This window comes from Hibiscus syriacus, unplaced genomic scaffold, assembly GCF_006381635.1.
Source record: "Hibiscus syriacus cultivar Baekdansim isolate YM2019G1 unplaced genomic scaffold, ASM638163v2 tig00001349_pilon, whole genome shotgun sequence".
Lineage (NCBI taxonomy): Eukaryota > Viridiplantae > Streptophyta > Magnoliopsida > Malvales > Malvaceae > Hibiscus > Hibiscus syriacus.
In genome coordinates, this window is record NW_024061867.1 from 342,102 (window position 1) to 475,530 (window position 133,429).

General features: G+C 35.6%; 9 protein-coding genes and 2 pseudogenes across 12 annotated transcripts in view; 8 read left to right on the forward strand and 3 right to left on the reverse strand.

The window, feature by feature from the left end:
• The window catches only part of LOC120125776 (1-aminocyclopropane-1-carboxylate synthase-like), a 2,218-nt gene extending 1,794 nt beyond the window's left edge, over nt 1-424 (forward strand). The window contains exon 4 of the mRNA XM_039144122.1: nt 1-424. This exon is cut by the window's left edge and continues 631 nt beyond it. Coding sequence (XP_039000053.1) covers nt 1-375 — 375 coding nt within the window. The 3' untranslated portion in view covers nt 376-424.
• Nucleotides 425-25,274: 24,850 nt separating this feature from the next.
• Nucleotides 25,275-42,709, forward strand: LOC120125811 (C-terminal binding protein AN-like). Its single transcript, XM_039144147.1, has 9 exons — nt 25,275-26,163; nt 26,900-27,120; nt 28,640-29,252; nt 29,891-30,059; nt 30,153-30,283; nt 40,577-41,374; nt 41,527-41,574; nt 42,040-42,153; nt 42,459-42,709. The coding sequence occupies exons 1-9, from the start codon at nt 25,495-25,497 to the stop codon at nt 42,531-42,533; spliced, it is 2,838 nt and encodes a 945-aa protein (XP_039000078.1). The 5' UTR covers nt 25,275-25,494; the 3' UTR covers nt 42,534-42,709.
• Nucleotides 36,021-49,357, reverse strand: LOC120125786. Of its 3 annotated transcripts, XM_039144135.1 has the most exons (11): nt 48,597-49,357; nt 48,397-48,495; nt 48,097-48,293; nt 47,661-47,854; nt 47,360-47,468; nt 46,928-47,232; nt 45,738-46,163; nt 45,408-45,489; nt 43,704-45,305; nt 43,241-43,363; nt 36,021-36,033 (listed from the first exon to the last, which is right to left on the reverse strand). In XM_039144135.1, exons 1-10 carry the CDS (start codon nt 48,662-48,664, stop codon nt 43,263-43,265), a joined length of 3,183 nt encoding a protein of 1,060 aa, XP_039000066.1. In that variant the 5' UTR covers nt 48,665-49,357; the 3' UTR covers nt 36,021-36,033; nt 43,241-43,262. The 3 variants fall into 3 exon arrangements, with proteins under 3 accessions (XP_039000066.1, XP_039000061.1, XP_039000073.1); XM_039144130.1 differs by lacking the exon at nt 36,021-36,033 and having other exon boundaries at nt 43,050-43,363; nt 48,597-49,356; XM_039144142.1 differs by lacking the exon at nt 36,021-36,033 and having other exon boundaries at nt 43,050-43,363; nt 45,738-46,073; nt 48,597-49,350.
• A 2,948-nt stretch (nt 49,358-52,305) lies between these two features.
• LOC120125365 (vinorine synthase-like) lies at nt 52,306-53,054 on the reverse strand. The gene is made up of 2 exons (XM_039143796.1): nt 52,656-53,054; nt 52,306-52,497 (listed from the first exon to the last, which is right to left on the reverse strand). Exons 1-2 carry the CDS (start codon nt 53,052-53,054, stop codon nt 52,306-52,308), a joined length of 591 nt encoding a protein of 196 aa, XP_038999727.1.
• A 27-nt stretch (nt 53,055-53,081) lies between these two features.
• Nucleotides 53,082-53,654, reverse strand: LOC120125376 (stemmadenine O-acetyltransferase-like). The gene has a single exon (XM_039143805.1). The coding sequence runs from the start codon at nt 53,652-53,654 to the stop codon at nt 53,082-53,084; it is 573 nt and encodes a 190-aa protein (XP_038999736.1).
• Nucleotides 53,655-54,750: 1,096 nt separating this feature from the next.
• Nucleotides 54,751-61,365, forward strand: LOC120125383 (annotated as a pseudogene).
• A 1,114-nt stretch (nt 61,366-62,479) lies between these two features.
• Nucleotides 62,480-64,479, forward strand: LOC120125826 (probable serine/threonine-protein kinase At1g01540). The gene is made up of 6 exons (XM_039144171.1): nt 62,480-63,234; nt 63,330-63,452; nt 63,530-63,700; nt 63,780-63,909; nt 63,993-64,202; nt 64,278-64,479. The coding sequence occupies exons 1-6, from the start codon at nt 62,594-62,596 to the stop codon at nt 64,431-64,433; spliced, it is 1,431 nt and encodes a 476-aa protein (XP_039000102.1). The 5' UTR covers nt 62,480-62,593; the 3' UTR covers nt 64,434-64,479.
• Nucleotides 64,480-68,934: 4,455 nt separating this feature from the next.
• Nucleotides 68,935-71,324, forward strand: LOC120125837 (protein BPS1, chloroplastic-like). Of its 2 annotated transcripts, none has more exons than XM_039144177.1 (2): nt 68,935-69,044; nt 70,033-71,324. In XM_039144177.1, the coding sequence occupies exon 2, from the start codon at nt 70,046-70,048 to the stop codon at nt 71,105-71,107; it is 1,062 nt and encodes a 353-aa protein (XP_039000108.1). In that variant the 5' UTR covers nt 68,935-69,044; nt 70,033-70,045; the 3' UTR covers nt 71,108-71,324. The 2 variants fall into 2 exon arrangements, with proteins under 2 accessions (XP_039000108.1, XP_039000112.1); XM_039144181.1 differs by lacking the exon at nt 68,935-69,044 and adding an exon at nt 69,237-69,367.
• Nucleotides 71,325-77,063: 5,739 nt separating this feature from the next.
• LOC120125819 lies at nt 77,064-79,797 on the forward strand. The gene is made up of 3 exons (XM_039144159.1): nt 77,064-77,945; nt 78,998-79,540; nt 79,627-79,797. Exons 1-3 carry the CDS (start codon nt 77,079-77,081, stop codon nt 79,756-79,758), a joined length of 1,542 nt encoding a protein of 513 aa, XP_039000090.1. The 5' UTR covers nt 77,064-77,078; the 3' UTR covers nt 79,759-79,797.
• Nucleotides 79,798-82,034: 2,237 nt separating this feature from the next.
• LOC120125393 lies at nt 82,035-108,240 on the forward strand (annotated as a pseudogene).
• A 1,822-nt stretch (nt 108,241-110,062) lies between these two features.
• Nucleotides 110,063-110,650, forward strand: LOC120125566 (E3 ubiquitin-protein ligase RHA1B-like). Its single transcript, XM_039143973.1, has one exon. It carries the CDS (start codon nt 110,137-110,139, stop codon nt 110,641-110,643), a length of 507 nt encoding a protein of 168 aa, XP_038999904.1. The 5' UTR covers nt 110,063-110,136; the 3' UTR covers nt 110,644-110,650.
• Nucleotides 110,651-133,429: the final 22,779 nt, after the last annotated feature.

The window sequence follows — 133,429 nt, forward strand, 5'->3', positions numbered from 1 at the left end:
ATGGACATGCGACCACTCCTCAAAGAACAAACCGTCAAAGCCGAAATAGAGCTATGGCGTGTGATAATCAACAAAGTGAAACTCAACGTCTCTCCGGGCTCGTCTTTCCAATGCTCGGAGCCTGGCTGGTTCCGCGTCTGCTTCGCGAACATGGACGACGAGACGGTCGAAGTAGCGCTCGAGAGAATCCGAGACTTTGTTCTTCAAGGAAAGGAAAAGAATCATGCATCAGAGAAATCCAAGCACTGGAAAAATCAGAACCTTCGCCTTAGTTTCTCTTCGTCTAGGTTATACGACGAGAGTCTCATGTCTCCGCACATGATGTCGCCTCATTCCCCGATTCCTCGGTCACCCCTCGTTCGAGCCAGAAATTAAAATAAACCCTAATAATTATAACGTATATGTAGGTTTGCATGCACGCCTAATAATGTTTTGCGAGTGATTATAATTAATTTTAGGAGATTAGTATGGCTCAGGTTGATTTAGTTAGTATATTTTAGTCCGACGCCACTAAATACTAATCTTTTATTTTCCTTCATTTTCCGATATTAAAAACCTATGCTGTTAAGGAATTGTTTTTGTGGGAGATGATCAGTGTGCACTGTAGTATTAGTAAATTTGTATGTTACGTTCTTACAATACTTGGAACCTTCCATTTGTACCCAAATGTTTGTTTGGTTATTTCAATCATAATGATAAATACGTGATCTGTTTTTCTAATTACTTGCATATATATATTTGTTCGTATTTGTAACGTGTAATATAATTATGTCCAATGTTATTACAGCACCTAGTACCTACCACTATCAAAAGGTCCTAAAATTAGGTCCAGGTGTTACATATATAGAGGGAGGTTCATCAGTTATTGGAGAAACACCTAATTCTTGTTCGCTAAACAAAATCTCAAATATAAAATTGGATAATACACGAAACTCAAATCTTTACAATTATATAAAAAAACGATCCACTAAGGAAGTTCTCCCATTGACAACTGTCACTTAATTTTTTTACGATTACAAGAATAATGGTCAATTTGAGTTAATACCTTAAAAAAAAACTTCAGCACCATGAGTGTGTGTATTTTTCTTAACAATACATTTCTTACACTAAATTTTATATATATATATATTCAATCTATCTTTTTAATAAAAAATCAAATATTCAATCTATCTTTTTACATATTTGAATATTGTATTTAGGGTTAGGGATTGATTCATGATGCATACAAATTATGAGTTAATACTCAGATTCTCTTTGATTTTATTTAAATATTTTAAATATGTAAATTTATTATTAAACTTTGAATTGTTCATAAGAATAAATATTTTAAATATCTATTTTATAAATTAAATTTTAAATAAATAAATAGACTTCAATTCAAAGACTCGAGGAGATCATCAATTATTTTACTAAATGATTCATTGTACCTTAATTTATCTCTCCTAATGAACGTACAACTTAATTCATGATACCATGTTAGAATTAAAGGCTAATCATATATGATAAGAGCTACATACAACATTTTAATTATGTTGAAAGTACAAACATATTCTATTTTAACTTACAAAATTTTAGTATGACAAAAAAAGTTTAAAATATAAGGATTTAAAAATTTTAAGGATCTCGATCTCCGTCATTCGTTTCTTTTTCGACCCATCACAGTACATGATATGAAGAGAATATTATTAATATAGTTTAGTAAAATAGATTTTAACTATTTCTTTATATACAAGAATTTGTTACCATCTGCCAAATCTTCATGAAACATAACAATTTCTTAAGTTAAATTAGAGTGATGGGTTTAAAATTGAAATAATTTGATGTTGTAGAGACGTAAAACTGAAGTAAATTTCTCCAAGGGGGGATACAACCAGCCCCCACCACCAACAGGATGTTTGTACCCTAAGCTGCATTTATTTGCATCTTCTTCTACCCGATCTCTTCAAGATATGACACCCAATGCTCTCTTTTTTGAAGGATAAATAGACAGAACTCACTAATCAGCTTTAAATGCTTTTATATTTGTATAAAGTTTGACTGTGTTTGCTCAATCCACCATTGGCTCTTGCGTAGGGTTTCTGTTCGCCGTCCAGCTACTGCTGTTGTCCTCGTGTATATGCACGAATCAAATATTATGTAGTGTTCAATTATTAAAATAAACACTTTTATTTTATTTTTATTATTTTGTTATTAAATTTTAAAAAGTGTTGTTTTGATCATTTAGGTCTATTTGTTTTTTATGATTGTTTTTTCAAGAAAATGTTTTTTTTTTTTTTCAATGTTTGACTGGCGGAAAACATATGATCATTTTCTTGGTTAACTGAATTTCGTTTGCATATTCTGAAAAATTACTTACGTTCTGATTTTTCGTAAGTCATTTTACGAATTTTACACTTCAAAACATAAACACTCAAAATATTATTATTTTATATATTTATTATTTTAGTATCATCTTAATAAAAATATTAATTATTAAATTATATTCATTGATAATTTTAATAATATAATATTATATTTTTATTGTTATAATTATATTATTTTTTGTATGATAAAGAGAAAAACACAATCTACACTTAGGCGACTGTATCAGCTACTTTCCTTTAGATAAGTTGCATCAATCTCAAGCGGCGGTTGTTGGAAATACCGAGACTCGAACCAGTGTTCCTTCGCCGTCTTCGCTAATCCATCAGCCACAGTGTTACAAATCCATGGGACCTGCTGAACTTTCACCTGTCAATCCTTCCTCAACATTTACAAAAATATGAGGTAAAAATGACGAGTCGCACTCCCACCCCTTCCTTCCCTCGCAGGTCAAGGCTTCCACTGCATCTACTATCTGACTCAATAACCACTGCTGGTATCTTCAGTTCCCAGGACAATTCGAGCCCCTCCAGTATGCTCCACAGCTCGGCATAAAAAACTGAGCAAATGCCGATTGCTTTAGAAAAACCTATCACCCATTTTTCGGCGTCACTGCGAATGACTCCCCCGCACGATGTCTATCCCGTGTCTAAATGCCTTACTCCATATGAATTTTGTTGAAAATTGGTGTAAATGCACCGAATTCCGCCGAAAGTTTCACCAATTTTTTTGTTGAAGAAAATGGCATGATTTTGTTGAAATTTGATAAGGAAAAATTATTAAATTTAGTCTTTGTACTTTAGGGTATTTATAAGATTAGTCCTTAAGCTTCAACTATAAATACCCTAACCCATTTAGTTTCAAAACCATCCCAAATCATTCTAGTTTTCTCCCAATACTAGAGAATTTAGAGAGTTTTCTTGAGAGTTGTTTTCTCATTTTTATCAAGAGAGAATTGTCATTGTTTCTCTTTGTTAGATCGAGAGAAGTTGTAATTCTTATTTTCTCTTACTGAAATTCTAATACCTTTGCCCGTGATTTTTTACCCTATATTATTTAGGGGTTTTCCACGTAAAATTTGTGTCTTCTTTATCTTCATCTTTATTTTCTCAAATTATTAGTTACGATTTTGCTCTATCCGATAGCCGTATTCCGAAACAATTGGTATCAAAAGCCAGATTAGAGTGTGTAATATCTGCTTATTGTCTTTGTGGTTGCCACCAAAAGGTGGATCCTCCAACATAAGAAAGTAAGAATTTATTACCCATTCTTTGAAGGTTCCAGAGAACTATTCACGATAGTGAAATAGTGGGAGCTATCCGTAATAGAAGCTATGTCAACTAAATTTGATATTGAAAAGTTCAATGAGAGAAATTTCTCATTGTGGAAATTGAAGATGAAGGTCATCCTGAAGAAAGACGGTTGTCAAGCAGTTATCAGTAAAAGGTCGATAGATTTACAGATGACAACAAATGGATCGAAATGGACATGAATGCTATGGCAAACTTTCATCTAGCATTAGCAGATGAAGTATTGTCAAGCATCGAGGAAAAGAAGACAACTAAGGAGATATGAGATCATCTCACCAAACTGTACGAGGCCACATCGTTGCACAATAAAAATTTCCTTAAGAGGAAATTGTACACTCTCCGGATGTCAGAATCTACTTCAGTGACGGAGTACTTAAACACACTGAACACTTTATTTTCTCAGCTTACATCCTTAAGATGTACAATAGGAGAACAATAACGTGTTGAACTTTTACTTCAAAGTCTACCTGATTCATATGATCAACTCATCATCAACTTGACAAACAGTAATGTCATCAGTCTAGTATTCGATGACGTTACAGCTATTGTTCTACAAGAAGAAAATCGACGCAAGAACAAGGAAGACAAACAAGTAAATCTGCAACAAGCAGAAACGTTAACAACGATGAGAGGGAGATCAATAGAACGTGGCCAAAGCAGCAGTCACAAACATGGTAGATCAAAGTCGAGAAGCAAGAACAATTTAAAGTGCTACAACTGTGGAAAGAAGGGTCACTTGAAGAAGGATTGTTAGAGTCTAGGTAAAAACTCCAATCCACAAGGCAATACCACAAACACTTCAGATGATGGAGATGCTCTATGTTGTGAAGCGTCAACGACCGTGGAACGTAGAAAGAGATTTGCAGATATATGACTCATTGATTCGGAAGCAACATATCACATGACCTCAAGAAGAGAATGGTTCCATCATTATGAACCTATCTCAGGAGGATCTGTGTATAGTTGCAATGATCATGCCTTAGAGATCTTTGGCGTGGGAACCATCAAATTGAAGATGTATGATGAAACAATTAAAATTGTTCGAGATGTGTGGCACATGAAAGGCCTGAAGAAAAATTTATTATCCTACGGATTGTTGGATAATAATGCAAGCAAGATTGAAACACATAAAGGAATCATGAAGGTGTTCCGTGGAGCGCTTGTGGTGATGAAAGGCGAAAAGATAGCAGCAAACTTGTACATGCTGAAGGGAGAGACTTTGCTAGAAATAGAAGTCTCTGTTGCCTCATGTAGTTCAGATTCTGCAATGTTATAACATCAAAAACTTGGACACATGTCAGAACAATGAATGAAAGTCCTTGTGGAGCAAAAGCAACTTCCAGGCTTAATAAAGGTATCACTTACTTTGTGTGAGCATTGCATAACAAGTAAGCATCACTGGTTGAAATTCAACACGTCAAATTCTAGAGGCAAATGTGTTCTAGAATTGGTTCATTCTGACATATGGCAAGCACCAGTTATATCCCTAGGTGGAGAAAAATATTTTGTCTCATTTATTGATGACTATTCTAGAATATGTTGGGTATACCCTATTAAGAAGAAGTCAGATGTATTTTCAACTTTCAAAAATTTCAAAGTGCAGGTGGAACTTGATTCTGAAAATAAGATCAAGTGTTTCAGAACAGATAATGGAGGAGAATACACAAGTGAAGAATTTGATGACTTTTGCAGGAAGAAAGGCATCAAAAGACAGTTCACAGAGGCGAACACTCCTCAACAAAATGAAGTGGTAAATTAACTGATTTTTTGGTGAATACCGCCTGTTATTTGGTGAATCGAGCTCCATCAACTACAATAGAGCTGAAGACACCAATGGAGATGTGGACTGATAAACCAAATGATTATTCAAACCTTCGTGTATTTGGAAGTATTGTGTACGTGATGTACAACTCCCAAAAAAATTCAAAGTTGGATCCAAAATCCAGGAAATGCAAATTCTTGGGGTATGTTGATGGAGTAAAGGGGTATCGCTTGTGGGATCCCACTGCCCGTAAAGTGATCATCAGCAGATATGTTATCTTTGTAGAAGATAAAGTACGAAGAAGAGAAGGCGATGATAGCACTGAAAAGTCAGAGACTACACAAATACATGTGGAAAAGGAGTTTGAACAAGGAGATTCTTCTAAAGCAGAACCATCACATGATGAACAAGAACCAGAGAGTTCTGAAGCTCCAACAACTCATCAATCAGAACGTGTGAGAAGACGTCCCAATTGGCACTCAGATTATGTTATAGAAGGAAATATTACATACTGCCTTTTAATAGAGGACGGTGAACCATCAACATTCCAGGAGACAATAAATAGATCAGATGCTTCACTATGGATGATGGCGATGCAAGAAGAAATCGAAACCCTTCATAAAAATAATACATGGGACCTTGTGTCACTACCACAAGAAAGGAAACCAATTGATAACAAATTAGTCTTCAAAATAAAGCGAAATGGTAACGATCAAGTAGAGAGGTATCGTGCAAGACTGGTGGTCAAAGGATATGCTCAAAAAGAAGGTATTGATTTCAATGAAATATTTTCTCCTACGGTTCGACTAATAACAGTTAGAGTAGTCTTGGCAATGTGTGCTACATTTAACTTACATCTAGAGCAGCTAGATGTTAATACAACTTTTCTTCATGGAAATCTTGAAGATGAGATTTACATTCTCCAGCCTGAAGGTTTTGAAGAAAAAGAAAAAAAAAGAACTTGGTTTGCAGGTTGAACAAATCTCTGTACAGTCTAAAGCAGGTGCCAAGATGTTAGTATAAGAGATTTGATTCCTTCATTATGTGCCTTGGATACAACAGACTTAATGTAGACCCTTGTGCTTATTTCAAGAGGTTTGGTGATAACGATTATGTTACATTACTGTTGTATGTTGATGACATGTTGGTTGCAAGACCCAACAATGATCATATTGAAGAATTAAAGACACAACTGGCTAGGGAATTTGAAATGAAGGACTTGGGATCAGTAAACAAGATTCTAAGGATGCAAATTCACCGAGACAGAAGTAATAGGAAGATTTGGCTTTCACAAAAGAATTACTTGAAGAAGATCTTGTCAATATTCAACATGCAAGATTGTAAGCCAATTTCTACCCTTTTTCCTATTAAATTCAAATTATCCTCCAGTATGAGTCCTAGCAGTGAAGAAGAAAGGATGGAGATGTCTCGAGTACCGTATGCATAGGCAATGGGAAGTTTAATGTTCGCTATGATACGCACAAGACCAAACATTGCATAAGCAGTGGGAGTGGTTAGTCGGTACATGGAGAATCCAGGCAAAAAGCATTGAAATACAGTAAAGAGGATCCTGAGATACATCAAAGGGACCTCAAATGTTGCATTATATTACAGAGGATCAAACTTACTTATCAATGGGTATGTTGATTTTGACTATGCAGGGGATTTGGATAAAATCAAATCTACAACAGGATATGTGCTCAAAGTTGCTGGTGGAACTGTAAGCTGGGTTTCAAAATTACAGTCAATTGTGGCTACATCCACAACAGAAGCAGAATATGTAGCAGCTACACAAGCCAGTAAAAAAACAATTTGGTTGAAAATGCTATTGGAGGAGCTTAGACACAATCAAGAGTATGTCTCTCTATTTTGTGACAGTCAAAGCGCCTTGCATCTAGCAAGGAATCCAACATTTCATTCAAGGACAAAGCACATACGAGTTCAGTACCATTTCATTCGTGAACAGGTGGAAAATGGACGATAGATATGCAGAAGATCCATACCAAAGACAACATAGCAGATTTCATGACGAATGCGATCAATGCTGATAAATTTACTTGGTGCTGATCCTCTTGTGGCCTGTTAAAGTCGTAAGCAACATGATGGTACAAGATAGAAAGAATGGTGTGAAGATATGATTGTTCCAATCAAATCTTCAAGTGAGATATTATTGAAAATTGGTGTAAATGCACCGAATTCCACCGAAAGTTGCACCTAATTTGTTGAAAAAATAGCATGATTTTGTTGAAATTTGGTAAGGGAAAATTACCAAATTTAGTCCTTATACTTTAGGGTACTTACAAGATTAATCCTTAAGCTTCAACTATAAATACCCTAACCCATTTAGCTTCAAAACCATCCCAAATCATTCTAGTTTTCTCCCAATACTAGAGAATTTAGAGAGTTTTCTTGAGAGTTGTTTTTTCCTTTTTATCAAGAGAGAATTGTCATTGTTTCTCCTTGGTAGATTGAGAGTTGTTTTCTCCTTGTTTCTCCTAATACTAGCCGATTCGGTTTAACAACGTTCTCCCATGCAACTCAAGCAACAAAATAATCCTTGAAACATGTCAAAGATTCAGAATAACCCCACAAATAGAGCAACTCGCATCCGAAATGAGATGCTGGCGGGCCCTCTCCTCGTTAGAAGTCATTCCTTACATATCAACTACAACATTGTTTTAACACGGGGTATTCCTTTGTACCTTGAAATATACACCCATACACCAATGTCCCGATCCACCTAGTTATCCACTCTCCTATTATACACACTTTTTTTCGTAAAACGACGGGTGCTATCCCACTTCCAACCTGGTTTTTCCTTTCTTGCAGTCGCAAACTGGGGAGGGATAGCCTTAATATAAGGATTAATAGCTGGGGGAAGTAACTCATAGATAGCTTTCCAATTCCATACTCCATTGGTTTCTACCATTTCAACAACTTTGCACCTACGAGGGCTTGTGTTATTGTTCAAAATTCATGCATCTTTCAATAAATCAAGCTCTCTCAGCCAATTATCATGCAGGAAATCCACTATTGCACCCTTATCGAGGCTCCACACTACCCCTTCAAGTGTCACCTCCCATACCATGTGGATGGCCTTCCACACTTTTGAGGACTCCGTCTTTACAATCGACATCGGGTCAACTTCATGCACTCTGTATTTTACGCGTAGAACTTGCACCCAGAAATGATCCCTCTCAGTAATTAGGCGGTACGCAAGTTTCGTTAACATTGCTTCGTTTTGATCTTTAAGTTTTCTCAAACCCAAGCCTTCCCGATTTGTATCGGTGCAAACGTCATCCCAACATACCAAATGCATGTTCTTCCTGTGATCAATATTACCCCAAATAAACCCCATTATCAGTTTCTCAATTTCACCACAAACCCCACTTGGAAGTGAACATGTCTGCATATTATACGACGAAATAACAAATAGAACCGATTTCGCGGTATCTTACTTTTTTGAATGATATGCAATACATGTACACCAAGATATTTTCCAAGATCATTCATAAGAGTATACTAGAAACCTCTACTTATATCAACATTGGCTCATCTCTAACATTGTTCGAAAAATAAATATTGGTCTTTGCAAAGCTTACCTTATGCCCAGATGCTCTGCAAAAATCTTGAAGAATGTCGCGGATCACCTCTAGTTGTTGCAAAGATTCCTAGGCAAAAAAATACTAGGTCATCCATAAAAAAACAAATGAGATAAATGAGATCCTCACCTGGAGAGATGTATTGGTTTCCACCATTTTTCATCGATGGCACCCTGAATAGCTTGTGCCAATCTCTCCATGCATATCACGAACAAATATGGTAACAAAGGATGACCCTACCTTATTCCACGAGATGGCTTAAAAGACTTTGTTGTCGAACCAATTTAGAGAATCTGTGTTGACACGGAGGATACAAAATTCATAATTAAGTATCGGAGATCATGTGGGCAATCAATATCAATTAATGTATCATCAATGAACAACCATTATATTCTGTCATATGTTTTCTCCAAATCTTTCTTGATCGTCATCCTCCCTTCTTCCCGTTCTTCCTCTTCATCTAATGAGAGACTTCCTACAAAATAACTATATTATCTGTGATATGTCGTCCTGGAAAAAAACTACTGTGTGTTTCTATCCCCATAATTCACCCAGTTACACCGAAACTCCTGTCTCCATATACTCTCCTCTTTTGCCAAGATAGTATTGAGTTCATTTTTAAGAGTGGCTTCAAGCTCGACTAGGAAAGAAGAGTCCTTATACTCTAAAGCCCTATCAATGCCACGTATGGGAGCAGCCCTGACGGGTTTGATAAAACTCAGATTTGTGATAGTATTGTTAAAAATAAAACTCGAGAAGCCCTGCCTTGGTTTGATATTAGAATTCGCACCACCCCGACGGTCGGTAGTAAACAATAATGCATTAAAATGACATAAACCACAATGCACTCCCGGATTTAACTCTTCTAGTTTATTCCAAAGATGGTTCTGAATAGCAACTTTGGGACTAGCATAAACCACAATCTTGAAAATGGCATTCGAAATTTCCTCAGAACTCACTTTGAGATGAACAAATTGGTTAGAAACCGTGAGTATATCTACATTAATGTGTTTTTCCCAGAAGATCCAAATTCCCCCATTGAAAACGCGGGCTTCAACTCTAAAGGAATTAGGAAACTCCAGTTGTTTGATAATATTATCCGCACGAACAACACTAACCCTCGTCTCCAGTAGCGCAATTAGACCAAGATTATGTTGACGAACAAAATTTCTCAAATGTCGATGGAATGAAGGGCTCACCGTTCCCTGACAATTCTAAAACATAAAACTAACCATATCAAATTATAGACAAAAGGGACCACACACCTATTGATTATTTCTCGAGCTAGGTGTTTCCGCTCCATTTACTTCCATATCATGAACCGACGATCCCACATCAGTGGTTACTCGATTCTACTCTAGTCCTCCATGAACACATTTGCTTCTCGCAACTACGTTTATTATATTTGATGCCGATTGTACCTAGTCAGATAGAGAGGCCTTTAACGACAGTTTGTACGTTGCTTGCTTTTTCACCTTATGACCCTTCAGTACATTTTCCTTATTTCCGCCACCAACCAACTTGCCTTCCACCTCCTCTTTTCTCCTAAGAAACTGACAAATTTCAGTCGAACTATCAAGAATCTTGAGCCCCATATGTTTCGAACTGGTCAACTTGGGAATGTGAGGTTTCACCACCACTTCTACTCATTCCTTAAATGGTTCCACTTGAATTCCTCTAGATGAGCACGCAGCTTCGCTTGTATTATTGACGATAAGTTGTAGTACCCGAGTTATCTCAGACAGATTATCCTTTGATGAAAGTACTCCACTCGCCTGCCCAAAACTAAATGTTTTAGGCGCCACCTTAGTATTCACAGTTGAAGATTCCACAAATGATTTCTTCCCATAGCCTACACTAGGCACATTCATGTCCGATTGAACATTTGGGTTGACATTCTCGCCATCCTCTACCAAGTTGATTTCCCTGAGCACCACAAATCTTGACTGGGAGATATCCTTTTTTGCACTACTGCCACTAGCTTCCCCTCCTCCTTCCTTTTCGTGGTCGCCGTTTACAACTTGCAGCAACCATCCAGGCTCCATATAGCCCATCCCTAGGGTCCCCAGTCCGTGTTACCTTCTGCACTCCTTCAGGTACCCTCGGTGGTTGGTCAGTTCCGCCCACTACTTTGTCATCACAATTCTCCTAAGAGTGCCCATAGACCCCGCATTTAAAGCAGATTTACTACAAACCTTCATATTCCAGTTTTTTTAATAAAACCATCGATACCCATGCATGGAAGGAGTGGCTTGTGAAGATCTACCACAACTACCAACCCAGAAAACCTCCACTGCCTCCGAAATTCGTATTAAAATCAATTTTAATGACTTTACCAATTTCAGCTGCTATCAATCGAAATAAGGATTTGGTGTAATAGTGGTATGGCAAACCTGGAATCCACATAATAGTTTGTGTTGGATGAGCAAACGAGGTATTAATATCCTGACTTCACGGTTGGACGGTAAGGTAGCTACCAAAGATCACACAAGGTCCTCCCGTAAGGACTTTCAGATAGTCACTTTCCAGTTCTAATTTAACGAGATAATACTCATTATCCAAGTCTATCATTTGAAATCTTTCTTGTAGCTGCCTTAGTGATTGGATTTGTTCCCCAATACTCGGTAACCTACAGACTTTCCCAACATCCGAATTATCACCGTTTGGCGCACATTGTAACCTATCTTCTCACAGACTCGATCAAAAATCCTAATCACTGGGTAAGCTCCACTGCGGTCAACCGAGATGTCCTTATCCTATAACAAGACGTCAGTCTCATCTAATAACGAAGTTCCTGTGCCCGGAACATTGCCATCTCCAACAACTGAGGTCGCATATGACTTAACTCCTAGCATTGGATCCCGTACTACACTTGCCTCAGGGGAAACAGATTCACCTATCGTTATATCGCTACCAATCTGTAGCCCTGGGGATACCGAAACCACCGCACCAGCTGACCCTTGGACCTCTTCCATGGGATCCGCCCTACACCCAGTCGGTTCAAAAACTGTAGTGGCCGCCTAAAGACGCAGCCGTTAACCTTCCTAATCAGAACACCCTCCAGCCAACCCCTTGTTGGTTGGGTCACCACTCTCGCTAATGCAAGCCCTACTCGGTACGCTATTACGATTCTCCAAAAAAAACCCGGAGCAAAATCCTAACAAATTGTTAATAAGGTTTTAACTCGATATATTATAATTATATTATTATAATATACAATATTATACTTTTATTTTAATAATATATAATAAATTAATAATAGAATTAATATTATTTATTAATTTCATAAAAATAATATTATTGAATCGTTGAATATTTAAAGTATACTCCTTAAAATATAATATAATATTTTAATATTATATTTTTAATAATTTAATAATATTATTATTTTAATAAGTAATTATTATATTAAATAATATATTATTATTTTAATAAATAATTAACATAATTTATAATAATTTTATTTTAATGAAATATAATAATCTTAATATTTTATTGATAAAATTGAATATATATTATTTTAATAATATTAACATAAATAATATTAAATAAATTATTATAATATTTTAAAAATAAATACTATTATTTTGTTAATAAATAATATTATTTATTGTATAAATGTATTTGATGTTTATAATAAATAATTTTTTAAAAATAATTATCAACCAGTAAAAAATAAATTATACAACATCATTCAAACACCATAAAATGATTTCCGAAAAATATTTTTCAGGAAATATAATTTGTTTTAAGGAATTCATTTTCTGAAATATATTTTCTGTGAAACAAACATACTCTTGGTTATTGATTTATAACATTTTATTTGGTGTGAAGCAAGGGCATAACCAGAAATTTGTCATAGCAGGGGCTAAAATATATTTTTATTTTTCATAAATATAATTTTTTAGTAGAGAGGGCATGATAATTTTTTCTTTATTTATTTTTTAAAATATATATTTTTTCTATTTTAACTAATAATTAAAAATATAATTGGTAGGGCCAAGGCTCTATGTTCCGCCCATGGTGTTAAGTTAAGGGTTGTTAGTTTGTTGATGTGGTATGATAGTAAAATAGATTATTTTTAATTTGATCCTTAACCTTTAGAATAAATGTCAATTTAACTCATAAACTTTAGATAAAATATTAATTTAACTTCTAAATTCAACCAAAGTCTCCTTGTTTGTCACCACTCACCACCATCATCGATCGTCTTTTGCCGCCATCATCAATGATCATTGGATTCCAAAATTTTTGGTCAATTCGTGTTTGACCTCTTACACATGAATATGATGTTCGTTTTATCAAAAAAATGCATCAAATTCCATAAATCTAACATATAACCATTTACTTTCTTTAAAATTAAATTATAACAATAAATATATGATTGATATTTTATTTAAGATAATTAAAAATATTTATATTTACTTTATTTCTTTTCTAAGCAATCACTAATATCTACATTTGATTATTAGATCTAATAAATACTTTATTGATATTTTATTTAGATAATTAAACATATTTATATTTACTTTATTTTTTTCTAATACAATCATTAATATCTACATTTGATTATAAGATCTTAAAGATAATAAAATATTTAGTTATGATCTCTATGTTTAGGATTCATAAACAAATCTTAAATTATTCACAAAAATATATGATTGTAAGTTCATGAACATATTCACTTTATATTTACAAAAATATTCGTTTAACATACCCGCAACATTAAAGAAACGAAGACGAATATATGATTTCAAATAAACACAAAAAGATTACAAATAAGAAACCAACGTTAATAGAATAATATGAGTTTCACAATTTATACATTACATAATGACAAATGCAGTAGGAGGTTGCGAGCCTAATTCTAGAATGTAATTATTGTTTGATGAAAACACTAAGCCATTTGATATTCATAAAGGGCAGGCCATCTCTTAATGATATACATAGCTTTCTGCATTTGATGATATTCAAATTCAAAATGTGGAATTTTTTTTCTTCTTATTTTGCTTGCGGTGGTCAAGATTATAGTTAGCAGCAGTACAGTAAAGGATAAGATCAAAGAACTGGTGGTACATGCAAAATATATAAAGTTTTAAAATTTTCATAAAGACGATCCTTTTGCAAGGTTCTCAACCCATAACCTATACATGATATCAGTTTGTTCCATGATGTTATAGCATCAGCTGGCATTGAATTGAGTCACGCCTTGACTTTGTCGCGAAGTGAATATGGGAATAATTTCAACTTCAAAGCTTCTTCGGGCACTCTTTTTTGTACAAATGAATTACACACTTCTATAAATGCTCGCAAGTGTGCTCTAAGGTCCTTAGTGTGCATCCCACTATATTGCCTCATTTATTACATCGTTTGAAACATCACTGGTTTCAATTCAAAGTTGGCGGCATGGATGGTTGGTCGAAAAATGTCAGGATTCAAATCATTTAATATGGCCAACATGCTCATGGATTGGCCTATTCCTGTCATCCATGTTGTGATAAGCTGGCAACATCGAAATATTTTACAAAGGTGGAACTATTCCAACATTAAGCAGTTGTTATTGTTGATCTCCTTCCATTGATTATTGCTTTGATTTATGCATCGAAAACAACATATTAAAATCTACCTATAAAATAAAAATAAAAAACTAAGTTAGTAAAAAGACAATTCTAAAAGTAATGGCACTAGTTGTAACACCCCCAACCCGTATCCGACCCGGATACGAGTCTGAGGTGTCACATTGACTTTTCAAACTTTAACTCTTAAAGAAAATCAAAAAAATTTTAAACTACCATTAAAATAAAAGTTGTTACTTTACATAAGTTGACCAAAACAATACAAAATCGATCAGAGCATTCGTAACTACCACATTTCTTACATGCCAACACACTATACACAACAAAATACATACTTTATCAGTTACTTTTGATATCATCTTCTAGTAGTGATGCTGTCATTGTCACTCTTATTTCTGCTCTTCTTGATTCTTGGTACCTACGTGTAAATCACTTACACGCTAAGTCACAGACTTAGTGAGGCATAAATTGAATACATAATAATAAAATTATGAACATGTACTACTATCAATTCATTATGACATTGAAATGCACATGTAGATATCACACTATGTCATATAGAAATAGGATATGCACGAATGAACATTTACGTTTATAAGAGTTTTTCATTCAATTTATCTTTGGATGCCCATGTACATTATTGAGAACAAAATGTACGTGAGTACACTGAGGTTGTGCACAATGCTGTCACCACAGCTCGAATAAAATCTCACTAGGGGCACTGAATATTTGTCCCGAAGGACCACTATGTCCCAAAGGACCACTGATAATCCCTCGACTCTTGGCTTGCCAATTATACCTACATCTCTCATATTAAATAACATGGGCTTAAATATAGATATATTTCACATTTTTATATCTCTTTTATCACTGTCTATGTAAACACATAAGTCACTTCATATGCACACATATGATCACTTCCATTATTTCACATACTTGTAATGATTCTCTTATAATGGCATGCATTCATATAATATCATATTAAAGCATGGATGAATTATGCATGAAATCACTATAACATTAATACATATATATGTATGTATGTGCATGAATATGAAATCATCAATTCAACTATAAGAGATAGACTCATCGCAAGTCTTATCTCGATACAATTCTATCTAGGATATACACTCACCTTAGCCTTGTTTGCTTTGACTTGATCCTAATTCTTTGATTGTTCCGGAATAGGATTACGTTCTTTGATTTTAGGCCTTCACGTACAAAGAAAAAGAGAGGAGAAGAGAACTATGGAAACCTTATTTTTGCTTCCTTCACTTCTACGTGTGGCTAATATATAACCCTTTTTCAATTTAATTATTTTACTATCAAAATGACTATTTTGTCCTTCTATTCCTCCTTCTTTGAAATTTGATCATACACAACATTTCTCATATAAGTTCTTATACTATTCAATTATTTTACTTTAGTCACCAAATTCTAAAATTTTACAATTTAATCACTAATCAGGTATTGAGGATGTTACAAATCTCCCTCTTAAGAAAATTCATCCCCGAATTTTCATTATGCAAAGAGATGGGGGTACTGATTCCTCATATCCTCTTCACGCTCCCATGTGGCTTCCTCTACTTTGTGATTCCTCCACAAGACTTTAACCAACGGAATAGTCTTGTTCCTCAGTTTCTTAACCTCATAAGCTAAAATTTGAACCGGTTCTTCCTCATAAGTCAAATCTGGCTGAACCTCAATCTCTTATGATGACACGATATAGGAGGGATCATATCGATACTTCCGAAGCATTGAAACATGAAAGACATTGTGATTCTTCTCCATTTCAGGTGGCAAAGCCAGTTGATATGCCACTGGTCCAACTCTCTTAACGATCTCATAAGGTCCGATGAATCTAGGACTAAGTTTTCCCTTACGTCCAAACCTCAAAACTTTTTTCCAATGAAATACCTTTAAAAACACTTTATCTCCAATTTGGAACTCAATTTCTTTTCTTTTTAGGTATGCATATGATTTATGTCTGTCTACTACAGCTTTGAGATTATTCTGGATCATGTGCATTTTCTCTTCCACTTCCTGAATCAATTCAGGACAAAAAACTTCTCGATCCTTAACCTCATACCAGTTCAAAGGTGTGCGACACTTCCTCCCATATAAAGCCTCATATGGAGCCATTTTAATACTTGACTGGTAACTGTTGTAGTACGAAAATTCAGCAAGTGACAAGTATTTTTCCTACAATCCCTTGAATTCAATAACATAAGCTCTCAACATATCCTCCAAGATTTGGATAGTTCGCTCGGATTGTCCATCGGTTTGAGGATGAAACGATGTACTGAAGTTCAACCAAGTTCCCAACGCTCTATGTAATGACTTCCAAAATCGCGAGGTGAATATAGGATCTCGATTCGAAACAATGGAAACATGTACACCATATAAATGTTAATCTCCCTAATATACAACTCGGTATACTTATCCATGGAAAAGTCAACTCGTACCGGAATAAAATGAGCTGATTTATTCAATCTGTCTACAATCACCCATATTGAATCTCTTTTATTCGGAGTCAAAGGCAATCCCGTTACAAAATTCATCGTTACATTCTCTCATTTTCACTGAGGAATAGACATTGGTTGCAACAATCCTAACGGAACCTGATGCTCAGTTTTGACTTGCTGACATGTCAAACACTTAGATACGAATTCTGTAATGTTTCTTTTCATTCTAGGCCACCAATATCGACTCTTGAGATCCATATACATTTTGTTTCCTCCAGGATGCATAGTCAATGGGCTACAGTGAGCTTCCGTTAACAAATCTTTCTTCAACTCACCATTATCCGGAATCACTAATCTCCCGTGATAATACAATATCAGACATGATCTCATAATCTTTTATCTCTTCGTTCTTTACTTGTTGCAACTTCTTCAAACACATTTCATATTTACTTTGTAATTCCTTAATTCGATCTAGCCATGATAGCTTAATAGTCAACTCCGTACATATCACATTGTCTCCACTTAATGATAGTCTGGCATTCATAGCTCGTAAGGCTGCAAACGTCTTTCAACTTAAGGCATCTGCTACCACATTTGCTTTCCCCTGATGAAAATCAATTACCACATCGTAATCCTTGAGAAATTACACCCATCTTGTCTTTCTTAAATTCAACTCCTTTTGAGTCATCAAGTACTTTAAACTCTTGTGATTAGTATACAAGTAGCAATGTTCACCATACAAGTAATGACGCCAAATCTTAAGAGCGAACACTACTGTAGCCATTTCCAGATCGTGTGTCGGATAATTCTTCTCATATGGTTTTAATTGCCTTGAAGCATATGGCACCACCTTGCCTTCTTGAATTAACACGCATCCCAAGCCATTATGGGATGCATCACTATACACTACGAAATTCTTGCCATACTCAGGTTGGACTAACACTGGAGCTTCTGTCAAAATCTTCTTTAACTTTTCAAAACTTTCCTGGCATTTCAGAGTCCAAGAAAATTTTACCTCTTTCCTCAATAACTTAGTTAGGGGTAATGCTATTATCGAAAACGTTTTTAACGAACCTTCGGTAATAACCAGCTAACCCCAGAAAACTCTAAACTTTTGACACAATTTTTGGAACTTCCCACTCTAAAATGGCTTTAATCTTTTGAGGATCCACTCGAATTCCTTCTGTAGAAATTACATGTTCAAGGAATGTCACCTCATCCAACCAGAATTCACATTTAGATAGTTTCACATAAAGCTTCTTTTCTCGCAAAATCTACAAAACCATCGTCAGGTGTGAACTATGTTCTTTTTTGGACTTCGAATACACTAGATTATTGTCAATGAACACCACTATGAATTGATCCAAATAGGGTTAAAATATTTTGTTCATGAGATCCATGAAAGCAGCCGATGCATTCGTAACTCCAAATGGCATTATGATAAACTCATAGTGAACATATCTTGTTCTGAATGCCATCTTTGGAATATCTTTATCTTGAATCTTCAATTAATGGTAACCAGAACGTAAATCAATCTTTGAGAACACTGAAGCTCCCTTTAACTGATCAAACAAATCATCAATTCGAGGGAAGGGATACTTTTTCTTGATGGTCATTTTATTGAGTTGTCTATAATCAATGCAAAGACGCATATATCCATCCTTCTTTTTTACGAACAAAACTAGAGCTCCCTATGGCGAGACACTCGTTCTTATAAATCCTTTATCCAAAAACTCATGTAACTGTATCTTTAACTTATGCAACTCTTTTAGAGTCATTTTGTATGGTGTCATTGCAATGGGCGCTGTTCTCGGCATTACCTCAATCTGAAATTCTACTTCTCTATCTGGAGGTAACCCTGGTAACTGTGTAGGAAATACATCGGGGAACTCTCTAACTATATGAATTTCCTTCTCTTTGGCTTTAACATCCAGCACATTAGCAATGAACCCCTGACATCCCTATAGTAGTAATTTCTTTGCCGACATCACTGTGATTATATTTGCCAATGGATTCCATCTTTCGCTAAATACCACAACTTCTACCCCTTTTGGACTTCTCAACGTTACTCTTTTCAGTCTACAATCGACATTAGCGTAATAACGATATAACCAATCCATTCCCAGCATTACTTCAAATTCGTCGAAGGATAATTCCATCAGAGTAGCAGGGAATTCAATTCCCTGAATCCGTATGGGACACCCTCAACACATCATATTAACCCGAGCACTGTGCCCTAACGAATTAGTCACTATCACCTCATTGCTAGTAGCTTCTAACTGAATATTCAATTCTCTCACTAACTTACTACAAATGTAAGAATAAATAGACATCGAATCAACTAGTACAAAAATATTCTTGTCATACAATTGGAAGATGCCTGTTATAATCTCCGGGTCATCTCGATCCTCGCTAGTCTTGAGATTATATACCTGAGCTATGGAGCGTATCTCTTGTGGAGCCGATGACTCTGACTAACTTCTTCCTCTACCTCTACCTCTTTCTCTCTAAGTAGCAGAAACAGACCTATCTGGCTGTGCAGATTCACCAGCTATCATAGGACAATCCTGAACAAAATGTCAATGTCCACACATTTAAAGCACACTCCAAAAATCATTCTACATATCCCGAGTGATTCCTTCCACAATGTGGGCATTGTTTGACTTGGCTCGGGTTAGCTCTCCCAACTCCAAACCTGCTGACTGAGTTTGTCGTCCCCTCATCAGATTTGATCCCTTCGCGAAGGATGCCACTGACTCTGATCTAGCTTGAGGTTGAGAACCAGCATCTTGGTCCATTTTCAATGGTGCAGAACTCGAGAACGCACCCGTTCTTTTCAATGTCTGAGCTCTTGAATCTCCAAATCTCTCATTCTAAGCCCTTTCTAGAGCTTTAGCATGGTTTACCACTTCTTGAAATGAAGATAAGTTCAGCACAATTAACATCTCTTTCAATCTTGGACGTAAACTTTCCACAAATCAATCACAAGCATCTTTCTCTATTGGGATGAGTTCGGCAGCAAAATGACTCAGCTTATTAAATTCACACTCCTATTCATACACTGTATGGTTCCCTTACTTCAAATTCATGAACTCTTGCTTCATATGTCGGATAAACTGATCTCCGATGTATTTATGCTTGAATTCTTCTAAAAACAATGACCAAGTTACTTGATCACCAGACATTCTCACTGTAACGTTGGTTCGCCAAATCCTTGCTTGCCCTCTAAGAAAGGAAAACACTCCATCGAGCTTCTCAGCATCGGAATAATGAAGTCCCTCCAGCATAATTTTCACATCATTAAGCCAAAGGTCCGCAGCAACATGATCTTCTTCGACTTCACCTCTAAACTCTAGAGTTTCTAAACCCTTCAACTCCTTTGCAATATTCATTCTTGGAGTTGAAGTAGCAAGAGGTTGGAACGCGCTAATACCGCGTCCAATGTTCTAAAGAACACATTTTGATCACTCACAGGCACTCAAGAGGGTGTCTGTTCTTCACTCTGCCTGGCTAGGGCAGGTGAATTACTGCTTTCAGTGGGCTTATCGTCTCCTTCTTCACTTCTAGAGCTATCATGTTCGGACATCTAATAAAATACAACCATATAGTTCTATTAGCAAAACAACATACTTACTATTTTATCTGATCAGAAGCTTTCACTATTTTGTTGGCATTTATACATTATAAGACTCTTTAGACTTCAGTTTATGCCGAGAATCGACTAAACCGTAGCTCTGATACCATTAAATATAACACCTCAACCCGTATCATAACCCAGATACGAGTCTGAAGTGTAACATTGACTTTTCAAACTTTAACTCTTAAAGAAAATCAAATAAATTTTAAACTTCCATTAAAATAAAAGTTGTTACTTTACATAAGTTGACCAAAACAATATAAAATCGATCAGAGCATTCGTAACTAACACATTTCTTACATGCCAACACACTATACACAAAAAAATGCATACTTTATCAGTTACTTCTGATATGATCTTCTAGTAGTGATGATGTCCTTGCCACTCTTATTTCTGCTCTTCTTGATTCTTGGTACCTACGTGTAAATCACTTACATGCTAAGTCACAGACTTAGTGAGGCATAAATTGAATACATAATAATAAAACTATGAATATGTACTACTATCAATTCATTATGACATTGAAATGCACATGTAGATATCACACTATGTCATATAGAAATAGGATATGCACGAATGATCATTTAAATTTATAAGAGATTTTCATTCAATTTATCTTTGGATGCCCATGTATATTATTGAGAACAGAATGTACGTGAGTACACTGAGGTTGTGCACAATATTGTCACCACAGCTCGAATAAAATTCCACTAGGGGCACTGAATATTTGTCCCGAATGACCACTATGTCCCGAAGGACCACTATGTCCCGAATGACCACTGATAATCCCTCGACTCTTGGCATGCCAATTATACCTACATCTCTCATATTAAATAACATGGGATTAACTATAGATACATTTCGCATTTTTATATCTCTTTTATCACTGTCCACGTAAACACATAAGTCACTTCATATGCACACATATGATCACTTCCATTATTTCACATACTTGTATTGATTCTCTTATAATGGCATTCATTCATATAATATCATATTAAAGCATAAATGAATTATGCATGAAATCACTATAACATTAATACATATATATGTATGCATGTGCATGAATATGAAATCATCAATTCAACTATAAGAGATAGACTCATCGCAAATCTTATCTCGATACAATTCTATCTAGGATATACACTCACCTTAGCCTTGTTTGCTTTGACTTGATCCTAATTCTTTGATTGTTCCGGAACAGGATTACATTCTTTGATTTTAGGCCTTCACGTACAAAGAAAAAAAGAGGAGTAGAGAACTCTGGAAACCTTATTTTTGCTTCATTCACTTCTACGTTTGGCTAATATATAACCCTTCTTCAATTTAATTATTTTATTATCAAAAAGACCATTTTGTCCTTCTATTCCTCATTCTTTGAAATTTGATCCTACATAACATTTCTCATATAAGCCCTTATACTATTCAATTATTTTACTTTAGTCACCAAATTATGAAATTTTACAATTTAATCAATAATCCGGTATTGAGGATGTTACACTAGTCCCCAGCAACGAAGCCAAAAACTTGATGCTTCAAATATTGTAATAGCAAAGTGCAAGCATACACTATTGTATCAAGTAATAAAAGTGGATACAAATTAATGCATCGAGTATTGTATCCACATAGGCTAGTATTACTCAAAGAATTGCTATAGCACTAAGTAAAATAACATAATTGTGTAAGTGATGTTTGGAACAAAGCAATAAAAATATAATAGCAAAAATAAATATACGAATAAAGATATGAAGGGATGAATGGATGAATGGAATCACAACAATGGAAATGAAAGTAATGGATTGGTTTAAGCTAAAGATTAGTTTAGTGAATATATTTTTTTTTAAATATTTATAGATATCTCTTCTCTCTTTTAATTTTTTATAATTTAAAGTATTTTTACTATATATTTTAATATTTATTTTAATTTATTAAAATTAGGATCAAATTGAAAACATTAAAATAAAGATATTTAAAGTATTTAAATATATAAATAACATGAAATATTTGTGTAATTATACCATCCAAGTAAATTTATAAAGTATAATTTAATAAAGTATTACTCAAATTTAAAACATTAAAATAAATATATTTAAAGTATTTAAATATATAAATAACATGGATTATTTGTAGGTAATTTTATTTAATTTATTTTATATTTGTAGGTAAATTTATTTTAATTTATTAAAATTAGGATTAAATTGAAAGAATATATAAATAACATAGACTATTTATGTAATTATACCATCCATATAAGTATCTAACGGCCCACGTATGATTTCTGTCACGCCTATTAACAGTTGTTAACGTCGAGGGACCAATTTGTAACAAACGACAATGTTAGTGAATGATTTGTGACTTTTGAAACATCAGTGGTGAAAACAAAAACTTACCTAAACATTTGTGATCATTTGAGTAGTTTACCCAACTTTGATGGAAAGATGGTTTAATACCTAATCATCAAGTCATTTGAAAGGGTAACGTACACCCATAGTTAGGCCTGTAAATGAACTGAACGTTCAGCGAACCGTTCGTGAACCGTGCGGCGGGAAGTTCGTTTATGTGCGTTTATTTATTAAATGAACAAACATGAACAAGATTTTGTGTTCGTTTAATTAAATGAACGAACATGAACATAGGTCTCGTTCGTTCATTTACGTTCGTGAACGTTCGGTTATGTTCGTACGGTTATGTTCGTTTATGTTCGTTCGGTTATGTTCGTTTATGTTCATTCATTTATGTTTAACCCAATCTTCTTAAATCAATTTTGGTGACCAATTTGTAAGTATCTTAAATATATTAATTAATCTGATATTCTGATGACTAACTCCATAATTAACCCAATTTTATTTGGAGATTAAATCCAATAATTTAACCTTGAGGCACCTCGCACCTATATTCATTTCCCCCTTTTTTCCCAAACCCTAGTGTTCACTGGAGAGTGGAGACGATCGTTGAAAACTTCAAAATAAGTTATATTATAGTGCAATCTGAAGTTTTACAGGTCTGTTTTCATCTCTTTCTCTGTTTTATTTGGCTTAATAGTTGATATGTAAAGTTATTGCGGGTATCTTCACATCTAAAACTCAAGAAAACATCATACTTCTTTCTAGAAATAGATGGGAAAATAAAGGTAACAATCGGAAGTATATGAGTATCAGTAAAGAGAAAAATATATAGAATTTGCCAGAAAACAAAACAAATGTTTCTATGCAAATTTTGAAAAAAAGTGTAATAGCGGAAGTAATGGGTTTTCCAGGAAGAACCCATTAATAAGTAGAAAATACATTTTGACAATGAACTTTTGTTTTCATAGTTCTTGTGTGACCTTTAGTTGTGGAATAGACTTTAGGTACGTTAAAATTTTGAATGGTAGTTTAGCAATAATATCAGTTACTATATATAGCATCGAAGGGATTTCAGATCTATGTTATTGCCTTGTAGTCCAATTTGTACCGTTCGAAATCTTCATGCAGTTAAATTTTCTACTCTGCCAACGGAAAAGACCATTATTAACAAACCTCACTAAAGTCTGATATTAATGTCACAAAATTTTTAGCCCGGCGAATTTATTAGAATAAAGTAGTGGAAAATGATTGTCCATATTTAACCATGGACCACTAAGATAAATGTTGTAGCGTTAAATTAAAGACGTGTGAATCATTTATTATCTTTAAAAGATCGATCGAAATATTTGATATCTTTAAACATTTCATCACTGCTAATCAGCTCTTATGCTATTTATCACTGTAGATTTGGTTGATTTGCATTGTGAACTATTTTTCATGAAAGAACAATGGAAGGTGGGGTATCCAACGTTTATGTTCGTGTTCATTTATATTCATGTTCGTTTATGTTCATGTTCGTTTATGTTCGTTTATTTATTAAATGAACGAACATGAACAAGTTATATTCTTTAATAAACGAACATGAACAAAAAAAAATTTGTTCGTTTATGTTCGTGTTCGTTTATGTTCGTTTATTTATTAAATGAACGAACATGAACATACCTCTGTTCGTGTGCGTTCGGTTCGTTTACCGGCCTACCCATAGTTCACTATATTGTTTTTCAGGCGACAACAAAGAAAAAATGAAAGGAGAAGGGAAATGAGAAACTATATGTGAGCGGAAAACGATGATAATAAAATATATAAAATAATATTAATTAATTAAAACTAATAAGAAATGCCATATAATCACGGAGTTGGGGAAAAAGGGTGGAGTGATAAAAAATTTGATGTATAAAGTTTAGTGTGTAAATTAAAAAATTTAGAAGTATAATAAATAAAATATGAGAGAGAGTAAAGTTGAGTGAATAATATTGTAATTTACCCTGTTTAAAATGATCTTTTATTAGATTGATAACTCCCGGAGTAATTTAGCCTTTAAGATAATATTTTACTAGATTCCAATTTTTTCACATGTCCCCGATGAGAAACATCTGAAACACACGTGTCTTCAACCTATTTTTCTCTACGTCTAAGCTTCCCGAAGGTAGAACCGCAGAGAGGCTCATCTCTTTGACTCGGTTCCTTCTTTTGCTCTCGGCCGTTGCCAGTTGCCAGTTGCCATTGCCAAATTATTAACTTCACATTCACAACAAATCCTCCAAATAAAATTAAAATAGAAAAAAAAATCCGTTTTCTTCTCTTCCCAAACCCTAAATTTACCCGACCGTATCTCGTTTCCTTTTCGTTTGTTTATTCATGGTTATCCCCAAATTTCCTCACTTTTGATATCCCCAATCATTTCCCACCCGCTTTCTCCTCTCTAAATTTTATGCCATGGATCATCAACAGCATGATCTTTCATCAATTCTAGCTCAGAAACCTTCGAATCCCTACGATCTCATAAATCGTTCCTCGGTATGGCTCGAAATCCGTCTCTTCTACGTTCGGATCGCGCCGTGTGTCATCGACAGCGTCCCCGACCACCTCACCCTCTTCCACCTCCGACGCGAGATCGGTGTCTCTCTCGAAATCAATGGCTCTCGTTTCCCAGCCTCTGATTCCGCCGTCCTTACCCTTCGTCGCGATCGTCTCAACCGGGAAGCGTCCGAGGTCACTTATTTGAGCACCGATAGCGTCCGCGTCACGGGAGGTTTCGAATTCGAGGCGTATGAGGATGAAAAGAAGGTGCTGTTGTGTGGATCGTTGGAAAGGATGGAAGGAGAGTGGAGCATGGACTGTTACCTGGCGGCAGTTGCTACGGAGCCTGGGAATTCGGCTTTTTTTCATCCCAAGATGGGTGTTTCGGCGCCGGGGATTGAAGTTTTTATCGCGGGCTGTTGTGCTGGTACGCCTGTGATATTGACCAAGAATATACTTGTGAGCCCTAAGAAGAAAGGCGTGCCCAGACTTAAATGGATGCTGGATGCAATTCCTGAGGACGAGGAGCTCGGGAAAAGGGATGATAAGGGTGGCAATGGGCTGATTAGACAGCGGAAATTGAAGGTAAATTATAATTGGTTATAATGTCAAAGTTTTAAAATTTGATTGCTACTCATAATGTAGATGTAGATTCAAGCGTGGTAGAAGAATATTGGCATTGCATGAGAAGTGTTGATTGTTTAAAAAAGGTTACTTCTGGTCTTAGCGTACAAAGATCATCTATTGATTATAATTCGATTCGTTGAAATGCCATGTTTGTGTTGCCCATATATGATGGAAAGACTATCTCCATAATATATGGTAGGCACCAGGTATATATGTATGCATATACTTGTAGGGGTGTAACTATGTTCTGCTTGTTTTCCGGTAAGGGGTTTCTGTTTTCTTTGTTGTTGTTATGATGACTGGATCCTTCATTTGCAACTCCATAATATTTTGGGTATTGTCAGCTGTTTTGAGTTCAAATTCTAGGGTGAAAATATGATCTTGTCGAGCTCTGCAGGAATAGTTTCTTCTGATTTCTGTACTTCCCCATCCAAATTTGTTTCCTGGACTCACTTTTAGGGTGAAAATATGAACTTATCAAGTTCTGATGGCATAAGAACAATTGTTACCTGTCATGACGACACAGCTCTGTAAATAACAATGGGAATAATGAAATGTGCTTGTTTAGTGTGTTCAAGAAAATTCGCATAAGCTTCTATTTTTTTCTTGCAAGTCAATTTGTTTATAATTGGATGTCTTGTTATTACTTTTTTTTATACTAAAAAGTAGAATAATCATTGTGGTCATGTTACAGGTTATAGATGCTGAAGTTGAAAACTATGATTCTGATGGGAAAATTGGGCATGGTTACTATGCTGAAGAAATGTATGCTGGTGAGGATGGCCAACTTTCATGGTTTAATGCTGGTGTTAGAGTTGGTGTTGGAATTGGCCTCGGAGTGTGCCTTGGGGTTGGAGTCGGAGTTGGACTGCTAATGCGATCATATCAAGTAACTACCCGGAATATCAGGAGGAGGTTTTTCTAAGTCGGAATATCAGGAAAAGGATATATTCCAGGATTTTGATAGCAGTCTGGAAGATATCAAGTTTGCAGGCCAGAAACTAAAGAAAAGCTTCACGGTGGCAACTAAAAATTTATAAATGTGAGGTTCTGATGGGTTCTGGTAAATTGGTGGAACTTATTTGCTTAGCTTGTTTCAGATATGAAATTGCTGGAGAATCTGCTAACAGCTATAGTATATATACCTAGACTATGGATTGTAAATGTATTGCTTTTTTAAGTATACCTTGAGCTTGCTGCTGTTTATGGACTTGTTCAGCAGTTGGTTTGGTGTGAGGCTTTCAATTATCGTCCGCGAAACACGTATCTAGGTTATCTATATCCTGCAGAAATTTTGATTTGGTGGGTGGCCTGTGGGAAGATCATTTGCTGCTTGTCATTGTAGGTAATATAAAAGGTCTATGTTTTGTATAAAACTTTCAGCAATTCTTGGATTAATTGTGTTAAATTGAATTGTATGGACTAAATTTCAAATTTGAACATAATATGAAGTATTTCCTTTTAGCTTTGACGTACAAATATAACTCTTGAACCATATAATTTTTCTTTGATACTTGAATAATACTTAGTCTTATTTTGTTAACTAGTTCACTTTTATAGTGTTAAATAATACGTGACACGTATCAAAACGTATCACCTTATATTTTCAGTCAATTAAAAAGTATTATGTGATGTTGATCAAAATATATTTCAAATAACAAAGATGACATTAGTTTTGATAATTATTTATTGGTGTTGCTGAAAAAACTATCGATATTGGTTGTTGTTGTTGTTGATAGATAGATGATCAATATCGATTGTGGTTGATCAAATTTAAATTTGAATATTGTTTAGATTCAAAGATTCAGAAACCCCAAGGAGAAATAAAGCAGAACCCAAGAATGATGACAGAAATCGGGGGGGTCCAAACATAATAATCCACCAAGGGACATGACTAAATGTAATGTCACAATTCATAGCCCAGCCCGTGTTGAATCTAGTCGAGTCGAGTTAAAGTCTTTTAAATTATTCGAATTGACGAATCTTGTTTTTATAATTTGGAGTTGTTTTAATTTTTTTTAATCGAGTCGAGTTTATAAAATTCGAGTAAGATTTTTAAGTTTTTGTTTAAATTTAATCATAAATATTTATAATATTATAATATTATTTTATTCTAATTTAAATAATTTTTATATATATCATATAGAGTTAAGGGACTAGACTAATTATTAAAAAAATTGAATTATTTAAATTATATTTTATAATTCAATTTGAATTTAAAATTTTTCAAATAGTCGAATTTATGAAATTATAATTTAAAAATAATTTAAAAACTCTTTCGAATCGAACCAATCGAGATTTTTTGAATTGAGGGAGTTTTGCTTACCCCTCCCTTCAACTATTTACAGGTAAAGTAAAAGTCATAATCATAATAAATGAAATGAAATTAAGAGACAGACAAGTCATACTCCCAAAATCCCCAAAATCACAATAGGATGGACATCACCTCCTCCGCTACGACGTCGTCCATGCTCAGATCCACTTCCGGAATGCGTCACCGGGGCAACCCCGCGCCTCTCCCTCTGGTCGTTTCCCTCAACTGCGTCGAAGATTGCGCCCTCGAACAAGAATCCTTAGCCGGCGTCGCTCTGGTCCACCACGTCCCTCTCAGCAGCTTAGGCGATGGCAAGATCGAGGCCGCCGCCGCCGTTCTCCTCCATTCCCTTTCCTACCTCCCTCGAGCTGTACAGCGTCGCCTCAGCCCTTACCAGCTCATCCTCTGCCTCGGCTCCTCTGACCGCGCCGTCGACTCCGCCTTAGCCGCTGATCTCGGGCTACGCCTCGTACATGTTGATGTCTCTCGAGCTGAGGAGATCGCGGACACTATCATGGCGCTGTTTCTGGGATTGCTCCGTCGCACGCACTTGCTCTCTCGCCACTCTCTCTCGGCTTCCGGTTGGCTTGGATCAGTTCAGCCGCTTTGTCGGGGAATGAGGAGGTGCCGAGGACTAGTGTTGGGAATTGTTGGTAGATCTGCTTCGGCCCGATCTCTGGCCTCCAGAATCTTAGCCTTCAAAATGAGTGTGCTTTATTATGATATTGTGGAGGTAAAACATAGTCTCATTTCCAGTATTTATGGTCCATTAGCTGAGTTTCGACTGCACTCTACCTCTTAGCTTTCTTTTATTCTGTTACATTGCTACTTAAAATTTACCTCTTTTTTCCTTCACCAATTTAAATTTAAATTAAACTTAGCATTTCAGTTCTTGATTGTTTATGAAATTTAGGAAGCACTAATAATAACTTACTCTCTTATCTACTTTGGGTTGAAACTTTGTGATAAGTGTTCCAGAATTTGTAATCGGAGTACATCTCAAAATGAACACTGTCGCAAATAGCTTAAGCAATTTTTTTATTGAACTATGAAAGAGTGAAGCAAAGTTTAGCGGCATTGCCAATTCCTATAGGCATTTTGAGCTGGATGTAAAGATCTTAAAGTTGCAGTCTCTTCTAACATGTTATTCTGTTGTATCTTATTAGGTAAACTGAAAGCAGGATCTATTGCTAACCGATCTTCAATAATGTTTTTAGTTGTATATATGCATGTCTTATGTTGTGTACGAGGTCTGTTAATTGAAAGGCACACCTTTTGGATTTTATTAGTTAGCAATTTATCTTTTGCTTGACATTCTGTTAGATTGATTTTCCATCTGAATAAAAGCTCCTCTAAATATTGTTTTCACAGGAGAATGGAAAAGTAAGTAGGCATTCTGTAACATTCCCACCAGCTGTCCGTAGAATGGATACACTTAATGATTTACTAGCTGCAAGTGACCTTATATCTCTGCATTGCGCTTTAACAAATGAAACCATTCAGATTATCAATGCCGAATGTTTGCAGCATATAAAACCTGGTACATTTGCTTTCATTTTTTGTTTTAAAAATTTATTATTGCTTCTCTTTTCTTTTGTTTGACTTCGTTTGTTTTTGGGATACTTGCCTTTAGGGGCTTTTCTTGTGAATACTGGTAGCAGTCAGCTCTTGGATGATTGTGCATTGAAGCAGCTTCTGATTGATGGCACTTTAGCTGGTTGTGCCCTGGATGGAGCTGAAGGGCCACAGTGGATGGAAGCTTGGGTATGATAAAATGTCTTATGTTATGAATTCAGGTTTTGCTGTGCTATGCTGTTTGCATAGGAAGGTAGTGGTTACTTAAAAATGTGTCCCTAGACCGAATTGGTTTCTGTTCTTTGGAACAGCAAAAAGCTATATGGGCTTGTAGTCAGGTTACAAGGTCAGCCCTCTAAATGAGATCATCTTTGCAATAGGTTCTTGTTTCTGTTATGAGATATACCCGATTCGTTCCATTTTCTATAACCTGTCATGTAAGTAGACTTTTGTTCCAGTACATGCAAATTCGAAGCATGTAGTTGGTTACAGTTATATTACAATTGGTTGGAAAGGGCATTAGATAAGGAGTGGATGTGTGGGGAGTGATAGAGAACGCTCAGGTAAATCTTTTATAATTCCGCCTCTGTTTCTCTCCTTCACCATCTTTTTTTTGATAAGAAAGCAGGTCTCGTTAAAAACCCCCTTCATGATTAATGGAGCAGAAAGTGCTCCTTAATCAGCGGAAGGAGGAAAAGAGTGCCTTAGGATTCATTAATAACCAAAAGATAAATAATGTTTAACAACCAACATTAACACTCCCTTTACAATAACCAACCCAAAGACTAAAATATCCTAATCAGAACAGTGAACTAGCTAATACCAGCCTTAGCTAAGCTATCAGCCTCTACATTGGCTGTTCTAGCAACCCATCTAATAGTTCCATTCAAATCTGTCAACATAGTAACAATGTCTTTCACTAAGTCTAAGTAGACATAAGGACATCGATCGTAATTCTTGACCCACTCCACTGCTAGCTTACTGTCTGTTTCCACGATTAAACGTTCCTTAAACCGCTAATGAATTGAACCAAAGAAGATTAATCCCATCTTAATTGCCATAAGTTCAATCAACAAAGGAGGACCTAGACCAGCAGCCTCTTGGAAAGAACCCATCACCAAGCCATCCTCCATTCTAAGAATGCCCTCTACACCACTTTTCCTCCAATCTCCATTTGCTGCTGCATCCACGTTCAGTTTAATAAAGCCATTTAGAGGAGGAGACCAAGACACAGTTTTGATGATAGAAAATCTTGAATTCGAGCAAAAATCCCCAAGAGATGGATCACTAATGAGAGAGTCCTTTAGAATAGACACCTAATTGGAGTTAGCTAAGAACCAAGTAGCCAGCCTACATCTTGCCGTTAAAAATAGATCAATCTGATCTAACCTTCCCCCATTAAACACAATGTCATTCCTAAATTTCCAAATAGTCCAAAGAACCACTACCGGAATAAAGGACCAAATTTTAGAATTAGGCACCATAGCTTCCCAAGCTAACATGAGGCATTGTGCGTTGGCTTGCAAAACCGAACAAACTCCCCAAAATTTCAGAAATTTATTCCATAGGGTCCATGCCACAAGGCAAGTAAAAAATAAATGTGATGAAGACTCAACCTCCTTTTTACATAGAGGACATGTAACATCTTCAATAGCTGTAACTCCTCTCCTTTGTAGTTCTTGTTTTACTGGCAATCTTTGATACACCACCTGCCACATAAATACCTCCACTTTAGGAGGCACCAAGCCCCTCCAAATGTTTTTCATCCAAAAGGAGTTTGCTGTCGAAACAGGACAGCATGACTTCACACTCGAATTTACAGAATAAATTCCATCCCCATTCCCTCTCTGTACCAACCCATCAGATAATTCATGGGACATAATGATGTTTTGAATTAAAGCCATTAAATCACAAAACTGAACCATTTCCCAGTCACTCAAATTCCTTCTCATATTAACATGCCAAGACCAAAGTGAAGACCGAAACTCTCCAAACTCATTGAGCTTCCCATTTTTGTTTAAAGCGAGAGCAAACAATCTCAGAAAAACCACTTTAAGAGGTGAATCAAGCACCCAGTTATCGAACCAAAAACTGATCCTGTCTCCATTACCCAAACGAACTTTAAACAAACTTCTAAACTTAGCTCCAAACTAATCCTGTTTGAAATGATTTTGGACTACTGACTTCCAAATCCAAGAAGAATGTGCAAGAAGTTTTTTCTTGAACATAAGCAACCTTGGATCCATATTGTACTTACTGCAAATTACCTTCTTCCACAATGTTTTCCTATCATTAGGAAATCTCCAAGACCATTTTCCTAGGAGGGCTCTATTCATATAATTAAGATCCAGAACACCAAGGCCACCAGCATTTTTTCCAGAACACACTGTCGACCAATTTACCCAGTGGATTTTTTTTACCTCTACCCTTCCCCATAAAAATCTGGCCATGATGGAATTTAGTTTAACAATCACGGAAGATGGAATTTTGAAGAGGGACATGAAATAGGTGGGTAACGAACACAAAATAGCCTTCAATAAAACCAATCTCCCTGCCATTAATAGAGTCCTCGCCTTCCATCCGGCTAGCTTCTTATAGAATTTCTGCACAACCGGATCCCATAACACTATAGAATTCCTCTTCGCACCAAGCGGCAATCCCAAATATTCTGAAGGAAACTGACCTACTGCACAACCAATAGAATTAGCCCACTGCATTACCTCTTCCTCACTAATATTGATACCAAATAATTTACTTTTAGTGAGATTTAGTTTAAGGCCTGACATTATTTCAAAAACCCGTAGAACCCTTTTAACATTTAGAATTTGTGTCTTGGATGTAGAACAGAAAATGATGAGATCATCTGCGAATTGCAGATGGGATAAATTAAGAGAAGCGTCGTCTTTGCCAACAACCAGACCACAGAACAGACCCGAAGATACTGCCTTAAGTAGCAGTAAATTAAGAAGCCCGCTAACGAAATTAAATAGCAACGGGGATAAGGAACATCCCTGTCTAAGACCTCTAGCCATAGGAAATTCATCAGTAGGAACACCATTAACTAGCACTGACACCGAAGCAGTTGTAACACATTTCCGAATCCAACAACACCATTTTGATCCGAACCCCATTTTAGCCATTATTTTAAAGAGAATATCCCAATCTACCGTATCATAAGCCTTCTTGAAATCCACCTTCAATACACAACCCTTCAATCCTTTCTTCCTCCACAAGTCAATTCCTTCATTAGCAATAAAAGAACAATCCAAAATTTTTCTACCTGGAATGAAAGCAAATTGCGAATCACTGATAATATCATCGATGCAACATCTCAGCCTTCTCGCAAGACACTTTGAAAGAATTTTATACATCTCACCTACTAGACTAATAGGTCTGAAATCATATAAACCCCCAATATTAGAACATGCTCCCAATCCTTTTCCAAGAAAAAATTATGGAAAAAATTCAGAATATCACCTTTCAAGGAAGACCAATTTTTTTTCAAAAATCCCATATTCAACCCATCCGGCCCAGGAGCTTTGTTATTATCACATGAGTTTAGAGTTTCCCAAATCTCATCTTCCGTAAACTCCTTTTCCAACATAAGACTCTGCACCATAGAAATTCTTGAGAAATTCAACTTAAAATCCTCAACTTCCAGAGTAGATCTGGTGTTAAAAGCTTTGAAAAAATGCTCTCTGACAGTAGACTTAATAAGAACAGGATCCTGGATAGTTTCACCTCCAACATTAATAGCATGTAGAGAATTCATACTTCTCCTAATGGTAGCACAAGTGAAAAAATTTAGAATTCCGGTCACAATCTTTAACCCGCTTCTTTCTTGAATTTTGGAACCAGAATTGCTCCTCAATTCTGTAAAGTTTCCACATGTCATTTCTCAATAACCTCAACTCTGCTAGACTGTCATAGGCATTGGAAATTTGGTTTTGCTGAATCCTGTTTTCCAGCTGGTGAATTTTGTCTTCCAGAATAGAAATATCAACACGTGGATAATGATTCCTATTCCCAAACCAGCTCTTAATAGCAACTTTTGTATTCCTAAGAATGCAAAAATACTAGCTCTTTTCTTTTTCTTCTTGAACTCCTTAATAGACTCAACAACCTTCTCCTCAAAACCATCCTCTGCCATTAGATAGCTAAATAGCCTAAAAGGTCTCTTGCCCCAATTATCTTCCCCACTTTCCAAAGTTATTGCATTATGATCCGAGATAGATGTTGATAAAGAGTAAACAACATAGTGGAGAAGAAAATGAACTCTTTTTATTATATATTGTGAATGGTGAAAATACATCTTTTTATAGGTAAAGTTAGGAGTAAGTTTTCTATTAGAAGTAAACTACTTAGTAGTTATCCTTATCTATCTAACTTTCTAAGAGTTAGTGTTATATTAAAATACTAACTTATCTATTGCATAACCTACACTCCCCCTCAAGTTTGGGAGTAAATGTTGAAAAGACCCAACTTGGATATAATATCATCAAAGGTAATTCTTGGAAGTGCTTTGGTGAGAATATCTGCTAACTGATTCTTCGTTGAAACATAAATGAGCTTCACCGTTCCACCATTCACCTTTTCAGAGATGAAATGTCTGTCAATCTCCACATGTTTCGTTCGGTCATGATGAACTGGATTCTTTGCAATACTTATTGCAGATTTACTGTCACTTTGAAGTTCAAACCATTTGTTGGCACATAACCCCAGCTCAGTTAACATTTTGAAGCCAAATTCCTTCGTAAATTCAAGTGCCATGCTCTAAATTCTACTTCTGCACTACTTCGAGACACCACCGCCTGTTTTTTGCTTCTCCAAGTAACCAGATTTCCCCAAACAAATGAACAATAACCAGTTGTAGATCTTCTATCCGTTAATTCACCTGCCCAGCTTGAATCCGAAAAAATTCTTACTGTTATCATCACTTTCTAAAAATTAATCCATGTCCTGGTGTCATTTTCAGTATCTTAGAATTCCATTCAGCTCTAAATGTCTTTCTCTGGATCATTCATATATTGATTCACTATACTGACAGGGAAGCAATATCAGGTCTAGTAAGTGATAAATAAATTAGTTTACCTACTAGCCTTTGATACTGTTCTTTGTTCACAGGACTTCCCAATTCTTCTCTCCTTAGCTTCAGATTTGCTTCCATAGGTGTTTCAGTCGGCTTACATCCCTTCATTCCAGTTTCTGATAGTAGATCAAGGATATATTTCCTTTGGTTGATCACTATTCCTTCTTTTGACCTTGCAACCTCCATGCCTAAAAAATACCGTAAAGTTCCCAAGTCTTTGGTTTCGAACTCCTTCGCCAGTAGCTTTTCAATCTTTCTATCTCCATACAATCATCACCTGTTAGAATGATATCATCCACATAGACAATCAAAATTGCCTTTTTGTTGTTTGAAGATGTTTTGACAAATAAAGTGTGATCTGATTGACATTGCTTGTAACCATCCTGAATAATCACCTTTGTAAATCTGTCAAACTAGGCTCTTGGAGATTGCTTAAGTCCATACAAGGACTTTAGTAATCTACATGCTTTTCTTGTATTACTCTTCATACCCGGTGGAATTCGCATATATACTTCCTCCTCCAAGTTTCCGTTTAGAAATGCGTTTTTGATGTCTAACTGATGAAGCACCCAATTCTCATTAACTGCTAATGACAGTAACACTCTCACAGTGTTTAGTTTTTCTACTGGAGCAAACGTTTCATGATAATCAACTCCAAAAGATTGAGTGAATCCTTTCGCCACTAATCTCGCCTTATATCTTTCAATGCTACCATCAGCTTTGTATTTTACCGTGAATATCCATTTGCAGCCGACTAGTTTTTTATCTTTCGGAAGATCAACTATAATCCAAGTATTGTTGTTTTCCAGTGCTTTTAATTCCTCTTCTACTGCCTTTTTCCACTTGGGATCTTTCAATGCTTCTTCCACCGTATCTGGAACAGTAATGCTATCTACACTTGTTGTAAAGTTCTTAAAACAAGGCGTTAGCTGTCCATATGCAACAAATCTCTCAATTGGATAATTTCTGCATTTTCTCACTCCTTTCCTTTGAGCAATCGACAAATCATTTTTTGGGTTCGGTAGTGTGTTTGGTCTGGCTGTAGCGATTTGTAGGCTTATTCGACTGGTTTGACGGTGCTGGTTGATCAAAAAGAGCTGGCTACAAATCAAGTGACAATTTTTGTGAGTCAATAAACTGATATTCATTATATTACACCCCCTGAATAGCAGTTTTAAGGAAAAAAAGTGTTTTTTTCAAAGAAAGTAACGTCCATAGTAATAAAGAATTTCTTTGTACGAGGATAATAACACCGAAAGCCCTTTTGAGTCGATGAATAACCCAGAAACACACCGAAATGCTCGAGGATCTAATTTAGACCTGAAAGGAACATTGTTATGAACGAACACAGTACAACCAAAAACTCTAAGGGATAACAATGAAGTCATCGGTTTAAAATTGGGAAAAAACTGAAGAAAAACATCTCTCGGACACTTAAATTGTAACGGTTTACTAGGGAGACGGTTAATCAAATAAGTGGCAGTTAAAAGGGTTTCCCCCCAAAAATAGTTAGGAACATTTGTGGAAAAAAGTAGAGACCGAGAAACCTCAAGAAGATGCTTGTTTTTTCGCTCAGCAATCCCATTTTGTTGAGGAGAGTTGACACACGAAGTAAGATGAATAATCCCGGTTTCCTGAAAGAAAGAACCCAAAACATTGGCAAAATACTCACTACCATTGTCAGAATGAAACATTTGGATTGAAAATAGTCACACCAAGGTCTCCCCTTCTTTGGCCGAGTAGTAGTTTGAGAGTGAGGGATATAATTGTCACCATTCAATCGGTGACAGGTGATAGAGGCTGAAGAAACATCAGAATGGGGTGAATTAATGAGGATTTCCGAAGTGACCTCCGATGAAGAAGTGTTGGAATTCATGATCGACGGCTAGATTTAGGGTAAAAAAAGAAAAAAAATAGGCTAGATTTAGGTGAAGGATCGATCACTTAGCTGATACCATGTTGATAAAGAGTAAACAACATAGTGGAGAAGAAAAGGAACTCTTTTTATTATATATTGTGAATGGTGAAAATACATCTTTTTATAGGAAAAGTTAGGAGTAAGTTTTCTATTAGAAGTAAACTACTTAGTAGTTATCCTTATCTATCAAACTTTGTAAGAGTTAGTGTTATATTAAAATACTAACTTATCTATTGCATAACCTACAATAGATTTAGGCAGTAACGTTTGGTTGATACCAGAAAATGCTGAAGAGAAACTGACATTCATCAGAAACCTGTCCAACCTAACAACAATGGGAAAATCTCGATTACTACTCCAGGTAAAATTCCCTCCAATCAAAGGCAAATCAATTAGCCCCGTTTGCTGAATAAATAGACTAAAAATTTCCAAAGAATTTCTATTTTGAGATTTACCTTCTCATTTTCTGTTAAGTAGGCATTAAAGTCCCCTCCCACACATAAAGGCATATTGTACCCATTCAGAAACAGTCCCAGTTCTTTAAAAAAATCAGCCTTTTCATCTTCAAAAGACGGACCATAAACGTTTATAAAGCCACACCTAAATTGGTTGGATCTGAATTTCCCGAAAACAACAATGAACCTCCTATGGATAAACTGGTCTTCTAGCTCAAAACAATTATCATCCCAACAACTTAAAATACCTCCCGAAGAACCTGCTGCTGGTGACACAACGAATCCTTGCAACTTATTCAACCCACTTCTTCTTAAAAAGGATCTTGGTAAAATCTCTAGTTTAGTTTCTTGTAGAAAAAGAAACATTGGTTTTTTCTCGGAAACTAGTTTTTGTACATCTCTCTGTTTTTCTTTTTTCCCAGTCCCATAACATTCAACGACAAAATAAATAGCTTTGGCATCATTTTATTGTATGAAACTACCAAAACAATCCCAGAAATCACCTACGGACTCATCTAGCCCGACTCAAACCTTTCTCCAAATCCATTATTTTCTGTAGAAAAGCATTCTTCCCTTCCTTGAGAGAAATACCCAATATCCTGCTAATTTCCCATGTAGCAATAGCTTCCTCCAACAGCAATGGAAAAGCTGATGAGGATAATGTAGAAACACTAGCATGATCTAAAGCATCCTTAATAAGGGATCTTTTAATTCTCCTGTTAAAGCTCCTCCCCCTTGAATCATCACTATCCCCTTCTGTAAGAATAGCAGCCTCTGGAGTTTGAGAATGATACCCTCTTGGAATTAATACCATACCTAACTTATTACTGCCCTCCCCTCCTGATACATCCAACCATATATTCCTTTCCCTGGACCTACTATAAAATCTCTTACGACTTTTAATTAACTTTCTACCAACCGGGGCACTCTTCATGGATAGAGAACTAGCATACCGAGTTTGTGAACCAGCTCTTGTACTAAACAACTTTAAGCCTTCTGCAGTCCCCACTTCACCATCAATCCCTGCTGTATCCTTGATGCCCACCTCATCTGAAAAAATACCTAGATTTCCCATAACTCTGTCTCCATCCCTTGATCTGTTTAGAGAATTAAGATTCTGTTTTTGATTATCATACCTGAGCCCAATAAGGTCTATTGCCGGGCCAGTAGGAATTAATCTCTTTATTGGAGAAAAAGGTTCACTGCTCCTTTCTGATTGGGCCTGCAAGCTTCCTTTTTTATCCTCCTTATTTCTGATGCCCAGCCCAGCATATTCACCCTTTTTACTACTCCCCAAGCTATGAAAATCTAACACGCCCTCATTAATGCCTTTCCCTTCCAAGCTTCTTTTTGAAAACTGAAATTCTTTACCTGCTACACCAACCCCGGCAGAAAATCCCTGGTCAATCCATATGTCAACTTTCTGACGAGCTTCCTCAACAAGCCGAACTGGACCTGACATGTCAGAGGATTGTGAGCTGACATCTTCCTCCTCTGACGACTCGATGATTGTGCGTTTTTCGTCGGAAAATTTCTTCGGCGTGTTGCAAGAAAGGAGTTTGAGACCAGTGAAGTAGATCCCAGCTTTGTAGTCACCTTGAAAGATCTTCCATAGGAGCCTAAGGTTAACACTTCCGGGACGTCAAACAGACTTGCCACCCTTAGCAAAATTTTCACCGTCGTGAGATCTTCCCTGGTAATATTCGATTCCTGAATGCCCTCCAATGATCCCCACCTTCCTGCTAACTTCTTTAGGAAATATTGTTGCCAACATAACAAAGGAACTCCATACAACTCACCAGACAGTAAGCCATTGGCACACCACCTTCATTCACAGAGGCGCCAGCCGGTCGAACCAGAACCATAACTCCTAACTTTTATTCAACCATGCGTCCTTCATCGTTTCCTCGGATTTGAACATAACAACAGAATTCCATACATACCCCCAGCTCGCAATTTGAACATCAAGACCTTCATTCACCAAGGCTCTTTGAACCAATTCCAATTCGAGACAGTAAGCCATTGGCACACCACCTTCATTCAACAGAGGCGCCAGCCGGTCGAACCAGAACCATAACTCCTAACTTTTATTCAACCATGCGTCCTTCATCGTTTCCTCGGATTTGAACATAACAACACAAGAATTCCATACATACCCCCAGCTCGCAATTTGAACATCAAGACCTTCATTCACCAAGGCTCTTTGAACCAATTCCAATTCGAAAGTATGTTTAACAATACCGTGAGAGATCTTTTCACCCAGCTTGAACTTTCAGTAGGAATGTGCATCTCCCAAATATTCTTCTTCCCTCTCCCCCTGTTAACACTCTTATATTTGATTCCCTTTTGCTCCGACTCTCTTCTGCGAACTGCTCAACAACAAGATATCTTTATATGATCTATCATCTCTTGTACTTCTCGGAATCACGGCCTTCTCACTAAATTTAGATTTTTCATCTATGACCTTTTCCTGAGCATCAACTAGGGACCGAGATGAACCAGCAACCCTTGGTCGATCTTTCTAGTATTTTGCAACTCCAACAAAAACTTTCCTCCCATCAATCCACATTCCGTTTAAGTTTTCGACTGCCTTCCTCAGCCCTGCTTCGTTACCAAACTGAACAAAGGCAAACGTGGAAGATTTATACTTTGGTTTGTTCATCACATTTGGTATGAAGACTCTCACCACCTGACCCTAGTCGAGAAAAAGATTCCATAACTCTCTTTTAGAGACTCTCCTACTTAGATTGTCAACGAAAGCAGTCCAACCCACGCCGGAGGAAGACTGACCTTTTTCTCTATCTCTCTCTTCTTTTCTAACTCTCACTCATGTTATTTTTACTAACACTGTTGTATTTTTCTCCTTCACCATCTTCATCTAAGATAAAAGATTATTTTTCAGTTTGTGATTGTAAGAGTCGATTTCAACCGTGTTGAGGAAGTATATTTTAATTTTATATTTCATAACTAAGATTACAGAAGATGTAACTAATCAAATCATCTTAACATCTTTACTTCAGGTGAAGGAGATGCCCAATGTATTGATACTTCCTCGAAGTGCTGATTATAGTGAAGAAGCGTGGATGGAGATAAGGGAGAAGGCTATGTCTATGTTGCAAACATTCTTTTGTGATGGGGTTATACCAAAGGATGCTATTTCTGATGAGGACGAGGAAGAAAGTGAAATAGTTGATGAAAAAGGACAGTTTAGCATACAAGAAGAGAAAGAAAGTACTTTGCAGGGATCTAGTGGTGAGCAATTGATTGATGATATTCAGCAAAGTCCTGAAATTTCCCTTCAAAAGGATACCAAACAATCTAAGGATTATCCTAATCAAAACCAGCGTTCTGGTATGTCTTCTGGTACTGCAACTAAATCGGATTCAAAACGCAGCAGAGCAGGTAAAAAAGCAAAAAAGAGGCATGCCCGTCAAAGTACACTACAAAAATCAGATGAGCCCTTAATATTAGAGAGAGAAAGTACTTCACAAAGAGAAGATGACACTGCTATGAGTGGCACAGATCAAGCATTAAGTTCTGGTTCTCGCTCTCCTGGAGATTTGAGAAGTAGGAAAACACTTAAAGAATTACCGCAAGGGTCTACTTCTGACCAGCTTCTTAAAACTAGCAAGAACCTAAGTGGACAGTCTTGTGATATGCTAAAGGAGGGATATGTTATAGCTATGTACGCAAGAGATCGTCCTGCACTCCACCTGTCCAGACAAAGAGTTAAAGGTGGTGGTTGGTTCCTAGATACCATGTCAAATGTAACTAAAAGAGATCCTGCAGCACAGTTCCTTGTTGTTTATAGAAACAAGGTTTGTTGAGAGGAATTTATCATTTTTCCAGTTGATCCGTACTTTCATCATTGCCTTGACATAAAATTATTTTGGTGGGTTGTTTTCGTTAATGAACTATAGTTCTTGGGCTTTTGGTAACTCTAGCTTAAAGTTTTATGCAATTTTTCCAGGACACTATCGGTCTGCGTTCTTTTGCTGCTGGTGGGAAGTTGCTGCAGGTAACTTTACATTTTACAGATTTATGGAGCGCCTTTCTAAGCTTGACTTTACTATAAATCTTTTTCTATCTTTTGATTGATTCTTTGCTTAAAAACCTAATCGAATTGGTTTTACCTTATCACGAGAATAATGCAATTACTGTGACATTATCAGCTAAGATATGGCGATGGCTTTATTTTTGGTCCCAAAAGAGCATACTTGTTTTTCTGTTGCAGTTTCCTATAAAAACAAAGTTGTGAGATCAAAATCCATATCTTACATGAAGTAAATAGACATTTCAAAAGGGAAAAAATTGATAGATTCAGTATCAATGTATCTCAAAGAATGTTGCGTCTTTGGGATATAAATAAGTATGCTACCTGAGGCAGTTGTGTAGTGAGAATTCTTTATTCTTGTTTTCAGATCCATTCTAAGTTTCTGCTTTTCATAAAGTCAGATTTTAATGTTCCATATTCTGATGCCAGATCAATAGAAGAACGGAATTCGTCTTTGCTAGTCACAGCTTTGATGTTTGGGAGAATTGGATGGTGCAAGGTCCTTTAGAGGAATGTAGGCTGGTCAATTGCAGAAATCCTTCAGTAAGTTTTTATCATTTCTGTAATCCTCATTGTGCTGTCAGCTACGAATTGGGTGGCAGCTATGAATTGCCCTCCTGGGTATTTAGTTTTAATTGTTCGGAGCATTTGAGAAGGATTCCCAAAGTGGCCAAGCATCTGTGTACTGTGACTAGCATATGATTGCCTTAATCCTTAGCTATATTACCCGGATTTAAAAGTGAGAGTCGAATATGTACACACACACACTAGCACATTGTCTTACCGTAGATTGTTCTCCCTGTTATCTAGCTTTCATTTTGATTTGGTTCCACCACTTAAAATGGCAGGCGGTTTTGGATGTGCGCATAGAGATTCTGGCAGCTGTGGGGGAGGATGATGGGGTAACTCGGTGGCTTGATTAGAGTGTCAACAGATTTAGGGGGCAAACTTTTCTATTGCCCACTTTCTATCATCTTTTCTTCTTGTTTTGCTTAATCTTCCAAGTTTGTGTTTTCCCACAAATTCCCCAGAACGGTCTGTAAAGCTTTCTTTACTGATTTGTTTCTTCTTTATTTTATCTTATTTATTTGTTTTCGGGTGGGGGAAGCATCATCAGCATTGAAAACCATGTTTATTTGGTGCCAAGACAAAACTAAAACCCTAGAAGATTGAATAGAATGAGAAAGAGAGAACAGCATATCATTCCAAACATTCCGTAACCAACATATGCTATTTGTGTTCCCTTTTCTCTAATTAAATCAAGTCATCCTGTGCAACATATCATTCCCTATATTTTGTTTTTCTTTTTAGTTCTTACCCTAATTTTGTTTCAACTGGAGCGGCTAGAAAATTCAGCTGTAACATAACAGTCGCATTTGAATAGGTTCTATATGCCGATAAAATTGTGAGGCTTGGTTCAATCGTTCATTCAATTTCTTAAGAGCTTGCTTAGAATAATAATATACCAGAAAGACAGAAAACAAAAGAAGGAACAAAGGAGCAATTGCAACCAAAATACCAATTTCAAGTATGATAATGATCGTTTTAATTAAAGTAAGCCATAATAATCCCTCCATAATTAAGAAAATCAAGCCCATAATTCTCGGAGAGAAACAATCCATTGGGGGACAAGGCAAAACCACAAGAAGCCATTATCTAGACTGAAAACCCATGTCTAGCTCGTGACAATAAATCTCTTGGCCTTGGCTACGGCCAGACGCACTGAAAGGGCTCATCCTGGCAACGTCATGACCTGCAATAATAAACAGACAATAATGTACCTAGTATTCACACAGAAAACGTGAAACATAACCATTTTGGCGATGGTAGTTCATAATACAAGACAACCCACAATAGACTACTGGCAAATTTCTGTTAGCTTTTCCAACAGAATTGGGGGATCCTGAATAAGGTAAACTTTTTGTGAAGTGCTAACAGTTTAGATGTGGTCAGATCAAACTGCTTAAATTACCTTAAGCCTAAAGACATTAGGTAACATTTACTGTAGGCTTTTCCAAGAATTAAATGGGTCAGGTTCTCCAAAATTTTGAAATTGGCAAGGATGAGAAAGAAACAAGATTCTGAATGATTACCTGGAGGCATCCCAAGACCAGCAAAGTTGGGTTGGTGCTGCCGGTGACCATGCCCCAATGGAAAACCAAGCATTGGATTCAATTCTTGTAGAATACCAGTCATCTCATTATTTGAATGAGGTGGCAACTGTGCAACACCAGGAAATACTCGTTGCAAGTTCAGTGGAGGGAGGTTTCCAGGCATCTGCATTTGTTGTAACATAGGATGATGAATTGGAGGATCAAATCCAGGTAGTTCACTGCTATGATGATGGACAGGACGAAACATAGTCGCAGGAAATTGATGATTTAGTGGGGCATCATGATGGATGATGCCTTCTGGAGCCATGAACTTCATCTGAGAACTGATGTTAGAAGGATGTGAATCTAATGAATGAAACAAAGGACCTCCATGATTCAACTGAGGATGAAGGTTTTGAGAAGATGCATGGATAATTTGGTTACGAAATGGACTATCTGGCTCCCTCATATCATAGGGACCGGGAAGAAAAGTTGGACCTTCTTTCCCTCCAACAACAGGTCTTTCATCCTGGAAGACAGCCTTTAAAGCTGCAAGTTTCTCAGCTACACCATTAGGTGTCTCTTGGGAGGGCAATAACTCTGCTTTTACACTACCAGCCATGAAATTCTGGAGTTCCACAGGATTACCAACACCAAGCAAACTGTCCCCTTCAGTAAGCCCAATTTCAGCAGATCCATCAAAACCACCAAGTTTAGATCCTAATCCAGCTCGGAGATGTGACGATTCCACTGCAGATGGAGCACCATTAAAGCCTAATAAATGCCCTTCAATGCCATCAGCTTTCATTTGTTCTCTTTGAGTAAATGGTAAAAGATTTTTTTCAAAATTAGTCCTGTTTGACACAGGGTTATCAGTGGATGGGAGAATGATATCATCTGCGACGTTAAGGGGAAGCCTGTTAGATTCAAATCCATCAACTCTTGCAGACTCTATTGAACCCCTCTGAACAGAAGCTGGTGCTCCAACTGATTGTAGTTCCTTCATGAAAGCACTTCCAAAAAGTGCTTCAAGAGTTGGACTCTTACCTGAACCAGAAGCATTTTCTGTATTTGTATATATCGAATGACAAGATGCCATGTCACCAGTTGGTGTTTCAGTAGTTTGCACCATTTCTGAAGGCCTTATATCATCATTGGCAGATGATAATGTAGTGTTTGTACTTGTTTTATTTTGTAATAATGAAAGAAGGTGCTGGGATGCATGATTGTTGACATTAACTTCTTGCTTCTCACATTTGCCATCAGGAATTTTCCATCTTTCAACAGGAGGCAAACTCGGATCATTTTCAGAGCTTTCTGACAGAATAGACTTTTCAAGATCCTCACATGTAAGGACTGCTGGAACCGCTGCTGAGTTATTAACATCATTAATATTCCATGATTGCTCAGAGTTCACAATTCCCATAGTCGTCAAATTTGATCTAACATGTCTGTCCCCAAGTTCAGAGTTTTGAAATGGAAAGTTTGGCGCTACATGCTTAGTAACCATCCTATCATGGGAACCACCTTTCTCACCACCCTGAATTAAGGAGAGCAAGTCTTTAGGCCTGTGATGGGAAAGATCATCCATTGATTTCTTCTCTGCCAAGACAAGATTAAAACAAGAATGTTCAAATTAGTGTTTACTTGAGAACTAGGCAGATTCACTTAAAGCCAGATTACATGTAACAATCGCCAACAAACCTTCATCAAGAAACAAATGAGCAAATTTAGAAGAATGGGAACTGTCAAGGGACCATGTCTTGTCAGCATTGCTATCATTAGGCTGCAGATCAAGATATATTAAAGGTCAAATATTTCATCAAGGAAAACTAGACATGACGGGTTTAAAATAAAGTACCTAAAGAAACTAAATGTAAATAAGATGTATAGGTCATTGATCAACCTAGTTTTAATTACATTGAGCAAGGGAATTAGAATTTAGAAATGAACATTCAACTGAAGTGATTCAATGTCAACGTCTTCTATATATGTGTTTGAATTTGAATGAGTGTCTCAAAACCAAAACAGTACCTCAGTGAAATTAGTTGAGCCACCTCCATCTGCTATTACAACACTGCCAAAAATCTTGTCTAGAATTGAAGTTGAACCATTTTGACTGGTTTCAGTCAACATTTTATCTGCTGCTAGCTTCTTGGAATCAAGTTCAGTAACTCCAATGCTTTCTGGGGCTACAAAGGCTTCTGAAAGACAAGAACTATTGTATATACGAGAGTCCTTGCTTATTGTCTCATTATCTAAAGCTGATGAGAAATTTGGAGCCTTTGCACTCTTATTATTGTCTAAAAGGTGAATGATTTTACTTTCAAGCCTCTGTTCACTTGAAGTTTCCTCTTCATGCTGTTTAGACTGTTTGGCTGGAAGATCATCAGAAATCCCATTAAAGAGAAGGCTGCCTTTGGACTCCGAAAGGTTTCCTTCAATCTCAGAACTCCCAACCTATAGAAGCATAACAGAATATACATTGCTAATCAAGCAACAGAAAAGAAGTTATGTGATAAATATGAAACGAAACGTCAGTTGGTATAATTGAAACATGTTTTGTCCTAACAGAATCATCTCTGAGTTACAAATATGAAAAGTACAACTACTGAATGAAAACCACATGCAAGCTCTGTTCTATCAGTATATTAACATATAGGCAGAAACAAGGAACAGAATAACATGTAACTTTAAAGCAGAGCACAATGTAACCTTTGTCCAACCTATACTTCCATTAAGTGACTTACAAAAAATAAATCATCTCTGTCAACGTCTCAATTATGCAATTGTACTATTGGTGTCATACAGACATCTACAAAGTATAAGGCAACACGTCTTTTCCAGTCAAATCAAAATGAACAGGAAAAAGATCCAAAAATTCCCACTAATTTTAGTTATATAAGGTCAATTTCATGTGCTGATCTCAAGTGATAAATTGGTTTTTCTCCCCATTCCAACCAAAATAACAGAAATTTCAAAATTGCCTCCATATTTTCAACCGATTCCCAAGTTTATTCTTGTTATGTTATAACTAGGGAAGCTGCCAGTACATGAAGATCAAATAGTTGATTCAATGTTGCAATTAAAGATCATGCGATGGCAAAAAAAGGACGAAAACTTTGAAAACCAACTACTGACACTTACAATCAAAATCACATGCCAAAAGGTAAAAAAGATAACATAATGGGTGTTTAAATTCTGAAAACCACAGTAATACTAACCTGTGAAGAACGGGGTTGCATTGAAGTTTTGGTTCCAAAAGTCTTCTCCAATCCTGTACTTGCAAAACCAGGTGGTACAAGCGGTCTGGAAGCAGGAGTTTGTACGGGATGAGACGATTTTTCTGAAACAATATTTGATGCCAGAATAGGTTCATCTGATTCCATGCTTCTGTTTGCAGGTCCTTTATCATCTTTGGAGTCCACTAGCAATTCAGAAAGATCGAAGTCATCTTTACGTCTTTCAGGATTAATCTTCTTCTCCTGGAATGCCTTCTGCTGTTCCTTCCTCCATGACTCAAAGGAAGCTAAAAGGGAAAGTCATAATGTTTTAGCTTTTATTATTAGAAAACAAAACCAGAGCAGTGGTAGAAGATAAAACACATACAAAATAAAATACAATCAGCAGAGAGTTCTCTAGAACAGAGAACCTACCTCTTCTTTTTCTTTCCTCTTCTGCCTTATCTTCACTAGTGCACTCAATGGAACCAAATGTTTCATCATTAAAAGAGTAATTAGTTTCTCTCCTTGAATGAGGTAGAGCCTGGAAAAATATCATCACAAAAATAACATCTATCAAAACCATATTTCAATTGCTACTGGATCATCTTACAATCAGGCAGATACTATTTAAGCAGAATACTTCAGATATATTTTTATGCTAAATTGAATGACACAGCGATCATGATACCAATCTAAATATTGTCTGCAAATGATAACAAAGACAAACAAGTACCTTATAAGGGCGGGGTGGATGGTATGGCTCATTACTTTTATTTAGATGGTATTGATCACTAGCTCGAAACTTTGGCGCAGAAGCTCCTGCTGTAAATCCAGAAGGTCGAGGAAAAGAACCACTCCCCAGAAGCCCATCATGCTCAGGACCTTGCCAAGATCGACGGGATTGATAACCATGGTGTCGTCCATGATCTATATACCATTAGAATCATTCAATTTCAAATGTAATAGAATTTATTGGTGCTGTAAACAACACATAAATAAAGTGGATAAAACCCCGACTACAAGAATAGTTTTGCCAAGCACTGTTGAGGTTGAAGTGATAGAGTGAATCACCACATGTATTAACAGAAAATACAATGCACAAAGTTGTCCATAAAAACAGTAAACACAAAATAATACTATTGATAGAACAAAATAACTATAAACATTACCAGAGTCCCAATCAGATTGGGTATCACTATCTCTATCACTCTTTCCACTGGAGCGACTGTCCCACCGTCCATGAAGACCCCGGGAATAATTACCCGATTCCCCTCTTGTAGGTGGTGATGAACTATATTCATTATGCCTGTAACCTGAGAAGGTGCCAGGAATTCTTTGACGATCTTGTGACGTATCCTCAAAATCACTGTCCCAACCACAAAATAACCAATGAATACCAAAATGATCTAATTTTGCCTTCCTCATTTTCATAATTAAATGAAGTCCATAATCCATGACCACAATCTCACCTCAAAGTTGATTTATCGAATCCTGGGGGTAACTTTTTGCAAACATCCAGTTCACTAAATGAAAGCAAAAAATCTCTGGTATATGAAATTCTGTATTTCCTGAATCATTAAAAAACAAATTGATTATCAGCGTCACTCAACCGAAAACATATGCAAAAAATTAAACAAAAATTAATTATTCAGCAGAAAAAGTTTATTACTTTTGAGATTCCTTACTGATATCCGCAGGCGGACCTAATGAATTCTGTTCTTCATTTTCTAAGCTCATTTCTACACAAATTTAAAGATGAGTATATACAAAATACTCTTCAAAACAGTTTAGCTCTAGCTGCCTCTCCAAGAAACTCACTCCTCAAGAACTCAAAATTTTGAATCTGCTAATCAATTCCCGTATATCTTATCCCAAACACAAGTTCTTAAATGCTCCATAATCACAGCCTCATCATCATCAGCTAACGCCAAATCCAAAGTTAAAAAAGACAGCTAGTTTTAATGAAGATAAACCTGATATTAAGCTACACCATTCTTTTATCAAAAATAAATCTACAAATAAAACCCCCAAATACCTAAAACAAAATATTACAATATCACGGCCACCAGAACTTCTCGCCGGTAATTCCCGAGATCAAATACGATCATTCATTTAGATCTGGACCAACAGGATATTCACGCAAAAGTCAGCACATCGTGAATAAGCATAGCATTCCAAACACTGAACCCCAATTAAAGCTCCTAATCAAAATCGAAATGAGAGTTTCTAGGTTTCTGTGCTAAGCTGCGGAAGTTGAGGGAGAAAACTGGGATTTTGTTCTTCGCATCAAAAAATTTAAAATTGAAGACGAGCTACCAGGATCGAAGGAAGTGTGTGAGATGAGAGAACACGAGAAAGTCAGGGCTTGGATTTGTAAATTTCTCTTTTTAAGCTTTTTTTCCTTCCCTTTTTCTTTTTCGATTGATCGATGGAAAATGAAGAGAAAACAATTTGCGTGTTTTTTGGATGAAGAGAGAAAGTTTTGAATTTTGAGGTGACCGGTGACTGGCAATGCCTCTCTCTCTCTGGAAATTTACTGTTTCAGAAACGACGTTCTCCACCTTGCACTACGTTAATACAAACAAACAAATTAACGTAATATCGTGCTCTACACGCTCCAATTTCATTGGATCATCTGACAAACAAGTATTTTAGCTTACCGTTTATGGCGCGTGGAGAGATGAACTTATGAAAATAAAAATTATATAGTAACTAAAACATCACGTGGATCCTGTCTTTTTCTGAAGTATTAAAATAAGTTTTCTATATAAAAAAAATCAATCATCAATTTGTGTTTAATAAAATATTATTTTTAAATATTATTTATTAAAATATTAAGTTTGTTATCTGTAACAGTATCTCAACACGTGTTAACGGTGAACAGTGGCGGCGTACCCTTTAATTTTAATTGGTAATGGCATGATATTTCAAAAGCATTTTACAAGTGAAGAGCACGGTAAGCTCAAACCAGTCAATGGTAACTTTGTCACTGGGCCAATGAAAATCGAATGCACTCAAGATCTCTCTTTTTCCTCTTTATTTCTCAATGAAGCTTCCGAGTCTTGATCACGGCCAGGCCAGGTTCCTTCAACCAGGAAACTTTGGGATCTTTTATCCGCAAGTCAAATGAAACTGGTATAAGTGAATGACTTTTGAGGTGATTTGACTAAAATTTCAACTTCTTTTTGTTTTCGCCATCCATGAACGTGCAGATCAAGGGTGTGGGACAGAGGACACTGGTTTTTTGTTGCATGGAGACATATTCTTTCTGGTGCATGCCTGTTTCATTTCCCATCACCATCTTTAATGTAGACTCGGGCATTGTAATCTCTTTGGTGCGTAAAAGACAAGGGTTGAGATCTTAGATTGACTGACAAGGGATTCGTGAGGACCATCTTCTCTTTCAAAAAAATTAAATTCTCATATAATTTAAGATTTTTTTAGTGATAATTTATTTACCTAACATAAAATCTTTAATACTTGAATATCCTGCCATATTGGCACGTTGTTGATTGCTATGTTCTTTATTCCCCTTCTTAAAAAGCCAAACGCTAGGTTGATTCCTCGGTTTTGGTTGTTGTAGTAATTGTGCAACCACGCATCTTCTACATGCAAGAAGCTTGGGTGATATCTAGCTACTATTCTTATGCTTAAAAGGCATGTCTGCCGGAGCAAATGTACCCCATGGTGGAGGAAAAAACCTGAACAAAAGACCCATAAGATCTGTATTTTTATGTTATTTTTATATTTAAAATTATATCTTTACTTTTTATATAAATTTAACACATCTTTTGTATTTTGCTTACATTATATAAAATATGATGTCTAAAATTCTAAAATAAATGTTTTGATCATTCAACTTTAAAACTTATAAAATGATGATTAAATTATTAATTTATTATAAAATTATAATTGAAACATTATAATTAATTTTACTTGTTCATAGGGGTGTTCAAAAAACCCGATCCGACCGATCCGATCCGTTGATCCGATCCGAAAAATTCGGATATCTGATCCGTTTTTTAATTTTCGGATAGTTCGGATCGGGTATCCGAAATTTTTTTCGGATTTTCGGATCAGATACGGATCGATAAAAATCTAATTTCGGATTATCTAAAAACCCAAAAAAATTTAGGCTATATTAGTAGGTTTCAAGCCCAGAGCTGATTGGGCTATATGGATTCTTTCAAACCTAATTACTTTAGTGCCAAAGTTAATTTTCCCTAGTGCGAAAGTTCATTTATGCCAGAGAGAGTTGTTTGACTAGCAATCATCCAACTTGAACTCTTTGTCTGATCCACCTCCTTTTGAGTTGTGAAGTGCATAGTAACCCTCATTTAATTTTTTTGTTTTTCGTCGTCCCCTTCGTTATTTGTCTTACACGAATTATTAACCTTTATTTATCGAAATAATAAAGAATTTTAACTAAAACGACAAAAGAAAGGGAACTTTAATCTTTGGTCAAAGTAAGTGTAATATATTATTAACCTTTACTCGAAAGCAATGAACCTGTGAAGAACAATCTATGAATCTTCTTAATTTCTGTAAACACAAATAACATAATTACACATATTTTTGCATATTCTTCCTCTCAACGTTGGAAGATGACGAGCCGAAATCATGTTTTTTTATCTTTAATTCTTAGGTACATGTTAAAATATTCATAATGAAATTCAGCTAGATACAAATCCATTATGTTTTTTTATCTCCCCTTCATACAAAATTTATTATGCCCCCTTTATCATTTGTTCTTTTTTTTCTAACAAAAATTGGATTCGGATCCGGATATTTGATATCCGATCCGAAATTTCAGAATTTTGGAATATCGATTTTTTCGGATCGTATACGGATCATTACTTTAGGTATCCAAAATTTTCGGATATCTGAAAATTCGGATCGAATAATATCCGATAATGCACACCCCTACTTGTTCAATAAATTTAAGGATAAAGTATAGTAATGGTCACTGAACTTTTCTAAAGCTTTCATTTAGCTCCCCCAACTTTTAAAACTTGCAATACATTCCCCCAACATTTAGTCCGTTTGCAATATGGTCCCCCAACAGTTACTTCAGGGATCATATTGCAAACGAACTAAATGTTGAGGGGCCGTATTGCAAACGGACTAAATGTTGGAGATTATATTGCAAGTTTTAAAAGTTGGAGGACCTAAATGAAAGCTTTAAAAAAGTTTAGTGACCATTACTATGCTTTACCCTTACATTTATTATTTGTAAACGAAGACAAGAACAAGAAGAAACAGATTTCAGAACATACTAGTTTTGATTATTAACACAACAGTATTAAACCAAAGAAATTTACTTAGCCTTGGCAACAATAGTTTTAAGTTTGGGAATCATCTTTCTTGTTTGTTTATGTTTAGATCTCACTTTTATCAAAGTAAGAACTTGGAGAAGCAAATGCGAGGAACTCTGGATCACGTTCCAGAAAACCCATTTCTTTATCGGATAAAGTAATCCAAACTTCAATGGCGTTGTGCTGCCTTGCCTCTTTTAAAACGAAACCATTGCTGAACTCTCGATTATGGATCCCTGGAATGCTAAACAAAGTCTGTTTTCCCCACCCAAAATCTTCATTTGCATCCAAAGTATTGATTCAGCTGCTTAAAATAAAATAAAAAAAATATACATTTCCTTTTGAGTCCATTTCTGCAAGATGGCTGATTTGCTCTTTCATAGTTTTAAATCCTTGCAGAATATTAGAATAACCTGGGGATCATTAGGGGCACTTTTGGTTGCTTCTCTCACTAGGTAACTCAACTCAGACAAGTCAATATATTTTCCAACTGGGTTATACATGCTACTTGCCATCGAAAACATGTTCCCAATTGAATAACTCGGTAAGGCGGGCTTAAATTTTGGTCGAAGGTTCACTGGTTGGAATAAAATAGTTGCCTTTAGAGTTCCTGAAACTGATCGAGAAGCCTGCATGGCATGTTTCCATTCGAATGCACTTACAGCTAATACTCGGGAAGACTGCTCCAAGCTTTTGCTTTTCGCTATCAACTTAAGAGTCGAGATCGCATTGGCATCAAACACGTAAGTCCTTGTTATCTTACGCCCACCGCCATTGAAGAACAGGCTTTTCCAATCGGCATTTTCCGGCATTGACTCAACCGGAGGGAAAAACAGTGACTATGACCCTAACAGTCCAGGGTTTGGTATTTCACCATTCAAACCACGACTGAAAGCTGCCCAACTTTTAAGGAAAGCAAATATGCTTGCTGCATCGAAGATCTTGTGTAAATAACACAAACCTAGTGCAATCCCACCGCAGTCGAAGATTTTAACTTGAACAGTCAATTGGGGTGCTGCTGAATCTTGAATATAGCAAAAGGGTCGATAAGGTAGCAATCGGTTCATTTCCTCTAGTTTTTTAGTTGACTCAATGAAATCAGATAATCGACCTTTCACACTGGTTTCAACACAAGGAACTCCCTCGTCGAAATCAGTAATAAAAGGGTTGTTCTTCACCCGACCAGCAGCAGGGTAAAACTGAGTCAAAACTTTCGAGAGTGTTTGTTTTAGTTGCTCTGAGAATTGGGAACCGTCGATATAAGAATCACTAGGTTTACCGTAGAAGAAGATTGCCGGAGTATACTTCCTTATAGCGAGTTGGTCTAAAAGTGAAAGGTTGAATGGTTTCAAGAGATGAAGTTCTGAAGAGGATGGCTTAACCATTTGCTTTGAAGTAATATGAACTTCCATTGCTGCAACAATTGCAATGAAGCTTAAAAGTCTAATGGAAACTGGTTGTCTTTTGTTCTATTCAAGTTCAGGTTCAATGGATTTTATACTACTTTTTCCACTTTTAGAAATTGTTTGTCTAATATATATAATATAAAAATTCTACAACGGTCGTAAATCAAACCACCGATTGACCAGTATTAAATTAAGGGTAATGGTCACTGCACTTTTGTAAATCTTTCATTTGGGTCCCCAAACTTTTAAAACTTGCAATATAATCTCCAATACTTAGTCCGTTTTCAATATGGCCCTCAATATTTTCAGGGACCATATTGTAAACGGATTAAATATTAGGGGACTGTATTGCAAGTTTTAAAAGTTGAGGGACCTAAATGAAATCTTTATAAAAGTTCATGACCATTACTATACTTTACCCTAAATTTAATGATTATTTTCTAATTATCTAAAAAAATTAATACCTATTTAGCGATTTTTGAAAGTTTGGTGACTAAAATGATTAGTTTAACATAGTTTAGTGACCTATAGTAAAATTCTTTTTGAGCTAACAAAACGGATAGTGATAGTCGGGTCAAACGCGGGTATTAAAAACTGTACCCGTATAGAGACCATTCATGTATCGAAGAGACTAAAACCATAGCAAAAACCCCTCCTATCGTTCTCTCTCTGCATTCGCGGATTCTTTATCGATACGACATGGCGTTTACGTGCATGGAAGCTGTTGGTGGTAAGCTTTTCTCCTTTTTATTCTTACTTTTGTTTGAGCTCGAATCCATTTCTTCCGGTTATAGAAATAAACAACGAAGCTCTTCTTTTTTTAATATAATTTAAAACAGATTAGTTAAAATATACTTTTTTTCCCAGTTTCGATTAGTATCCATGCAAATGTGTTTTCTTGATTGGTGGTGATTGAAAAATCTAGGATTTAAGTTAGCTTTTAGGCATCTTTCAAGTTTCTTTATTGCTTTCTTCCTTTCTTTTCCCGTTTCGAATATCCTGTCACAAGAGGTTGGTTTTGTTGTTTGTATTGATCATTTACAAGATTACATCATTAGGGACCAATCAAGCTTTCTTTTGACTTGATCCAACATTGACCATAATGCATCTCTTACTTTTCAGCCACTTCCATATTGTTCATGAGTTTGTGACAATCTTGATAGACGCTGCAGTTTTATTCTTTGGCATATTGGCTTGGTTTTGGATGGTGAGTTGTTTGGTGTTTAATTAATGGATCCTTCTTTTTGGTGCTTTTCACTATCTTGTATATTTAATTGTTATTTATTGTAGAAATTTGGAAATTTCTTTCCTTTAGCTGGTCTAAACAAAGAGAATGAAATACTGCACACTCTTTCGTTTTTGGCTGGTGTTCTGATATGGTCACAGGTGAATTACAATATTTCATTTGAGGATTCTTTATACAACCATCACTTTGAATAAGATAGCATTGACCGTTTAATCTGTGATTTTATAATGCAGGTCACCGACCTCCCTTTTTCTCTTTATTCAACTTTTGTGATCGAGGCCCGTCATGGTTTCAATAAAGTTTGTATTCTTAAGCACTAAATCTCTTTCCTATACCATTTTGTTTCCTTGTTTACTCTTTTTTTTTATTACACTTATCTCTCTGTTCCTGATAAATTTCTCATCTATTTCTGCTATTATTTGGATAGTACAGGTAAAATTGTGCACATTTCTAGCATTTGGCTCTGTGGTGGAACATTGCCGGTCCATGCTACTATAATCAGACAATTGTTATCTTAACAACAAGACTTTATGATCTTATTTACTCTCTAATCTTTTTGCTATTATGTCACCCTTCTCTCACCATGGTGATTCTTAATTCTGAAATTGCAGAAAGGTGATTCTTAATTTTTTGTTTGGTCACCCCTGTGAGTACATAACCATCGTCTCATAGTTTCCTTCAAGCACCTTCTTTTCCCAAGTCTTAATTATTTTGTTTTGCTTGGTATGCCACTGTGGGAAATAGCTTCCTCATGGAGAGCTCAGTCTTAAGATTGGAAGCTTGCTTCCTCCCTTAATTTTCCTTTAAAGAAATTGTTCGTTGTTGATGGATCCACAAGATCAAGCCATAGCAATGTAAGCGTCATTGGTTGGTTCACTCTCTTGTGTTTGTAAACTTTTTCATATTCCATCATTTAAGATTACACAGTGTTTTTCTTCTGCAAAACAATTTCTGTAAAGGTTTGAACTATAGTCTAATACTAATAACTTCTATTATCTTACTTTAAAGAATCGTGGCTGCTGTGTGTGTGTGATATATACACACACTGGGAATATTATTGTAATGAATTGTTTAATGTGTCACTGTCAGATGGCATTGAGAATAAGCAAACTGTGTCTGTTTTCAGTTTGATAATATTCGTTACTTATTCACATTGAGACTGATTGCAGAAGTGACTTTTCATCCCACTTATGATTTAATGTTTTCAACATCATGCAGGCCTATCTGTATGGATTCTTCACGTACAAGCGTATTGTCCTTTATGACACACATTGATTCAGAAGGTATGGATCTAATACTAAGTAAAAGTTTCTTCACCTCTTGCGAGTTTGTCCTTTCCTTGAGAATTTTGTATTGAACAAAGAATAGATGCAAAACATCCTTGTTTATTCAGTGGAAGAGTTTATATTATTGCCCGTGAGCTTTGATCATCGTCTTCATTGTGAGGCACACACGGCACTCTATTAAACTGTATTAGGCCTTCACTTTAAACCTAGTAATGATGTTTTTCTTTCCCAGCTATTTTCAGTGATTATAAAGTTAATCGAATTCCCTGTCTTCTAATCTTTAGTTCAGAATCAATCTCTTTTCAATCTTCTACTGTATTTCTTCTAGTATTGGGTGTTAGGAAATAAACCGAGTATGAGTAATTTCCCTATAACCAGATTTGTAACATCCCAAACTATGGGTTAGTGACTTAATTGTAAAGTTTCAGAATTTGGTGATTAAAGTAGAAGAATGGATTAGTTCAATGATTTATCTAGAAATAAATCTTAAAAGTTCTTAGTAATTATTAAAGGAATTAAAGGGCAAAATGGTCTTTTTATCTAAAAGATAATTATCTTATCTCTTTATTAAGAGATAAGCATGTAGGGAGATATTTCTCCAGAACTTCTTCTCCTTCTTCTTCCTCTCCTCCCGTATCTCGAAGCTCAAAGGCGAGTCTTCTACTTAGTTAATTATTTGTTAAGTTTAAGATTGAGTTTTGATCATTAGATGATAACTAAGCTTAAGGAAAGCTTAAGTTATCTTAAGATCAAAAGATAAAGGAGATAGAGAAGATTAAAGATTAGAGGTTCTTGAATGAAATATTGGAATAGAGTTCATAACAAGAATTGAAAGTTGGATTTGACTTGTTATCAATCTAAGTAAGAGATATGAAGTAATAGAATTGGATTTGAAACATGTTGCAAAATTTATGTAATTATTGAATTACATAAGGAAGATAAGATTTTGAGATTTAAGATGAAATAAATGAATATAGATTGGTTTAAGTATGTGTACTAGAGTTAAGACTGAAAAAGGGGATGAAACATGAAGGATTTAATTCAAACTCATCACTACCATAACCAAAAAGACATTTTTGGACTTGGCATCAAGTTTACTTCTTTCAGCAGAGTTTATGTGTACATAAGAAATACAACCAAACACTCTTAAGTGTGAAAGGTTTATTTCTTTCTTACTCTAAACTTCCTCTGGTATTCTGCCATCCAAAGGAACCGAGGGCCCACGATTGATCAAGTAAGCTGCAGTGTTGATAGCTTCAGCCCATAAAAATTTGGGCAATCCGACATGTATCCTCATGCTTCTGGTACGTTCATTTAGAGTTCTGTTCATGCGCTCTACTACGCCATTCTGCTGCGGTGTCATGGGAACTGTTGTCTCCATCTTGATCCCATTGTTTGCGCATAAATCTCTGAATCTACGATTTCTGTACTCTCCTCCATTGTCAGACCTCAACCGCTTGACTTTCAGACCAGTCTCATTTTCCACCATGGCCTTTCATTTTTTGAAGGTATCAAAGACTTCTGATTTCTTCTTCAGAAAATAAACACACACCTTCCTTGTAGAATCATCGATGAAGGTGACATAATATAATGAGCCTGCAAGAGATGAAACTGGAGATGGTCCACATACATCAGTATGATCCAACTCTAACTTTTCAGCCTTGGGTGTCTTACCAATCTTTGCAAAGATGACTTTCTTTTGTTTGTCAAATATGCAATCCTCGCATAGTCCGACATCTACATTCTTTAGATCCGGTAACTTCCCCTTTGACAAAAATGTCTTCATCCCTTTCTCGCTCATATGGCCAAGCCTTTGGTGTCATAGGTTTGATTTTCCATCATCATCTGCTACTGCAATGATATTATCTAAATTTGAGGTTATATAGAGAGTACCAGTTTTCTTACCACGAGCAATGATGAGTGCTCCTTTGGTAATCTTTCATTCACAGCCTGAAAAAGTTGTGCTAAATCCTTCACCATCAAGCTGTCCTTCAGAAATCAAATTTCTTTTGAGGCTATGAATATGTCTCACTCCTTTCAGCGTCCAGGTGGTCTGGTTTAGCAACTTTAATCGGATGTCTCCTTTTCCGATGATCTTCAAGGTTTCATCATCGGCTAGATGAACCTTCCCAAAATCACCACTGACATAGTTCTCCACGGAACTCAACTGGTTGTGATTGTGTTGAGCTCATTTAGGTGTTGAGCCACTGATGTCCCTTCCGCCATCCGCAAATTGAATAATCGCCTCATCAAATGAATTTTGTTTGAGGCCGATGGCTTCTCATACATACTGGAGAGAGCCGCCATAAGACCCGCCGTGGTCTTTTCCTTTGCTATGTTAAAAGCAACATTTCGGGACAACGTCAATCGGATAACTCTGAGGGCTTGTCTGTCTAGAAGAGCTCAGTCTTTATTCTTCATGCCCTCTGGTTGTTTTCCTGAGAGATGTTGATATAGATTTTTCTGGTACAGAAAATCTTCAATCTGCATCTTCCAAAAGGCAAAGTCCGCACCATCGAACTTTTTAATTTTCACATTTCCTTCGTCTGCAGCCATCGCTCCCACTCAAATCTGGCTTCTTCGGATCGTTTCTGACAATTTGTGCGAACCACCGTGTATTATAACACCTCCGTCGACAATTTCGTATCGCCGACAAAATTTTTACTATTCACGAAATTCACTATTCACATGAATAGTAACCTCGCAAAAATTGACAAAATTTACAATCAAAAGCTCTGATTACCAGTTGTTAGGAAATAAACCGAGTACGAATAATTTCCTTATAACCAGATTAGTGAGAATGCAAAATAAAAGTGGAAAAATAATACCCGAAATTGATAACGAAGTTCAGCCAATTGTGCTTAAGTCTTCGGATTGCTGCAGATCTTTTACTAAGAGATAAAATTTGCAGGTGTTTACAAAACACTCACTACTCACAAGAAAACTCTCTAGTATTGGGAGAAAGAAATGATTTTTGGGATGGATTTGAAGCTAAATGAGCTAGAGGTATTTATAGTTGAAACTTAAGGACTTAATCATGTAAATACCCTAAAGTCTAGTGACTAATTATGATTATCCCATTACAATATTTCAACAAACATCTACCAAACTTTGAAAAACTATTTTTCAAAGAAACATTTACCAAACTTTGAAAATCATTTTCAAAGAAACATTTACCAAACTTTGAAAACCATTTTTTCAAAGTTAGTTGTCAAACTTTGAACTTTTAATTTGGTGCATTGCTTGACTTTCAACATTGGGCATATGAGTACCTTGCGCGGTTGTGCCTTTTGCATAGTGCATATTTTACTTGTATAATAGGCACAGTGTCTGTCAATCTCTGGAGGCTTTGAGTTTGTGATAAATATGGTCTAATGTTATGCCAGTAGATTTCTCTCTTAGCAAACAATCTTATTGCTTATATAGGAACTTATACATAATTCCATTCTATTTATCTTGATTTTGAGGATGCATTTTGACTTGATATGAAAGTTTCTGAATACAAAATATGTTCCTTTCCCTAGTTATGAAAGGAGTTGGAAAGAATGATAAATTATCTCACCATTGTCTGTGTAGTGAAGGCTCGCTCGACACTTTGAAAAAGTCTTATTTATTCAGTTTTATTTTTGCAGTGCAAAAATGATGAGGAAATTGTTGCTGTTATTGCTCATGAACTGGGGCACTGGAAGCTAAATCATACCATGTACTCATTTATCGCTGTGCATGTAAGCTATGGTTGTTCTATCGCAAGCTTTTTCCTCACTAGAGATAAAAAAGAAAGAAAAGCATACTCAGTCTTCTTTTATTTATTCTGAATAAATGATCACCATGTTATGACTATATTATGGTTCATGGCTCTCGATTTATGGTATGGTGACATTGCTAGGGATGTCATTAAACATGGTCGGTGATAATAATTTTCTGTTAGAAAATAAAAATTTGTTTTGTAGGTCTGAAAGAGAAGTTATTGAGGTGTTTTGCTTACTCAGGTATACTTTCTTTGGGCAGTCAAACCTTATGAAATGGTAGTGCTCTCTGAGCAAGATAATCATAATCCCAATCACTATAAAATATAAGAAGATGAAACCAAAAGCACGCAAGTGATGCCTAACCCTGTGAAAATAGCAATTTATTCTATTTAACATTTAGAACACCACCTGTTTATCTCATCATATTATGCTCTGCTCAATTTCTCCAGTTGGAAGTGGATGTGTCTTATTTCTTGCTTCAGTAACTAGGTCCATGCCTTTATTTTGATGTTTGATTTATTTTTCTTCCTTCCATATGCAGATTCTTACGTCTTTTCAATTCGGAGGTTATATGCTGGTCAGGAACTCAACAGATCTTTTCCGAAGTTTTGGTTTTGACACACAGCCTGTACTAATTGGCCTTATCATATTTCAGGTATTAGAATAACAAAACAATGTACTAGCAGTTGAAATATGTAGTCTAACAATGGGATGTACTATATAAGCTGTTAAGTGTTTAACCATTTTTTTACCTCGTCTTGTGCAGCATACTGTAATACCATTCCAACACCTTGTAAGCTTTGGTCTCAATCTTGTAAGCAGATCGTTTGAATTTCAGGTAACCTCTTTTCTGGAGTAAATGCTGATTTTTTATTTGTAACCTAATATGTTGATCTTAATGTTTTGTATTTATTGTTTTACATAGGCTGATGCCTTCACAAAGAAGCTTGGTTACGGGTCTTCTTTGCGTGCCTGTCTAGTGAAGCTGCAGGTGATTTTCTTGTCATTTTTACTTGGTGGTTTGAATCCAGATCTACTATGTCGTTTCGAAAATGAAGACTGCTTCATTGTTGTTAACTACTCAAGGCAAAAAGATCACCTCTTTGGTGCATGTTACTGGTGTGACTATACATATTACCGAGTTGAGAGTTTTGGGTGCATAACTTTCAGGAGGAAAGTCTATCGGCTATGAATACAGATCAGTGGTACTCTGCTTATCAATATTATTATCCTCCGTTCGTTGAAAGATTGGCTGCACTTGACGAAGCGGACAAGAAGGAAGAGTGATAAGGGGAGGCAGAGAATACAAAAACTGGGGTCGAATTACTTAATTTGATTGTAATATTTTTGTTCGTTGATTTTGTATCGAGTTGCATGGCCTTATCACTAGTTCAGGCACTTGAGAAAAAGAAGGCACGCTTAGGCAGAAAGCTAGTTCAATGGGAAGGAACTAAACACAACAGAGGGAAGACTAGACGAAAGTATTGAATGCAACGAAACTTTTATCAACTATTAACTTGTACTGAACGGCTAATGGTTACACAATTTACTGAATCTCCAGCTACAAATGAAAATATAGGAAAAGATCTCGAGATATTTGCCTGTAACATTTACTATTCATTCTCCTTATGTTTTTTTTCTCTCTCCCCTTTTTCAATGAGATAGGTGTAAACATAGGAAATTAAAAAAAGGGGTCAAATTAACTTGTAATGTATATCAAAAAAGTATAAAACATATACAATGATGCATGTTTATAGGCTCAAATTTCAAAAGAAGATTCCAATGTATATCAAAGTTTATGTCACATCTCATTCAATCAATTAACAAAATAATTATTCAACAATTGGTGGAAAAAACTGAACTATTCCCTAATCAAATTTTAGTACAATTTCAACTTGACTTATGTTGTTGTGCTTAGATTCCTAAACAAGGTTTTTCATTAGCTGTGTTGTCAAATTTAAAGGGGATAATATCATGATATTATTATTGTTGTTGTAATTAGAGAGTACTTAAGATTTGTGTGACACAATTAAGCAGAATGTTGCTGTGTTTTGTCAATTAGATGCGGTTTCAATTTTAATAGCTTTTTATGTTGGAAGCTGAATTATGAAAAATGAAATTGTTTTTTTATAATAAAATATTAATGAGATTCAATGAAATCTTCATCAATTATTAACCGGAGCTTCTTTTATAAGAAGAAAATAAATTTGAGAGGTGAGATTGAGACGCTTAGTCTTTCTTAAGCTTTGCTTAATCAGTCTCACCTCACCTGACTATCTCATCGTATCACACTTTGACTGGGGACGTTGCTACGCAATCTTATTATCATCTTCATCTCGTAGCTTTAACCTACGTACTCGTCGTCATCCTCATAATCGCCGTCTTCAATTTCATTCACAAAAGCTACAAGATAGAAAGAACCAGGCACACACATATTATGTTGTTTGTTTCCTTTAATTTAAGAAGCAAAAGGTAGAGACAACCTTATTTAAAAATGTCCATAACAAGCTAAATTAATAGCAATATAATATACAAAACTGTCTCTTTTGCTCTGTCTTCTCCATTTCTTTCTTCTTTGTCTTCTATCCCAAGTAAAAACCTTTTCTTTTTTCTGGTGTGGAGCTAATGCTGCTGGATTATTGAACAAAAAAACGATAAACTACAATGGCTGTGTACGACTTGGAATTTCTTAACGCCGAGCTATCAAAGCCGACGTCCATTTTCGGCTTACGACTATGGGTACTGATCGGTGTTCTTTCCGGTTCACTCATCGTCGTCGCTTTGTTTCTTATCTCGCTTTGCCTCACCAATCGCCGCAAATCCGCCGGACACCACCACCTGGAGTACCCTTCCCCACCAGTGTCCAAAGAGTTTCAAGAAACAATCAACCAACAATCCGCTTCCGATCACCACCGTATCGTCCAGTCGGTGGCGGAGGTTCAAGTGGTGTTGACGAGTGGGGAAAGTAGAGGGCCTACGAGTGCAGGCGCGAGCGACACGGCGTCGTTGGGGAGTGGAAGCGTGGTGCCGGAAATGTCTCATCTCGGTTGGGGGAGATGGTATACTCTGAGGGAACTGGAGTTAGCTACGAACGGATTGTGTGAAGAGAATGTGATCGGCGAAGGTGGCTACGGAATCGTTTATAGCGGCGTTTTAAGTGACGGAGCTAAAGTTGCTGTTAAGAACCTTCTTAATAACAGGGGTCAAGCTGAGAAGGAATTCAAGGTGGAGGTGGAAGCAATCGGCCGAGCACGACACAAGAATCTCGTGAGATTGCATGGATATTGTGCTGAAGGTGCATACAGGTACTGCAATTCTATGAAATCAAAGGCTAGTTTCCCCTTTTTTTCTGATTTTATTAAAGATAAGTAACTTATTATCTGTTTTTTTTTATGCTCAGGATGCTTGTATATGAGTTTGTGGACAATGGCAATTTAGAACAGTGGCTCCACGGTGAAGTCGGAGATGTCAGTCCTCTTACATGGGATATTCGGATGAACATCATACTCGGAACAGCAAAAGGGTACATCATAGCTTTGAATTCTGTATTTCACTTGTGATGGTTTTTATTCGGAGTGTTTATTGCACTACTTTTTGCAGTTTGGCCTACCTTCACGAGGGTCTTGAACCAAAGGTCGTTCACCGGGACGTAAAAGCTAGCAACATCTTACTCGATCGCCAGTGGAACCCTAAGGTTTCCGATTTCGGCCTTGCTAAACTCTTGTGCTCTGAAAGGACTTACGTGACGACTCGAGTGATGGGAACATTCGGGTTGGTTGATTTCTGTTTCCGGTCTTGCAAAAATAATCAATAATAGTACGTATTATGAATGCATATATGTGTGTTTCAGTTATGTTGCTCCAGAGTATGCTTGTACCGGAATGCTGAACGAGAAGAGTGATGTCTATAGTTTTGGAGTACTTATAATGGAGATTATTTCCGGGAGATGTCCCGTGGATTATAGCCGACAGCAAGGAGAGGTTAGGCTTTCTAAATTTCATCCTCGGCTAGTAGAATCACAGCTCCTAATGTTGCTAACTTGAAAATGACTTGAGAACTGCAGGTGAATTTGGTGGAATGGTTAAAAACCATGGTCGGAAACCGAAAATCTAAGGAAGTAGTCGATCCTAAACTACCTCAGATACCGGCTTCAAAAGCACTTAAACGCATACTACTAGTCGCTCTTCGATGCATCGATCCTGATGCATTGAAGAGACCGAAAATGGGACATGTTATCCACATGCTCGAGTCTGATGATCTGCTATTTCACGACGTAGGCACAATTTTTTCTGCATACCAACATTCATGGCATCCAAAAAGGGAGGTTTGATGTTATTTTTCTTTGCAGGAACGTCGGATTGCGAACGATCAATCCAATGATCAGCAAACAAATCGCCATGCTACGAAATTCGGTGAGCGACGATTTGACGAGGCCTCTGCTTCTCGTACATGGGAAGGCGATAGCGAAAGGAACCATCACCACCAGCCAACTAGGTACAGATAATGATGCTCCACTTAGCAAAACAATGATCTGCATTCATCCTTTGTCTTTGTACATAACATACAATCCTGCATTTGTATAAATGAATGGACTCATTGAATTCTTACAGATTGTATTTGATTGTCTTCATTAATTTATAACAAAAAAGGGGTTCGGTTTGATATTTTCTTTTGTTCGAAGATTTTTTAAGGTAATATTTGATGATACCGATTATTGATAATAAAATTTATATTGTGACGATATTTAACGGTGCATCAATTATTGATAGTAAAATTTGAGTTGTGGTTTGATTGTTGACGGTTCATTTCTTTTGGTTTGTGCGAAGAGTCGTGATCAATTATTCAACGGAGGAAAAATAAAGATCAAACAGTTTGAAGATGACGATGAAGTTAAGAGAGAGTGAGAAAAATCCCTCCTTTTGATCATATATATATATATATGATTTTAGTGTCGGTATAAGTCTAGGATCATGATGTCTATGTATAGGTTGACAAACTAAATAAATATAACTATTAGATAAAATATATGACTCTTGTAGATTATATTGGGTTTGTCAAATGTCATCTTAAGGTTTATAACTGTCCGAAGGACATTGAATTTTGAAGGTTTCGAAGAACTTTAAAATATATAATACTATGGTGATTTCATCACACAATAAATAAAAATCTTATAACGAGATGTAATCTTTAAAATAAATTTGGAGAAAATACAGCAAAGATAAATATAATATTTTCTATGATAATATGCAAATAGCAATGCATGAAATGAGATGAGGAATTGGTGATGGACCATTTGTTGTGGTAGAACTAATATATATCTATATATATAGATTACGCGTCAACATCAAGTGAGAAATGGACCCAACAGCCAGCTAATTTGATGGAAACGGCCATCTTAATTCATATGGGTTGTTTTTCTTATCAGTGTTGCCTTGTCGGAAAATGAAGCATCTCGCCAAGAGACAATAGGATAATTACGTTTGCTTTGTTTCCACCGTTAATGGCGAAAGCATGCTTTGGGGCCATTGAGCCTAACGACCACATTAGGCATCTTATAACTTTACTTGGTTCTGCATTTTTGGCTGATGATTTAGGTTTCCTACTAATGTTCAATACAACAATGATTCATAATGTTTAGGGAAATAGATAATTATCAAACAAATATCAACTACGTTTAAGATTAATTTCACATATCAATTACACAGAATTTATAACACAATAATTAACAATTTATTAAATAAAAATTATATGTAATAATTAACATGTCATCACTTATAACCCAAATAAAATTATAAGAAATTAAGTTTTAATAATTATTTTCTAGATAGATTTATTTTGTTTATACCAAATTACGAGACATTGTTGATTAATTTAAAAAGTCAATGCGACTTTATAAACGTTGAACATGTTGTTTTTTCTCCTAATGAACGCATATTTCATCATACTTAGGTCTTATAACGTTTTATACATAATTTTAGAAACATTATGAATATTTTAAAATTTTATAATATTTTTTTTCAATCTTTAGTAGGCAGTTTTTATAAAATTTTGATTTTTTATTATTCAAAATTTATTATTAATAAACATTTGAATACAATATTTTTTAATATTTTAATTAGGAAAATTTTAAATGTTTATTTTATAAAGTTATTTTTAAAAAAAATATTGTAATTAATTATAAAAAATTTAAAACTTTTGACCACTAAAATTCAATAAATAATAAATTTAAAGTGATATAAGAAGTAGCTCATAGAACCTACCATATTTCTTGATATGATTAAACTTTGTCGAAGTTGATTGATTTAAGAAAATAAGCATGATAAATATGTTTGATTTATTTTAAGAGCTTTTTATTGTTTGTTCTCTGGAACGTTCTTGTGGATCGTCGGTTTCCCTTGTACGAAAATTGGTGTGCGGAAACATAAAGCAATATAATTAGCCAAAACCGTCGGATTTTGCTAACAAAGAAGAATAAATGGTATAAACAACGTGCGCCAAGGCTGACCAGTTGGGACAAATTATACTTTATTACTTAAATTATTAGTTTTAATTTATTTTAATATTTATATTTTTTTATTTTTTAAAATAATATATAATACATAATATATATTTTATTTTAATATAATGTTCAAAATTTAACGTTAAATTTCAAAGAAAATTAAAAAATTTAAACAATCTAAAATTAATAATTTATATAGTAAATATGTAATTTATCCTTTCTGAAAATGAAAAATTGCCGTGCTTTAATGGTAATGTTTTGTTTTTAGAAGGAAGAACGGTATTCCAGCCGTCAAGCTGCGCTTTTTTATTTTGACTATAAGCCTTAAAAATGCGTCTCATTTGCCGTGCTTTAATGATAATATTTTTATAACTATTGGTATTTTTCTTTAGGGTAAATTATATTCGTAGTCACTGACTGTTTAAGGTGATTTGGCTTTAGTCACTGAGCTTTTAGAGCTTGTATTACAATCATTAAACTTTTAATTCAATTTCATTATGATCACCGTCGTTAATTAACATGGCATGTTAAAGTCTTTCCCCCCAAAATACGACCCTATGGTTCCAAATTTTTAGCTCATATGAAGGCTATTTTTTATAAATAAGGCAGTCAACGATAAATTTAATATTGAGAATGCTTTTTTTTGCCAGAAGATTAACATAGTTAAGTTTAAAGTTGATCCGAAAATTGACAGTGAGAGATCAAAATTTTTTGACTTTTAGTTTTGATTGGAATTTGATTAGATTAAAAGATTATTCGATGAGTTTGAACCGAAGGAAAGAAAGAGAACAATAAGAGTAAATTTATAATATGTTCGATATGAGAAATGATCGAATGATAGTAAATATGAAGATGAAAGGAGAAACAATTTAATAGAAAATAAAAGTAAAATTTTATAAACAATCATTATTCTATCTTATCAATTTAAATAAAACTATATTAATCTTCTGACTAAACGTAGCTTTTCCATCGTTAAAATTGATTGACGGACGTTACGTTCATTGAAAACTCAATATTTGTAATGGTAGTTGATTTGGAAAATTAGGGTTTTATTTAGGGAAGAAATTTAACACGAGACATAAGTATTTCTTAACAAAAATGATCTTAATTGGAATAAGTACAAGATAATAATGTTCCAAGAAATTTTTTAATCTTTCGACATTAAATGCTTGCATTCCTGACATCTATGGTGCTTGAACCTGAGTCCTTAAAGAATAACAACAATTCCTCAAGTAATAATCAATTTTTAAATTTATTAAAATGAATGGTAGATTATATTTATAATAACTGGTCAATAACTTTTAGAGAGTGATTAAAAGTTGATATCTCCATTTTTTCTGAGAATATAGATTCAACACTTAAGAGCATCTCTGGGTCAAAATTATTGAAAAGAATGATAATAAGTTAATTTTTATTGCAGTTTCAATTTGATTATTTAACTTTTAAAATTTACATTACGAATACTAAATTTTTAATTTAATTTCATTACAATCAAAGTCGTTGGTTGCTGTTAAAGCCTTCTACCTAAAAAAAATCCCTTCATAACAAAGGCCGAAATTTTATGAACACAATGATCATTGATTAATCTTAATACTACGGAGGCTCCACTTGACAATAAGATTAACATAATTCAATTTCAAATTGATTCAATAGTTAATAAGGACAAATAAAAAAATTAGTTTTTAGTTTTTATTGGACTATCGTCATCTTTTGTCATTATTTTTACTTCCGTTCAATGGTTTCTCTCGTCGAAAACATCATCAAACTAGTCTTTTTTCTTTCTTTCGTGTAATTCAAACTCATTAAATAAAATCTTTTAATCTCTTCAAATCTCCATCAAAATTAAAAGTTAAAAACTTTACAGTCTACGATTAATAACCGTTGAATTAAGATACATTTAAAATATGTCAATCTTCTAACTCAACAGATCTTTCTCATTATTAGGATTGGCTGACAAATGCTATGTTAATAAAAAGATTTAGCCTCTATGAAAATCGTAAATTTAGTACTTAGGGTTTTTTATTTTTGAGAAGATGATTTTAATGTGACGATAATTAAAACAAATTAAAAGTTTGGTACTTTAATGAAAGTTATAAGAATTAAGAGATAAAAATGAAACTAACCTAAAAGTTCAGTGATTATTAGTAAAGTATACCCTGAAATGGAATACTTATCGTGATAGTAAAAAAAATATCGTACTAAACGCAGTGATCATTGCTTGGAAACATACAGCTGGCACGGCAGCCCATTTGTACCCGTTGGATTTTCGTAATATACTGAACATTTTTGTTAGGTAGGGCTGACGTGTGGATATGACCCATTGAAAAATAAAATTCCAGCAGACTGACTTTTATGAAGAAATATACGATAATACCCTCCGCTATTCATAATCTAATATCTCCATTTTGTTCAATAATTGTCCTCCACGTATGCATTCTGTGACGTAATACTAGTGATAAGGCGGTGGTTTAATCAACGCTCTCATCCACACCCACCACACAAAATAAAATAAGAGATAATACCACATATTTCCAAGGGGGAATTTCAAACAAAGATTAAATACAATACGAGTTTGAAGATCTTATAGAAATTTCCGGTTACGAAGTACTAAATCAGGTAGAATTCTATCTTTTGATTTCCTTTGTGTTTACTTTTACTAAGATTGTTTCAATTCTCTCTTCTATGTGTGCGATTCCGAAGAAAAGCAAATTATTTTCTTCTTTTCTGTAGAAGATTCGATTTACTTCTGCTCTTTTTTATGTTCTTTTTAATTCGCCGATCTTTGTGCGATTCTGAAGAAACACGATTTCTTCCCAAAATTTTGTAGTTGAAGATTCTTAGTTCTAGGTTGTGATTTTTTAAGCTTCAGTTCCTAACAAAACCATATCAATGTGTTGATAATTTTATACTTCCGTTCGGATTTAAAGATCTAATACCAGGTAAGGATATACATGTTTCGATTGGCTTATTTACTTTTAGATTTATTTGACTTCATTTTTGTGGATATCTTTGTGATAACTTTTATTAGACCTGGCTTTAGTTTTGGTGTTTATGAATTTGGACGTTAAAGATTTGTGTTTAAATATGTGATTTAGTGTTTTCTTAGAATTTTTTGGTAAGAATGAATTCATTTTGTGTAGAAATAACGTGGATGTTTCTCATAATATTCAGGGAAAGAACTATCTAGAATTTAAAGCAAAGATAGCGTGGATAAGCATGAAGGAAATGAAGGCAATCAAGGAGATCTTGGTTTACTGCCTTGATTGCTTTCAAACATGTCTCTTTGATGTATTTTATCACCGTATCTTACGCATCATGATTTTTGTATAAAATAATTGGGCATTGCCACGGTTGATGTTTGTCTTAATCCACAGCATCCAGTTTATGAAATTGGATGTATATGGGGTGTTATGGTGGTTAGATCTTCCAGATATAGTCTTGAAAATGTGTTCAAGTTAATTTGCCTTTTGATTAGAAGTCAGAGGCAGGTTTTGGGAGTAACACCTTTATTGTTGTATCCTGGTAGTAATGGTTTGCTTTTGTTATGGAGATTATGGCTTTACACTCTTAAGCGATGATAGAATTTGTTCTTTTATGTTTGCAGTTAACACATCAAGATGAGTCGTCCTCAGGAACCAAATCGCCCTTTCTTCCATTTTGGGAATCCTTTCCGTATGATATCACCTAAGGGTTCTCAGTTGTCTCCAAGATTTCTTTCTTTACTGAACAATTTTGAGGCCACCTTATCAGAGAGGCTGAAAAAACTTGTGCCTAAAGACAAGGGTGACATCCTCAGCTTGTCATGGATGAAACTAGCAATGGAGTCACTTTCTGAGATTCATTGCGACATAAAAAACCTGATAACTGAACTTGACCTCCCTTTGAATGATTGGGATGAAAAATGGATGGATGTGTACCTGGATATCAGTGTGAAGCTGCTTGATATTAGTAATGCTTTTACCTCCGAGCTTGCTCGGCTCAACCAAGGCCATCTTATGCTTCAGTATGTCTTGCATAAGTTGGAGTCCAATTCCCCAGATTTGTTCACACGGGCCTCTACCTTGCTTGATAGCTGGAAACAACACATTAGCTCCAAAAATCCCAGATTTGAGACTTGTTGGCCAATCCTGGACAACCTTGTGGAATCACTAAACTTGCCAAAAATTAACAACTCGTCTAAGGGAAAGGTGTTGATGCAAGCTATGTATGGAGCTAAGGTGGCTACTACATACATATGTAGCGTCTTTACTGCAGCTTTCTCTGGTTCTGCCAAGTTTTTGTTAGACTTATCTATTCCTAATACACTACCATGGGCTCAAGTTTTTTCGGATGTCCAAACTGTCGTGAATGTAGAAATTAGAAATATATTTTCTTGCGGAAAATTTACAGTTCTAAGGGAACTGGAGGCTGTTGATGCATGTGCCAAGAAGGTGTCTCTTCTGCTCCAAGATGGAGTGGGTCCTAGTGAAAGGGAGTCATTCAAGAATTCTGTTTCGGATTTGAGAACAACGGAAGAGAAACTAGCACAAGGGCTGGATAATCTTTCAAAGGTAGTAGACAGTTTTTTCAAGATAGTTTTGACAGGGCGTAACACTTTGATTTGTAATCTACGAAATGCCAATGATGCTGCCCCAAATTCAATGATAGGGAAAAATGGGAAAGAACAACTCGTGAGGTGAATCCTACGAGTGTAATGAAGTTTAACCCTTCTGTATACAGTTGGTTTAGGAATGGGCCTTCTGTTTTCTAACTAGTCGACATATACGACCGTTGGGTTATATTAGTACGAGTTGTGTGAGCTGTAAGGTGGTGTCTTATGATAGTAATAATTTGGTTGTACATGTATCCTTGTACTGTATTAAAAGTAAATATAAAAGGCTCGTATTTCTTTGCAAATGTTCTGAACATATAAATTTTCATTTACTATTCTAACCAATTTTGCCTTCAGTTTTTAGCCAATTCTTGACATGCATACTTTATAACTTAGAAGACTCGTGAATTCTTAGGTGCAGTTAATGTATATGATCGCGCCATGAATTCTATTGAATGTAAAGAACATCTAATCACTGTATGGTTTAGGGATATGATGCAGGAACTGATAAAGACAATTTTAAATTAACTTTCTGAGATTAAATCTCATGTTGCTGGAACGGTGATACAAGCAACTGAAGGTAACACGGTTAGGCTCAAAGATGGATGGGCACCATCTGAAGGTAGCACGGTCAGGCTCAATGCCAACCCGCCACGAGGACAGATTGGGTGGAATAGGAGTGATTGCCAGGGACAATGAGGGGTTTGTTTCGTGAGGTTGTGCAGAGGCCAATTGATGGTTTGACACTGGATTTGGAGGGCAGTGCTATCACTATGGAGTTTGAAGTTAGCTATGTTGAGAGGTTCTTCAGACATTATAATCGAAGGGGATGCATGTGAGGTGATTACCGACCTGAAGCACGACAGCCTGAACTTTTCGGTACTGGGACTGTCTCGAGGCTCGGAAATTTCAGAGGATTCAAGTGTTGCTTCATCAATTATATGGGAAACCCAGAAGTTGCATAATGCAAATAACATTGTTTGATCTGGTAGTAGGTCACATGGCCGAGGAGTTACACCACTCATGATCCCCTTAATCTCGGGGCAAGTCCACGGCACCTTCTTAGCCTTAGCAGCCATTCCAATCGTGACAACGGATATCCAGATTTTAGTAAAAGGGTCACCATTGATCCCTTCCAACCTAAGCGCCATCGACAGTTATCCGCCACGACTTTCAGATCGTAGTGGTTATCGGTGTGTGCTTTGTAGTCCGTCATCCAAAACAACCATTTCATGGTATGCAAAGTGATTCTGTTCACGTATATGTTTTTCACAAATCCGCCTCTTCCTCTAGCTCCCAGTGAGCCACTGTCCAGCAGGAACATAGAGCTGAACGCCGCCATCGGTACTGGCTCATGATTAACTGCATCTTGAAATGCTTTAATGTTCGATGTTTTACCATCTACGGTTCCTCAAAAAATCCTTTATCAGTGCAGAGTGTCCTCTGCAATTCATAGCTGTGTAGTCAAAGACCTCCAATACCCTTCCTTTACTGGCCTCTCGGACCCAATATTAATGCCACAAACACAAAGATATCCTGGTCACCAGCAAGCTCAAAAAGGCAAAGTAAGTACACATCGTATGTATTAAGAAGACAAAATCATTTGTTTCTGTTTGTAAAAGGACTCATCCTTCCCAACTCCATTGTTGGAAAATGAAGACTTGAACTTTTGCTATGTGAGATGAGTAAAGAGACAAAAATGGTGTATTATATATCTCGAGCTTCTTGCCACTCTTGCCTCCACGCCCACCGCCATTGCCGACCATTAAACACCATTTTATTTTTGATTTTTTTTAAATAAAAGTATTATTTATCATAAAAGTTCAAAATATAAATAAATTAATATTTTCAAAACGAAATTAATTTTTGATAAAATATATTTTAAAAATGTGAAATTTCTAAATGTTTTTTTTATAATTATTGGATTTAAAAAAAAAGTTAACTTTTAAACAAGAGGGAAATACATTAAGAGGATATTATTATCAAATGAAAATAAACGAAAGATATTGCTAAGCTCTGTTTTGAAAATTGGACCGGACCGGCCGGTTTAACTGGTTCAACCGAGAACCGTTGCTTAGTCCGGTTCAATCTAAACCTGTTGAACTGCTATTAGTGAACCTGCCAGAACCGCTGAACCGTTCGAACCGGATCGGCTGAAAACCGAAAAAAACCAGAAAAAACCAGGATTTTTGTTTTTTTAAAAAAAAAATTAAACCAAACAACGTCGTTTGTTAAACGAGCCAAGTCGAACTCGAGTATTGCTGAGCTCGACTCGAACTTGAAAACTTTAAAAGTAACCTCAACTCAACTCAAACTCACAAGCTAAAAATTATCAAGTTCAACTCAAACTCGAAATATAATATTGAAACTTGAACTCAAAAAGGCTTGAACTCAAAAAAAAATTAGAAGTTCGATTGAAGCCTAAAATTCAAGCTTGATTGAAGTGAAAGAATAGTTCACTCAATGCTCACCAAAAGGCTCCATGATTTTGAATGTCAAATTACCTCTATTATTTATAGATGTTAGTTGTGATGCGCTTCTATGTTTCTTAGCAATGTGAGATTGTTTTGTTCTCATATTTTCTCTTTAGATTTTTGGGATGCTCTTCTATGTTTCTTAGCCATGTGGGATTGTTTTAAAAAAAAAATTAAATCAAACAATATCATTTTTTAATGATTTTTTTAACCCAAAATTTATTTTTTAATTATAGTTATATAATTATATTTATTATTTAATATGTTTTACCTTAAATATTATGTTGTAGTTAATTTGAATCATTTTATTTCACTTGATTTTATGGTTTTTAACTTATATATATTATGACTTGCTTTGAGTATGACTTGTGATATAAAAAATTATTTTTTATTAAATATTTTTGGTTTTTTTTTTTAATTTTTTAAATAATTATGACGTCCCGATTCACTAACCGGTCCGGTTCTGAAGACCATGTTGCTAAGGCACGACTCTAGTAAGAAACCGACCGTCCCTAGGAATAAAGCCGTCCTTATGTGGTTTGCAACAAGTCTTCGAAAATATATGTTCGTAGACAAATCAATTCCTCCCTTGCTAAGACAATGGAAGATATCGCTACTACGCGTCATGAGCAGTCGCAACCTACCTTGGCTGTTTTGGAACCTGTGAACGTTGAGCCTGATCTTAATCAGTAATGGTTACTCACCCTCATCCCTTCCTTATGGACTTTACTCTCTTTTTTAAATGAGTCCCCTAAAATCACCTGGCAACAATGGTATGCACGCCACTTTCTTTCAAAACCAGTTGAGCACAATCAGTCCCTACGTTTGTGCTTGGGTTAGAGGCATTTTCAATGGCAACCTCATCGATCTTGAACTCAACAAAGGTTTGCTTGTTCTCATTCTCAAAGTTAGTAACCCCGAATCCTTTGTCGATTTCCGCCCCATCAGCCTTTACACTGTCCTATACAAATTGGTCATGAAGGTCATCGCTAATGGATTCAAAATCATTCTCCTTAAACTCATTGTTCCTAAACAGGCGAGTTTTGTTGCTGGTCGTAATATAACAGATAATATCCTCGTCGCCCAAGAAGTGGTCCATTCTATGAGAATCAAAAAGGGGAATCATACTAGCTGGCTGTGAAGGTTGACCTTGAAAAAACTTACAACCGTGTTGAGTGGGACTTCCTATCTGATTCTCTCGTGGAGTGCCCCACTCGAATCCATCATATCATTATGGACTCGGTCTCTTATTTCAATATACAATTTCTTTGGAATGGTTCTCTCTCGGAAGAGTTTAAACCCACTAAGGGAATCCGCCAAGGTTATCCGCTATCTCCCTTCCTTTTGTTCTCTACATGGAGCGACTGGGCCATAACATCCATTGTGCTTTAAATTGTGGCTTTGGGAACTCATGGTCCTTACGCTTGGCGGTCCCCTTTATCCAACTTATTTTTTACGGATGATCTCTTATTATTGTGTAAGGCCTCCACCAACCAAGCGATCCTCGTTAGGAAAATCCTTGATTAATTTAGTAAGTTCTCTGGCCATAGGGTTAACTCCAATAAGACCATTGTTTTCTTCTCTGCCAACATCAAGACGGGTGTGGCTAGTAACTTTTGCTCCTCCTTGGGTTTTCAACACTCCATTGATCTGGGGAAATATCTGGGTATGCCCTTATTCAATAATAAGGTTACCAATAGTACTTTCCAATTCATCATCGATAAAATCCGTGGGAAACTCAAAAACTGGACTACTTCGAAATTATCCTTCGCCGGTCGCGTGACCCTTGCTACGTCAACCCTTTTGGCAACCTAAACTATTTCATGCAAACGGTGGCGATCCCTTATGGGGTCTGTCAGCAAATTGAAGCCATTGCTCGTAGTTTCATTTGGGGGCTCCTCCAACTCCCGTAAGTCGCCTCTTATTAGTTGGGCCTTCTGTTGCCAGCCGCCGTCCCATGGAGGCCTTGGTCTTCTGTCTCTCCGTCACCAAAATGAGGCTTTCCTAATCAAGCTAGGCTACTATCTCATCATGCAACCCAACACCTTTTGAGTCCAAAATTTTCGCTCCAAATACAAACTCAAGGATATGCTTCTCGACAACATTGAAGCCAAAAATTGCTCTTTCATTTAGAGATCCCTTTCCAAAGTTTGGGATTTTATCAAAGGTAACGTTTGTTGGTCAATTGGTGACGGAACCGCATTAATTTTTGGATCGATGCTTAGATCCCCGGGATGTACCTGTTGGTTGATAGGATCCCTTCTGACTCATCCCGCTTTCCTAATTGCACCCTTAGTGACCTCACGATACTTTTTGGAAGTTGGGATACAATCAAGTTAAGGAATTGGGTTGACAAGAACCTTTTCCGCAAGATCATGTCCATCCCTCCTCCTTACCCTGAGGCCGGTCCCGACCTCCCTACCTGGTGTCGGAAACATACAGGTGTCTATACGGTCAAGTCTGCTTATCATGCTTTACGCTACGAGAGTTGGGAGGAAAGGAACCAAATTTGAGAGTTGACTTGGGAACTTCGATGGCCCCCAACGTGTTAGAAATTTCATTTGGTTGACCATCAGAAATCGTCTTATGACCAAAGTGGAAAGAGCTTGGCGTGGGCTTACGGCGGATCCTTCTTGTCCGGTGTGCGAGTGTGGTGAAGAGACTACTCTACATATCCTTCGTGATTGCACTGTTGCCCGTATGTTGTGGTCTCAGATCACCCCTCCTTACTTAAGGGAGTTTCTTTGCTCTATATATTATTGATTGGTTGAAAATTAAATGACTCTATATATCCTCGACGAAGTATACGTAGAAACCCCCCTATGACTGGAGCTGTCAAGCTAAATACTGATGGTGCCGTTAACCACTACACTATGGAGGCAGCGTGTGGTGGAGTTCTCCGAGGCCCGGATGGCACCTGGCAAGACGGATATTTTCGCAGCGTTGGTCGATGCTCTGTTCTTCACGCTGAGCTCTAACCTCTTTTTTGAAGGTTTGAACATTGCTTGGAATCAGGGTTTTCGTCACATTGAAGTCGAGATGGATAACAGTGAGGCCATCAAGATCCTCTCCTCCCCGCTTCAACGTTTGAACCGGCTCTTATCCGCAGACTCCGGAACCTTCTTCTTCGTCATTGGAGTATCACACTCACTCATATTCACGTAGATGCCAACACTGTTGCGAACGCTCTTGCCCATATTGGCCGTTCAGCATCGCTTGAGATCACCATGCTTACCCAGCCGCCAACTGATGTTCATCTCCTTCTCCAGTCTGACTTAGGCATGTGGAGAAGGAGTCTAAACTGCTGTTAACTCGGCCCTTCTTTTGTAACAAAAAATAAATAAGTAAATAAACGAAAGAGAAGAAAATGGAAAGCGTGGTCAAAAACGAAAAGGCAAAGAAAATTGTGTTAAACGAGGAGACCTCTTTTAAGAAGCGATGCCGTTTTGGCTTCTGTGTCAGCTACTTCAGCTTCTATATAAACCCATGTTTTGCTACCTTCAGTTGCAGAGTTATCAGTCTTCAACCATTATTCTGATTAAGCCCTAATATTTATCCCTGAGATTTGAGTCAGTGGAGAGCCCCATGAAAAACCATCGGAAGGTTGAAGAAAGCTTTCAATGGGATCAAACCACGAAAAAACATTCTACTATTTCCCGAACTTTCCCCAGATTAATAGTTTGTTCAATCTTTTTCATTTCAATTCTCAGCCTCTTCTACACACTGCGCTTCTCCAATGCTTCGAGTTCCTCTAATCACCAACTCAACATCAGCAGAACCATTCGAGTGATCGACCAAGAGCTGCCCCCGCCGGTTTCTTCCCCACAAAAGCTCAATCCCGTCACGGAAACAATCCTCCACCACATCGTTTTCGGCATTGCCGCCTCGGCTCGGTTCTGGGAACAACGCAAAAAGTACATAAAACTCTGGTGGATGCCTCAGCAAATGCGTGGCATCGTCTGGTTAGACAAGGCCGTGAAGAATGGATCCTCCGACGAGGACCGTCTTTTACCGCCGGTAAATATCTCCGGCGACACATCCAAGTTCAAGTATAAGAACTCCAAAGGTCATCGGTCTGCCATAAGGATATCCCGCATAGTTTCGGAGACTCTGCGGCTGGGGTTTGAAGACGTGAGATGGTTCGTGATGGGGGACGATGATACTTTCTTTGTACCGGAGAATTTGGTTAGGGTTTTGTCAAAGTACGATCATAATCAGCTGTATTACATCGGGAGTTCATCGGAGAGTCATTTGCAGAACATTAATTTCTCTTATGGGATGGCTTATGGCGGTGGTGGGTTTGCCATTAGTTACCCTTTGGCTAAAGCTCTTGCGAAAATGCAAGATAGATGCATACAGAGATACCCCGGATTGTACGGTTCCGATGACCGGATTCACGCTTGTATGGCTGAGATGGGAGTTCCCCTCACCAAGGAACCGGGATTTCACCAGGTTTGTCTGGACTTTTTATCTATTTACTTTTATTTTCTTTATTTCATCCATTTTTACTGAAATTTAACAAAGAAGACAACTTATAAATAATTCAAATAATTGAAGATTTTGGTTTGTTTTCTGGGTCGAAAATAGTGATGAATTTTTTATTCTTCCATCGTCAAAACCCTTGAGTTTTCTTCTTTAAAGGATGAAAATTATGTATGATCTAAGCATTCAAAAATTTCTCGAGAAGGTTAAGTTTTGTGTTTTTTAGCTAATGCACACGGGATATGCTCGCTGTTTTCTACAAGTGTGGGAATTCATTGTTTTTAAGAAAAACAACCTTAATCTAGCCAGTAATAAAGTTCTGGTCTTTCAGATAATCCTAATATTAGTTCATAAATTTTAATTAATTGATAATATGTCATATATTTTTCTGGGCATAATTTCTGGGAAATGATCTTAAATAACTTGATCGATTCATCTTATTTTTTTCTAAAAATTATCAACATTTAATGATAAATCGTTTTCTGTTAAGAGTTTGAATTTAACTAATGCACTATTTGAGGCTTATTCCTTCTTATCAAGGAGAATAACATTTGGAAAACCCCATAATCATGTTCCTCGGATTTGGTTTTTTTTCTGTTCAAATTTTAAATTCAAATTATTTAAACATAAATAAGTAATATGTACATTTAAGTACGTGCCTCCCAGTAATGGCGCGTCGCATATATCACGGCATTGATATGTACAACTTTTTGAACTTTGGACCACAGCGTTCGACTTGTCGCTTCTCCTTTTGATGTTTCTCTTCTGTCTGTCGTAATAGATCTGTTTCCCGCGTCTTTAAATTCCTAATAATGGGTCTGCACAAACGTGTCTCGATCTTGGTCCAACTCAATATTTTCGATATGGACACGCGTTTCCTAATCTTGACTCGGTAGATGACCCGATTCAACATCTTTCACAACTAATTGATGCGACTCTTTGAACTCTTCTTTTTTATTAATTTCTCTGATTCCCAACTGTTTAAAAAATCTGGGTTTCAAAACTAACTATTTTTTTGTCAGTACGATGTTTACGGTAGTCTGTTGGGCCTGCTGTCGGCGCACCCTGTTGCTCCATTAATCAGCATCCACCATCTCGACGTGGTCGAGCCCATATTCCCAAATGTGAACCGGGTTCAAGCCCTTCAGCGTCTAAAGGTCCCAATAAACCTGGACTCGGCTGCAATAATGCAACAGTCGGTTTGCTACGACAAAACCCGAAGCTGGACGGTCTCGGTGGCTTGGGGTTATGCGGTTCAAATATACCGAGGCATATTTTCGGTTCGGGAACTGGAAATGACGGCAAGAACATTCTTGAACTGGCATAAGAGAGCCGATTACACCGGCTTCTCTTTCAACACACGTCCCGTTGCTAAACATGCATGCCAGAGACCGTTTGTGTTCTACTTGTCTAATGCTTTGTACAACAAGAACACGAATCAGACGGCTAGCGAGTATGCTCAGCACCGAGTTCCGAGATCTGAGTGTAATTGGAAGATGGCGGATCCATCAAGGATTGACAAAGTCCACGTTTATAAAAAGCCTGATCCCCATTTGTGGGACAAGGTAACGTCTGTTGTTGTTTTGGTTGGTCGAATGTAAGGAAACAGTTATAAGGTAGGTTTGGTAATTGGTGTGAAGTGTGTTTGCAGGCTCCGCGAAGGAATTGTTGCAGGGTTTTGCCGACGAAGAAGAAAGGCACGGTGGTTGTTGATGTAGGAGTTTGCGGAGAAGATGATGTCATTGAATTGCGACGAGAGAGAGGTTTCAGTTGTACTCCATAATTTGAATTAATCATTCCCTTGGTTCGATGACTTGATACATTTGGTTATTATGTATGTTGAAGAGTTGGTTATAGCAAAGCGAGCATCGTACTCTAATTTTTTTGTATAACAACTAACTCTTAAATTCCTTAAAATCCAGTTCTTTTGTAAGTATTTCGCATTAATCCACCAAGTCAAAATACACGCTAGTAGGTGTTGTAAGCTTGTAGCACAATCTTTAATGAAAAGGGATACGAAGGACTCCTCAAATTACAAAAAGTAATTAAAATTTTATAACTTGAAAATAAAATAAATTGTTAATGCAAACGATAGCCAATGCCAACTTATTTTCCTCATCAAAATAACCAGACTTATTGACTCGACTGTTGGCTCCATATTAATCATGCAAAGGCGTTCGTCTTCGCCGCGACATTATCACTCTCTAGAGAAACAGACAACTCCTTGGACCCTTCCTGGTTATTATCCTCAACGTGTACATTTGGTTGAATTTCTTTTGAGTTGATGCAACCTATGTTTTAAAATTTCACGAACTAAAAATTCGCCTCGTTCAAGGATGAACTCACAGTTCATATCGACAAAAACAAAGATCCATGAAAATTGAGAAAACAATATTCTTTAAACCAAACCAAAATAATTAATCAAAACAAAATTACTAGTAAAGTTAACCAGAAATGAAAAATAAAATAAAATAAAATAGATAACTTTCTTTTGGTTAAAATTATGTTACAATTCTTTTGTTTAGGATAGGAAATGAAGCTTAAGTGTTCATGCAACTAAAAACATAGGTATGAACAAACCATAACTTTGTTTTGTCAGGTTCATATGACGAACATTGTTTTATCAGGTGCGTGACTAATTAAGATTACTGATTTCAGACTGATCATTTTCTCGTGACGATGAGAAGCAGTCATTGTTGAAATGGGAGATGGAAGAGAACGATGGCGGAATTGAAGAGGAGCTCGAGGACGAAGAGATTGGAGACAGTAGAAGAAATGAGCTTCGACGGTGCCTATTAGGAAGCTTGCACCTGGAGTGTAGAGGATGTAATCGCCGGAGACAGTGGCACCTGATAGCAGAGAGAGGATGATTGGTTAGGAACGTGTTTTTGCAGGTTACGGCTGACCAGACAAAGATTTAAGATTAGGGTTGATAATAAAAAAAAGTAACGATAAACATAAATGATCTAGGATATTATTTGATTAAATACTTCAACTATTAAAAATTATAAAATAATCATAATATAATTATATGAAGTTATTGAATCGCTTGACTACTAAAATTACAATAACCATCCAACAGTCAAATGTTACGCACCTTTGGTTCTTCAATGTGTTTTGGCGGCAAAATATAAGGGATTTTTTTCTTCTAAATTTTATTAAATTTCTCAAATTGGGTTCAGATACAGATGCTGAAATCAGTGCATGTACATTCTATTTCTTGCCCCACACACACACACATATATATATATATATATATATATATATATTGACGGAGCTAAAATTAAATATTGGTAGAGACCGAAATATTAAATTATTTAAGAAAAATATACAGACTTATTTGGTATTTAAACTCGAAATTCAACATGAACCAAGCGAACTTAGTGATTAAGAGATTGTTGTTATCCTTGAGGTCCCGAGTTCAAATATGTATGTAGGGATATGAGCGTTCATTCTCAAATAATTGAAAATCTTTGTGTATATATATATATATCCTTTTTAGATATATTTAAAAAATAAGCAAAGTTAAACAAAATCTACCTTTTCAACTGTAATAATTGCCTCTTGTCTCTTCCAAATCATACTTAGATGGATAATTGCCTGATATCTTAAACGCATGATAATTTAAAAAACTATTATAAATATCTCAGATAATAATATTTTTTTACATGTAATCTTTAATCCAAATGCGTAAGCTCAATTGGGCTCTTAATATAACAATACTGCGTTGCATGAAGCTTGCAATTGGAGGGACGTAGATTCATCCACGTGCCTAAGAGTTCACTTTTTGTCACCTTCAACTTGCTCTTCACACCCTGATTTTTGCCACACCTTTTTCTTTTGAAAAAAAATTCTACTGTTGCTTACAATTTCCAAGACGTGAATCATGCTTTTTTGTTATTTCCTTATATTTTAATACTCCCTAATTCCCATTGTAATCTATTTTAATTATTTAATTATATGAACATTCCACCTTATATATACGCCATAATTCCATTAACATTCTCCTCAGATATTCTCCAAACATAAACTAAACCCTCTCTTTCTGTCTCTAGACCAATGGATTCCAGATTTGTAAGAGCAATAATCAGACACCTCTTGGCTGTAATATTTCTGGGAATTTGTATGATGTGGATTATGGCACCAACAAACACGTACAAGCAGAAATGGAAGCCTGCCATCTCCAAAAAGGTTGTTTCCACATATTTTGGAAAACAAGGTAATTTTTTCTCATAAATATACATATATTTTGGAAGACAAGATAATTTGTTTTTACATTGTTGTAAATGTTGTCTTATTATTACAGCTCCCAATATGCTGGTCTGGACTTTCCCTGTCCTCTTCGTTGCTGCTTTGGGATCTTTGTACCTTCACTTGGGAAAAAAGAAATCCAACCAAAACGTGCACAGCGATGAAAGGAAACGTTGGCTGGCGTTATGGAGGAGGCCCGTTTTAGTGAAAGGTCCGTTAGGGATCGTTTCAGGGATAGATCGTTAGCGTTTTTCTTCATGTTTATCGCACTGCTGGCTTGGACACTGGGGACTTATTTGTTGGGAAATAAACCGAGTAACGAGTAATTTCACTATAATCAGATTAGTGAGAATGCGAAATAAAAGCGAAAAAATAATACCCGGAAAATTGATAACGGAGTTCAGCCAATAGTGCCTACGTCTCCGGACTGCTGCAGATCTTTTACTAAGAGAGAAAAATTACAGGTGTTTACAAAACACTCACTACTCACAAGAAAGCTATCTAGTATTGGGAGAAAGAAATGATTTTGGGATAATTTTGAAGCTAAATGAGCTAGGGTATTTATAGTTAAAGCTTGAGGATTAATCTTGTAAATATCCTAAAGTACAATGACTAAAATGCACTTATGCCATTTACCATTTTTTTCAACAAAAATAAATGCCACTTTCGGTGGCCTCCCTTGCCACTTTCGGTGGCCTCATTTTATGACTTTTCCAACAATCTCTCACTTGAAGACTAATTTTAATCTGTCTTCACACCTCGATAAATGCAGCAGTGTTTCTAGTCTTGTTATTCTAGCATGCCAACTGAAGCTGAACACAACTTCAGTTTGTCCGTGGTCACCGTCTTTGTCAACATGTCTGCCAGATTTTGAGCTCCACTAATTTTCTCCAGTTTCAAAATCTCATCTTCCAGAAGAGACCGAATAAAATGATATCGCAATTGTATGTGCTTCGTCCTGGAATGAAAAGACGAATTCTTTGCTAGATGGATAACACTTTGATTGTCGCAATACAAGACATTGTTTTCTTGTTTCTTGCCTAACTCTTCCAAGAAACTTTGGAGTCAGACCATCTCCTTGCTGGCTTCCGTAACAACGACATATTCTGCTTCAGTTGTGGAGAGATCAACTATCTTCTGTAGTTGAGAAACCCAACTCACTGCAGTTCCTCCTAGAGTATAGACATACCCTGTAGTGCTCCTTCTGATATCAACATTTTCGGCTAAGTCAGCATCTACATAGCCTGTCAGTATAGTATCTCCACCTTTGAAACAAAGTGCTTTGTTTGTGGTACCCAGCAGATATCTGAGGATCCATTTGACTGCTTCCCAATGTACTTTGCCCAGATTATTCATGTATCTGCTAACAGCTCCCACTGCATGAGCAATATCTGGTATGGTACAAACCATGGCATACATCAGACTTCCAATTACTGAGGCGTACGACACCTTCACCATGTGTGCACGTTCTTCCTTCATCTTTAGTGATTGTTCTTTGGAGAGTTTGAAATGAACACCTAAAGGTGTACTTACTGGTTTAGCATCTTGCATGTTGAACCTGGAGAGTACTTTGTTGATGTACTCATCCTGTGATAACATCAAAGTCCCCGACTTTGTGTCTCTCTTGATCCTCATCCCAAGAATCTGATTTGCAGCGCCCAGATCTTTCATAGAAAACTGCTTCGACAATTTTTGCTTTAAGTTTATAATCTCTTGCATGTCTGAGCCTGCAACGAGCATGTCATCAACGTATAATAATAAAATAATGAAGCTATTGTCGAACCTCTTGATGTAGCAACAATGATCTTCTTGGCATCTGGTAAAACCACTGCTACTCATGAAGCTATCGAACTTCTTGTATCACTGTCTAGGAGCTTGTTTTAAACCATACAAGCTCTTATTCAACCTGCATACCAGGTTTTTCTTGCCTGCCTCTATGAAGTCTTCTGGCTGCCTCATATAGATTTCTTCCTCCAAATCACCATGAAGGAAAGTTGTCTTTACATCTAACTGCTCAAGATGTAAATTTTCTGCAGCTACAACTTTCAACACCAGTCTTATTGTACACAGTTTTACGACTGGAGAGAAAATTTCATTGTAGTCAATACATTCTTTTTGCTGAAAACCTTTGACAACCAATCTTGCTTTGTAGCGTTTGCTCCCATCGTGCTCTACTTTGATCCTGTAAATCCACTTGTTGTGGAGCGTTTTCTTGCTTAGTGGTAATTCAACAAATTCTCACATCTGATTTGACATAAGCTAGTCCATCTCATCTTTCATGGAAGACTCCAACTTGACTGAATCCTCCACTTGCATTGCTTCATCATAGCACTCTGGTTCACCATTGTCAGTCAGCAACAAGTAGTGTAAAGAAGGAGAATACTATTGGGTTGGTTTAGGAATTCTGGAGGAGCGTCTCAGTTCTGGTGTGCTTGGTTCTTCTTGAACTGCTTCAGGATTGATCTGAATATAATTTCCAGAAATCTCCTCGAACTCAGCAAATTCCTTTGTTTCAGCTTCGACATTGGAGCTACTTGATTCTACGGTTGACCTGTCTTTGTACATCACATTCTCATTGAAAATGACATCTCTTCTTCTGATGATCTTTCGATTTTCATAGTCCCAAAAACGGTAACCGAACTCATCACCGCCATAACCAACAAAGGCACATTTGTTGGACTTAGCATCAAGTTTACTTCTTTCAGCAGAGTTTATGTGTACATTAGAAATACAACCAAACACTATTAAGTGTGAAAGGTTTATTTCTTTCTTGTTCCAAACTTCCTCTGTCATCCAAAAGAACTGAGGGTCCATGATTGATCAGGTAAGTTGCAATGTTGATAGCTTAAACCCATAGAAATTTCGACAATCTGACATGTATCCTCATGCTTGTGGCACGTTCATTCAGAGTTCTGTTCATGCGCTCTGCTACTACATTCTACTACAGAGTCATGGGAACTGTTGTCTCCATCTTGATCCCATTATTTGCGCAGAAATCTCTGAATCTTCTGTTTTTGTACCCTCCTCCATTGTCAGACTTCAGCCGCTTGACTTTCAAACCAGTCTCATTTTCCACCATGACCTTTCATTTTTTGAAGGTATCAAAGACTTCTGATTTCTTCTTCAGAAAATAAACCCACACCTTCCTTGTTGAATCATCGATGAAGGTGACATAATATAATGAGCCTGTAAGAGATGGAACTGGAGATGGTCCCCATACATTAGTATGAACAAACTCTAACTTTTCTGCCTTGGGTGTCTTACCAATCTTTGTAAAACTCACTTTCTTTTGTTTGCCAAAGATGCAATCCTCGCATAGTCCGACATTACACTCTTTAGATCCGACAGCTTCCCTTTTGACAAAAGTGTCTTCATCCCTTTCTCGCTCATATGGCCAAGACTTTGGTGCCATAAGTTTGATTTTCCATCAACATCTGTTGCTGCAATGATATTCCAATAAAAATAAATGTCACTTTCGGTGGCCTCCCTTACCACTTTCGGTGACCTCATTTTATGACTTTTCCAACATTATTTACATAGGCTACCTACCCTCACTGCAAAAGCGGCGGCGGCCGATGGGATCAAAGTGTAAGCTTAAATTTAATCGATTTGATACATGTAACGATGAATGAAACGTTTGATTTATATTGTGGGTGCACGGGCAGGTGGCAATTGAAGTTAGCGCAGTCTGCGTTGTGGATAAGGCTGACCGGGAATGTATGTTTAGCGTTTCTTTTCTACCCAGTGGCTCGGGGCTCGTCGGTGCTGCCGGTGTGGGGGCTAACGTCGGAGGGGAGCATCAAGTACCATATATGGCTGGGACACTTGACCATGGTTCTTTTCACCGCGCACGGCGTTTGCTTCATTGTTTTCTGGGCAGCTATTGGGAAGATATCTGAGGTAGTTACTCTTCTTTATTACCTAATAACTATACAAAGATTTAAACGGCATTTGCTTCACGGTTCTCATTATTTTTTTAAAATTGGACGTAAGAATTAATACAAGGGTTTAAGAAAACTTTTATTATGGAGAGATAATCCCACGTCAACGTGTGATGACGCACACAATATGACATACAACCGAAAATAAAAAAAATTAATTTAATTAATATTTATTATAGCTGTAAGTTAACTTTTGTATAAATCTTAAATCCACTGGTTCACATCCCAAAGAAGAAGAACCATAAATTATGGTTGTCTTTGTCAATGGTATTTTGATATCGTAGGGTCTAGGAAGAGTTACGCTTTAATTTTAGGATTAAAGTTTTCTTTTTCTATATAGTTAAAATTATTATTCATTTATTTTTTATATTTAAAATTATATTTAATTAATTCATTTTTAATAATATATCATCTAATGTGATTTGATAGATAAATTATTAGTCGTAACTAACTCTAACGAATCAATTTAAACCAAAGTTATGAAGTCTGTAATTGGATCCCTCATTAGGGGAGAAAACATATCGGTATTAAATTTTGAATTTTTTCCAATTAAATATTTGTATTATTGATTATGTTATCTTAAAATTTTATTTATTTTCATTTTATTGGAAATTCTATATTACTAATACATATTTATATCTACCTAAAAGAATATTTATGATTCGTCATCAGTGCATGAATTAAATGGATTTGAACCATAGAGTGAAACGGCGCTCAACTTCACTGATTCTATTTCTACTTAAAACGACACCTGTTTTTCATGCACTAACTGGCAAGGGTCCAAAACTTTTAGCGATTAGGATGATTCTCATTTTAGATGACACGTGTAGTACTAAGCCATTAAATCAACTGGACAAGACCCTTCTGTCAAAGATGCATGACTTTAACATCAATGGTGTTCGTGACCCAAAAAAAAAAGCAATACGAAAAAGTGGAAAAGAAGACCGTATGATATAGCTTATAGTGGAGCACTCAAAAACTTCTAGGCTTTTCCTCTGCTCTACGGAATAGGTACCACAAGTCCACAACAGTCAAACATAGATTTCGTTTTAAACTTGGTTCATTTTACAATGTGATCATTGAAATACCCAAAATTTCACATTTGGTATGTATAATTTGATTACTTAAACTATAACTTTCCTCTAATTTTACCCCTAACGAAACTTGAACCTTGGTATTTCCATGTTGATGTGAATATTTCAGATGTTAAAGTGGAGTTATTCCGATATTTCAAACGTGGCGGGCGAGATATCATTGCTGGGTGGCCTAGGCTTGTGGGCAGCAACCTTCCCTCAAATCAGGCGAAAATCTTTCGAGCTTTTCTTTTACACTCATCATCTCTACATCTTTTTCGTCTTCGTCCTCCATGTTGGAATTGGTTACACTTTCATCATGCTTCCTGGCTTTTACCTCTTCATCATCGACCGTTACCTTCGCTTCTTACAATCTCGATCCTCCGTTCGCTTACTTTCAACTCGAGTTTTACCCTGTAACGTCATGGAGCTTAATTTCGCAAAATCCCACGTGAAGGAAGTTAGTTCAAATAGTAATATGGAGGCTGATAGACTCAGTGTGATCATTAAAAGTGAAGGAAGTTGGTCGACTAATCTGTATCGTATGCTCTCGTCTTCGATAGAATGTCTCGATGTTTCCATTGGGGGACCTTATGGACCTGCATCCAACCATTTTCTATGGCATGACACGGTTGTGATGGTGAGTGGAGGAAGTGGGATTACTCCTTTTATATCCATAATCCGAGAGCAAATTTTCATGAGCAAAGTATCTCAATCCAAGACACCAGATATAGTCTTAATTGCTATATTCAAGAGCTCGTTGGATCTCACCATGCTAGACCTATTGCCACCTATGACTGGTTCACCATCCGAACTTTCTAATCTGAAGCTCCGGATCGAAGCTTACGTGACGAAGGAGAAAGAACCCATAGTCGATAACTCGAAACGAGTTCGGTCCGTATGGTTCAAGCCCTTTCCAACAGATAAGCCTATGGCTGCCATTTTAGGCCCCAACAGCTGGCTCTGGCTTGGTGCCATAATATCCTCTTCGTTCATCATGTTCCTTTTCTTAATAGGGATCATCACACGGTTCTACATTTACCCGAAGGCTCATTGTCCTAACCGATTTTCGCCCGGATACGAATTTTTTATTTGGCGAGAAAAGTGATGTGAATAAATGATTTTAAAATGTTTTGAGAGTCGCCATCGGCCTTTTGGGTCAGGTAGGTCGAATACCTAAAAATTATCTTTTAAAAGAGTTTTTAAGAAAACATCAGTTAAAAGATAAACTGATCTGCGTTTTAACCAAAAATTTGTTCTTTTTAATAATAAAAAGGGATTCGTGGTCGATTACGTTTGGGGAAGGATTAACACCCCCACAACGCCCAAAATTGGTACTTATTAATAAAAAATTGTCTCTATTATTAGAAATTTAAAAATTTAAAAATATATTTAATTCATAATCCTGTTATTTCAAACTTATTAATATAATATATTAATATCTATATTTTTAAATAAGATATTTATTTAGAAATATCAGAAAATGACTTCTAGGTGCTTTAAGACAGCTCATTTCTTAATATTAATAAATAAATATTAATAAAACATTTATCTAAAGATAATTAAAATATATATAATTTATAAAAGTAAGATAAAATATTTATTTATTTAAAAATATCAGAAAATGAACATTTAGTTACTTTAAGACAGTCATTTTTTAATATTGCAAAATAAATAAATATTAAATTATGATTTAAAAAAAAAGTAATTTATGTAAAATTAAATTATATATATATAAAGTAAAAGTAAGTAAATAAGTATTATTTATTATATATATTTATATGGCTATATAATAATAATAACAATAATATTTAAATATATAAACATGTAAAATTAAGACATAAATAAACAATAATAAAATTAGAACTATATATTTAAAAGCAATACAACTTTATAATAAATGAAAATATTAAAAATTAGTGACTAAATTATAATATAATAAAATTAAATACCTAATTCATAATTAATTATTTAAAATTATAGGGATTAAACATATTATTTTACCCATTTATTAATTTGGTGACTAAAATAAAATTATATTAAATTAGTACATTAAATTAAAATAAATTAAAACATGTTGTTCGGGATTAAAATATTAATTAAAAAAACTACAAGGACTAAACATATTATTTATCCTAAAATATATAAATACTGGCCTGGGCTAAATTATAAATTAATAAAATTAGAAGACTGAGTTAAAACTTATTAAAATTGATTTCAGTGACTAAATCGTAAAGATTACAAACTATGAACACTGTGGACATAATTGTACCATCCCCTAAATTACGCATATACCCTTCATTAAAACAGTGTCATTTTGATGAGGGTATATAAACCCTATAACCGACCCTCTTAGGCAAATCTTTCTCATTTCTTTATTCTTTCTCTCTTTCTAAAAGAGAGAATTAAACATTCTCTCTCGCCTCTCTCTAAAAGTGAGAGAGAGAACCAGTCGGCAGCCACGCTCCAGCGTCGGCCACCGTGACGGTGGCCGGAAATTTACAATTTACCCCAAATCAAATCTCTGATTACCCTAAAGCCCGATCTAAGGTTATTTTGGCCTAAAAACTTACCAAACGTCGTAGATTTAGGATTGTTCCCTTCGACGGTTTGGTTCTCCGGTGGTTTGTGGGGGGGTCCGATGAAAAGAGTAAGTTTATATTCGTCTTTTTTTTATTTTCTCTCTTATTTGTACTGTTTGGTGCGTATTATTGCTTGCTCTGTTTCCCCGTGTCCGTTGGTTGCGTTCGTTTTTGTTATCTCCGGTTCTTCCTCTCTGTTGGTTGTTCGTCGCCTCCATATTCTGCAGGATTGGTGATGGTTTTATAAACCATCACAGCGCTCATCTTGGACTGGTCATAGAGGGGCTTCTCGGTGAGTCACTGGACTATGTGGTGACTCACCAAATATCTTCAACATGTGCGGCTGTGTGGCATTTCTGGAGTCTTCGACGAAACGGCGTGGCAGCGTAGAACATCGGCAGCAGATGATTGGGTCACCTGGCATTGGAGCGTCGGCTAGCCTTCTGGAAGCTAGAGAGGCGGCTGTGACGTGGAAGCTTGGAGTAGCGGCGGCTGGGATAGGGTTAAGAAACCCTAGTTGAAACCCTAAATTGGTTCAGGGTTTCCATTCAGGTCTGGGCAATTATTGGGCCATCAGGTTTGGGTTTTGTCCTGATCGGGCCTCCATGTTTGGGCTCTGGGATTTGTAAAACAGGCCTCAGGTTTGGGCCTGAAATGTAAATAAAATTATTTATTATTTAATAATAATAATATAACATAATAATAATAATAATAAATAATATAAGCAAATGAGAGAAAAAAACTAGTGTCTTCAGCTGCCCCTCTTTGCTCATTCTTGTGTTAACGAGAATAGAGCAAAGACGAAAAGACAATAAGTTTTTTTTATTTGACTTCACTCGGAAATGTTGAACAAGTTTTTCTTTGGGATTAGTTCTTCTTATTATGAACTTTTCCACTGGGATGATAATTTATCTTCTTCTGTGATGTAATCTAGCAAAAAGTTGAACAAATTATTCTCCTTCTTTAGATGAGTTCTTCTCATTATGAACTTCTTCTGGAAATGCTGATATTGATCGATCTCCTTCTGTGATAGAATCAAACAAAGGCTGAATAAGTTATTCTCATTATGAACTTCTTCTTCCTCTTCAGATGAGTTCTTCTCATTATGAACACTTCTGGAAATGTTGATCCATCAAGTGATGGATTTGAGCAAAAGGTTGAACAAGTTCTTCTTATTATGAACTTCCTCTTCCTTCTTCAGATGAGTCATTCTCATTATAAACACTTCTGGCAATGATGATCCATCAAGTGATGGATTTGAGCAAAAGGTTGAACAAGTTCTTCTCATTATGAACTTCCTCTTCCTTCTTCAGACGAGTTCTTCTCATTATGAACACTTCTGGCAATGCTGATCCATCAAGTGAGGGATTTGAGCAAAAGGTTGAACAAGTTCTTCTCATTATGAACTTCCTCTTCCTTCTTCAGATGAGTTCTTCTTATTATGAACTCTACCTGGCATGTTGATCCATTGAGTAATTGATTCAAATCTTTGCTAAAATATTTAACATTGATAATAATGAATGAAAATGCACCTATTTTGCAAATGTCTAAATATGATGCATGAATGTTAAGTTCATTTTTATTTGATTTCAAAGTGGTGAACTCGGTCTTCCTTCACTTGGTCAAAATGTCATTTCAAGCTGGCATTTCTGGTTTGGAAGAGTAATCTTTGTGTCTTCTTTGCATTAAAGTCTCAGAATAAAATGTTTCATTTGTAGAACTCTTGTCGTAATCAAAATTATGACCTTGATGCCCCATTTTGTCTTGGATAAAACCAATTTTCTTTGTCTGGACTTGTGTAGAAATCCAATAAAGCCTTCATCTTTGAAAAGGGAATCTATCATCTTTGAAGAGCGTAGATGTAGATATGTCTAACTCAGCAGGGATTAATTAGAAGAGCAACGTCTGTTCTAATTTGACTTTTGAAATAGATCATAAGGAAGATTTATCCTAATTCCTTTCATGTCTCCACATTTAATTGGATCTCGAACAAGGCAACTCAGACCATATCATGTCGAGATGCTTAACAACAACCTGTCGTTCAATCTTAGTTGGATCCACTTGTTTCTTGTTGTCAAAATTTTAGCTTCCCTTCTGTGGAAAGAAATCTTCACCATATCTCACTTCTAACCTTGGGGTTGAAGAACTTCATCTTGCATCAATAAATGAAAACCATATGATCACAACAATGGTTCAGCACTATAATCACTGGTTCGTAAAACATTTTGACAACACATTCATCATTTCCTGTGGCTTCTGATCAGATGCTTGTAAAACTTTTGACAACACATTCATCATTTTCTGTGGCTTCTGTACAGATTTCTAATCAGGAAAGCTCTTTCATAGTGTTCAGCACTTTTGTATGATGTCACAAAACCGTTTGAGAACAAAACTCAATGGGAATATAAGTAAAATGTTGGCGTGTTTTATGACCAAAAAGTTGGTCAAATTCACCAAATAAACTATTGTCGTATTGAATAAGAGATGACAACTGATCTTGATATCATCTTGAGCAAGGGCAAGTGTGATATTGATCACATTTTCTTTCGTAATGAGCATTGTAGGAAGTAGAAACACATCAACTATAGGAGCCATGTACAGAAAGAGGTTCATAGAATTCTTGCTGCTGGGGATGAAACACCCATGATAAAACCAAAATAGATGAAAACTCAGTTCACTCTGGCTAGCAATGATAACACTAGTAACGATGGGAATAAGAATAACATAAGCTGAGCCTCTTTATTCAATGTCATCAAGTAAACAACAACTGAGGTGAAAAACAACTTCGTAACCTCAATAATATGATTGAAATTAACTGCCAAGAATCTCAAAGAAATATTTTTAATCATCACCGACACATGAAATACAAAATTCAAAGCTGAGATCTTAAGGAACTGAACCATGGATCGAGTAGTCTGCATGGGGACCATCTTTATTCATGCAATCGTGATGTAGCTTAACAAAGATCGCGCTATCATGTGACACATGGCTAAGAAGATTGAGTATTTGAAACCATACTTGCTGAGTAGATATTTGTTCATCAACATGATCATAATGTAACTGCCTGATGAACGAAGCAATTATGTTATAGTCAGCTCGACTGTCACTGTTTCACCATTTTCATTCTTTATATCTTTCTATCTCATTGGAAATTTTTGCTCAAAGTAATGATCTTTAACACATAATGATGTGGGCCTTCAGCATGCCCCAACATTGGCTAATACAAAAGTTCAAAATGTGCCAACATTCTTGATTCTGATTGAAATGGGCTTTCAACATGCCCCAGTATTTGCTATTTGTTGATGTGAGCTTTCAAAATGCCCCACATGGATCTGTCAGAAGTAATCTTTAAAGTGCCCCAATATTTGCTGATACATATGTTAAAAGTGTGCTCAACCTTACTTCTTGTTGAGATGAGCCTCCAAGAATGCCCAAATATTTATATTGCCGTGAGCCTTCAGGATGCTCCACATGTAACATTTTTGTCTGAAATGGGCTTTCGGGATGCCCCAATATTATGTTTCTAATTCACTCTCAATGTCGGTTTGACTTGAATATCGTGATCCGAACGAGGTCCAATTTTGATAATACACTGTTGTAGGTACTTGTGGCTTTATTCGTGCCTCAAATTTGTTTATCTTGAATACTCTCATTCTGGTGTCACTAAACAGCAGTTGTCAAGTAACTTGAGGAATTCTCTTCATGTTGTCACAAACTTAAGAAGTGCTCAATCATTCTGACGAAAATGTCTGAGATATGTGCCTCTTCTGAATGAAGTGCCCACTTTTTGGATCTGGAAGGATCTAGTCGGACAAAGCGGTATAAATCGCTTGGTAATTAATTCCAGTATAACACAGTGAACCTTGTTTTTAATGAAGATTATTTCTGGAATATACTTTTCTGTGGGACAGAAAACGATTTATGTGAACAATAATCTTATTTTGATGCAATAGCAAGACTACATATACAATGCTCTTGAAAAGTCCGCACCCATGCAACATGTTGATTTTGATAACTACTCATCTGATTATGAAGCGATCTTTCAGGATGATTTCACAGATATTGATAGTTCTTTTGATATCGAGGGAATCCTAAATTTTGATTCTGATAAGGAGAATAAACTGTTATTCTTGATGAAAATGGGATACTCAGAGGCTAAGGCTTCAATAACCATGGAGAGATGTGGTCTGGATTTATCAATCGCAGAGTTGACAGATTTCATATGTGCTGCTCAAATGTCAAAGGCTGCTGACGCACTTCTTTCGGTAGAATATAGGAAACCATTATGCAATGACTCCAATTACAAGCAAAGGCGAAACTCGGCTATGATTTTTGGAAAAGGAAGCAGCAGACAAAGCTTTAAAAAGAAGCTTCTTAATGAAAACGATCATGCAGTTCATCTTCCAAATCTAATGATTGGTTTTGGGGTTTCTACTGAACCAGATCAGATAACTCAAATAATCACTTCCAGAAGATGTTATTGGGTCTCATTATTTCTACTATGAGAACATGACACTTGCTCCAGTTTGTGTTTGGACCGAAATGTCACGGTACTCATACGATGCAGAGCCAAAATTTGTAGATTCAAAGTATTTTTGTGCTGCTGGAAAAGGGGCTACATTCATAATCTGCCAATTGAGAACATATTTCCTCTTATTCCACTTCCTCCACGCACCATACATGATGCTTGTCCATTGACAAAGAAATGGTATCCTTCATGGGATCCAAGAACAAAGTTAAATTGTTTGCAAACATGTACATGAAGTGCCAAAATGACAGAAATGATCTGTAAGGCTCTTAAAGCTTATGACGATGAGCCACATTCGAGTATCCAGAAGTATGTTCTTGATGAGTGCCGAAAATGGAATCCGATATGGGTTGGAAGGAATAAAGTTGCTCCACTTGAACCTGATGAGGAGGAAATGCTTCTAGATTTCCCTAAAAACCATACACGAGGATCTGTATAGAGATATGCTCCATGGTGGTATCAATGTTCTGTCTCTTTTCTCTGGGATCAGTGGTGCAGAGGTTGCCTTCTACCTGTCTTGGCATACCTTTGAAAACAGATGCGCAAGAACTGAATGGTGATCGGTTAGAGCAATTGATGAGTAGATTTGGCGGATTCGACCTGGTTGTCGATGGCATCCATTGTAACAACCTTACTGGAAAAAATAAACATCATTGGGGTGAACTAGAAGATTTATGTTGGTGCATTTTCTTGGAATGACTGCTACAGTGACTGTCTCTTCTGCTGTTTCAAGATATTCACTGCTATATCTCACTTTTCCCCAACCATGGAAAGGTTTAGTTGATGGTAAAACTGGTTATCTTTACTTTTGGAATCCTGTAACTAATGTTACCCAATATGAAAGGCATACAAGTGTAGAATCTGTTCCAATGTCTTATTTAAGTTCAACAATCTTCTGAATGACATAATGGATATAATCCTGACAAGGAAAATGGTCGACATGGAAGAAGTAGCAATGATGTACCAAGACTTAATATAACCAGAGTGCAAGTGGTGACTTATTCATTCCCATAATACACTTAATGGGACTTATGACTCTGTGATTTGAGAATCTGCTAGAGACATGGATTGATGGCTGGGGAAAATAATTTGTCTGGTGATGCTTATCGCCTTCAGCATGAGATAAGTGATAATCTTTCTTGATGGATTGCTAATGATGTCACAGGAGAGCATTACAAGTTCAATTCTCCAGACTTTCTGGCTTTTTGGACCACTTGCTTTCAAGAAAGTGCGATGCTTCATCATTCTGGTCTCGTTTTTTTCTACAATAGAGGTAGAATAAACAACAACTTGCTTCAAGGACCTTCTTCATTTGAGACTGTCCTGTTTGAAAATGTTTTTCTCCTTTCTTTATCGAAAAATTTTGTAAAATTTTGCCTATCACAGGTTCACAATAAAATCAACTCATAAGCATGAATTCAAAGAATATCAAAAGAATCAACAATTCTTTAATGTTTGAGAATTATAGTTCTTTGACAAGTATCAAGATTTGGTTTGGTTTCAAGATGACTTTTCTATTTTCTATGGTTACATCTATTTAAGATGTCACTCATCTATCGCTCTTTGTAAACTTTGTCACATGTCTCACTTTGAGGACTTGGTATTTTAACCGGATACGTACAAAATGACGCAACTAGGATTGCCAATTACTAGACCTTCTAGAGTCCTTCCATTTTAATTCTCTGGAATCTTTCATTTAGACTCATCTAATCAAAGTAGTGCGAAAATATCAGTGTAAAAATGAAATTTCTGAGTGCTTGTGTGAAGTTGACTATAACAGGTGTTTCGTAACTCTCTTAGTCCATTTGTTAACATATTTGCCATTTAAACTAGCTGAATTCAGCTTTATTGTATATAATAATATAATCACCTTTATCAGGTTAATTGAAACTTATCCATAAAGCCAGGGCGATTAACCAATTACTCTAGAGGGACATTTTTATTGCATATAATAGGTTAGCTGAATATTATTCATAAAGCCGGGGCTATTAACCAATTGCTCTAGAGGGATAACTCAAGCATAATAAACTAGCTGAATATTATCCATAAAGCCGGGGCTATTGACCAATTGCTTTAGGGGGACAACTTAAGCTTTATTGTATATAATAATATAACATGGGTATCCAAATCCAATTTCTTACGCTTGTTAAGAAGAACCTGTTATAGTCTAGGTGTTTTGGTGGAATTCAGAAAATCTCTTTGTTTCAATTTCCAAGCAACTGACTTAAAAGAGATTTATCTATTTGTAAATATTATGTTCATCATCGAATGTCATCAATAGAAAAATATTCTAATTGGTTTTGTAATGTAATACATCAATGATGCCCCATGTTGTACGCTCCTATGTATAAATACCAAGTCTTTTTGTAATTCCTTTCAATGGGAGTAGGCTATCTCATATTTGTATTAGGATAGTGTTTGGGTATATTTCATCTGAGGTAAGATCAAGGGTCCTTTTTTTTTGGTTTTCAATCTTGATATTATTGTCAAAGATTATAACTCTAATCATGAAGAGTTTTTTAATCCAGTTGATATTCAAAGAACTGCAAGATTGCAAAATTGACTCAATGCTCATAACCTTAAAAGCAACACAAAATTATTTATTGCACAAAAGGCGAAGAAAGGAACAAAAACAAGTGCAAACAAGATACTGAAAATAAAAAGGTACTACAGTGGTATATAATACTTCCACTTGTTTATGCATCATTACTCCTCTAATGTTGGGTATGTATTTGGCCCAAGATTTTCCTCATTTGCCCCCCATTCTTGATCATCTTTTATGTCAACTTCTTTGGGTAAGCCTTCAGATACACAACTCTTTGCTTTATTCTGAGCAGTCTCCTTCATCATCTTTTTCTTCTCTAGCTGGTAATTGAGCTCATTTTTGGATTCATAACAACTTTTATTAAGGATGATAGCCTTGTCCTGATTCTGAACACATATTGTGGCTGTAATTGGAGTAATATTCACCAGACTATTTGTATCCAGACTATTTTCACTAGTCTTTAGAAAATCTGATATAGGCATTTAAGGTTTCTTTAGAGTTTCATCTTTCCCATTCATTCTTAAACATGTGGGCCAATCTCGAATTACCTCTCCTTTTACTTTTTTATCATTTATAATCAAAGAAGTATTGAGAGTTGAACGTTTTATCTTTGGCTCAAGTACTTTATTTTCTTCTTCCTCTACATCATGTACTTCACTTGTTTTGATACTATCAACTCCACTTTGGGGTTTGATTCCTGATTGTTTAACCAAAATAGACTGATCATCCACTTCTATGATTCCCTGAACCAAAAGGTCTTGAATTCGTCGTTTAAAGCGACCACAATTCTCAATGGAGTGTCCTCAGGCTCCAGCATGATAACCACAAGAGAGTTTCTCATTATACCAACTCGGGTATGGAAGCCACAAAGGCTTAGCTCGACATGGAGTAATAATCTGGGATTTGAGTAACTCAAGATATAACTTGCTGCACGGAATTGAAGGAAACTTGGGTAGAATTTCCCTTGACATAATTGTCTCCTTACAATTGCTTACTTTGCTTTCTTGAAAACCCTGTGAATGATGATCAAAATGTTTTCTTTGAATGTTTGACTCTTGAACATCATGAGACGGACAATAATTCAAAAATTTCTCTTTTTCGACCAATTTTGAGCTTTTTAGGATCTTAGGTTTCCCATCTTCAAAACATAGCAATCCTTCTGTTATAAGATCTTGGACCTTTAAATTCACAATCCTACAATTATTCGTAGAGTGGCTAAACTCTCCAGAATGATAATTGCATGAATTCTTGACACCCTTCCAATCTGGACGCAAATAAGTATTAGGCCTTGGAGGAATTGGTGTTATGAGGTCATTTTCAAAAAGAAATGGTAATAAATCTGAATATGAGATTGGAATTAGAATGTGAGGTATCATTTTCTTTTTGCCTTTCTTAGCTTTCTTCAATGGCTTTTGAACCTCTTCTATGCTTCGCTTTAGTTTGATCTTTATTGCCTTTTCTGGGAGCTTTATTGGATTTCCACATCTCTTGACGAGTTCTTGGTCATTTGTTTCTATTGCATCAGCTACATAATTCATAATCCCATTTAAATCTTTCACAACAGGATCCTCTAAGGGTTTCTTTCCATGGATCACAATACTCACCATATCCATTAGTTTTGTCATTTGGTCTTTTGAATTATCTTAGAATTTTTTTTGCTTGATCAATCATATACTGTTGAGTCTTGATAAGTTGCTCTTGTAGTTTCTCGATTCTACCAACCCTTGCTAAAATCTCATTCATAGCTATTATCACTCTTTAGGAAGACCAAGTTAGCTCCACTTTGATTTCAAAATTCTGTCATGGAATTCTCCACGAATTATTAAAGTTGTCATGATTAAATGCATATAGAATAAAATGTAATTATGCAAATATGCAAATGCAAAAAATGAAAATATAAATATAAACTTAAAAATGAAAAAATGAAAAATGCAAAATGCAAAATGCAAAATGCAAAAGTAAATATGTGAATATAACAATAAAAATGCAAATTGTGTAATATAAAAGTAAACATAAAAGTATAAATGAAAATGCAAAGATGCAAAATACAAATGCACGTATGAAAAGGTGTTACTCAAGAGTGATCATCTTAGAACAGATTTGATTGAACACAAAAGTTTCCTTGCATCAAACAAAACTTTTACATGTAGGGGACAACTTTCAGTCCTATCTAAAACTTTACATATAGGGGATAACTTTCCCTCCTAACTTGGTCCTAACTTCTCTAAAGCCAAGTTAGTTTCTATTCATGCTCAACAATTGAATTATCAGTCTGCTTTAATTCCTCGTAAAGTCAGCTTGGTTTATCAGTTTATGGGTCATATTGCTTGTCTGGACTGCAACTTCTTCCATGACATTATGGTGTTTCTTCATCTTCTGTGTCACTTCTCGGAGTTGCTCATTTTCCCTTGTAAGAGAACTTTTTTGTCCAAGAAGTTCTTGGATTAGATCTTCATATATGTTGTAGTTTTTTTTTCCAGTTTGGTAACCCCTGTTATCCACTCTTCTGGGGTATCTCCTATGCCAGCATTTGAAAAGCTTGACTGATCTTTTGGAAATCTTCATGCATGGTTTCCACTTCTGTGCTCAATTTCTTGTTTTGGTCATTCAAGTCCTTCAAATAACATGCTTGAGCTTCATAAAAACCTCCTCTACTCTGAATGCCCTGACTAATACTCTTAACATAGACTGCTTTTGGTATCAATCTGACAGGATCTTTGTGGAGTACTTTTGGTATTAATATAACAGGATCTCTGTGTGCATTGATTGCTTCTATCCTCGGAGTTTCCTCAGGATGTCTTTCCTTGGCCGCATCATATTTTGTTTGATCATAAAACATTTTGTCCATTTACGATTTCTTTCCAATTTGATGAACAGTCTTTCAAGTCAACACCTTTTGGTTATGCCATGATTATGCAATGCAAACAAAAGAAATCAATATAAACAAGTTAGAGCAAAATGTATGAAAAATAAAAATAATGAAGGAATAAAATAAATTGGTTAGTACCAATTAATGGAAAGAGAAGAAAAAAAATTCTATCTATCAAGGTATAAATCCTAACCTCATGCTTTCTAGTTCCATGCTTTGTTTGGAAAAATTAACCTAACTGCATGATTTCTAGTTCGCATGCATTTATTTAGGAAAAAGAAAATAAAATAAATTAAAAGTTAAAGCTTATTTCTCCTTTGTGTACACCTACGGACAGAGATTCAATACAGTCTTAGATCAGGAGAATTTCTAAGGTTTATTATATGCAGGGTTTCACTTCTAGGAGTAAAGGTACCCGAATTGTCCTTATTAGTGCCCCCTTGGGCTGCTAACCCTCTATCCTAGTCCATCACAGACTAAAGTGGATCGATTTTAATTCGAGGGGATACACTTCTCTATGTCTGACACGGAGAATAAATTCCTACGAAGACATAGAGCATATAAACCCCGAAAGCTACTTGCTAGGTCTGACACGAAGAATATATTCTCACGAAGACGTCGCTTTCACTCCCACTTAAAAAGGACAAGCTTGATTATAAAGCTTATGTTATGCAATGCAAGTGTTGTGTGTGAGGATAAATATTTAAACCTCTGACAAACAAATAAATAATAAAATTTAATACTTGAAAATAAAATAAAACATTAATAAAATATTAGGAAAATAATAAGTATATATAAAAATTTTGTAAAGAAAGAATTATAAATTAAATATATTTTTGAATTTTTAAAATTTCTAATAATAGAGACAATTTATATTTGATTTTAATAGCTTGACCATGGTCCCCAGTGGAGTCGCCAAGCTGTCGTAACCGGTTTTCGCCCAAGTACGAATTTTTTATTTGGCGGGAAAAGTGATGTGAATAAATGGTTTTAAAATGTTTTGGAAATCGCCATCAACCTTTTGGGTCAGGTAGGTCGAATACCTAAAAATTATCTTTCAAAAAGGTTTTTAAGAAAACATCAGTTAAAAGATAAATTGATCTGCGTTTTAACCAAAAATTCGTTCTTTTTAATAATAAAAAGGGATTCGTGGTCGATTACGTTTGGGGAAGGATTAACACCCCCACAACGCCCAAAATTGGTACTTATTAATTACAAATTGTCTCTATTATTAGAAATTTAAAAATTCAAAAATATATTTAATTCATAATCCTGTTATTTCAAACTTATTAATATAATATATTAATATTTATATTTTTAAATAAGATGTTTATTTAGAAATATCAGAAAAGGACTTCTAGGTGCTTTAAGACAGCTCCTTTCTTAATATTAATAAATAAATATTAATAAAACATTTATCTAAAGATAATTAAAATATATATAATTTATAAAAGTAAGATAAAATATTTATTTATTTAAAAATATCAGAAAATGAACATCCATTTTCTTTAAGAATGTCATTTCTTAATATTGAAAAATAAATAAATATTAAAATATGTTTTTTAAAAGTAATTTATGTAAAATTAAATTATATATATATAAAGTAAAAGTAAGTAAATAAGTATTATTTATTATATATATTTATATGGCTATATAATAATAATAATAATAATAATATTTAAATATATAAACATGTAAAATTAAGACATAAATAAACAATAATAAAATTAGAACTATATATTTAAAAGCAATACAACTTTATAATAAATGAAAATATTAAAAATTAGTGACTAAATTATAATATAATAAAATTAAATACCTAATTCATAATTAATTATTTAAAATTATAGGGATTAAACATATTATTTTACCCATTTATTAATTTGGTGACTAAAATAAAATTATATTAAATTAAAATAAATTAAAACATGTTGTTCGGGATTAAAATATTAATTAACAAAATTACAAGGACTAAACATATTATTTATCCTAAAATATATAAATACTGGCCTGGGCTAAATTATAAATTAATAAAATTAGAAGACCGAATTAAAACTTATTAAAATTGATTTCAGTGACTAAATCGTAAAGATTACAAACTATGAACACTGTGGACATAATTGGACCATCCCCTAAATTACGCATATACCCTTCATCAAAACGGCGTCATTTTGATGAGGGTTTATAAACCCTATAATCGACCCTCTTGGGCAAATCTTTCTCATTTCTTCCTTTTTTCTCTCTTTCTAAAAGAGAGAATTAAACATTCTCTCTCGCCTCTCTCTAAAACTGAGAGAGAGAACCGGTCGGCAGCCGCGCTCCGGTGCCGATCACCACCGCCGACCACCGTGACGGAGGCAAAAAAGTTACAATTTACCCCAAATCAAAGCTCCGATTACCCTAAAGCCCGATCTAAGGTTATTTTGGCCTAAAAACTTACCAAACGTTGTAGATCTAGGATTGTTCCCTTCGACGGTTTGGTTCTCCGGTGGTTTGTGGGGGGTTCCGATGAACAGAGTAAGTTTATCTTCGTCTCTTTTTTTTAATTTATTTTCTCTCTTATTTGTACTGTTTGGTGTGTATTCTTGCTTGCTCTGTTTCCCCGTGTCCGTTGGTTGCCTCCGTTTTTGTTATCTCCGGTTCTTCCTCTCTGTTGGTTGTTCGCCGCCTCCATATTCTGCAGGTTTGGTGATAGTTTTATAAACCATCACAGCGCTCATCTTGGATTGGTCACAGAGGGGCTTCTCGGTGAGTCACCGGACTATGTGGTGACTCACCAAATATCTTCAACATGTGCGACTGTGTGGCATTTCTGGAGTCTTCGACGAAACGGCGTGGCAGCGTAGAACATTGGCAGCAAATGATTGGGTCACCTGGCATTGGAGCGTCGGTTAGCCTTATGGAAGCTAGAGATGCGGCTGTGACGTGGAAGCTTGGAGCAGCGGTGACTGGGATAGGGTTGAGAAACCCTAACTGAAACCCCAAATTGGTTCAAGGTTTCCATTTAGGTCTGGGCTATTATTGGGCCATCGGGTTTGGGTTTTGTCCTGATCGGGCCTCCACGTTTGGGCTCCGGGATTTGTAAAACAGGCCTCAGGTTTGGGCCTGAAATGTAAATAAAATTATTTATTATTTAATAATAATAATAAATAATATAAGCAAATGAGAGAAAAAAACTAGTGTCTTCACTCATGATGAGAACGAATTCTCGACCTCGAAACAAGCTCTGTTGAATATTTTGGTAATGTGTGTTTCAATAGCTGCAACGGCAACTGCAGCGGTTTTTTGGAACAAGAGACGGTATGTAAGGGAAGCAATGCAGGAGCAGAACATGGAAGGACAAACACCAGAAGGATCACCAAACATTATGGGTTATAATGGTGATAGAGAATTGGAAAGCCTCCCTCACCAGTCTCATGTAGAAGCTACCAAAATTCACTATGGAGGGAGACCTGACTTGAAGAGTAAGTTGTTTCAATTTGTCTATTAGTATTAAGTATTAACTTGAATTCTCATCAAACTTACATTTTTGATGGTTTGGGTGCAGGATTGATAATTGAATGTTGTTAGATTTACTGTTACTGTAAAAACTTTTCTGTTAATCATTTACAAAATGTTCTATATTTTTCCTTTCACAAGCCTGTATTTATCATTTTTACAACCTCCATACTAGAAGAATCTATTTGTTATGCCAGCTCACCTATGCAGTTATAACCATTTTAACAACTTGGCTAATATTTGTTTTATTGGTTAACATTCTCCCTACTTTCTATGGCTTCAACATCACCTCCATAGACATGCATCCTTTCGCGAAACATAGAAAAATAAGCTCTTGACAAGGGTTTGGTTAAGCCATCTGCACATTGATGTGAGGCAGGAACATAATTAACTGCAACATCACCAGCAGCAACCTTTTCCCGAATGAAATGTAAATCCAACTCAACATGTTTCGAACGTGAGTGAAACACTGGGTTTGCGCTAATGGCAATAGCACTAGTATTGTCGCTCCAAATGACAGGCTGACTAGAGCACACTATACCCATATCTTTGAGCAAAGCTGTAAGCCACACAACATCAGTAATAGCTTCTGCAATCCCACGATACTCTGCTTCAGTGGTGGACCTTGAGACTGAGCGTTGTCGTTTAGACGACCAAGATACCAGATTTTCGCCAAGGAACACACAAAATCCAGAAATGGAACGACGATCATCAATGTTGCCTGCCCAGTCAGCATCGGCAAATGCTTCAAGTTGAATTCCAGTGTTATTTTTATGGAATATTAATCCATAATCCAAAGTGCCACTGAGATAACGAAGGATACGCTTCACGGCTATCCAATGTTGTTCACACGGGGCATGCATATATTGAGCCACACGATTTACACTAAACGCAATGTCCGGACGTGTATGATTGAGATATAATAGAGCCCCCACGACACTTCTATACATTTGAGCATCTGGTAATAGACTTCCACCATTCTTACTTAATTTTGGTGATAAAACCATTGGTGTTGGCACCGGATGAGCACCACGCATTCCAGCTTTGTCAAGCAACTCAAGAATGAACTTCTTTTGTCGTAGAACTAACTTCTGATCATTTCGTGTAACTTCCAATCCCAAAAAGAAATTCAATTATCCTAAATCTTTTAGAGAGAGTTCATTACCTAATAGCATCACCACTTGTGCAACATCCTCATCATCATGACCCGTGATGATAATGTCATCAACGTATATAAGAACATATACCATCTTGTCACCAAGTCGACGAATAAACAATGAGGCATCAGCCTGAGTACCATTGAAACCAATTCGAATTAAGAAGGTTCGTAACTTTGTATACCAGCTGCGAGGAGCCTGTTTGAGACCATACAACGCTTTCTCCAACTTGCATACCAATTGAGAGCCATCGACTGTAGATTTTTCAAATCTCAGTGGTTGCATCATGTACACTTCTTCATTGAGTTCCCCATTGAGAAAAGCGTTGTTGACGTCGACTTGTCGTAACTTCCACCCATGTATCACGGCTAATGATAAAACTACCTTAACTGTGGACGGTTTGATGACAGGACTAAAGGTGTCCTGGAAGTTCTGACCAGGAACTTGAGCAAAGCCTTTTGCTACAAGTATGGCTTTATGTCGTGCAACTGACCCATCATCATTCTTTTTAATTCGGAACAACCATTTACATCCGATAGCCGTCCGACCATGAGGTAACGAAACTAATCGCCAAGTGCCATTTTGAACCAGCGCATTGTATTCAGTCATAACAGCCTCCTTCCATATGGGTGAGAGCAAAGCTTGTTGAATTGACACTGGTTCATCGCCATCAATCATAGAATTTACAAAGAAAGCTTTCGGTTTAAAAGCGCCAACTTTACTCCTGGTAACCATAGGATGGATATTGGACATGGAAGGAAGAGGTCCATATACTGTACCCGTAGCAGCAGCTTCAGGTGGAACAAAAGTTGATGACCCTTGAAGTGAATTACTAGAACTAGCTTCTGAATTTTCAATCACATGTATTATTTGTAAGTCATCAGACGAGTGAGTTTGAACAACTGAATTTGTGGGCATCATATTCGCTTGTCCCATGTTATCATATGCATTTGCAACCGGGAGAGAAGATACCGAAGTTCCACTTGAACCAGAACCAGGATTGTCGTGCAACGTAGCTGGAGCAAGAACACGATTTAGTTGTTGAGTGCCTGGAACCTGAACAATCTTGGTGTATGGCATCAAGGACATCGTAGTGGAAGCAGGAATCGACTCTATAACCTGTCCTGCAAAAGGAAAAGTGCCCTCGTCAAACTTTACGTGTCGATAAATAAATATTCGTCCATCCGGTGCCATGCATAAATAACCCTCGTGTTGCACGCTATAACCCAAAAAAGTGCAAGCCTGTGACCGGAAAGCAAGCTTGTGTGACTGAAACGGCCGAAGATATGGGAAACAACGACATCCAAAGACACGTAGGTGTTCATAACTCATATTTTTACCAAATAACTTGCTGAACGGAGTCGAGCCGTGTAGAACTTTTGTAGGCAATCTGTTGATCAAATAAACTGCTGTAACAACATCATATGACCAATACTTTAGTGGTAATGAGGCCTGAGCAAGAAGCGTAAGAGCCATTTCAACAATGTGACGATGTTTACGCTCAACAATTCCATTTTGTTGAGACGTGTGAGGGCAAGTGAGTCGATGACGTATCCCGAGTTCTTGAAGAGCTTTAGTGAAAGGACGGAACTCTCCACCCCAATCACTCTGAACTTCCTTTATTTCCTTATTAAACTGTACACGAATTAATCGTTGGAACAGTTTGAAGGCATACAAAGCTTGAGACTTCTCTTTTAACAGATAAACCCAATTATACCTGGTACATGCATCAACACACGACATATAGTATCGATATCCATTGGACACAACGTGAGGAGGACCCCATAGATCCACAAATATTAAGTGAAATGGCTCGGTATAAGTATTAACATATGGAGAAAAAGGTAGAGAATGACTTTTGCCAGAGTGACAAGCAACGCAAACAAATTCATCATTAACCAAAGTTGTATCAACATTACATTCTCTACACACTTTGAGTAATGTATCCCGAGAAGGATGTCCTAATCGGTTGTGCCATAAGCGAAAATCAACAACCCCACGAGCTACATTACACTCGGCATGATCATTATTCCTTAGTAAGATAGAGTCAAACTCATAGAGACCATCTTTCTCACATCCTTCAAGTAGCACCGCTCTTGTAGCTTCATCCCGAACTACACATCTATGAGCATGAAATTCAAGAAATATGCGGTTATCTTTGGCAAGCTTAGAAACCGATACTAAGTTCTTCGATATATGAGGAACATGAAGTAAATTATTTAACGTTAAAGAACGATCACTGCCATATAAACAAGAATGACCAATGCTGGAAATAGATAAGTCGTTACCATTACCAACCACAAGCTTACCATGTCCGATATACTCTTCTCGACCAACGACATTATCTGCAAACGACGTCACATGATGGGTGGCACCTGAATCGACAATCCATTTCCCAGATGATCGAGCAACACCACAACTACCCATATTGGACTTAGGAGCACATTCAGCCGCAGCTACTGTAGTATTGGCATCCCACACTCCTTGACAGCCACACGCAGGTGATGAGGAAAAAACACAAGAATGAGCAGCTGGATTGACAGTCGAAGAAGAACGCCCCGCAGAGACCCCTTGAAAATTTTGGTCGAACCTATACCAGCAACGGTTCACTAAGTGACCAATTTTCCCACAAAGTTGACATTGAATCCAAGGCTTACCACGACCTCGACCACCCTGGCGATAAGCAGAAAAACTAGGAGACGATCCAGTTGAAGGAACAACCCCATTCATCGGCACGTCAAAAACCTGAAGGTTCGCAAGATTTGTGCTGATCGTCAAGCTATCAGCCTCCTCAAAACCCTTCTGTTGTAATTCTGCATCAAGCAACACAGACGTAACACCATCCAACGTGAAAGGTTCTCTGCTAGTAGTGATAACAGCAATAAACGGTCGATACTCCGATGGAAGACCGTTCAAAATGGTCGTCACTTGCTCATACTCGGTCACCGGAGAACCACACGCGGCAAGAGCATCACAAAGCTCCTTGACCTGAGATATGAACGTTCGCATGCTCATTTCACCTTTACGAACTGCTTTCAAACGATAATGAAGATTCATTATCGTCGTTGTCGACTTGCTGGCAAAATACTTAGTGACCGTAGCCCATACCTGCGCAGCCGTATCAGCTCCAACCAAGTGGGGAAGGATCGACGGGCTTATAGTGGACAGAAGCCATGAAGCAAGTGCACTGTCTTGTGCAACAAATATTTCATATTCTTCATTTTCACCAACCGTACCATTTCCCAGAACCACCGTTGCCGGAGGAGGAGTGACTGCACCAGTGAGAAGTTTTTCCAGGCGATGACTACGAACCACCAGAAGCACTTGTTGTTTCATAAGAGAAAGTTGTGTTCATCCAAGACGACACTGAGTCGTTTGTTGGTGAAGATCTTTTGCAGCGTCGCCGATGATACGTCTTTATCACCCATCTCACCACCAGCAGAACAAAGTAAGAAAAAAAAACTAAGGAAGGTAGATACCCACAGACCCCAAGACGCTCTTATACCATGTTAGATTTACTGTAAAAACTTTTCTGTTAATCATTTACAAAATGTTCTATATTTTTCCTTTCACAAGCCTGTGTTTATCATTTTTACAACCTCTATACTAGAAGAATCTATTTGTTATGCCAGCTCACCTATGCAGTTATAACCATTTTAACAACTTGGCTAATATTTGTTTTATTGGTTAACAAATGTAAAGGAGATAGTATTGGGGTCCTTGCCAGCGGTCCGGCAAAATTGAGGCACGACGTCACGGCAGTCTGTTTGTCCAGTCTGGTGGATAATCTGCATTTCGAGTCAATCAGTTTCAGCTGGTGATTAACTAGAAGTGTGCAGTGTGAGAATGGTTTTGTCCTGGGGAAACGATCCCTGGCTGTTGTAGTTTTCATTCTTCTTCTAAAATTGTGTGTTTCTTTAGAGTACATGAATGGTCAGTCATGTTTGATGTTTTCTAGCTACACAGAGTATGAGATCCTACATTAAAACTGATGGATCTTACTGGTTCTTTTTCACCTTTGAATTGTGAGGGCTTAGAGTAATTAATCATCTCATCTTCTACGCTTTGTCAAATACCCATCACATGTTTTCCTCTGGCTCTGATGAATAGGCTGAATTGTGAGAATCTAAAAACTACGAACAAGAAGCAATAAATAAAACGACATGTATCGGTTGATCCAATTATTTTTTGCCATATAGAGTTAGAAAAAGGAAATGAGATGAATAAAACGGAAGAAAGGTAGAGGAGAGTGGATGGGAACCACGTAGAGTGGGGTTTGCAATTGGGAGAAATCCAAATGAGGAGTCAAAAAGCAAGTGGAAGGTGAAAAAGATAAGATAATAATGGAGGTGGGCGAGCAGGCATGAAATCTGACAATGCATATGCTTATTGTCGTTTGTAAGATAGGTGACCAAAACATAAATCAAACATGTTACGCTTAAAGCTCTAATTCTTTATGAGAGGAGAAGAGGAGATATGTGTGAAAATAACTTGAGAGACAGTTGGGCCATGGATGTAGCGAGGTACATCCAAAAGTTGGGCATGTGCAACCAGATTTGGGTCTCAAGCCTCACCCTTTCGAGAATACCAATCATGATATCATGTTGGTTTGCGTCCTGCCACCCACCCACCATGTTGTTTTCCTTTATGTCTCCTTCTTTCCTATGCATTGCCGGTCATACCCTCGAAGGCTTCAATGGACAGGCCCCTTCTCGAATAAACCAATCTCATATAACAAATAAATTCTAGGGTAAAGTTTACAAATAATATCTCGGGAGTTACTTTATTGAATCATCTGATTATTAAAAATTATAAAATAATTTTTTTATTTATATTATATAGTGTTATTTTATTGAGTTAATCAATTATTAAAAATTATAAAATGATGACTCGATTATTCATATATTATAAATTCATAATTTTCTGTTAAAAATTGATAATAGTTTGAGTTTGACATTAATTTATTGACTAAGATATGATAAAATCATATTTTAGTGATGTCTATTAACATTGTTATTACTTTCCAGCAATGACTCGTCGACATAATATAAACGGATAATTAATCTATAAAATATAACTCAAACAATTATAAGATGATATTTTATCATATCTCATTCAACAAGTTATCATCAAACTCAGACGACCATTAATTTTTAACAAAAAATATGAGTTTGAAATATATAAATAATTAGATGATAATTTTATAAATTTAGTTGTTGAATGAATTAACAAAATAATACTCTATAATTGAAGTTTATTTTATAACTTTTTATGATGAAAGACTCAATAAAATAACATTCAATAATTAAATTAAATGATCATTTATATACTTTATCCTAAATTCTTATTTCTTATTACTAAAACTTACAAATAATTTATTTTTAATTTAATTGGATGCTGAATTTGCTAGTGATGATTGCTGATTAGTGACTTTGGCCGCACTTCCCTCAATTTCCATTTACTAATTGTATTTTCACCCGTACCCATCACATCACCCTCCAATAACAACTATCCATCTATGTCACAGCTGGAGACTGAGTTTAGAAACTAGTATATATATTTCCATACCAACCATTATAACTGAAAGCAGAAGCTTCTTCTTCTCCTCCTCCACCTTCATTTTTCTTTCAACTCAGACTATCTTTATAATTACATTAACAAAACCTTTCTCCTTAAAATTATATTTCTTTATTTTTTTTTCTTTTGTTAAAGTCTTCATGGGATTTCCAGTTGGTTACGCCGAAGTTTTCTTACCAAAACTCTTCCTTCACACACTTTGGTTTTTGGGATTCATCCGCTACGTAATTATCGCTCTTTCCACCTACCTCGGACTCTCCGATTTCCTTGAAACGGACACCGTCTGGCAAGATGCCCTGACCCGAACAAGACCCAAGAACCCGCCCATATCGGCCCTCTTGATCCGGGAAATCCTTCCCGTTTTAAAGTTGGATGAGCTATTCGTTGTGGGGGACCCGCCGGAGAGTTGCGCAGTTTGCTTGTACGAGTTCGAAGGAGGTGAAGAGATCAGGTGGTTGAGGAACTGTCGGCACGTTTTCCATCGGACGTGTTTGGACTGTTGGATGGACCATGATCACAAAACCTGTCCGCTCTGTAGAACACCATTCGTGCCCCATGAGTTGCAGGATGAGTTCAATCAACGGCTCTGGGCCGCTTCCGGGGTCGCCGATTTACATAGGGAGTACATTTCGGTTCCGGGATTGTAGATTTTCTTTCTTTCTGTAATGAGTGTAAATTGACAAATTGTATACATTACATTACAATTTGATGGGGCCATTTTTGAACAAGTTTCTTAATTGAAGAAACATTGGTTGCTGCATTTAAAGGTTGATTTTGTTTTTCTTTCATATTGAACTTGGATCCTGTGTCACTGTCCCTAAGCTTTAAATCACCAATTTGTCCTGTTAACTCTAAAATCAGTGACATCAAAAAGGAAGTTTGCCATATAAATATAATCTCTCTCCCTTTAATTTGGTGAATGGTTAAATGTTGTTCCATTTTATACTGGTTTAAATCTCAACATTTACTATCTTTCATTTAATAAAAGCTCTGGGATGTGAAAATTCAACATCAGGGGCTTCACTAGTATTTTATTTATTTGATAAATTTTTTAAAAAGTTATGTACATATTTCTAAAAAAATATTTAAACTTGAATTTCATAAAGGTTTAAATATTTTAATTTTTGACTCTGAGTCAGTAAAAGGTGGATTTGTATTTGGTATTTGAGCTCCAAATAACAGGTTCAATAAGTCTAGGAGTTTGGCCCAACAAGCTATATTGTTGGAGTTAGATATACGTGAAGCGTTGATTTCACTAGTCGCTTCATCCACTATCTCTCATAATCGCATTAAGTTTCCGTATTTGAAGTTGGGGGTCCTGATCATCGGGTTGTCGAAACTGAGATCTCCAAAGCTCAAAACCGAGCACATCGGGTGGTGAGGGAGCTGTCGAAGAGGGTCAGACCACCCGGAACCATTCGCCGCCGTCAAAAGGGAAAGAGACACAACAAGAAGGAAATAATATAAAGAAAACCGAGAACCTCCTTTACGTCATCCAAAGACGTCTAAGGAACGAACACGCCCATTCTCATCTCTCAAGGGCCAAAAAAACCGGAGCGGAAGCAAGCAGCCTCCAAGGCAGGTGCAAAACTGGGTCATGTGCTTGCATTTGCAAATCTCCCGATGGTCGTCCTTGCCTTGGGTAAAAATACCACGTGCAACTTCTCAATTGTGCTCCATTTTTAAGACTGAATACACACTGGTGGTAAATGGTTTATGCCTTGGGAGCACTTTCAGAACCATGGAACTCACGTTTCTATGGGGATGAGAGTGATGTATCCTCCTTGCTGGAAACCAAGTTTTAATTGCTCCATCTTTGCCACCTCAAGTACTCACTCTCATCCTACCTTTCTCTTTTCCGTTTATTTTCTTGTCTTGTCGTCTTAATGAGCGTTGACTTGACTTGTATGAAAAATGGCCCGGGGATTTCGGTCTCCTGTTAATTATATACAAGAAGATGATTCTATTAGTCGGATGCCTAAGTGCTCTTACACATTACAAAATACAAATCCTCGCAGATTGGTCTATGGGTTCGATTATGTATGTCTCATCATGACCCTCTCAGGGTAAGAAAGATTTCTTTGACAGTGAATGCTGCACCAGTTTCCCATAGCAGTACCAGGAAACTGATTGCTAAGAAGGAAGCAGCTCCAATTATCACCAATGCACAGCACGGGGTTTGGATGATGTTGGTTTCACAAATGAGTAGCAATGGTAATTACCGGTTTTACTTCACTTAATACTTGTACTGAAACAATGCTAGTTCTAATTTGAGTTCAATTGCAGTATTACCTTCCAAAACTATCACCAATATACATCCTAGTAATCTCTCATTTGATGCATTGTTCTAAGCATTAACGATTATTTGATGCATTGTTCTAAGCATTAACGATTATCTTATCCCATAAATAGGATGAATCAGGCAAGATTGTTATCCTTAGAGGTATCAGATTTGAGTATCAATGCTTACGGGATAGTTAAACATTTATTGTTAAATGATTGAGAATATTTAAAACATATATTACATCTCGTAAACACTATAGATCAATATAAAAATATAATAATTTTTTCTTTTCTTTAAAAAAAATATATTTTCTTGAACATAATATAATTTCTCAACGGTCCCGTTTTGGAGTTAAAATTTAACGAACACCACGTTGACAACTAAACAATCCGTTGAAAAAAAAAGGCAATGAAATTACAAAAACCGCCTTCAATTTTTAGACATTGACTAATATACCCTGGTTTTGTTCCGCGCGAGACACACCGTACAATATCTCCTCTACTGACAAGTTGGCAGAGCAAATTCTAGTCTCACCCGCGACGAAACCCAACATCATGTAAAACAACAAAACAAACCCTCGAAATTAAATTACTTGATAATATGAAACCCTAGAAGTAAAATTAAAACACTTGAAATTATCAAATCCTTCACATTAGGGACTTCAACGATCTTGCTTTAATAGGCTTCCTCATTCGTTTCTTGCCACCACTATCCTCGTCGTCCTCCTCATCATCGTCATAATCAAATTCTTCATTATTATCGAGTTGCGAAGAAGACGACGACGGCGTCGTATTGTTGTTTTGAGTGGTGACAGCACTGCTGTTGTTTTCGACATCTTTACCCTCGACAATAATATTCTCCCTCATTTCGCTGTCGCCTCTCCTCCTTCTCCACGACGGTCCGAACTCGGAATAATAGTAGAATTCATACGGATTCGACGCCGACGATGGCCCTTTCTTGGATGTCCCGGCTCATCCGTGGCGGTTCCCGGCTCTCTTGATGGTCGACGAGCTTGGATTATTCCCATTATCATTGCAGTAAGATTTCAGCAAACAATCATGCTTGGATCCCTTTCCTTCATCTTTGCATTGGTTCTGGAACCCGAATTGGTCGCCTATTTTCGTCTCCTCATCGTCGTCGATAACCATGAGTTCGACTCTCAAAATCGATTTATCTGCACTGTCCATCATCGATGCCACGCTGCGTTTTTCGAGTAACAAACCGCGACATTTTTCAACACCCGTTGGGTAAACATTAAACACAATCTGGTTTTTCAATAACTCGCCAGCTCATCATGAAATTTGTGGATAATTTATTCGACTAATATATATTCTAGAGGAATAATAATAATAATAATAATAATAATAATAATAATAATAACCCTAATAGAATATCACGACAACAAATTCAATAAAAGCAATCAGATCGAAGAAATATCAAGCGGATTACCTCTCGACAGCGCCAATAGAATCGCCTGAGCTCCCATTTCCATTAAAGCTATCCTCAGGTTCAAACTGGGATTTTAAAGAAAAACCAAAGCAATAAACGAAGCTAGCAACTAACTAAAAACTCGAACAAGAAGAATAATACGCAGAAATGACAAACACCTATTAACCTATATATAAGATGGGAATGAGAGAATTTAGGGTTTATCGAAACCCTAAAAGAGAAGTAAAGGGTATGTGCGGATGAAAATGTCAGACAAAGAAGCATAAAAAAGAGGCGAAGGGTAAAGAAGGAAAGAAGGAGCAAGTATATCTGCCATGAGGGACGAACCAATTTATTCTGAAAGAAAAGGGATAATCAAAAAGTTTTCGTGTACCTGGTGATGAAGATACGATGAGTATGGTTGCTGAGCGAAAGGAATCACATCCCATGGTGACTGATTCAGCTCGTACACGTGCACAGTCTCGGCCCTCGAACCCGTCGAGTTTATCAGCGACGACAGCTTCGTATTCTTCCGAATCCTCATTCTCTATCGATATTGATTAAAAAGTTAATCCCATTAACACGAAAGTAAATAAAGAAAGCAAATTGGAGGGAGATGGGAATGATAAAAAATAAGTGAAAAAATATTTAGATCCAAAAGGGTATGTACATTTATGCCTTTTCTTTGTTTGTCTCTCACAGAAGAGGGGTGGGGGATTTGGTTTGGTAGTGCTTTGCAGATCTCATATAACTCGATGATCAGGGTTTTCTCATCTTTCTGTTGCTTTCTTGGCCCTTCATATGTTTCAATTTTTTTCTCTTTTCCCATTCTGTCCTTAGGTTTTTTATTTATTTTCGGGAGAAAAAAAGCTGCCGCTGTTACACGTCATGGTAGTTGTCCAAGAGTTACTTTTTTATTACAACATATTGGGGACGGGGGAAGTTAATGATCGTGTACAGTTGATTCCACATATGTTTCCAATGGGGTCTCCGTAATTTTCCCATTCATTAAATAATATTTTCTCAAATTTTATATTAAAGTGCATTAGATCTCGAAAAAAATTAAGGATGCGTTTGGTTCAAGGAAGTAAGATTATCAGTGGAAATAGGATTACAGACGAGAATAAGATTATTGTGAACGTTTTATTTTGTGTTTGGTTTGTTTAGGATGGATGTAAGATTACAGTGTTTGGTTAAAGGAATAAAAAAAATTAGAATGTATAGTTTACCAAACTGTCCTTATTATATATTTGTTTTTTTAACAAGTTGAATTCTACTATAATATTACTATAATTAATTTATATATTTTATTTAAAAAAATTAAATTCATAAAATTTATATAATTTTTTTACAAAATTGAAAAGATAAAGAGATTTAATGTAAGGGTAAAATTTTATTTTAACCTCTGAACTTTATATAAAATTTTAATTATGGATTTTTTGTAAATCTAAAATAGTTTACGGATAAATTTGTAATTTAACCTTCGTAGAATTTTTATTATTCAACGTCGGTAATCCAAAACGTCAGTAATCCAACAATATTTAAGGGAATGGGTAATCACATTTCCAGTAATATATTCTCAAAATACTACTATTGAGAATAAAAGATTATCAGAGAATATGATTACCAGCCAACCAAACGAGAGAATGACATTCTATTCCCTGTATAATCTCATATTACTTCAACCAAATACCCCTAAAGGTTTTAGGGGTAATGTGGTCAATCGAGATTGGTTTTTAAAGCCATACAACTTTTGCAATAAGGAATGTGAAGTAAGAGAGTGAATCAAACGCGTTGCAATGGGAGGTGGGAGTGAGAGGAGAGTGACGAACACGTATGGCCCACAAAAATGTGGATATGATGAATATACTTTGGTGGGTCTTGACATAGATTGGAGGGATTCGATTAAAGAGGCGAGAATGGGTTACCCTATGGCATAAATTTATTTAGTGGTAAGTTTAGGTTATAATACAAGAAAAGTATAAATTACAGTCACAGTTATTTTGAAAGACCTGACCCCACCATACGTGCAAAGTTACAACATATCTTCAAACCTATTAATGCTAACCGTATTTTTTTTCTGAGTAAATTATATTATTCCTCGTTAAATTTTATATTTTCTCTTATTTTATTTATCATACTTTCGATTTTTTTAATTTATTCACTGATCTTTATAGATTAAATCATTTTGCTCACTCTGTCGTTGTCTTTTTAACGATGTTATGACATGATACAAGCATCAAAACAACGTTATTTTGAAAAACTCAAATATACACCGAAACGACATTGTTTCGAATATTCTTCTTTCCCCCTGTTTTCTCTATACTTTGCAAACAAGGTGACCGATTGCCGCCACCGACCACCACGTCAATCTTCATTCTGGCCACAATCTACCATCGTTGATGGTAGCCATTCGGTTCCAAAATTCTTGGGTTAATTCGTCTCGACCCCCTGAGTGTGAATATAGTAATTTCATCGAAAAATATCCCAAAATCCATGAATCTCGATTGAAACATTTTGGCTTCCTCAAAACAAGTTTTGACAAAATAAAGATAAGATTCAGACTCAAGGAGTCGAGGCGAAGCAACCAGTGAAATTTGGGGCCGAACGACCACCATCTACGATGGTCGATGATGACCGGTGGTGGCATCCGATCACATTTTCTTTTTATTTTATAGTTGGGTGAGCAAAATAAAGAGAGTAAAGTTCAATGAGGGACAGTGTAATTTACCCTTTATATTTTAATTATTTTATATTAGATTATAAAAATGACACATCATCAAAACGTCAGAGAGATAACAGACGAGTGAGTAAAATGATTCAATCTATAAAGTTCAAAGAGAAAATTAGAAAAATTTAAAGTGCAATGAGTAAAATAAGAGAGAGTATAAAGTTTAGTGAGGAACAATGTAATTTACCCTATTTTTTTTAATAAGAAGGGTAAACTCTCGAAGTTAGTAAATTGTGTTTTATATAAAGCCGTTAGTTTTATTAAAAGTATGAAATATCTAAAACTATAATGAAGATTTACAAACATAACCGTAAATTAAATATAATTATGACATTTTCCTATAATCATTTACACAAAAATTAGTCACCTAGATTACACAATGACCAAAGAAGGAAAATGTTAAAAAACCTAACAAAACAGATTGAATAAAATAAAGATACAAGCAAATATAACTACATCGATAAACGAACCATAAAAGGAATGAATATAACACTCATTTCCCGTATACGTTTCCGTACAGAAGTCATAGGTGTCACGTGACTTTTAAGAACATTCACTCATTTGTAAAACCTATAAAATTTTGTTTTGAAATTTAAAACCAAGAACATTTTAATACAACAATAAACCAATCGTTGAAACCTAAAACCAAAGTTATTACTTTAGGTACATTCTAGAGCAATTTTTCTTAATTTCAATTACATGCCAGTAATTTTTCAAAATAAACCTGATTGTCCTACTGCTACTGATAAGAATAAACCTGAGATTGATGATAGTTGTTGCTGCTCCCAATATCCAACTATTTTTTGCTATTACCTACGCGTGAAATTAACACACGTTAAATATATACTTAGTGAGACATAATATTGTAAATAACATAATTCGTGAAATCATCCATAATGATTAGATGAGTCCCTATTATTTAAATCAAATTTCTTCCATACTATCATCTTAAACATTCTTGGTATTTTCAACATATTTTTCTTTCTGTACATTTTTCCATTATTCTTTAGTAATTATTCATTATTTTCATTTAAGGCATCCTTTCATGCCTTCAATGCACAATTATGCATTTCATTAATGGCATCATTTCATGCATTATGCACCGTTATGTATTTTATTTATGGAATCATTTCATGTCTTTCATGCCTTTAATGCACCGTTATGCATTTAGTCTTTTATTTTAGAACAATTTTTACTCTAATGATTATTCATAATATCACTTAACTCTTTCAATTCATTATAAACTCTATAGTTTGCACACGTAGTGCCCATACGAAAATTCATAAACTTATTATGAATTCCGTGGGTTGCACACATAGTGTCGAAATGGTTGTTCATCAACATATGATAAATTTTGTAGATTGCATACATAGTGCCGAAACGGTTGTTCATCAACATATGATGAATTCCGTGAATTACACACATAGTGCCGAAACGGTTGTTTACAACATATGATGAATTCTGTGGGTTGCACACATAGTGCCAAAATGGTTGTTCATCAACATATGATGAATTCCGCGAAATGGTTGTTCATCAACATATGATGAATTCCGTAGGTTGCACACATAGTGACGAAACGGTTGTTCATCAACATATGATGAATTCCTTGGGTTGCATACTTAGTGCCTATTAGGTAATCACCATACAAATATTAAGCAATCATACATCTATGACTAGTATAACATATAGGTACATAATAAATTCACTCACTTGGCTTGCCTCACTATTTTATCCAAAATGCAATTCTGACAAATCAACTACTTTATATTTTCCTTTCGTTTTGCTTGACTTGGAAGTTTGGTTACGATATTGGCTATGGAGGAGGCACAAAGTCATGAGAGGAAGAAGAAGAGAAATAACTTAACTTTTTTTATTTTTAATTTTCCCCATTCTTAAATCCCTATTAAAATTTGAGTTTTAAAATTCATTTTATTCTAAATGACAAAAATGTCCTTTTAATTATCCATTGTTACAATTTAGTCTAAACTACTATTCCAAATTATTTTCTCATCTTTTATTATTTATTCAAATAAATCCTCAAATTTTAAAACTTTTCATTAAAGTCACTGACATGGTATTTGGGGTATTACAATGAAACTACTGAAAGACCACCGATAAATCGCAAATTAAAGTCAAACAATGTGATAGAACTATCCACGAAGTAAAACGCGTATCCAAATCAATCTGAGGGTCCAAAGAAGGAAAAATCAACATGATAACAAATAAGCGACATATGGATCAATTGTGGCAATGTCAAATCCAACCTTGAAAAAAAAGATAAACGAAAATAACGGCCACCAAAAACTACCAAAACTACAGATAAAAAACGTACCAAAAAGATAGAGATAAACGTGCCACAAAGCAGAGATAAACGTGTCACAAAGAGATAATTATTTATCATAACCATTTTTATAAATAATATAATTTTAGAAATAATTATGTAACATCCAAAAAACCAGACTAGTGACTAAAATGTAAGTTTTTGAAACTTTGTGATCAATTTTAGAAAATTGAAAAGTTCATGGACTTAATTGGAGTATTTTGGTGATGGATTTAATAGCAAAGATTGGAAATTGAAAGGGCATAATAGTCATTGAGTAAGGAAATGAATTTAAAATTCATTTGTGGTGTATTATATATATACATGGGAAAAAAGGAAGAAAGAGTAAAAGATATCCAGAGCATTCTTCAGCTTTCTTCTTCCTCTCCACCGTGACTCCTTAGCAAAGGTAAGGGATCTTTAAGTTTGTTATTTCTTGAATTTTAAGCTTGGATTTTGGTCTGTGGGTGATATATAAGCTTAAGGAACGCTTAATATTGTTTAAAACTAAAAGATGTATAAGTTATGGGGGGATTTGTAAAGACAGTTTTTGAGTGAATTTATGAGAAACGTTTTCAAATTAGATTTAAAGGTTATATTTGACTTTTCAAGGGTTTAATTAAGAAGTTAGAATAATAGAAGTGAATTAAGAATATGTTGGATAATTGGTGTGAATTTTGTTTCCATGTGTTCTATGAGTATTCTGGATGTTTAAGTGTGTTTAGGTGATATAAGTTAGTTTTAATAAGTATATTTGAGTTTAATAATTTGAAAGGAATTAAAAGAGTGGAAGTTAAGTAGGTTTTGGAAAATTTTCAGGAAAAATAAGTAAGTTCTGGGCAAGGGGTATCGGTACTGTTCATCCAGTACCGATACTTCAAAGAGAAAAGGGATGGGTTTGGGTAGGGGTATCTATACTGGACAAACAATATCGATACCATAAGCCAGAAGTTGATAAAATATTCAAGAATTATCGATAACTAAGGAGTAGTATCGATACTAAGGGTATCGATACCATTGAGCAAGTATTGGTACCATTTTGAAGATAAATTCCATAATCAAAATTGGGTATTGATACTGAAGTGTAATATCGATACCATAGTATTAAAGTATCGGTATTGTACCTTTGGTACCGATACTATTCGTATGGAAATGGAGTATTAAGTACTTTGTATAGCTTAGATTATATGCGATTGATTATTAGTAACTCAAATTAATACATTCATATCGATTACATGTATCGTGTAGATATCGAATGAAAGCAAGTACCGAGTGAGTCAACGAGATAAGATCGATCAAGAAAGAGATAAGTGTATGGCTTGGAGTAGTGAGGCTAAGGTGAGTGCATCTGTAACATCCAAAAATCAAGATTAGTGACTAAAATGGAAGTTTTGAAATTTTGAGACCTGATTTTGAAAAATTAAAAAGTTTAGTTTGTGAAGGATTGTTAGTAATTATTAAATAAAGTAAAGGGTAAAATGGTCATTTGACAAGAAATATTTTTATTTTCTCTTTATAAGAGAATTAATCACGTGGAAAGGAAGAAAGGCAAAGAAAACTCTGGAGGCTTGTTATCTTCTTCCTCCCGTGGCTTTGGTAAGGTGAGTTAGATTCAATTTGATTGTTTCTTTAATTTTAAGTTTTTTTTTATTCTTAGAGTGATAAGAAAGATTAAGGAAAGTTTTAAGTGGCTTAAAACTCAAAGATGATCAACTTATGAGAGATTAAGTAAAATGAGTTTTTAAATGAATTATTGAAAAAAAGAGTAAATGGATTTAGAAGTCATATTTGACTTGTCAAAGGTATAATTAAGAGGATAGAAGTAATAGAAATGAATTATAAACATGTTGGAAATTTGGTAAGATTTTTAGTTTCAAGAATTATAATGAGTAATTGAAGATGATAATGTGTTATATGGATATAAGAAAATTTGAATAAGTATAGTTAAGTCTCAAGGGTTAAAAGGAGGTTATGGAAAAAGAATTAAGAGAGTTTGGTAAGATTTTCGGGTTAAAGAAGTGTATTATGGGCTAGGCGTATCGGTATTGTTCATTCAGTACAGATACTTTAAAGAAAAAAATAAGTGAATATTAAGGTATGTGTATCGATACTGGTTGAATGAGTATCGATACCATAAGGAAATTTTTTTTTAAATTTTTCATGGGGTATCTATACCTGGGAAGGTAGTATCGATACCATAAGGTCAGTATCGATACCCATTTTTGGAAATAAAGATTTCGAATGTAAAAAGGGTAAGCTTGGTATCGATACCATAGCTAGGGAAGTATAGGTACCATGCATGGGGGTACCAATACTACTCAAAGTGGAAATTGTATTAAGCATTTCGATTAGCCTGAAATTATTAAGGATCAAATTATGACATTTAGAATTCTGATATGCATATCAAATGTATGATTATGTAGATATTGATCGGAAGCGAGTATTTGATGAATCAACGAAATAAGATCGAGCAAGGAAGAAGTAAGAGATTAGTATTGATTAGTGAGGCTATGTGAGTGCATATTAGTTAGTATATGATGATGAATGGAAATAAGACTTGCGACAAGTCTATTTTCTATATTAGGATGCATGAAATAATGTATGTAAGCATGTTATTGATATGAGTATATGTGTGATGTGTTGTTGTACATGTTATATGATCTGTGTAAATGCATGTTGTGTGATTATAATATCAATGGCATGATAATAAACTCTATGAATATATGAAAGGTTAAATAAGCTACATAATATTAACCTATGTGACCATGTGTGAAAAGGTATAAGTTATGTGATTATAAAGTATGTGAACATATGTATATGAGATAAACCATGTAAATATGTGCTATGTGATTATAAGTGATATGATTACATGATCACAAGTGATAAGCCATATGATATGATAAGAAGCTATGAGAATATGTGTCTATGTGAAATGAGATAAATGATAATGCCCATGTTATGTGTCATGAGAGCTAGAGATATAGTTGGCATGCCAAGAGTCGTGGGTTTTATGTGGTCCTCCGGATATATATGTAATTCTTTGGAATATATATACGGTACTTCGGTACACTTATTTGATCCATTAGAATATGTATATGGTTCTTAAGGAGTGGTCCTTAAGGACATATGTGTTATATGTGGTTCTTCGGGACATTGTGGTCCTTCGGGACAGAGTGGTCATTCGGGACATAGTAGTCATTCGAGACATAGTGGTCCTTCGGGACATAGTGGTCCTTCGGGACATAGTGGTCCTTTGGGACAAGTTTAAGTGCCTCTAGTGGGAATTATACGAGTTGTGTTGACAACATATGTGCACAACCTCTATGTACTCACATATCTTTAGTTCTCACATGTGTACATGGGTTGATAAAAGATAATATAAATAAACTTGGTATGATTATATGTTTGTTTCGTTGTGAAGTGATAGATGTGATAGGATGATGTTTATATGGCTTGGTTAAGAATGTTAGATACAAGAGCATATGACTAAGAGATAAGAATGAAAATAAGGCTAATAATGACAAGAGTAATAATAAGGATAATGAGATTTTATAAATATGTATGTATTTATGTTTGATACATAATGTGTTTTATAATTAATATGATTACATGAAGTGTGCATAGTAGGAATTAATAATTAGATGTTATATTTAAGTTTATTTATGCCTCACTAAGTCATCGACTTAGCGTGTGAGTGTTTCACACGTAGGTTCTAAGAAGATTAAGGAGCTGAGAGGAGCAAGACATGTCATTTTCTCCTTATCGAAGGTCAGATAAGAAAAGAAATGGATATAATTATGTATTTTGGTATATTGAATGTAGTTGGCATGTACTAAGAGATTTGTATTGGATATTCTCTGATAGGCTTTGTAAAACCAATTTTTTTAATTAATGTAATTTATTCAGTTTGATTTAAATGTGAAATTGAAATTCTTTAGTTATTTTGTGAAAAGAAACAGTTTGAAAAGTCAATGTGACACCTCAGACTCGTATTCGGGTCGGATACGAGTTGGGGGTGTTACAACATCTTACTATTGTATAGGCTTATATGGAAATTAGACTTGCGATGAGTCTAATTCCCATATTATAGTGCATGAAGTCATAAATACAAGCATGTGCTTGACATAATTTTTATGTGTGCATTAGTATATGTGTTGATATGTTCTTGTATGTGCTACATAATCTATGTAAATACATGATTATAAGATAATGTTACATGATATATGTAATAATAAGTTATGAGATTACATGCTTATGTGACATAACCCATGATATAGAGTTAAGGCTATAATTGCCATGCCAAGAGTTGAGGGTTCTACACGGTCATTCGGGACATATATGTGATCCTTTGGAACATATATGCGGTCCTTTGTGATATATATGTGGTCCTTTAGACAATTCTACATGGTCATTCGAGACATATATGTGGTTCTTCGGGACATCTATATAGTCCTTCGGAACAATTTTATATGGTACTCAGTGCAATTTATACAAGCTGTGGTGACAACATTTGTGCACAACCTCAATGCACTCACATACCTTAAGTTCTCTGAAGTGTACATGGGTTATTAAAATAGATAACATAAATAAACTGTATATGATGTTATGTGTTGTGTTGTGTGAAATGTATTATATGATGTGTATAAAGTATAAGTATAATATTATATGATAAAAGAGAGTAATGATAATAATATTGATAACGATAAGAATGTAGATGATGATAATTATGATATATATGTATGTATGTATTTTGTTATATGAAATATGCTATGGTTTTGTATGATATTATATGAAATGTTCATGAAATGTTAAGTAGTTAAAGTTTCCATTAGATGTTTATATGCCTCACTAAGTCAACGACTTAGATTTAGTGTGTGAGTGTTTCACACATAGGTTCTGAGAAGAAAGATGAGCAAAGAGAGATACGTTAGGTCAACTTCTCTTTTCCAAAAATCAGATCAGAAAAGTATTGAATCGCATGTATTTAATGATATTGTTTGTAGTTGACATATAAATAAAGATTTGGATCAAAATTTCTCTGATCAGTTTTGCAAATCATATGATTGTATTTAATGTAAATTATTCAGTTTTGTTTTCAATTTGAGCTTAAATTTTCAGTTATTTTGTAAAAGTAAATGATTTGAAAAGTCAATGTGACACATCAGACTCGTATACGAGTCAAATACGGGTTGGGGTGTTACAAATTATGACTTTATTTTGAAAACTGTGAATTTTTGGGACATTGTTTTCATCTCCCTTATAACCATTTTTTGTGAATTTTTATTTCAAAAGGCATCTCCCTTATTATTTCTTCCATCGGGACATTATTTTCATCAGGTTGTGGGAGATTCTCATTCTTTATATGAAGCCTCCAATTTTCATAATCAATGGTCATCATGACAAGGATGATACTAACAAGCTTTAAAAAGTCTTGCTCCACTATTCAAAAATTTCTCGGATTTTTTTACTTATAATGGCCTCCTTCAAAAGAAAAATTCAAACGTGGCTAACTCTTTGGTGACAGACATGAATTGACGTGCTCAATATTGCCTCCCCAAATTCTTGGAAGCCTTACCCAATTGTGGTTCTTTATGCAATAAATGATATATCTCGGATACAACCAAGGTGCCTTCTACACGATTTCCTCCTCCTTAAGATTTTTAAAAACAGTAGTCCATCTATCATCAGGGGTATTTGTTGCCCACTCCTTGAGAAAATCTTCTAACAGGCGTGTTTTCTTTATTCCAAAAATGAATTCGAATCCAGACGATTAGTAATTGAGCGTATCCTAAGAACTGCCATTTTCTATGCTTACAACATACGCTCAGGGATCGAAAGGTTTCAGCTAACACTGTTGTCGCAGGTTTGATTCATCTTTTCAATTGATCAAATAAATCCCACACAATTTATTCTACATACCTCAAAATCTTTGGGAATATCACAAGTCCATAAATCCTTAAGGCCAACAGGATTAATTTCTGTCACTATCGGGGTGTGTTTCGATGATCTTCTTGATGGTTGACCATGCAATCCCTTCATCTTCCCCTTTTCTTGATTTGTTCTAAGGCCCATTTCTCACCCATCCCAGTAACAACTACTATTTTTTTTAAGGATCGAGGTTTTGAAGGTCGATTGTAAATCCGATCCACCTGGATCTTTTTGAAGTTAAATAAAATAGTGTACTCCTTGATAGTTGGGGTCAAATTAAAATTTGTTGAATGTAAATTAATTATAGGTTGATTTCTAAAAATGAGTTAGAGCTTGGATCAAAGGTTCCTCTACAGTAACAAAAAGCAAATAAGTGATGTCCCCATACATGCCTCGAAATGTTTGCTTCCCACTGCTCTTTAAACTATTTCAAATTCTATTCAGGTCAGCGATGTCGTTTTTCTATATAGCGATATATCTAGTTAGCCCAGATATATGGTTTTCTGGCAGACTTTCACCTTGTTCTTTTCTAGCAGTTCATACCTTACCCGGACTTCACTATACGAATTATTCTGGTTTTTATACTTTTTATCCATGTGTGAAAAATTTTCCAATAAGATAGTCACTTCGCAAATCAATGCCTTCTTTTATAACAATATGATGACATACAATGATAAACAAAATTAAAACAAAACAAAGCACAAGTTAATCGGGCTTATAAGATAAATATAAAATAAATATTACCTATATTATTATGGTACCCACCCAAGCATACATTCATTGAAGCAACAATCTTACCTAGACATGCTTTCTACCTACATGCTTGAATTATGCAATCACAACCTAACCACATGGTATCACAACAACAAATCTATTCTATGAATTTAAAGGTAAAATATTAAGAGACATTATTCCTTTGCGTGCTTATTAGGGTAAATAAGGTTGGACAAAGTTTCGACATAATTTCTGACGGACATAGGTTCACTATATGCAGGGTTTCGGTTATAAGGTAACAGAGGTACTCAAATTGTCCTTATTGTCAGTGCCCCATTGGGCTGTCGAACCCTCAATCTTCATCCATTATAAACTTAAGTAGATCGAATTAAATTCGAGGAAGTACGTTCCTTTTGTCTACACGAAGTGCTTCTTACAGAGATCATAAGGGCATATACTTCAGAAGTGATTCACTAGCTTGTGCGGAGGGCTACTCATGAAGGCATTAGTGACTCACTCACACTTAGTGGGACAAAACTTGGGTATAAAACTTATGACATGCAAATGCACGTGACGTGTGTGAGGAATAACTCACAAACTTTTTACCCAAAAGACAAAAACAAGACTAATTTATTTAAAAAAAAGTTAACTTATCTGAAAATAATGAAATCCAAATCCAATCATTAGTGACATTATTTACAAGAAATCAATAAAATATAATGCATGATTATGAGAATCGAAATAAAAAAGATCGTCACTCAAAAAATAGTTAAAATTTATAAAATTCTATTAACTCAACAATGTATAATCGAACAAGGTTTGACTCTCAAGGGCCCCCAGTGGAGTCGCCAAGTTGTCATAACCATTTTTTATAAATAATTATGACTTTATTTTGAAAATTGTGACTTTTTAAATTTGAAATTTAGAGTCGCCATAGACCTTTGGGTTAGGTAGGTCGGATACCTATTTTTTTTAAAAACAATTTTAATAAAAACTCATTTTTTGAGACAAAAATCGTTCTACATGTTATCATAAACTCATTTACACGGATCCAAGAGTCGATTATGCGTGGGGGGAGGGTGAGTATCCCCATAGCACCCAGAATTAGTATTCTTGATTATATGTTCTCTAAAACGATGGAATTTTACATATTTGAGCTCAAAATTTAAGTTATGGTCCTCTTTATTTCTATGAATTTTGAAAAGAATGAATTTATTAATTATAAAACACTTGACTCGATAAAGGTGGTACAATTCACTCAGTTTTATTGAAAAAGAATGTTCCCTTGCTACGTGAATTAATAGAAATTGAAATCCAGTTATGTTGGACATAATTTTGTTAACCCGTGACGTAAGACAACATTGTCTTTGAATAATTTAGAAAACGAAAAAAATAAATGCATGATTTACGAATGTGATAATAATAAATGACATATATAAATGATTACATATTCACATGATGTAATAAATAAATAAACAAAACCACAACAAAACAAAAATAATAATAATGATCCACCATGTAAATAGACCAACCATGAAAACAATTGCCTTTTCAATATTTTTTATTGAATCGATCATGATATCTAACTTGTTTGCAGTGGTATAAAGACTTATTTGACTTTCCTCCTCATGTACAACTTCAACTCTTTTCTACATAAAAATAAAATAAATAATAATTGTAAACATCATATTATATAAAATATAAAGATCAATGAAAAATCTCATTAAATTAACGACATAAGAATTATATGAAGTATAAAAAACTTTTTATAATTAATAAATATAAATTAACTTTTCTTTCATGATGAGAAATTTAATATTTTAACCACAACACTAAATATACACAACTCTTTCAATTAAACATAATGAATGTACCTCAATATTGATATCCTCTGAATTCATATCGAGATGTTTTGTACGCTCCAATTTTGCTTTTTTTTTTTTTTGAAGGAGTCAAGTTGAGATCCTTTAACTAGTCCAAATAGTTATAAAATCCAAGTTCAAATTTATTTGATCAAAATCAATACTAAATCAAAAGCAATGATAAAAATGATTATCAAGTTAAAATTAAGCATCAAGATTAAAATTAATGATCAATACCAAAAATTGTGTATCAAAATTAATATTATCGTGATTCAAATAATCACAATTAATATGAAGTAAAATTAAGTATAAAATTGTTAATATGAATGATAACAATTAATATCAAATTCTATGAAATTAGTGCTAATAAAAATTAATGAATAAAATAAAGTTTAAAAATATTGTTAATTAAAATCAAAGAGTAAATTTGAAATTAATTATCAAAATAAAAAAGCACAGATTATAGAAGATTTAAAACCTAGAAGTCTAAATTCTAAATATGGAAAAGTTTTGGGGTTTTCATGCAATTTGGCCATTTAAATTAAATCAAAAGTACGGGAGGATTCATGTAATTTAACAATATCTATTAAAACAGATGAAATTATAAACTCTGAAAACTATGGTGGTTTTCAAGCAATTTAATCCTTCAAAATATATCATAAATAAAGGGAGTTTTAATGTAATTTTACCGTTAAAAAATTCAGCCTAATCTAGTGCAAAACAGAGAAGAGGATGGAGACATAACCACGGACTTACACGCGAACGAAAAAGAAAAAACAAGGGACGGCGGGCGGCCGAAGATCTCCGAGACGGTGACTTCTGGGCGACGCGGAACTCCGCTATGGTCACCGGCGATCGATAAAAAAGGGCAAAAGCACTGCTAAAACTTGAGGCAATGGTTTCCGGCGAGAAATATTGTAACTGGCGGTGGTGACCTTTGATGAAGGTGGTTCCAACTTTTATAATATAACAAACCTAATTCTAATATAACTAAATAACTTAAATTAATTATTAGTTTGAATAAAAATAAAATTTTATTATAATTTTATTAAAATTTAATAAATGATTAATTTTAAAAAAATCCTTATATTTTTTACTATTTATACAATAAAGACAAATTTATTTATGGTACATCGTTTTAGTAATATGTTTCGGTACATCATTTTAATAGTACGTTACGGTATGCGACAAACAACTATAAACTTATCCGAATAAAAATTTATAAAAAGTGAAAAGACAATGTTACTCTTACAATGATTTTATTGTACTCTGTAAAAATGATCATCTTGTAAAAAAAGTAATCGATCAATCAAAGACAACAAATTTAATCAGAGAACTAAATAAAACTTATGCGTAATTATTTTCTTCCTTTCCCTTTATTTTTTATTTTAATTCTCCTAATGATTTATTAGCTTCTCTTTTACAGGTAATGACTAGGTTTTGGCTGGAGTAAAAGGGGTTTCGAGTTGAAATACGACAGAATAATGATTCCTAGTTAGAATGTGTTTCAATGGATTGGGGTTTATAAACTTTCGGATAATAGTTGATGCTTAATTTAGTGTTGGGATGGTTCGTGATCTAGATAACTAGTTTGGTTGTTAGTTGAGTAGTGATCTTGATAGGTCTAGGTGGTGTTATTTTGTCCGTGTTTCAGTGTAGACAAAAGTGGCTGATGGTGAACAACGCTATAAATGATCTTATTTGAGTTTGAGTATTATTGAATTCAATTCAATTAAAAAAAATTAAATTAAGTTCAACTTAATTCAAAAATTCGTGAGTTTAAGATTATCGGCTTGAAAGCTTATTAGCTTGAAATTTTCAAACTCACTCTGAAATCAAAAATTAAAACTCGATTGAACTTGAATCCGAACCTTAAGTATATGAAAGTCTTATATTATATATATTTTTTAAAATACATATAAATATTAATGTTATTAATAATTTAATTTAAAAATATAAAATTTTAATAAATTATTTTTTTAGTAGCTTGCATGCTTTTCAACTCGAGTATCAAGTAGCTCACTTTGGCTCATTAAGGATTTGAGTAGAGTTTATTTGATTTGAGTGTTGGCCAAACTTTGATTGAGTCAATCACGAGTAGCTCGTGATCTGTCTCGTCTCATTTACAACCATAATAGTGAAAGTTGTGATGAAATAGGTCATGGGCAACTAGGGGTGGTTATCGAGGGAGTCGATCGTCAGCTGGATAGTGCTCAACTTGACTCGTTGCTCGTTAAGCCCATTAAACTTTTCTTTGACTCATGCTCGTTAAAAAGATTTGTTGTTCAACTTGTTACTCGTTAAGCTCACTGAAATTTTTACCTTATATTCTTAATTATATGTAAAATCTAGGGTAAAGTATACATTTTGTCTCATGACTATAGGGTACTACTTTATCAAGTCCATCGACTATTAAAAGTTACAAAATGATCATTCAGCTATAAAGTGTTGCTTTGTTGAGTCCCTCGGCTATCAAAAGTTACAAAATGATCACCCAACTATTCATTATGTTTTAAACTCGTCATTCTTCTTTAAAAATTAGTGGTTGTCTAAGCTGGACGTTAACATGATAACTGGAATGTGATAGTCGTTTGAGATTATGTGATCAAATTTTATCATATCACATTCAAGTTAACGTTCAGCTCGGAATTCCGTCAATTTTTAACATAAAAGGACAAGTTTGGAACATAATAAATGGTCGGGTGACCATTTTGTAACTTTTAAAAGTCGATAGACTTAACAAAACCACACTTTATAGTAGGAGGACAATTTTTATATAATTTAAACATTTTATTTATATTTTTTATTAATAATATTTTTCCCTTAAAATTTTATAAATTCACTTAAACGGGGGATCCAAAAATACTTTTTAGAGTGAACATATATATAATAATATAATTTTTTTGTACGAGATGAACACAAATAGAATTTTCAAAATCAGTCTTTGTAAGAGATCTTCAATATACTTCTTTTGGCTAAAAAAAACAACCCATCTTTTGTGTAATGAATTTAAATTCTAGAGAACAGTCTAAAACACCAAGATCCTTCAAAGAAAAGGCCATATTGAGTTTGTCTATAACATTTTGAACTTCACCTTCATCACTTTGTGTAGTAATAATATTGTCCACATAAACAAGAAGATACAACAAACTGCTTGATGTACTCTTACAAACAACGAAGCATCTGATTTGGACACAATAAAATCTACTGATATAAGATAATCTTTAGTTTGTCAAAACAGGCTATAGGTGCGTGTTTCAGACTATAAACGACTTTGTTTAGTTTACAAACCAAATACCTTTTGTCATCTTGTTCATATATCGGGGGTTAATATAATTTAAGAAAGCGTTATTAATGTCAACTTGACGTAAATACCATTTTTTTGTTACAAATATAGACAAAATAGTTCTCAAAGTAACAAGTTCGACGAATAGACTAAAAGTTTTATGAAAATCATACCACGGTTGTTGTAGATATCCTCTCGCCGCTAACCTTGTGTTATATCGAGATATTGATCCATCAACATTTCGTTTGACTTGAAAAATTCACTTGCAACTGACTGCTTTTCCATTTGGCAGCAAGGGAACAACAAACCACTTGTTTTTTTATAAGAGCATCATATTCTTTTTTAGCTGCTTCCTCCTAATATTCATCACGCAGGGCTTTCTCAATGGTTCTTGGTTCTCGAACAAACATGAGACACAACCGCTGAATACACTTTGGCTTCCTAATTCCACATTTGCCTCTCGTTATCATAGGATGCTGATTTTCCACCAATGGTTGCAAATTTTCCACCGAATGAAGTTGATTTTGATCATTCGAATGATGCTGACTTTAATCATTCAAATGGGACAAGTGATCATGTTCAACTATTTGCCCATCTAAAACACAATTCTGTTGTCCATCAACACGTTGCCCGCTAAGAGTATCACTAAAGGAGGATTAACACCTTGCCTCAAACCACTCTGTTCGGTCGAGAAAGAATTCCTGCTATCAATACTTCGTGAAGCCAGAGAAGGACTTTCAGCTTGCGGTTCATTCCATTTGGCAGCAAGGGAACAACAAACCACTTGTTTTTTTATAAGAGCATCATATTCTTTTTTAGCTGCTTCCTCCTAATATTCATCACGCAGGGCTTTCTCAATGGTTCTTGGTTCTCGAACACAAACATGAGACACAACCGCTGAATACACTTTGGCTTCCTAATTCCACATTTGCCTCTCGTTATCATAGGATGCTGATTTTCCACCAATGGTTGCAAATTTTCCACCGAATGAAGTTGATTTTGATCATTCGAATGATGCTGACTTTAATCATTCAAATGGGACAAGTGATCATGTTCAACTATTTGCCCATCTAAAACACAATTCTGTTGTCCATCAACACGTTGCCCGCTAAGAGTATCACTAAAAGGAGGATTAACACCTTGCCTCAAACCACTCTGTTCGGTCGAGAAAGAATTCATGCTATCAATACTTCGTGAAGCCAGAGAAGGACTTTCAGCTTGCGGTTCAACGCTTTCAGAATTCATCGGCTTTTAGCACCACATAAACGCAAAACAAAACGTCCACCATGAAACTCAACACCTCCTAGACCCAACGTAGCTTGATAAATGTTGTTTCGATCCTCTTCTTGCACCAAAGATTGTGGACAAAGCAGGAGCCATTACAACAATTGGAAAAACTCTTGAAAAAAAAAACAAACACATCACTTTTTTTATTCGAACTGACTATTTTTTCTGCATAAAGAAATACAAATTCGTCAAAAATGACATGACAAGAAGCACGGATTTTACCATCAGCATCAAGGCACTTGTAGCCTTTGTGGAACAGACTATACCCTACAAACACACATTTTTTTGAACTAAAACTGAGCTTGTGACTATTGAATGGCCTAAGAAGCGGATAACACACACAACCAAAAGTTCGCATAAAGGAGTAATCCGACTTTTGCTTGAACAAAACTTTATACGGTGACTTCCTTTGTAAAACAACAGTCGACAATCTATTTATCAAATAAACCGTAGTAACAAACACATGATTCCAAAAATCAAAACATAACGAGGCTTGACCTAACAGAGTGAAACCAATTTCCATTATATGTTGATATTTCCGCTCCGCTGTCCCATTTTGTTCAGAAGTTTTTGGACATGAAAGACGCTGGAGAACCCCATTCGTAGCTAACCATTTTACAAGAGCCTGATAATCACCACCCCTATCTATTTGCAGAACTTTGATTCTGTAACCAAATTGAAGTTCTACCATTTTATAGAAATTAACGAAACAAGGAAAAACATCAATTTTATTTTTGATCAAATACATCCAAGTGTGCCGGTTAAACATATCAAGAAATAAAACATAATATGAAAAACCATTGGACGTAACATGCGCAGGCCCCCAAACAATGGAAACAACAAGTTGAAAAGGCTCACTATATTCATTAACAGACGAAGAGAATGACAATTTATATGCCTTCCCTTGCAAACAAGCAGAACACAAGGATGTCATTATTTATCTTTATGTTTCAAGAATCTAAAACAATTTTTAAGAGTTGATTCGACGGATGTCCTAAACGCCTATGCCATAAATTTGAAGAACATCACATCTTTGAAACATTGCACACCTCAACATGGCCACTGATGCATGGTTCAAGTTTGTAAAGTGCCTCAGGAGTGAGGCTCCCCTCTAGGAGAATATCCTTGGTCTGAACATCCTTCACAAAACATTTGTGAAAATTAAACTAAAAAAATGATGTTACTGTCACGGGTTAGCTGAAACACCGGCAAAAGATTCTTCGTGATATCAGGCACAAACAAATAGATATGTAAATACAATGGCTTAGAAGAAGCAATTAAAACTCCTTGTTATTTTAGAATGATTATCATTACCTTCAACTAAAGAGTTATTACCTGTACGGTTCACATCAGATTGTAAATTCGAACCATCATTCGTGATGTGATGTGTGGCACCTGAATCATGATACAAAGTTGATTCACTTGTGTTTGCAATAATAGGATTAACAACTGTAGAATGAACAACAACAGTCTGAGGAGAAGATAATGCGCTACAAGAGAAGACAAAAATACCGTAGGATGAATACCAACAGGAGATGTCCTCGGATACAGCCTTGGATATAACTCTTGAACATTATTGTATTGCATAATAGA

Excerpts from the sequence above, each read along its gene's own strand:
- LOC120125819 (XM_039144159.1), top strand. The coding sequence starts at position 77,079 with ATGAAAAACCATCGGAAGGTTGAAGAAAGCTTTCAATGGGATCAAACC. Across the intron at positions 77,946-78,997 it reads AGGAACCGGGATTTCACCAG|TACGATGTTTACGGTAGTCT; the intron begins GTTTGTCTGGAC and ends TTTTTTTGTCAG. Across the intron at positions 79,541-79,626 it reads ATCCCCATTTGTGGGACAAG|GCTCCGCGAAGGAATTGTTG; the intron begins GTAACGTCTGTT and ends GTGTGTTTGCAG.
- LOC120125566 (XM_039143973.1), top strand. The coding sequence starts at position 110,137 with ATGGGATTTCCAGTTGGTTACGCCGAAGTTTTCTTACCAAAACTCTTC.
- LOC120125811 (XM_039144147.1), top strand. The coding sequence starts at position 25,495 with ATGGATCATCAACAGCATGATCTTTCATCAATTCTAGCTCAGAAACCT. Across the intron at positions 26,164-26,899 it reads TTAGACAGCGGAAATTGAAG|GTTATAGATGCTGAAGTTGA; the intron begins GTAAATTATAAT and ends GTCATGTTACAG. Across the intron at positions 29,253-29,890 it reads TTTATTATGATATTGTGGAG|GAGAATGGAAAAGTAAGTAG; the intron begins GTAAAACATAGT and ends TTGTTTTCACAG.
- LOC120125837 (XM_039144177.1), top strand. The coding sequence starts at position 70,046 with ATGAGTCGTCCTCAGGAACCAAATCGCCCTTTCTTCCATTTTGGGAAT.
- LOC120125365 (XM_039143796.1), bottom strand. The coding sequence starts at position 53,054 with ATGCCGGAAAATGCCGATTGGAAAAGCCTGTTCTTCAATGGCGGTGGG. Across the intron at positions 52,498-52,655 it reads GTGCCCCTAATGATCCCCAG|ACTTTGTTTAGCATTCCAGG; the intron begins GTTATTCTAATA and ends TGGGGAAAACAG.
- LOC120125786 (XM_039144135.1), bottom strand. The coding sequence starts at position 48,664 with ATGAGCTTAGAAAATGAAGAACAGAATTCATTAGGTCCGCCTGCGGAT. Across the intron at positions 48,294-48,396 it reads TTCGATAAATCAACTTTGAG|TGATTTTGAGGATACGTCAC; the intron begins GTGAGATTGTGG and ends TGGTTGGGACAG. Across the intron at positions 47,855-48,096 it reads CCAATCTGATTGGGACTCTG|ATCATGGACGACACCATGGT; the intron begins GTAATGTTTATA and ends AATGGTATATAG.
- LOC120125826 (XM_039144171.1), top strand. The coding sequence starts at position 62,594 with ATGGCTGTGTACGACTTGGAATTTCTTAACGCCGAGCTATCAAAGCCG. Across the intron at positions 63,701-63,779 it reads CGAGTGATGGGAACATTCGG|TTATGTTGCTCCAGAGTATG; the intron begins GTTGGTTGATTT and ends TGTGTGTTTCAG. Across the intron at positions 64,203-64,277 it reads ATGATCTGCTATTTCACGAC|GAACGTCGGATTGCGAACGA; the intron begins GTAGGCACAATT and ends TTTTCTTTGCAG.
- LOC120125376 (XM_039143805.1), bottom strand. The coding sequence starts at position 53,654 with ATGGAAGTTCATATTACTTCAAAGCAAATGGTTAAGCCATCCTCTTCA.